The 106,055-nt window shown below is 70.0% G+C and overlaps 5 protein-coding genes and 1 long non-coding RNA gene across 7 annotated transcripts; 3 read left to right on the forward strand and 3 right to left on the reverse strand.

Annotated features, from left to right (window-relative positions):
- Positions 1-4,373: 4,373 nt before the first annotated feature.
- On the forward strand, positions 4,374-48,738 carry SARDH (sarcosine dehydrogenase). Its single transcript, XM_045575144.1, has 22 exons — positions 4,374-4,492; positions 7,607-7,964; positions 9,976-10,154; positions 10,695-10,874; positions 11,625-11,748; positions 12,074-12,174; positions 12,999-13,103; positions 13,928-14,057; positions 16,896-16,982; positions 17,155-17,245; positions 18,254-18,395; positions 19,864-19,947; positions 21,013-21,126; positions 22,483-22,621; positions 23,605-23,718; positions 24,764-24,911; positions 26,174-26,267; positions 30,151-30,313; positions 30,549-30,717; positions 31,518-31,653; positions 32,048-32,603; positions 48,725-48,738. Exons 2-21 carry the CDS (start codon positions 7,634-7,636, stop codon positions 32,171-32,173), a joined length of 2,757 nt encoding a protein of 918 aa, XP_045431100.1. The 5' UTR covers positions 4,374-4,492; positions 7,607-7,633; the 3' UTR covers positions 32,174-32,603; positions 48,725-48,738.
- On the forward strand, positions 26,283-27,911 carry LOC123651607 (spidroin-1-like). Its single transcript, XM_045575146.1, has 2 exons — positions 26,283-27,642; positions 27,690-27,911. The coding sequence occupies exon 1, from the start codon at positions 26,520-26,522 to the stop codon at positions 27,567-27,569; it is 1,050 nt and encodes a 349-aa protein (XP_045431102.1). The 5' UTR covers positions 26,283-26,519; the 3' UTR covers positions 27,570-27,642; positions 27,690-27,911.
- On the reverse strand, positions 34,763-44,191 carry DBH (dopamine beta-hydroxylase). Of its 2 annotated transcripts, XM_036420442.2 has the most exons (12): positions 43,874-44,191; positions 41,218-41,364; positions 40,709-40,966; positions 40,144-40,320; positions 39,392-39,494; positions 39,105-39,271; positions 38,725-38,868; positions 38,378-38,416; positions 37,822-37,881; positions 37,480-37,607; positions 36,324-36,483; positions 35,382-35,587 (listed from the first exon to the last, which is right to left on the reverse strand). In XM_036420442.2, exons 1-12 carry the CDS (start codon positions 44,189-44,191, stop codon positions 35,456-35,458), a joined length of 1,833 nt encoding a protein of 610 aa, XP_036276335.2. In that variant the 3' UTR covers positions 35,382-35,455. The 2 variants fall into 2 exon arrangements, with proteins under 2 accessions (XP_045431101.1, XP_036276335.2); XM_045575145.1 differs by lacking the exons at positions 41,218-41,364; positions 43,874-44,191 and having other exon boundaries at positions 34,763-35,587; positions 40,709-41,011.
- Positions 48,739-55,860: 7,122 nt separating the features above from the next.
- Positions 55,861-74,055, forward strand: FAM163B (family with sequence similarity 163 member B). The gene is made up of 3 exons (XM_045575164.1): positions 55,861-55,974; positions 73,094-73,209; positions 73,641-74,055. The coding sequence occupies exons 2-3, from the start codon at positions 73,117-73,119 to the stop codon at positions 74,016-74,018; spliced, it is 471 nt and encodes a 156-aa protein (XP_045431120.1). The 5' UTR covers positions 55,861-55,974; positions 73,094-73,116; the 3' UTR covers positions 74,019-74,055.
- On the reverse strand, positions 67,783-75,544 carry LOC123651611. Its single transcript, XR_006740429.1, has 3 exons — positions 75,179-75,544; positions 71,514-71,519; positions 67,783-67,796 (listed from the first exon to the last, which is right to left on the reverse strand). It is a non-coding gene; the product is annotated as an uncharacterized LOC123651611 (long non-coding RNA).
- Positions 75,545-77,508: 1,964 nt separating this feature from the next.
- Positions 77,509-105,685, reverse strand: ADAMTSL2 (ADAMTS like 2). The gene is given in 21 exon segments (XM_036420472.2): positions 77,509-77,593; positions 77,713-77,847; positions 78,568-78,712; positions 80,156-80,332; positions 80,985-81,155; positions 83,278-83,433; positions 83,704-83,735; positions 83,738-83,922; positions 85,058-85,184; positions 89,855-89,952; positions 94,172-94,511; positions 95,079-95,421; positions 96,930-97,105; positions 99,114-99,194; positions 100,463-100,586; positions 100,667-100,812; positions 101,861-101,963; positions 102,856-102,931; positions 103,620-103,762; positions 104,195-104,285; positions 105,411-105,685. Coding segments are annotated over 19 exon segments (2,847 nt in total). The 5' UTR covers position 104,285; positions 105,411-105,685; the 3' UTR covers positions 77,509-77,593; position 77,713.
- Between the last annotated feature and the right edge of the window lie 370 nt (positions 105,686-106,055).

Here is a 106,055-nt window from a genome sequence, read left to right on the forward strand (position 1 = left end):
GGGAGGAGGGCCAGGCGGGAGGAGGGCCGGGTGGGGAGGAGGGGCAGGTGGGGAGGAGGGCCAGGCGGGAGGAGGGGCAGGTGGGGAGGAGGGGCAGGTGGGGAGGAGGGGCAAGTGGGGAGGAGGGCCAGGTGGGGAGGAGGGCCAGGCGGGAGGAGGGCCAGCAGGGCGCAGGTAGCAGGGCTGGGATGTTCCTGCTCCATCCGGCAGGAGGCGGGGCCCTCTGAGGGGCTGCAGCCAGGGCCTGGGATCAGCTGTAAACTTGGGGCCGTGCATGTGGGTCAGAACTCGGGGTCCCGCAGCTGGAGGCGACCTCAGTGGAACACTGGGTCGAGGGACTGCGAGGGATGGACACGCGGGCGCTGAGCGGGCGCCTGGGCCCCGGGGGCGGGCCTGTTACTGTGGAGACGGGGCTAGGCTGCTGGGGGCGCCACAGGCCCGGCTCCCTGGCTCGTGAGGATCAGCTGAGCCTGGGACCTGGTTACGAAGGAGGCAGGCGGGTTCGGATATTGGGTGACAAAGAAATTCCTGCCCGGGAATTTCTCAGCCTGAGCCCCCACAGGCCTGTTTGTTCCCACACCAGCTCCCAGAGCTGAGAGCCAGCGGGAGCAGAGAGCGGGGTGGCCAGGGGCAGCTGCTGCGTCCACAGGTGGCCACTGGGGAGGGGGGGAGGGGGGGCCGGGCATCAGAGCATCGGCTGTGGGTTCAGACCCCACGATGGCGGGCGCCCTCCTGTCCGAGGGCCCGGGTGTGGATGGGGCGGAGTCGGCCGGGACGAGGGGTGTGCCTGCCCGGGTGATCCGGGACATGGGAGGCAGAAGCAGCCGGGCGCTCCCGGTCAGGGAGGGCTGGCCGCCCGGGCACCAGGCATCACGGCCCGAATGTCGACAGCGGCGGGTCCCAGGGCGGGGCCAGGAGGCCTGGTCCCGAGCTGGAGCGACGCCCCTGGATGGAAGTCACCGGCCAGGGCTCCCTGTCCTTCCTCAGCGTTCCCGCACCCGGGACACAGTCACCCGGACTTGGAGGAGAAAGAAAATAAGCCCTGGCCGGGCGGCGCAGTGGGCAGAGCCTCCGGAGACACCGAGGCTGTGGGTCCCCTCCCTGGTCAGGGCACACAGGAGAACCCCAGTGGACATGTGGGTCGGTGGGACAACCAGTGGGTGTTCCCCCCCTCTTCCCTCTCCCCCTCTCAAATCAACACATTAAAAAAATGATGAAGAAAATAAAGACCCACTTGGCGTCCAGCATGGAGAGCAGGTGCCTCTGGGAGGGTGGTGGGAGCTCCCTGCGGAGGAGGGGGTGAGCAGGCTGGGCCACGCGGCCAGTCCCAGTGCCCATCACCCCCAACCCCCGTCCCCTCCCGGATTCCCAGGCTTAGGGTGCCTCCTGGGCTCAGCTCTCCCAGGTGTTGGACTCCGATGTGGCCACCAGGGGGAGGTGTTCTCTGCAAAGGCTCAGCCTCCCCCTCCATCGGTGAGTGCACTGGTTGCCCGGCTTCACTAGGGTCCTGTTTGGGGGTGCTCCTGCCCCCGGAGCCGGAGGGAGGATGCTGTCCCTGCTCCTCCCACCGCCCCAGTGGCTGGGGGTCCTGGTCAGGGGTCAGGCAAAGAGGCCGGGCGGGGACTGGCCCGCTGGACCAAATGGGCCCTCTGAGTGTGTGGCCAGCTGTGCGCAGCTTTATGGGGGAGCGTGGAAGCCGGGGTTTCTAGGCGGTCTCCCGCACCCCCCACAAACAGCCACCGCCGGGACCGCCCGTGGGGGCCTGGCGGGCTCGCTGCCGAGCTGGGGCGGGAGGTGTGTGAGGGGTCTTGTGCCGCTGGCCACGGCCTCTCCACCGCCCCCTCCGGGACCCTCAATGAGGGGGGCCCGCGCCCAACCCGCACTCCGTGGCCAGGAGATCCTCGAGGCTCCGTCTGTCTCCCCGTGGACAGGGGTGGTGCCCGGCCGTGGGGGCTGTGCCCCGGGGCATGAAGCACTGCCCAGGCCCAGCCCCAGGGCCTCAGCCTTGGGAAGCGACCACTCCCACCTCCACGTGGTTTCCCTCACAAGTAGTAGTTGAGGCAAATCATGGGGTGAGGTGGGAGCCCAGGAGCCCCCACGGAGCTGCCCACACCTGCTGGGGGTACCCCGTTCCTGGAGCCCCGAATCGGTCCCGCCTGCCCTCTGTGTGGGCATCCGGGGAGCGAGGTGCCGCCTGCCTCCCGAAGACCCCCAGGACCCCGGGGATAGACAGCCGACTCCATGGGGCCGGGCGTCCTGGTCATCGTTATTTTTATTTATTTATTTTTGAAAATATATTTTATTGATTTTTTTACAGAGAGGAAGGGAGAGGGATAGAGAGCTAGAAACATCGATGAGAAACATCGATCAGCTGCCTCCTACACACCCCCCACTGGGGATGTGCCCGCAACCAAGGTCCATGCCCCTGACCGGAATCGAACCCTGGACCTTTCAGTCCGCAGGCTATGCTCTATCCACTGAGCCACACCGGTTTCGGCGGTCATCCTTATTCTAAAGGCTCACAAGGGAAATGGAACTTCATTGTCAACCCAGCCCTCCCTCCGAGGTGCCCTGGACACTCCCGGACCACGGGTCACCGGGCTGCGTCCTGGCTCAGTACCCACTCTGAACGGGCAGCAGTCACTTCTCACTCGGAGCCGGGCACCCCCCCCCCCCCATGCAGCAGCTGTGCCAGGTGCTCCGCTCAGGCGCCGGGCCCAGGTGCGGCTGCAGCGAGGCCCGCCCCCTCGGGCCACGGGCAGTGTCCCCTGGCCCCCCGCCCCGCTCCGCCCTGGCCTCCCGCCCAGTCAGAGCGGCCGCAGACGCCTCCCTGTGCCGGGAAGCTGGCCAGCGGGCGGGCAGAGGGCGGGCTGGGGCCTGCGCGTGGGGCCAGCCCGGGCAAGAGGGGCGGGCTCAGGGCTGGCCACGTGGCAGGGCCGGGTCTGGGTCTGTGTGGGTGGGGGAGGGGCGGGCAGGGAACGTGGGGACTTTGGTTTGCACGTGGCTTTCTCAGTGCACTGAGGACAGGACAGGACAGCACGCAGGGGAACGCGCAGCGCCTTCCTACGTGGGCCCTGGAGGGTTCTCGTCCCGGCTTGTCCGGTGGGAAAACAGGCTCGGCCAGCAGGACCAGCCCAGGGGGTACAGCAGGCTGGCAGCAGGACCCTGACTGGGTGTCCCTCCCTGGAGCCTGGCCCCTCCTGAGCTGTGCCCTCCAGTGCCCTGGGGAGCCGAGGGGCCCGCCCCTCCCCCAGACTCCAGCAGGGCCAATCGGTGGCCTCGCTGACCACGGGAGGCCTGGCCCTCCGGCCACCGCCCCTGGTCCAAAGTCCAGGGCTACAGCCGCCCACTTGGCTGGTGAGGATCGGCACCAGCTGCTTGACGTGTGTGCGGGGCCTCGGGCAGCCGGGCGGCCCGAGCTGCTGCCCGGGCTGCGGTGGCCAGTGCGTCACCTGCGTGCCGGGCACTGCGTTCTCGGGGACAAGGCCATGACCCGTGCTCGTCCTCTGACCTGGCCTTCACCATCGAGTGAGGGCGGCTCTGACTCTGTCCAGGCCGCTGCCCAGGCCAGCCACACAGTGACCGGCCGATGTCCTCCCTGGCCCTGGACCCCGAGCCACCCCAAGGAAGCCTGGTGCTGGCGGAGCCAGGGAGTGAGGACTGAGAACGCCTGGTCAGGCGAGAGTCCAGGCCACCTCCTCCAGGACGCCCCCTGGCTTCCCTGCTGGGAGGGAGGACCACTTGCTCGGGAGCAGCTGCTGCACAGCCGCCCGCTTCCTCCCGATGGACCTGAGCCCGTGAAGGCAGCCTGGTCCCTGCTGCCTTGATTCCAGGCCGAGCTTTGCACGCAGTCGGTGCTCAGTAAAAGTGGAGGGCAGACCGGGGAGCAGCCAGAGGGAGGACCGCCTGGTGCCAACAGGAACCCAGTTCCGTGTTGGACGGTCCTCACCCTGGCGGCTGGCATCGCTCTGGTGTCCACTGGCCATAACGCAAACCCAGGGGCCAGTCCAGTGGTCAGCACAACGATTGAAATTTCTCTTGAGAGCCACACTTTTTAAACTTAAACTTCTAACGCCACTTCTTCCAAATAGACTGGCCCAGGCCCTGGTATTTTGTGGATCAGGATGTCCCAGGCGGGACGGGAACGGGGTTAAAGGGGGCGTGGCACGGGCAGGGGGCGGGATGTGGGCAGTGCCTGGCCTTGCTGCGGGGGCGGTGCCAGGAGGGACTGGCTGGGGCGGAAGGAAGGAGCCTGGCTGGGCGGGCGGCGGGCGCTGGGGGGGTGGGGGGGCGGGCCCAGGCTCCCCGGCGGGCGGGGTGGGGGCGGCCCGGGGTTGGGGGATTCTGTCGGCTCTGGCTGCTGCACGGGGCGATAGCTGGGCTGGTGGGCGGGTCCTGGGCCGCTCCCTGCCCCTCCGCCAGGTCCGCTGGGCAGGCACCCATTCACCCTCCTCCTGCAGCTGCGGGGCTCCTCCGGCCCCTGAAGCTCAGGGTAAGTGGTGGCCGTCCCGCACCCCGGGGTCCTGCACCCTCACCCCTGCCAGCGGGTGTCCTCCTGGGGGCGGGACAGGCTGTGGGGGCCCCGGAGCAGGCTAACGGGGGAGCAGCTGCTGCCGGGAGCAGAGGACTGGGCCAGGTGGACAGCAGGACTGGGCCAGGTGGACAGCGGGACTGGGCCAGGCGGACAGCGGGACTGGGCCAGGCGGACAGCCGGACGGGGCCAGGTGGACAGCCCAGACTGGGTTGGGTGGACAGCCCGGACCGGGCCGGGTGGGCAGCGGGACCGGGCCAGGTGGACAGCGGGACCGGGCCAGGCGGACAGCGGGACCGGGCCAGGCGGACAGCGGGACCGGGCCAGGCGGACAGCCAGACGGGGCCAGGTGGACAGCCCAGACTGGGTTGGGTGGACAGCCCGGACCGGGCCAGGTGGACAGCGGGACCGGGCCAGGTGGACAGCGGGACCGGGCCAGGCGGACAGTGGGACCGGGCCAGGTGGACAGCGGGACCGGGCCAGGCGGACAGCAGACTGGGCCAGGCGGACAGCCGGACGGGGCCAGGTGGACAGCCCAGACTGGGTTGGGTGGACAGCCCGGACCGGGCCAGGTGGACAGCGGGACCGGGCCAGGCGGACAGCAGACTGGGCCAGGTGGACAGCGGGACCGGGCCAGGTGGACAGCCCAGACTGGGTCAGGTGGACAGCCCGGACCGGGCCAGGTGGACAGCGGGACTGGGCCAGGTGGACAGCGGGACTGGGCCAGGTGGATTGGGCCAGGTGGACAGCAGGACTGGGCCAGGTGGACTGCAGGATTGGGCCAGGTGGACAGCAGACAGCCCGGACTGGGCCAGGAGGACAGCCGGACTGGCCAGGGGCGGACGGGCATGAGGCCGCCTCCCAGGGAGCGGAGGCCGGTCAGAGGCCGCGGGTGCGGGGTGCGGGGCGGGTGGGGGGCGGGCGGGGCCGGTGCCCTGGGGAGTTTCTGGCACCACGTGAGGCGCTGTCCACAGCGGGCACCGCTGGGCTCCTGGGAGGTAAGTGCAGACCCAGCCCAGGGGTGCGCCCCGCGCCCGGGCACCCGCGGAAGGAGGCAGGTGGGGTCAGGCCTGGGGCACGGGGGCCAGCCGCCGCCCCAACCCCAACCCCCCAGAGCCTCTTAGACCACAGCTCCCTGGTGCCCCCGGCCCCTCTGGGAGAGGGTCACGGGGCTGGGCCCTCACCCCACCCCCAGCACGGCCCCAGCCTCCCTCCCCCACCAGCCTGTGCCGCCTGCAGACGGAGGTCAGGAGGGCAGCAGAGCCCGCCCAGCTCAGGCCCGGACCTGCTCCCCTCGGCTCAGCCCCCTGAGCCTCAGTGCCTCCCCCGCCCCCCGTAAACCGGAGGACACCGCCTCAGAGCGTCTGCGGAGCAAGGCGGCTGCCGCGGACGGGGCCTTCCTCAGGCAGGCAGTTCGTTGGCATCTGTCCTGACGATTCACGGTGGTTGGCACGGCTCACCCACCCCCATCACTCCACCCCTGGAGCGTTCCCTGCCCTCTGCTGGCCGGGCTTCCCCCTGCGGGCGGGGCAGGCAGGGCCCGCCCCGGGACTCCTCCCCGGTGAGGAGAGGCTCCGGGTCCCAGAGATGTTTCTGGCTGGGAGGCCTGGGAGGGCTTCCCGGGGGAGGGACCCTAAGTGAGCCCTGAAGTCCCCAGAGGACCCTGAGGGGGGACGGGTGAGGGGAGAGGCAGGAGGGCGCCCTGAGCCCAGCGGCCTAGGCCTCCCTGCCTCTCCCCGTCCGCCCGGTTCCAGAGGGCACTGGGGCCGGCGGGCAGAGAGGACTGTGGGGTTGAGAGGGGAGTGGGAGCCGAGCTGGAGGGGGAGTGTCCCTGCCTCAGGCTGCCCCACTGGCCCTGGGACCCCCGCTCCCGAGCACACCGCCTCCCCCTCCCACCCGCGTGGCTGTGTGTCCAGGTGGCTCCGTCCTTCATCACCCCAACCCCGTCCTCATCACCCCCGGGTCACTGCGTCCCCTCTGGTGGCTCCCACCTCCCTCGTCTCCCCTGTCCCAGCACCACCCTGCAGCGCCAGGCCTGGGGTCACCAGGCCCCACCCCCGGGGTCACCGGGCCCCACCCCCGTGGTCACCAGGCCCCACCCCAGGGTCACCAGGCCCCACCCCCGTGGTCACCAGGCCTCACCCCGGGGGTCATCAGGCCCCACCCCCTGGGTCTTCAGGCCCCACCCCCGGGAAGTGCCTGGGGCTCTCCAGGCTGCTGGACAGCCTTGCCCCATCCCCATCCTTGCCCGGTGCCTGTCTGGGTCTGTGTTCTCTGGACCTTGGTCCTCAGGTCCCCTCCCGTCCTCCCTGTCCTCTCCTAGGGGTCACCCCACTTCCCAGGTCTCATTTGGCTGCTCCTCTCCACCCCCAACAGAGCCCCCCGCCCAGGCACAGCCCTGCCCACTCTCCACTCCCTGGGCCTCCACTGTGGTGCCCTGGGCCCCACCAGGCCCTCACATGTGTGCACCAGGCCCTGACATGTGTGCACCAGGCCTCAGTGGCCCTGACGTGTGCCCCAGGCCCTGACGTGTGTGCCAGGCCTCAGCAGCCCTGACATGTGTGCCCTAGGCCCTGACATGTTTGCACCAGGCCCTGACGTGTGCGCCTGGCCTCAGTGGCCCTGACATGTATGCCCCAGGCCTTGACAGACATGTGTGCACCAGGTCCTGACATGTGTGTGCCAGGCCCTGACATGTGTGCCCCAGGCCCTGACAGATATGTGGGCGCTGGGCCCTGGCAGACATGTGTGCGCCAGGCCCTGACGTGTGTGTGCCAGGCCCTGAAGTGTGCCCCAGGCCCTGACAGATATGTGTGCCCCAGGCCCTGACAGACATGTGGGCGCTGGGCCCTGGCAGACATGTGTGCGCCAGGCCCTGACGTGTGCCCCAGGCCCTGACAGACATGTGGGCGCCGGGCCCTGACGTGTGTGCCAGGCCTCAGCGGGCCCTCACTCGATGATGCAGGAGCACAGGGGCGTGGCAGGGGGGCCTGGGGCACAGCGTGGGGGCACGGTGCCCGCTCTCCTGTGGCCCCCCGCGGCGCCCGTCCACACCTCCTCCTGCTCTCTCCCCAGCTCCCCCAGCGCCGACACCGCGTCACCATGGCCTCGCTGGGCCGGGCCCTGCGTGCGGCGGCCACGCACCCTCGCCCCGGCCGGGGCCCCGCTCCGGGCCCGGGGCCGCGTCCCCTGAGCAGCGGGGCCGGCCCGGCCGCGGAGAAGAGCGTGCCGTACCAGCGGACGCTGAAGGAGGCCGGGGACCCCGCGGCCGCCCGAGGCCCCAGCCGGCCCCTGCCCAGCGCGGCCGACGTGGTGGTCATCGGCGGCGGCAGCCTGGGCTGCCAGACCCTGTACCACCTGGCCAAGCTGGGCGTGCGCGGCGTGCTGCTGGAGCGGGAGCGCCTCACCTCGGGGACCACCTGGCACACCGCAGGTGGGGGCCGGGCGCTGGGGGCGCTGGGGGGCGCTGGGGGAGTTCTGGGGGCGCTGGGGGGTGCTGGGGGTGCTGGGGGCGCTGAGGGTGCTGGGGGTGCTGGGGGTGCTGGGGGGCGCTAAGGGTGCTGGGGGTGCTGGGGGTGCTGGGGGGCGCTGAGAGTGCTGGGGGTGCTGGGGGTGCTGGGGGGCGCTAAGGGTGCTGGGGGCGCTGGGGGGACCCAGGGGGACGCGCTGGGAGGGGTGGGGTGGGGGACAGACTCAGGGAGTGGCCGGGACCACGGGCAGAGGCAGCGGAGTGGAGCAGGGAGCCGGGCAGATTGGGGGTCCCCCTGCTTGTCCCCGAGTCTGAAGCTGTGGTGGGAGGAGGGAGTCCCGGAGGTCAGAGGTCAAAGCTGAGCCGTGAGCTGGGAGCCAGCTGTCTATTCAGAGAACAGAAGCCCTTCCCGCACAGGCACCTGGGTGAGGGCGAACCCGGGGCTGGAGGTGGACGGGGAGGGCCACCCAGGTGGTCGGACGGGGAACTCCGGGCCCCCAGCTGTGGCTGCAATTCTGCCAACCAAGCAGTGCCTGCCCCAGGGCGTCACCTTCTGCCCCAACCCGGGGCTGGCTCCCGGCTCCCAGCTCCCAGCTCCCGGCTCCCGGCTTCTAGCTCCCGGCCCCCGGCTCCCGGCTCCCGGCTCCAAGCCCCCGGTCCCTGGCTCCCAGCTCCAAGCCCCCGGCTCCCGGCTCCAAGCCCCCGGCTCCCGGCTCCAAGCCCCCGGCTCCCGGCTCCCAGCTCCAAGCCCCCGGCTCCCGGCTCCAAGCCCCCGGTCCCTGGCTCCCAGCTCCCGGCCGCCAGCCCCCAGCTCCCGGCTCCCGGCTCCCGGCTCCCAGGGACAAACACTCCCGACTCCCCCAACATCGCCCACATGAGTGAGCGCTCCCCACGGAGCTGGAAAGCCTCAGGCACCACACATGTTGGGGTGACGTGAGGCTGCCCACACAGCCTCGGGCCCCCCCCCACTGCCCTCCGTCCGCCAGGGCAGCCTCGGCCTCACCCGGCCTCCACTCCCAGACTCGCTGGGGGGCAGCTGTGGGTGAAGGGCGCTGGGTAAAGTGACGCTCTTCCCCCGGGACAGCTCAGCCCAGGCCTCGGCACCCCGCACCCGGCACATGGCACACGGCACCCGGCACATGGCACACGGCACCCAGCACCCGGCACCCGGCACCCGGCACACGGCACCCGGCACACAGCACACGGCACACGTCACACGGCACACGGCACCCAGCACCCGGCACCCGGCACACGGCACCCGACACACAGCACACGGCACACGTCACACGTCACACGGCACCCAGCACCTGGCACACGGCACCTAGCACACAGCATGTGGCACACGGCACCTGGCACACGGCACCCGGCACCCGGCACACGGCACCCGGCACACAGCACACGGCACACAGCACATGGCACACAGCACCTGGCACACGGCACACAGCACATGGCACCCAGCACACGGCACCCAGCACACAGCACCCGGCACCCGGCACCTGGTACACGGCACACGGCGCCCGGCACACAGCACCAGGCACATAGCACATGGCACACGGCACCTGGCACCTGGCACACGGCACACGGCACACGACACACAGCACCCGGCACCCGGCACACGGCACACGGCACACAGCACCTGGCACACGGCACACGGCACACGGCACTTGGCACACAGCACCCGGCACACAGCACATGGCACATGGCACCCGGCACCCGGCACCCGGCACACGGCACCTGACACACGGCACACGGCACACGGCACCTGGCACACGGCACCTGGCACCCGGCACCCGGCACCCGGCACCCGGCACCCGGCACGGCAGGTGCTCTGTAGACAGCTTTGGGGTCACTCCGCGCTGCCCGAGCCCGGAGGCCGTCCTGAGCAGCCGGACCCGTCATCCTCACCGCCCGGGGCCGCCATAAGGGCCGGCCGGGGCGGGGGCGGCTCCCCGCGTACCGACGGCGCCTCCCGCAGGCCTGCTGTGGCAGCTGCGGCCCAGCGACGTGGAGGTGGAGCTGCTGGCCCACACACGGCGCGTGGTGAGCCGCGACCTGGAGGCGGAGACGGGGCTGCACACGGGCTGGATCCAGAACGGCGGCCTGTTCATCGCCTCCAACCGGCAGCGCCTGGACGAGTACAAGAGGCTCATGTCGGTGCGTGTGCCCCGCGGGGGGTTCACGGGGGTGCGCCCCGTGGGGAGGTTCATGGGGGGTGCGCCCCGTGGGGGGGTTCACAGGGGTGCGTCCCGTGGGGGGGTTCATGGGGGGTGCGCCCAGTGGGGGGGTTCATGGGGGTGCGCCCCGCGGGCGGGGGGAGAGCTCATGGGGGGTGCGCCCCGCAGGGTGGGGGGGTTTGTGGGGGCTGCACCCTGCAGGGTGGGGGGGGCCTCTTGAAGGAGGGAGCCCCAGCAGGGAGGGAGCCCCAGCAGATCTGGGTTGGAACCTGGTGCTGCCCCTGGGCTGGGCCGCCGGGAGGAGTCTGCCCCGGAGCCTCAGTGCCCGCACCTGTGAGACGGGACCGCGGAGGCGGGAGATGCCAGGCAGCGGGGTCCGTATCGGCCGGGTGGCGCCCGGGTCTGGGCGTGGTGGCGGCCAAGGCTTCCGGAGCGGGTCAGGGCTGCCCCCGGGGCCGGGCGGGAGGACAGTGGCCGGAGGGCTCGCTCCCGGGGGCTCAGTCCCTGTCCCCGCCCCCAGCTGGGCAAGGCCTACGGCGTGGAGTCCCACGTGCTGAGCCCGGCGGAGACCAAGGCGCTGTACCCGCTGATGAACGTGGAGGACCTGTACGGGACCCTGTACGTGCCGCACGACGGCACCATGGACCCCGCCGGCACCTGCTCCACCCTCGCCAGGGCCGCCACCGCCCGGGGAGCGCAGGTACGCGGCCGCGGCCGGGCGCCGCCCCAGCCGCCCTCTGCCCTGGCAGCAGTGCCCGCATTGGCCCGGGCGCCACCCCAGCCCGGCCTCTGCCCTGGCAGCAGTGCCCGCATTGGCCCGGGCGCCCGCCCCAGCCCGGCCTCTGCCCTGGCAGCAGTGCCCGCATTGGCCCGGGCGCCACCCCAGCCCGGCCTCTGCCCTGGCAGCAGTGCCCGCATTGGCCCGGGCGCCACCCCAGCCCGGCCTCTGCCCTGGCAGCAGTGCCCGCATTGGCCCGGGTGCCACCCCAGCCCGGCCTCTGCCCTGGCAGCAGTGCCCGCATTGGCCTGGGCGCCGCCCCAGCCGCCCTCTGCCCTGGCAGCAGTGCCCGCATTGGCCTGGGCGCCACCCCAGCCCGGCCTCTGCCCTGGCAGCAGTGCCCGCATTGGCCTGGGCGCCGCCCCAGCCGCCCTCTGCCCTGGCAGCAGTGCCCGCGCCGGCCGGGGTCCCCTCCCGCCGGCGTTCCCCAGGTTGTGCCCGCTGGGCCAGGGCCTCCCCGCCGCCCTCTTGTGGCTTTATCACACGTGGGGGCCGCCGCCCGCTGACCCTCAGGCTGCAGGGAGACGCAAACACCTTGTCAACGACGAGCCCCTTTGTGAGAAAGCGGGGTGAGGGGGCGGGTCTCCGAGCGAGGGGCAGCCTGGCCTCGGAAGCGGGGTCCCCCTCCCGCCGGGTGGGGTGCAGAGCCCGTGGCAGCCCCCTCGCCCCCAGGTCATCGAGAACTGCCCGGTGACGGGCATCCGCGTGCGGACGGACGACTTTGGCGTGCGGCGGGTGGCGGCCGTGGAGACGGAGCACGGCACCCTGCAGACGCCCTGCGTGGTCAACTGCGCAGGTGGGCGGGCCCGGCTCCGAGCGGCCACGGCCTTCCTCCGGGGAGGGCAGGGGGCCGCCTGGGGCCGAGGGGCCGGGGAGGGCCCGGGGGCCGGGGAGGGCCGTGGGGCCGGGGAGGGCTGGGGCCTCCTGGGGCCGAGGGGCCGGGGAGGGCCGGGGGCCGCCTGGGGCCATGGGGCCGGGGAGGGCCCGGGGGCCGCCTGGGGCCGTGGGGCCGGGGAGGGCCCGGGGGCCGGGGAGGGCCGTGGGGCCGTGGGGCCGGGGGCCGCCCGGGGCCGTGGTCGGGCGGACGGTGCCAGCAGGGCTGACCGCCCCTCTGCCCGCAGGCGTGTGGGCGGAGGCGGTGGGCCGGATGGCGGGCGTCAAGGTGCCGCTGGTGGCCATGCACCACGCCTACGTGGTGACCGAGCGCATCGAGGGCATCCAGGTGGGCGCCGCCGGCCGGAGGGGCCGGGCTGTGGGAGGCGCGGAGGCCTGGGTCTGGGCAGGGGCCCCGGGGCGGCAGGTCCGGAGGCGGCGGAGGGCCGGTGGGGAAGCAGGGAGCGCGGGGGGCCTGCAGGCCGCCCGGACACGGCCAGAGGGTCTGGGTGGGGGCAGCCAGGCCAGACTGCCCATGGGCAGGGGCAGGCCCAGCACGGAGGGTCCCGGGAGCCTGGCCCCGCCCTGGGCCGCCCTCGGTCACTGGAGGGCCGGGCTGGCCGCTCGGGGACGCGGAGGGGGGGGGGGGCGGCGGCCTCCCTTGGCAGCGTCCCCGGTCATGGAGTTGCTGCGATTGAGGGCCCCTCCTCAGGCTGTGTCCCCCCGGGTGGGCGCTGGGGTCAGAGCAGCCGCCCAGCGCCTCCGGCAGAAGGGAGGCCGGTTCTGGGGGAGAGCTCCGGGTGGCCACCAGGGGGCGCCCTCGGGCCGCAGTGGGCTCGGGCCGCTGAGCTCAGGCCCAGGACTGGCTGAGGGCGGCAGGGGCTGTGTCCCGGGCAAGGGCGCCAGGAAAGAGGGCGGCCCTCGTCCCCGGGGCCTGGTCCCTGCCCGTGCCTGACCTCCAGGGACCTCTCAGGAGAAGCTGGGGGTCGGTCAGGCCCCTCCGTGAAGTTCAAGGTCAGAGGCAGGCGGGGGTTATTCGTTTAGTCACGGCGCTGTCCCCAGGCCCGTGTGCCCCCGGGGGTCCAGGCTGTGCCCGCACCAGCCCCAGAGCCTCTGAGCCTGTGCGGGGGGAGCGAGGAGCTGGCTGACCCCGGCCTCTGCTCCGCCTTCTAGAACATGCCCAACGTCCGCGACCACGACGCCTCTGTCTACCTCCGCCTCCAGGGGGACGCCCTGTCCGTGGGCGGCTACGAGGCCAACCCCATCTTCTGGGAGGAGGTGCGGCTCGGGGGGGATGGGGAGGGGGGAGGGGAGGGGAGATTGCAGGGTGGGGTGGGGGATGGAGGGAATGGGGAGGGGTGGGGGGTGGGCCTGCGTCTCCCTCCGCCTGCAGCTCCTGGGGTGGGTGCTGAGCCACGCAGGCCCCGGCCCACAGGGTCAGTCCCCTCCCCCCTGACCCCGAGCGCCTGGCCTGCGGGCAGGGCCGGCCCTCGGCCGGGGGAGGGCTCCCTCAGGCCCTGGCCTGTCAGCCAGCAGCACGTGCCCGCCCCCTCGGCCTCCCCAGGCGGGTCGGCCACCGCCTCTCATTTTCCTGCGTTTAGTCCACAACTGAATGCAGCATGGCCAGCTGGGGGCAGCTTCTGCCTTACTTTCTGGGCGACAGGGAGACTGAGCTAAAGCCCCTGTCCCCGGGGACCTGTGTTTTGGCGGGAGACACGCAGGAATGATGGGCAGGGCCCTGCCGAGAGCAAGGGGGGAGCGGAGCTGCCGGGCAGGTGCAGCCCTGAGGGCCAGCTTGCCCTTCTTGAAGGAAGGAGGGAGGGTCGGCGTGGCTGTGGGCCCGTGGCAGCTGGGGCGGGCCGGCTCCTGCAGGGCTTTGCAGACCACAGAGGAGCCTTCAGAGCAGGCGGCCGTGATGGGACCGGGAGAGCGGGACGGAGGGGGGCGGGGGGCGGGGCCTCCGGGCAGAGCAGAGCTAGGGGCCCGGGGGGCAGACAGGCCCTGCTGGGGGGCCCGGGAGGGGACCAGCCCAGCCGTCACCACCTGCTGGGGGGAAGCTGCAGCCCCAGGGCAGCCTCACAGGGCAGGTCCCGCCCCCCCAGGTGTCGGACAAGTTCGCTTTCGGCCTCTTCGACTTGGACTGGGACGTGTTCACCCAGCACATCGAGGGGGCCGTCAACCGGGTGCCGGTGCTGGAGAAGACGGGGGTCAAGTCCACAGTCTGCGGCCCAGGTGAGCGGGAGGCCTGGGGCGGGGGCTGGCCCTGAGGGCTGAACTGGGAGGCCTGGGGCCGGGGGCTGGCCCTGGAGGATGAGGGGGGAGGCCTGGGGCGGGGGCTGGCCCTGAGGGAGAAGGGGGGAGGCCTGGGGCGGGGGCTGGCCCTGAGGGATAAGGGGGGAGGCCTGGGGCCGGGGGCTGACACTGGGGGCTGAACTGGGAGGCCTGGGGCCGGGGGCTGGCCCTGGGGGCTGAAGGGGGAGGCCTGGGGCCGGGGGCTGGCCCTGGGGGCTGAAGGGGGAGGCCTGGGGCCGGGGGCTGGCCCTGGGGGCTGAAGGGGGAGGCCTGGGGCCGGGGGCTGGCACTGGGGGCTGAACTGGGAGGCCTGGGGCCGGGGGCTGACACTGGGGGCTGAAGGGGGAGGCCTGGGGCGGCGGCTGGCACTGGAGGATGAGGGGGGAGGCCTGGGGCCGGGGGCTGGCCCTGGGGGCTGAAGGGGGAGGCCTGGGGTGGGGGCTGACACTGGGGGCTGAACTGGGAGGCCTGGGGCCGGGGGCTGACACTGGGGCTGAAGGGGGAGGCCTGGGGCGGCGGCTGGCACTGGAGGATGAGGGGGGAGGCCTGGGGCCGGGGGCTGGCCCTGAGGGATAAGGGGGGAGGCCTGGGGCCAGGGGCTGGCACTGGGGGCTGAAGGGGGAGGCCTGGGGCCGGGGGCTGGCCCTGGGGGCTGAAGGGGGAGGCCTGGGGCCGGGGGCTGGCCCTGAGGGATAAGGGGGGAGGCCTGGGGCCGGGGGCTGACACTGGGGGCTGAAGGGGGAGGCCTGGGGCGGGGGCTGACACTGGGGGCTGAACTGGGAGGCCTGGGGCCGGGGGCTGGCCCTGAGGGATAAGGGGGGAGGCCTGGGGCGGGGGCTGACACTGGGGGCTGAAGGGGGAGGCCTGGGGCCGGGGGCTGGCACTGGAGGATGAGGGGGGAGGCCTGGGGCGGGGGCTGACACTGGGGGCTGAAGGGGGAGGCCTGGGGCGGGGGCTGGCACTGGAGGATGAGGGGGGAGGCCTGGGGCGGGGGCTGGCCCTGGGGGCTGAAGGGGGAGGCCTGGGGCCGGGGGCTGGCCCTGGGGGCTGAAGGGGGAGGCCTGGGGCGGGGGCTGGCCCTGGGGGCTGAAGGGGGAGGCCTGGGGCGGGGGCTGGCACTGGAGGATGAGGGGGGAGGCCTGGGGCCGGGGGCTGGCCCTGGGGGCTGAAGGGGGAGGCCTGGGGCTGGGGGCTGGCCCTTGCAGGCAGTAGGTGGGTCTCTGCTCCCGGGGCCTCCCCAGCAGCCCTGGTGGTGGGCACTGCTGTGCCCGCCCTGCAGGCCGGGACCTGCGGGAGGCGGGGCAGGAGTGGCCCCAGGGCCATGGCCAGGCTTCCTCGGCCCAGGGTGAGCCGCTGCCCCGAGCTGGCTGCCCCAAGCAGCCTGGCGGGCAGGACCAGGCGGTTAGGCGGCTGCAGCCACTGGGCAGGTGTCCGGACGGGGGTACCGGGGTGCTGGTGCCTGGGGGGCTGCCCGGAGGAGGGACGGCCCAATCGAGCCTGAGGGGGAGCACCCTCCGTGGCTCCCTCAGGCCCCAGGGCGCCCCCTCCCTCCGGGCACACACGCCTGTTTGATGCCCAGCTGACGGCGGGCTCGCCCGCCCGGGTCAGGGCTGTGGGGGAGGCTCCGGGTCTCCGAGCCCCGGGGCGGCCATCTGTGAACCAGGACAGCCACCTGCTGGGACAGCGAGAAGCCACACGCCGGAGGGCCCGCCCGCCAGCAGCCTGTGTCCCCGTGGGCACCGCAGCCAGAAGCCGGGCAGAGCCGCGCCCACAGGCTGGCGGGGAGGGAGGGCGGGCAGGAGGGGGTCAGCGCCCAGCCCTCCACCCGCACACCGGTGTCGGGCCCTGCAGGCTGTCCCGGCCTGAGGAGCTTTGGCGAGGGCCGCCTCTCCCAGGAGGCAGGGGTGCAGGGCGACCCACAGGGGCAGGATTCGGGGAGCAGGCGATGACTCACCGCCCGCAGCCTCCGGGGAGGGGAGGGCAGGGAGAACAGGCCGGAAGCCATCCCAGCTCAGCCTAATTAGCCACATCCTCGCCCCGGGCCTCGCCTGGGGTGCTGGGAGGCTCTGGGTCTGTCTCGGGCTGGAGCGGTGTGTCTCTGGGGAAACGGGCCTCTCTCCTCCCGGACGGCACAGCCAGGCCTTGGCCTCCGGGCCTTCGGGGAAGCAGGGTTGGGAGGTCGGAGCCAAGGCGATGTCTCGCTTGCTCTGCTCCACGTGCCCTGCACCCTCATCTCCGTGGCTCAGCCTGGGTCCTTGTTCAACGCTCACAGACCCTCGTCCCCAGAAACGGCTCCCGCCGGCGTCTCCTCTGGGCACCAGGCTCAGGACTTCCTGTGGCCGCAGGGTCAGCAGCCCGGCCTCTCTCCTTTCCTTTTATTGTTTGTAATTTTTAGTTTTAGAGAGAGGGGGGGAGGGAGAGAGAGGCAGAAACATCTATGAGAGAAAATCGTGGATCGGCTGCCCCTGCACGCCCCACACTGGGGATCCCGCCTGCCACCCGGGCCTGTGCCCCCACCGGGAATCGAACCGTGACCTCCCGGTTCATAGGCTGACGCTCACCCCCTGAGCCCGCCGCTTTGAGAGGCTCTGGCTGAGGCACAGCTGCCAGTGTAGCTGCCCACATGGCCGGAGCAGCCAGAGGGCTCCCTGGAGGAGGGGGCACCGAGTGGGCGCTTGAGGCTGGGCGGGGCTGGGTGACGGAGCATGCGCAGGCCCTGCCCCACCGCTGCCCCCTCGGGAGTCCCCTCCCGGGGCCTCAGGCCACCCTTCCTTCCAGAGTCCTTCACGCCCGACCACAAGCCCCTGATGGGGGAGGCGCCTGAGCTGCGCGGCTTCTTCCTGGGCTGCGGCTTCAACAGTGCAGGTGGGTCCAGCCCCCCGCACCCCGAGGCCTCCCGCCAGCGCCCCCCGCGTGGGGCGAGGGGCTGCGCCCCGACGGGTGGGGACAGAGGCCTGCAGTGCCGCTGCCGGGGGGAGGGTAGAACCCGGGGGGAGCGGCTGTGAGAGGGTTGCAGACTGTGCCCCCCGCCCCGCAGGGATGATGCTGGGCGGCGGCTGCGGGCAGGAGCTGGCCCACTGGATCGTCCACGGGCGCCCGGAGAAGGACATGTACGGCTACGACATCAGGCGAGTGCCCGGACTCCTGTGGGCGGGGTGGCTCCGCCGGCCGCCCCGGGACCTGGGCAGGGCTGCGTGTGCTGCTGGGTCCGTGCAGGTAACCCCCCCTGCAGGCCGGCCCGTGGCAGCGCTGAGCGAACCCGCGCAGGGGCCGACGGGCAGAGGTCCGGGCTGGGGTCCTGGTTGCCTGGGAGCCTGTGAGTTGAGGCTGGTGACACAGGTGCCGGGCAGGCCCAGGCGGTGGGGCCCTGGGGCCGGGCTGTGTCCTGGCCGCAGTCTGGCCACAGCTTGGGGGGCTGCTGGGAGTTCAGCCGGCTCTGTTGTTCCTGCTCCTGGGGGACAGCCCCCGGGACCCCCCGCTGCAGGGGTGCAGGGGTACAGGCTCAGCCAGCACGCCCGCTCCTCTGCTCGCCTCCTCCCTTCCTGGCCTGATAGGACATCACACCCCTGGGTGCCTGTCCCACAGGACCCGCCGGCAGGCTCTGAGACGCGGTGTGCCGTGTGCCTGGTGCCGCGGGGGCCGTGCCACGGGCGCTCCCAGGAGGGGCATGTTCCTGAATGCGCAGTCTGTGCAGGGCCTTGGGGGTGGACCTGCTACCCACAGCAAGGAGGAGGCTGGGGGGGGGGCTTGCCTGGGGGGTCACCCAGGGCTGTCTGCAGGGGCAGGCAGGCTGCGTCCGACCCAGCTCACACCTGCCTCCCCGGGGCCTTGGCAGCCAAGGCCTGCCCCCCAGGCTGCCGGCCGAGGCTGCCTGCCCAGCCCTGCCCAGCCCTGCCCAGCCTGGACCTGTCTGGCTCCCTCCGCCAGCCCTTCCCCAGGGCCTGCCCAGGCCCGGGTGTGGCTGGAGGCAGAGGGCACCCTGAGAGCCGGCCGGGAGGGGCTGGGGGAGGCGGTGAATCCTCGGCCGCCCTCCTGGTGGGGGCAGTGCCTCCCGGGCCGTGGGGGGTGGGGGGCTTTGCCGGGTCCCGGTCGTCGGCCCCGCGGCAGGGGCGGCAGTGACGGCCTCCCTGTGACAGGCGCTTCCACCACTCGCTCACCGACCACCGGCGCTGGATCCGTGAGCGCAGCCACGAGTCCTACGCCAAGAACTACGCCGTGGTCTTCCCGCACGACGAGCCGCTGGCCGGCCGCAACATGCGCACCGACCCGCTGCACAAGGTGCCCGCGGCGCCGGCGGCTCCGGGCGGGGGATGGGGCGGCTCCCCGGGGCGGCTCCCTGAAGGCGGGGCGCCCGGAGGCTGGTGCCCGGAGGCTGGCGCCCGGAGGCTGGTGCCCGGAGGCGGGGCGCCTGGAGGCTGGTGCCCGGAGGCGGGGCGCCCGAAGGCTGGTGCCCAGAGGCTGGCGCCCGGAGGCTGGTGCCCGGAGGCGGGGCGCCCGGAGGCTGGTGCCCAGAGGCTGGTGCCCGGAGGCTGGTGCCCGGAGGCGGGGCGCCCGGAGGCTGGTGCCCAGAGGCTGGCGCCCGGAGGCTGGCGCCTGGAGGCTGGTGCCCGGAGGTGGGGCGCCCGGAGGCGGGGTCTGGCGGTGGGCGAGGAGGCGGCCCGCTCATCCCCAGGCGCTTACTCAGGCTGGAGCTCAGGGTGCGCACTGGGTCTCCCCTGGCCTCTGGGCGGGGGCGGGGGCGGGTTCTGGGGGGAGGTGCCGGGCAGTGTGTGCAGTCCACGGCAGGGGGCGCCATCAGACGGTGGACCACGGAGAACTCCATGCCTATCCTTCCTCTCGGGTCACGCCTGGCAGTACCCACCCTGCACCACCAGGCACCACCAGGCACCACCCTGCTCCACCACGCACCACCCATCACCACCACACTCCACCCCGCACCACCACGCACCACCCTGCTCCACCACGCTCCACCCCGCACCACCACGCTCCACCCCGCACCACCACGCTCCACCCCGCACCACCACACACCACCACACACCACCACACTCCACCCCGCACCACCACGCACCACCACACTCCACCCCGCACCACCACGCTCCACCCCACACCACCCCGCACCACCACGCTCCACCCCACACCACCCCGCACCACCACGCTCCACCCCACACCACCCCGCACCACCACGCTCCACCCCGCACCACCACGCACCACCACACACCACCACACTCCACCCCGCACCACCACGCACCACCACACTCCACCCCGCACCACCACGCACCACCACGCACCACCACGCTCCACCCCACACCACCAGGCACCACCACGCTCCACCCCGCACCACCACGCTCCACCCCGCACCACCAGGGGCTGCGGCCTCAGCACAGAACCCCACTCCCCAAGGGCTGGAGCCCCGCACCGGCTCTCCTGGCGGCTGGACCGCCGCCCTGCTGTCCGCAGGTGGGGGACAGAGAGCAGGGCCGCGTCCCTGGAAGGACAGGCTCCCCCTCCCCATCTCATTCCACCCCGTCCCTCCCAGAGGCCCGTCTCCATCTCCTCACCCCGGGGAGTGTGGGCCGGGGCTCCGTCCTCCGCAGCGGGGTACGCTGGGGTTCTGTGGGGGGCGCTGCGGGGGGGGGGCAGGATCTCTCGGCCCGTACGCCCTGGGGTGTGACGTCCAGGTTTGACGGCTGGCTGCCCCGCCCGGGTGTCCGGCCGGGTGTGACGGGTGCTGCTCCCCCACCCCCAGGAGCTGCTCGCACGAGGCTGTGTGTTCCAGGAGCGGCACGGCTGGGAGCGGCCAGGGTGGTTTAACCCCGGAGGCGCGGCCCCGGTGAGCCCCCCCCCCCCCCCCCCGACCCCACCACCCGCCCCTGGCGCTGAGCCGCCCGCTGCCGGGAGCTGGTGCCCGCAGCAGGCTGGGCGCACACCCGCCCCTGGGTTGCAGGAGGAATCAGAGCGTCTCCTCATAATCTGGTTCACGTATTTTTGGCAACAGCAACTGCTCATTTGTGTGAGGGGGCGGCCTCGCAGGAGGCTGCGCGTCCCCTGTGCTGCCTTGTGAGCTGGGATTTCACACCATCCTGGCCTCGGGGTGCCCTCCTGGGGCTCCGCCCCCGCCGCCCCCCCCTGCAACCCCCACTGGGATCCCTGAGGGCCCAGGCTGGTCAGACCACCCTGTCTGCCCTGGGGCAGCCCGCGGGCGGCCTGGAGGCTTAGGCCGATGGGGAGTGTTTGGTCCCGATTGGAGCAAATTAAACCCTTTCCTGCTGCTGTGCTCCGCCATCCCCTCCCTGCACAGCCCCTCTCCGTCTCCATGGCAACCACATCCCCCGAGTGCTCGGGCCATCGCCAGGGGCCAGGGGAGCGGGAGCTGAGCTCCCTCACTGGGCGCGTCCCTCCTCCTGGGCCCGTAGCACCCACTCCCCACAGGGCCCAGCGCCTCCCGTGCACCCCCGGGCGAGGGCCACGCTGTCCGACACCCCTGGGACCCGGGACCCGCGACAGGTCTTCGTGTCCCTGTGCCACTTCCTCACCCACAAGGACCTCCTCCTGGGAGAGGGCACTCTCAGCAGGACGTGGTCCCCCACTGCCATGGCGACAGCCTCGGGAGGCGCTGGGCCACCCCTCCATCCCCGTCCCTGGCCGCCCCCCACTGGCTGGGCGCTGAGTTGAGAGCCCTGAGATCCTGGTGGACCCCCTCCTGCTCCCCATCTCCCCACACCTCGACTTCACGCCCTTTCCCTCCATCCCCCTGGGGCCCCCACGACTCAGAGACCCACCGGTGTCACGTGGGCGGGTGTAAAGGTCTGGGTGTCTGTCCTGGGGACCAGCCCGGCATCTGTGTGTGGGGGGAGGGGGAGGAGGGCAGACCGGGACCAGCAGGCTCCTTCCCCAGGTCCTGGCCTACGACTACTACGGGGCGTACGGGCACCAGGCGCACCAGGACTACGCCTACAACCGGCTGCTGGGGGCCGAGTACACCTTTGACTTCCCGCCCCACCACGAGGTGGTGAGTGCCCCCCCCCCCCCCGCCTGCCCCCCCGGAGGAGACGGGGCTCCTGTGGGCCGGCTCCTGGCCGCAGAGCTGCCGGCCCGGGCTCCGTCCTGGGCCCGTGGGGCTGACTCCGTCTCCAGGAGGCAGGTGATGTCTCCCGCCCCACTGCTCCCTCGTCTGCACCGAGACCGCTCCGGGCGGCCGGCCTGGGTCCGGCTGTGTGGCCTCGGCCCCCGAGCCTGGTCCAGAGCCCGGAGCCAGCCCGGTCAGCTTTGTCAGCGATGACCCTCCTCCGGCCCCAGCGCAGGGCGCCCTCTGCAGAGCAGGCCTCTGGCGGGACAGAGCAGAGCCGCTGGGGAGGGTCCGTGGTTCGGGCCACTTGTTGCCCCTCACGCCACGGGCCACTTGTTGCCCCTCACGCCACACGTGGGCAGGGGAGGCCGGCCAGACAGCTCCCTGCCCCTCTCCGCTCCCCCTCTGGGTGCAGGTGACGGGCCTGGGCCACACGGGGGCGTTCTCGGGGCAGCCAGTGAGGACGCACCAGGCCGGCTCCTTCACCACGTGGCCAGAACCTCACTGTCCGCACATGTGGCCCTTGGGAGAGGCGGGGGGGGCCCCCCATAAGTGCCTCTGGGCAGGAGAGGAGCCGAGGCCCGAGCCCGGAGCCCAGGGCCCAGGCAGGCCCCACCCCCAGGGGCTGCAGTGCTGAGGGTCGCCCCCACAGCCAGCGCCCTGGCTGGCACCTGCGGACACGGGTCTCACTCAGGAGCGCCTGGGGGGGTGAACCCCTGTGGTCGCCCTGAAACGCCTCATACTTTGTGGTCTCCTCAGCCGAGGGCATTTTCCCACTGGCTTTGAGAGCGAGTGGGAGAGACAGGGAGAGCCAGAAACACCGACGTGAGAGAGAGAGACATCGATGGGCTGCCTCCTGCAGGAGCCGGCCGGGGAGGAGCCTCAGTCACATAGTTTGTAGTTTTAATTCCAATTTGTACTTTGGTTACATTCACTCGTAAGCATTTTAAAGTTCTTTCACACGTCACGCGTTCACTGTCACGCCGATGGGTGTCTGCTGAGTCCCCTTGCGGTGTTCCCTGGTCTGCTGGCTGTTTCCACTGACCTGAGAGTTCCTGTGTCCTGCAGGATGTCAGTGCCATTCCCCGGTGGCCGAAGGACACCTGTGTGTGACTTTAATCCTCTTCAGAGTATTAGCGTGCTTTTATGGCTCATGGTCTAGCCTGGGTGTGTCTGTGTGTCACGGTGTTTCTGAGCTGGAGGGCACGGAGGGGGCTCAGTGGGTGGCAGGGGAGAGCCCAGTGCCCATGCTCCTGGGCGGGGGCACGTCTCAGAGCCTGGGCCCCGCCCGCCCCCCAGATCCGGCAGGAGTGCCTGGCCTGCAGGGGCGCGGCGGCCGTGTTCGACATGTCCTACTTTGGCAAGTTCTACCTGGTGGGCGCCGACGCCAGGAAGGCCGCCGACTGGCTGTTCTCCGCCGACGTCAGCCGGCCCCCAGGTACGCGGCCAGGCGGGTCCTGTCCTTCAGGCTTCCGCTCCAGGCAGAGCTCCCGGCACAGCCCTGGGCACAGGGACAAGGTGGCACCTCGGGGCTCCTCCAGCACATGCTCTGCCCTCGGCCTGCCCGCGCCCTGTCCGGATCCCGTGTCCTCACCACCAATCCCCGGCCCAGGCTGTCGGCCTCCCTGCCCCCTCCCTCCACCCTTGCTGCCCCTCTCTACACCCTCGCTGCCCCTGTACTCTGTCCCAGAAAGGATTCGAGGTCCCCCCCACCCCGTTCAATGTCCCTTGGCACTGCCCCCTCCCCCCCAGGGATGCTTGCACCAGATTAGGTTCCAGATCAAATAAACACCATGCCCAGTTAGGTGTGAACTTCAGAGAGAGAACAGGGAATTTCTCAAAATGTGTTGTGTGACACTGGGACAGTCCTCTCCTGTTTTATCACCCACACACCACCCTACCCGCCAGCACCCCACCCTAACCCCGTCCTCGGTGTCTGTCCTGGGGTGGCTGTGACCCTGTCACCCACACACCACCCTACCCACCAGCACCCCACCCTCCCCCGTCCTCGGTGTCTGTCCTGGGGCAGCTATGACCCTGTCACCCACACACCACCCTACCCACCAGCACCCCACCCTCCCTGTCCTCGGTGTCTGTCCCGGGGCGGCTGTGACCCTGTCACCCACACACCACCCTACCCGCCAGCACCCCACCCTCCCTGTCCTGGGTGTCTGTCCCGGGGCGGCTGTGACCGCCTTTCGGTTTGGAGGCGAGAGGCCACAGCAGGCGTCACCAGGCCACGCTCCCCGGGGGACCCTCCTGCTCCGTCCCGGCTTCTGGCTGCTCTGTCCTTCCTTCCTGTCTCCGTCTCTGCCTCTGAGGCCCAGGGCCTCCTCCCTGCATTTCCTCTCCCTGTGAGGACACCACCATGGTGTATCAGAACCCCATCACAGCCTGCCGTGTACGGCCCTCCTCCCGCAGGCGCCACGGTGTACACCTGCATGCTGAACGCGCGGGGCGGCACCGAGAGCGACCTGACCGTCAGCCGCCTGGCCCCCGGCCCCAAGGCCGCGGCCCTCGCCCCCGCCTTCGAAGGTGAGTGAGGCCCAGCCCTGGCCCAGCCCTGGCCCTGCCCTGGCCCAGCCCTGGCCCTGCCCTGGGCCTGCCTGGCCCTGCCCCTGCCCCTGCCCTAGCTCCTGCCCTGGCCCAGCCCTGGCCCTGCCCTGGCCCAGCCTGGCTGCTGCCCTGGCCCAGCCCTGGCCCTGCCCTGGCCCTGCCTGGCCCTGCCCTGGCCCAGCCCTGGCCCTGCCCTGGGCCTGCCCTGGCCCTGCCCTGGCCCAGCCCTGGCCCTGCCCTGGCCCTGCCCTGGCCCTGCCCTGGCCCAGCCCTGGCCCTGCCCTGGCCCTGCCTGGCCCTGCCCTGGCCCAGCCCTGGCCCTGCCCTGGCCCTGCCTGGCCCAGCCCCTGGCCCTGCCCTGGGCGGGAGGGCGGCCCGCTGACGCCGCCTGTGCCCGGTGTGCCCGGCGGGCGGCTGTGCTGTCGGTGAGCCCGTCGGTCCCTAGCGCTCCCGGCAGCCGTGGCGTGGGTGTGGTTCTGAGCCACCTCTGACCACAAAGGGCCAGGGTACCAGCCCACACGGGAATCCAGTCCGGGCTGCAGCGCCCAGCGCCCCTCCCCGCCCGCCCGCAGCTGCCTGCCGGGCTGGGCTGGCCTCCGGTCCGGTCCCCGCCCTCCATGCTGGGATGAGAGACCACAGGCCAGGGCCACCAGTGCCGGCCTCAGTGAGTCCTGGTCTGGGCCGGGCGGGGTGACAGGAAGCTGGTGGGCTCTCGGCTCCCAGAGGACAGGAGCGGGTCCCAGGCCGCCCGCCTGCTGACGTGGGTCTGGGTTCTCTGTGGTGACCTGGTGTCAGGCTCACACCCTCCCGGGTCGGGAGCCTCAGATTCTCCCAGGAATGTGCTCCCTGGTGCGTGGGGTGCTCAGGGTCCCACACACCGGCCTCCCCCAGGGACAGCCCCACGCTGGGTCCTGGCGTGAGGGTCCAGGGCCCTGGCTGGTCACTGCTCCGCTGGCCCCTCTCTCACCCGTCCCGCGCCAGCCCCCAGCCCCAGCCCCCAGCCCCAAGGCCGCTTCCCTTCCAGGCGACGGCTTCTACCTGGCTGTGGGCGGGGCCGTGGCCCAGCACAATTGGTCGCACATCACCTCGGTGCTGCAGGACCAGCGGTTCCGCTGCCAGCTCATCGACAGCTCCGAGGACCTGGGCATGATCAGCATCCAGGGCCCGGCCAGGTGAGGAGGGGCCCCTGGCCCGGCCCTGGCCCTCCGGCTGGGACCCGCGGGCAGAAGCCCCACTGTCCAAATGGGAAGCCTGGTTCGCTCATCCATCGGGGGAAGCTAGCGGTCCCCGGGGGATAGACCGTCTTCAGCGCCCTAAGACGCAGAGAGACTTCCCCCGTGGCTCGGAACCGCTGGTCAGGAGCCGCGTCTCAGAGCCACACACGCTCTGGGAGCGGCGGGCCAGGCCGGTCCTGCCTGCTGCCCGGCTGAGGGCGTGTCCGCACAGAGCGGCCACCGGCTCTTCCTGCGCCTCCGGAGCCTGGGAGACGCCGGCAGGCGGCACTCCCCCGCCACCCCCGTTCCCTCTGCAGTGTTTGCAGGTCCCCCCCCAACCCCCGAGGAGCCCCGCCCAGAGAGGGGCACGCCGGCAGCTGCCCACTTCCCAGAGCACATGTGTCAAACACAAGGCCCGCGGGCCAAATCCGTCCCGCCAGGCCTTGCAATGTGGCCCGCACCGCGCTGTCATCACTGCACTCCGCTGCGTTTCCATCACAGTGACAGTTTATGACTGTTCAGTAAACCATTCGGCCCGCGATTTAGGCTGGATTTTAGATTTTGGCCCCTTCTCTGATTGAGTTCGACACCCCTATCCCAGAGGCCCCTCTGGGCTTCAGAGAAGGAGCCCGGGGTGGGGGCAGGAGGGAGGCACGTCGTGTGGAAGCCGCCCGCAGGCGCCTGTGGCTGCCAGCTCCGTGCCAGCGTCTCCCGGCTGGCCCCAGCCTGGCCGCCCCCTCCCTCCCTGGCGGGGTCGGACTGCCCTCCCAGGCACACGCAGGTGAACGTGGTCCTTACAGAGCGATCGAATAGGATCTGAGCGGCTGGTGCACTTGAGCCGTCAGGTGTTTGAATTCGGTTGCCTGCGGGACCCAGGCCTGTAGCGGTGGGGGGAGCGCAGGGCAGCGGAGGTGGTCGGATGGGGGTGGCGTTAGATGGTTAGTCACCGTCCCAGCCTCTGTCCGCCCACTGCAGAGGGAGCTCCTGAGGGCGTGTCTGTGGGTCTGCCCTCTATCCAGCCGCCGGCTCCTTCGCTGTTGCCGCGAGGGGGGCGTTCTCTGCTGGTTTGGTGCGTGTTCGTCCTGCCGCGCCTTCATTGGCACCGGCCTGCGGTCCGCCTGCCCACGAGCACGGGGATTGGTCTCCAGTCTCTCCTGGCACGGAGCACGCACCCAGGGGTGCCAGCGCGTGTTTGACGGACCGACTGTTCTCGCTCACAGCCGGGCCATCCTCCAGGAGGTGCTGGAGGCCGACCTGAGCAACGAGGCCTTCCCCTTCTCCACCCACCAGCTGGTGCGAGCCGCCGGGCACCTGGTAGGTACCCGCTGTCTGTCCCCGGGTTGTGGGCGGCAGCCACCTGCTGGAAGGAGCACACCGGGGCTGGCGCCGGGGAGCCGTGCCCGTGGGCGTGGCTATTACCCCCCAGAGCCTCGGCCCCCGCTGTGCACAGGGACCCCGTCCTGCCCTCACGCCTGCCCTCAGGCTGCTCGATGCCCGGACTCCTCCAGCTGTGACGGAAAACGTGTCCTGATGTGAGCACGTGCCCTCTGTGGCTACAGGGTTCCCATGGCAGGGTGGCAGGCACAGTTCGCCGTGGGCTGCCGCTGTCCCAGGGTCACCATGGCAGGGCGGCAGGCACAGTTCGCCGTGGGCGGCCTCTGTCCCAGGGTCACCATGGCAGGGCGGCAGGCACAGTTTGCCGTGGGCAGCCACTGTCCCAGGGTCACCATGGCAGGGCGGCAGGCATGGGCAGCAGGGCACAGGCAGCAGGCACAGGTTCGCCGTGGGCGGCCGCTGTCCCAGGGTCACCATGGCAGGGCGGCAGGCATGGGCAGCAGGGCACAGGCAGCAGGCAGTTCGCTGTGGGCGGCCGCTGTCCCAGGGTCACCATGGCAGGGCGGCAGGCACGGGCAGCAGGGCACAGGCAGCAGGCACAGTTCGCTGTGGCAGGGTCACCACGGCAGGTGGCAGCCGGCGGGGCCAGGCCGTCACCTGGAGGATGATGTTCCTCCCGTTGGGCTCAGAGGTTTGCGGTGCCCGGCCAGTGAGAAGGGAGAAGGCACAGATCTGTGTCTGAGAAGCGGACGTGACCGTGAGGACGGGTTGGGCGGACAGACAGCCGGTCCTGTTTTCATCTCCGTGTCCACCGGGGGCCTGGGCGGCGGTGGAGGGAGCGCTGGGCGGGGCCATGCTGGCCGCAGAGGGGCTGGAGGGGCGTCTGGGTCCTGTTGGCGGATGAACAGCCCGGCGATGATCGGCGGGGAGGCCGCCAGGGGGACACAGACACAGGCTGCTCCGCTCCCGCCGTCCCCGCAGAGGCCGGGCTGGGGAGCAGGAAGCTGGGTGTGTGTGTGTGTGTTTGTGTCTAGCTCGCTTCCTGGCTCCTCGGTGCCAAATGGCCTGCTGGGACCAGAGAGGGTGGGCACCTCGCAGGAGCAGCACAGCTCGGCCGGGTGGTGGCTGCCCCCCGCCTTCCCCGTTGTGGCTCCTGGGCCCGTGCAGAGTCTGAGCTGGGGGGCTCAGCATCCGTTCAGCCTCTGTGGTTTGGGGGGAGGGTCGGTTAGTTGGGGAGAGGACCAGGTGGGAACACTTCCTCTCAGCCAGGCGCTCCCATGAGGCACCTGGAACGGACTCTTGGATGACGGTCCGGCTGCCTCCGGCCCCTGGGGCCGCCCTGGCCACCTCCCAGGTCTGGCTGCGCCGAGGGGCGGGCTCTGAGCAGGGCTGGCGGGACAGGCTGGGCCTTGGGTGAACCTCTCCCCGGTGATAAGCAGGCAGACATGGGGGGGCGGGGTTAGGGTGCGGACTCCTCCCCACCCTGGCCCGGGGCTGGCTACTGGTTTTGTCCAAAAGGACTTACTGCGTGTGCCCTCGTGTGCTTCTAACCACACTGCCGCCGGGGCTGAGCCGGGCCTGGCGCGCCCCTCTGCCTCCCTCTGTCCACCTGGCACCGGGCGGGGTGGGCTGGCACCGGGCGGGGTGGGCTGGCACCGGGCGGGGTGGGCCTGGCACCGGGCGGGGTGGGCTGGCACCGGGCGGGGTGGGCTGGCACCGGGCGGGGTGGGCTGGCACCGGGCGGGGTGGGCTGGCACCGGGCGGGGTGGCCTGGCACCAGGCGGGGTGGGCTGGCACCGGGCGGGGTCGTTAAGTGGATTCCGGGAGAAGCTGGCGCAAAGCTTGCCTGCCCGCCTGGCCACCAGCGCTTCGTTGAAAACCCTGGGCCCTGCCAAAGAGGCTGAGAAAGGAAGCCCTCACTCAGCGAGGGGGGAGGAGAGGGAGGGGGAGGGGTACAGGGAGGGGGACAGGGAGGGGGACAGGGAGGGGGGAGAGGGAGAGGGAGGGGGAGGGGGACAGAGAGGGGGACAGGGAGGGGGACAGGCGGAGAGACAGACAGGCCCCAGGTGCTTCCTTCTTCCCTGGCTGGGCCGATGCTGACACGGAGGGGACCACCCTGCGTGCACATCTGTGTGCGGCCTCGCTCCCTCCCGACCTGGCAGTCGGTTCCTTGTTCTTCTGAATGTTCTCTGAGCCGCTGTGCGCGCCACATCCTCGCTCAGCCCCGGGAGCCCCTGTGCCTGGGCGTGGACGCGGGCCCGTGTCCCCTCCTCGGAGCCCTGTGACCATCGACCTCGGCCGTCCCTCCCACAGCCTCGCTGGGACCCTGAGGCCGGCCTGTGGCCATCGTGTCTCCTCCCAAAGGCCTCTCCAGGGGTCACACCCGGGTTGAGGTTGGGGGTCGGGCAGGGTCCTGCCGCCACAGCCTAGCCTGCGCTGAAGGGTGGCCTGGGCGGGGGGGGCACGCTCCCCAAGGAGCTGACGTCAGAATGAGGAGGGTCCCAGGGACAAGTCCGAGCAGGGAGAGGCTAGTCTTGGCAGGAGGAACACAGATGGCAGAGGCCTGTGTTGGGGTCACAGACGTGCATGGGCAGAAGCTGGGTCAGCACAGAACCCGTGGGCGCAGGGGCAGTGTCACCCCTTTGTTCAAGAGAGCTGGGGGCTGGGCAGGCCTGGCTTCCGGTCCCACCCCGGCCTTCTTAGGGCTGCCTCTCAGGCCTCAGTTTCCCCATCTGCAGGGCCAAGGCCAGACAATGTCCGGGCCACAGTCTGCGCAGACGTCCCTCCTCCCGGGTCCCGGATCTCACATTCTCCCAGACAAGGTCCTGTCTGGCCCTGGCCGTGCTGGCGCCCCTTCCCTCAGTGTGAGGAGGCGCTGGGGCCGGGGTGCGGGGCCGGGCCAAGTGTTTATGGGAGATCGCTGGGCTCCGGCCAAGCAGATGGGGAGCGGGCTGGGGGCCTGTGTAGCCGGCGAGGCTCCGGGCTGCAGGGCGGGGACGGCGAGCCCTGAGCCTGGACCACCGCCCCGGCCCTGCTCGCACAGCCAGGCCTGCGGCGCCCACGGGACCCTCGCTCACGGCGGGCGGGCGGGCGGGCGGGCCCTGGCTGAGCAGCGTCCCCAGCCGCGCAGTGTCCGGGTTTTGCAATAATTCTCCAAGCTGCTTGGCTCGGGCCATCTCCCAGGAGCCTGCATTCCTAGAAGCAGGACGGAGGGCCGCGACGCCGTCCCTCGGCAGCCAGCTGACCAGATGGCCTGCCTCCCCACACGTTGGCCTCAAGGCCGTGGAGGTCCCGGCGGGAAACGTGGTGCCTCTGTGAGGACGGGCCCCCGCAGAGCAGCCGGCGCCGGGCTGCAGGCTCAGCGCGAGACACGGCGAAACGGAACATTGGTTTCAGGTCCAAAGCGTCCGCGGAAGTGCCGTGGCTCCCCCGGCCTGGCACCTGCAGGGCCTCGGGTCTGGGCTCAGGCGGGCACCCAGTGCCCCCGGGATTCAGTCATCTCCCGGGAGAGCTGGCGGGGGTTCAGGGACACACCAAGCCCCCGATGCACTTCCAGCCCCAGAACTGGAGGGAGTCCCTTTTGGCGATTCCAGCCGTAGCGTTGGGGTCATTGGTTTGGGGGCGGCAGGACCCTCACACGGTCACTTAGAGGAGAGCCGTCCACTCTCTCAACGCGCCCCCTGCTCCCTTACCTGTTTCCCAAGGGCTCCTGGGAAGTCTCTTTGGAGACCCCGCGTCTCGGGGGCGGGCTGGCCGGGGCCCAGCAGCCGGTAACGGTGGGTGAAGCGGAACCGCCCGCCGTGAGCGGTAGCTGGGCCCTGACCGCGTGGGGCGCCCCGCACAGTGAGCCTGTGCCCCCCAGGTGCGGGCCATGCGGCTGTCCTTCGTGGGCGAGCTGGGCTGGGAGCTGCACATCCCCAGGCCGGCCTGTGTGCCCGTGTACCGGGCCGTGATGGCTGCGGGCGCCAAGCACGGCCTCGTCAACGCCGGCTACCGGGCCATCGACTCGCTGAGCATCGAGAAAGGTGCGCACCGGTCCGGGGCGGGGCGGGGCGGGGGCCGAGGCCGGGAAGCTGCTGCCCCCAGGTCTGTCCCCTCCTCCCCTGTGACACCCCCTCCTGACCCCCTCGGCGGGGAGCTGGGTGCGGGGACAGGACCAGGCTCCGTTTGGATTCGTCCGGGACCCTTTCCCATCCCAGCCCGAGGGCGAGGCCGGGAAGCGGTGGGGCCAGCCGGGCGCTGAGCCGGGTGCCCGCACAGGCTACCGGCACTGGCACGCGGACCTGCGGCCGGACGACAGCCCTCTGGAGGCGGGCCTGGCCTTCACCTGCAAGCTCAAGTCCGAGGTGGCCTTCCTGGGCCGCGAGGCCCTGCAGCGGCAGCGGGCGGCCGGCCTCCGCCGGCGCCTGGTCTGCTTCACCGTGGACGAGTGAGTGCTCCCGGGCCGGGCCGGGCGAGGGGAGGACGGCTCACCTCTCTCCGGCACAGACTTCACAGGAGGGAAGTCCTGCCGAGCCACCCCGGGGGCAGCCCAGGCAGAGGGCCGCAGAGGCTGGCCCTGCCTGAGGCAGCTTCCCAGTCACCACTGGCCCTCCCCGTGTCCCAGCTCCATCCTCCCGGGGCTCCGGGTGAGGGGACGGGGCGGGCAGGGCCACGTACATACGGGACCACGGGTGGCAGGGACCGGGCCTCCTGCCCCAGAGAGGAGCCCCCCTCAGGGACCTGCCCTCTGCGTGGTGGTTTGGGGGTGACAGCCGCTCCCGGAGTCTGGGGCTTTCAGAGGTGTCAGGAGTGACGGGTGGAGGAGGGGGTTGGGGGGGCAGGTAGAGCTGGCTTTCCACCATCTGAGATGCCCTCCTGCCCGCCAGGCTGTCTGCGTGACTGCCTGCCGGCCCCCCAGAGCAGCCTGGCAAGGTTGGGCACAGAGAGTGTAGGGCTGGCACCCTGAGGTCCCGTCTGCTGGCCCCCCAGCCTCGGGAACGCCCGCCCTGGGCTCTGCCCCGGGTGAGGCGGGGCCTCCCGAGCCTGTGCCCTCCCTGGAGGTGGCACCACGGGGACAGGGACCTGTTCACAGACCCTCCTTCCGTCCCCTCCTCTCCACGCCCGGGCCCGGGCCGCTTCACGCCGGACACCGCTCCCTCCGGGCTCGTCCCCTCGCGGTGGGGCCCCCTGCCGCCAGGCGTCCCCGGGGCTGGGCTCTGGTGCCAGTCTCTCTCCTGCGTCTGCCAGGAAGGTGCCCATGTTCGGCCTGGAGGCCATCTGGAGGGACGGCCAGGTGGTGGGCCATGTGCGCAGGGCCGACTTCGGCTTTGCCATCGACAAGACCGTCGCCTACGGCTACATCCGGGACCCCAGCGGCGGGCCGGTGAGTCGGGGTTAGCGAGGACCCCATGGCAGCGTGGTGGCCGCTGTGTAAGGCCTTGGCCCCCCGGCCTGTCCCTCTGCCCGGGGGCCACGGGGCCACGGGGCCGGGCCGAGAAGCCGCCTCACTCCTGGTGTGGTTTCATTTTTCTGTCCGGTCCTGAGTGCCGGGAGCCAGGGCTCCTCATCCCGGGCAGAACCCGGACACCTCCCGGGGGCCCAGCCTCTTATCCCTGGGCCCAGGGGCTTGGGCACAGGACGCCCCGCGGGGCAGGCCCTCGGTTCGGGGGGCCTGCGCAGGTCGGCCTGCTCGCAGGGGGGCCGGGGTCCTGCTCCGAGAGCAGCAGGGTGGCCAGCACCCAGGGGAGTCCCGAGTGACGGCGTCTCCCTGCCCCCAGGTCTCCCCGGACTTCGTGAAGAGCGGGGACTACAGCCTGGAGCGGATGGGCGTGGCCTACCCCGCCCGGGCCCACCTCAAGTCCCCCTTCGACCCCGACAACAAGAGGGTGAAGGGCATCTACTGACGGGCCACGGGCCGGGTCCCGCTGCTCAGGCCGCCAGGACCTGTCCCCCCTCTCCTCCTGCCCCCCCCGCCCCCGGCTCCTAGAGGGCCTGCCCCCCCTTGGGTCCCACGGGGCCCTCCCTGCCGTCAGGCCAGGCTGCTAACCAGACAGATGTGGATGGAGCGGGTGGAAGAGGACCCGAGGGCCCATCTCTGTCACTGGCCAGAAGGTGGACTCCAGTCCCTCCATCCCCCAGACACACTGGCGCCTGGGCCAGGACCCTCACCGGCTTCCGAGAAGGTCTGGGTAGCGAGCGGACAAGCCCGGCGCACAGGCAGGGAGGCCCCTGCCACTTGGGCCGTGGAGGTGTTCAAGGCTCCCCCCACCCCCAGCCAGGGACAGAGCAGGATTGATTAGTAATGTCTGCCTCGGGCACGGTAGGGAAGGCAGCGTGCACCTGCCAGGCGGCCCTGGCCCTCTGGGTCTGGTCTCTGGGTGCAGAACTGTGGAAAGGACTTTCTGCCTCCATGTCCCAGTGTGGAGTCCTCGCCTGTGCAGACAGGCCATCTCCTGCCTCAGTCTACCCCGGAGCTCCTTGATGACCATGTTTCAGTAAGAACCTGATGGAACCTGCCTGCTTGGGTGGCCTGTCCTTACTGCGTCCTTGTCTCTCTCTCTGGGCCCCGGGGGCAGGGCCTGGCTCTTCTCTGGCACCTGCCGTGTGGCCCTGCCTCCTGCCCGGAATGGTGTCCGGCTGCCCCACCCCCACGCCCAGGTCCAGCCCCTGCATCGCTCCCCGCCGGAGGTCACTGCCCGCTGGGCACCCGGGGCCAGTCACCGGGGACCCCTCCCTGGCTCTGGGAGCGGGGGGCATGCTCGGGGACAGAGGACGGGGCCACAGAGGATCCCGGGGGGCGCTGGTGATTGGGGTGCAGCCTGGCCACTCTCAGGGGCTCACACACGGCTTTGGCTGAGCTGGGACGGGCCAGGCTAGTCAAACCGTAGCCAGGGAGGACATTTGGGTCCTGACGGCCTTCGGACAGCTGCCTGGCCCGCTGCCAGCCTCCGGGCGGAGGTACGGGGCCTCTGGCTTCCCAGGGCCCCGGCGAAGGCCCACCAGAGCCTGGTCTGCCTCCCCCCCTCCCCCCCCCGGGCCTGGCTCTGGCACAGGGCCGGGGAGGCCTCGTCCCGACAGCTGGCCTGCTCGCCGGCCGCTGCGGGCCCCGGGCAGGCCGCGCGTGTGCCCCCACAGCCCGCCTTTCCCGGGGGAGGCTCAGGACCAGGAGGGCAGACCGGGTGCTGGTCTGACTCCCTCCTTGGGGCTGAGCTCGGAAACCCAGGTCTGCCCATTTGGGCGTTTGCTGTTCTCTGAGGAGACACAGCCCGGACCCGTGTGGAGAGCACTGGGGGGCCCATGCCGGAGGCCAGCCAGGCCGCCGCCCAGCTCCCTGCCGCCCAGCTCCCTGCCGCCCAGCTCCCGGCCTCGTCCTGCTGCAGGAAGTCGCAGCCCAGAGAGGGAAAGCACTTGGCCAGGGTCACACAGCAGAGGGAGGAAGGGGCCACCTCCCTAACCGTCCAGAAGGTGGGCCAGAGGGAGGGGTGGTGTCAGGTAATGAAGGGCCCCAGGCGTCTGCTTGGTCTTCACAGGGACTGGCACAGGGCCTGCTTCCTGACGGAGGAAGCGGAGGCCAAGGGCCCAGACTCTGCAGTCGGGCCCGGGGCAGCTCCTGGGCTCCCGGCTCCCGCTGGGAACCTTGGTCCCTAATGAGGTCTCTGAGTCTGCGCTTCCCCGTCTGCGGGCAGCAGCAGCACGTGTGGGCTGTTCAGAGATCACAGGACCGGGGCAGCGGCAGCTGTGTCAGCGATGCGGGCGGGACAGGCAGGTGGGCGAAGTGGGAGCCGGGCAGGGGCGCAGGGTGCGGGCAGTGGTCGCTGTGGGAGCGCCCAGCAGGCACCCTTTGTGGGGAGGGAACACCTCGCCGAGAGCTCCAGAGCCAGCGGGGGTGGGGGGGTGCCACTGGGTGGCAGAAGGATCGAGAACTGGGTGTGATTTCCAGTCACTGTGAACCCTCCAGGGTGAGCCATTCCTCCCCGTTCCCTCTTTGGCGAGGCTGGAGTGGCACCGTGCCTCCCAGGGGCTCGGGGGCAGGATGGTGGTGGCCAGTGAGGGCTCAGGGTGAGGGGAGCTCGGGCAGATGGGTGTGATGGGGTGAGGGGTCGCCTTAGGCCAGGAGAGCAGGGCCCTGGCCAGCCTGCCCCACAGGGCGGCCCCTCCCAGCCTGTCCGGCTGTAAGATGAGCGAGGGCGGCGGCCGGCCGGTCCTGGCATTCCCCGCGACCGCCCTGTGATGGGCGCAGGAAGTGATTGATAGGACGCAGTGCGGGCCCTCCGCCCTGTGTGATGAGTGGCCGGCAGGCCGCTGAGCTGGCGTCTGCTCGAGGCCCATCCATCACCCTCCCTCCCTGGGCCGGGCGGGTTTTGCTGACCTGGCTGAACAGTATGATCTGTTACCTCCCGCAGAAACCGAGCTGAGCGTGGCCGAACCTGGGGGGGGGGGGAGCTCCGAGGGGCGGGCGGTGGAGGCAGGGAGGGCAGTGGGGGCGGGGAGGGCGGTGGAGGCGGCGGGGAGGCGGCCTGTCCCCGCTCCCCATGGCGCACAGGGCACAGGGCACAGGGGAAGGAGCGCAGCCAGGCCTCGGTGGGAGCAAGCCGCCCTGTGTGAGCTTTATTGTCGCATCGATCGGCACGGTGTTGGCCCCATTTCACAGATGAGGAAACTGAGGGCCGGGAGGTGAGATGGTCCGCCCACGTCACACCCGCACGAAGAGGCCGGGGGCTCTGGGGCAGGTCTGATTCTTACGGGGCTGCCAGTCCCATTTCCCAGGGGCCGCCCCAGACCCCCGCCGGGGTGCTGGCCGTCCGGCCCTCGTGGTGGCGCTGCGGGGAGGGCTTCCCTCAGGGGGCGGACCGAGCCGGTTCCCAGGCGAGTCTCTCGGTGGCGAAACGGCTCTTGCAGCCTCCGGGCGCGGTGGGCCGGGGGCGTGAGTGCAGTCCGGCGTGGCTCCTGCCTGGAGGCAGCGGCTCCCGGAGACACGGGCAGGGCTCCGGGCCGGGCCGGGAGGGCCTTGTCCCGGCACCCAGGCCTGGCGGCCCACCGGGTGCTCGGGAGCCTCTGGGCGTGCAGGGGCGGGCGCAGTGGTCTCGGGCGGGGCACACGGGCTGTTTCGGGGAGGTCTTCACGGAGCGGGGTACGCAGGGGGCATGCGCCCCGGGGAGCGGAGGGGAGCGAGGAGGTGGCTGCGCTCAGCCTCGGCCCCCGCCGATGCGGACCACGGCGGGGCCGGCGGGGCTCAGACACGGGCCGGCCTGGCACCGCGGGGCGGGCGCTGGCAGCTGGGACACGATCCGGGGCAGCGGCTGCTGGTCCCATTCCCCCTGCAGGAAGGGCCGCGGTGAGAGGCGGCCACAGCCCCTCGGTTTCTGTCCTTACTCCAAACTCACCCTCCACCCCAGGCTGCTTGGAGGCCTCACGAGGGGATCCTGGCACCCCCTCTGCCCCACTCACCCCCACCTCAGCCCCGGGTGCAGGCGCCGCTGTTCCTCCCCCACGGCTGCCCCGCACCCCAGTCCGTCCACGTCCACCCACCGCCTGGTGACCGCCCGCCTTTCCCTGGCAGCCGGCACCGACCGGCCAGCAATTCATCCGGCTCCCAGCCGCCCAGGAATGTGCCTCGGGCATCGCAGAGCGGTCCCACCTGACTCAGCCTGGGCACTCGGGAGAAGGAGGGGACCCCGAGCCCGGTCTCAGACTGCTCCTGCCCACCTGCCCTCCCCTCGGTTATTTTTAGGCTCCGGGGGAGGTTGCTGGTGCCTGGCTCACACCACCGCGATTGGTGCTGTGATGTGATGGCGCCAGGAGCGGGAGCCCCTGCCCACGTGAGCCTGCCCCTGTGGCTCCTCCGGCTGCAGGCTCCTCCCTCCTGGGCTGGCTGGGCCGCCTGTTTGTCTAATGTCTGGGTGGGGGCTCCTTGCCAGCCCCCCGGGGCCCCGGGCTGGTGCGGGCACAGAGGGGTAGGCAGCTGCAGGGCTGCCCAGGCGGCCCGGGTGGGGAGGGCAGAGCGAGGCCGGGGCGGGTGGGGGGGCCGGCCCTGGCGGGGGGGCGGGGGCCCACCTGGAAGCGCAGGGCGGAGGACTTGTTGCAGTGCATGGCGAGCGGGGCGAAGCGGTACAGCGCCCGCAGCGTGTCGCGGCTGAAGGAGGTCCAGGGCACCTCGGCGAACTGCTGGGGCACCGAGGCCTGCTGGGAGGTGGGCACCTCCCCGCTGTGGAAGCTGGGCGGGCGGGAGGGGGCGCTGTCGGTGCTGGTGGGCACGGAGACACCCCCTCGGGCCGCCGCCACCCCCCAGGGCTCCTGCTCGGTGCCTCCCAGGCTGGGGGGCCGCCTCCACGCCAGGAGGGCGGCCAGCTTCCTCCTCCTGCATGGACGGCCGGGCTGGGGGAGCTGCCCAGGCCGCGTCGGGCTCGGCAGGAAGGGGGGGACCCATGGGTGATGCCTGCCGCCTCCCCCGCTCTGAGGCCCGGCCGGCCCGCACGCCCCGCTCTGAGGCCCCGGCCGCCCGCACGCCCCGCTCCGAGGCCCCGGCCGCCCGCACGCCCCGCTCCGAGGCCCGGCCGCCCGCACGCCCCGCTCCGAGGCCCACACGCCCCGCTCCGAGGCCCACACGCCCCGCTCCGAGGTCCCGGCCGGCCCGCACGCCCCGCTCCGAGGCCACGGCCGCCCGCACTCCCGCTCCGAGGCCCCGGCCGCCCGCACTCCCGCTCCGAGGCCCCGGCCGCCCGCACTCCCGCTCCGAGACCCCGGCCGCCCGCACGCCCCGCTCCGAGACCCCGGCCGCCCGCACGCCCCGCTCCGAGGCCCCGGCCGCCCGCACGCCCCGCTCCGAGGCCCCGGCCGCCCGCACGCCCCGCTCCGAGGCCCCGGCCGCCCGCACGCCCCGCTCCGAGGCCCCGGCCGCCCACACGCCCCGCTCCGAGGCCCCGGCCGCCCGCACGCCCCGCTCCGAGACCCCGGCCGCCCGCACGCCCCGCTCCGAGGCCCCGGCCGCCCGCACGCCCCGCTCTGAGGCCCCGGCCGGCCCACACGCCCCGCTCTGAGGCCCCGGCCGCCCGCACGCCCCGCTCCGAGGCCCCGGCCGGCCCACACGCCCCGCTCCGAGGCCCCGGCCGCCCGCACGCCTCGATCTGGGCCCGCACACCCCGCTCTGAGACCCCGGCCGGCAGCACGCCCCGCTCTGAGGCCTGGGCGGGCGGCACTCCCGCCGCCGCACCTGTTGACCAGGCGGAAGTACTTCTGCAGGAAGCCGGCGTCCACGGCGCTCTTGCACAGCTCCAGCTCCGTCCGCGGGTAGTAGTGCACATAGTTGACGCACATCTCCTCCAGGATGCCGAAGCCGCCCTGTGGGGGAGGAGGGGCCGTGGCTCGGCCGCGGGATGCCCACCCCGCAGTGGCCTCTGGGTCGTTGTCCGTCCACCCCTCCCTCGTCCGCTCCCGCGGCCCCGGGGCTGCAGCCACATGGATGGGATGAGGAGCGGCGTCCCCTGAAGGTGCGGACGGCAGACGGGAAGGCCAGGGGCGGGGCTCCGGGGGGCAGGGAGAGGCCGGGGCTTACCACGGTGGCCAGCGTCCTGTCCTCCGTGTTGTACGTACAGGAAGTGATCAGCACGTCCCCCTGCGAGCCGGGCCGACAGAGGCCGGTCAGCCTGCCCGCAGGGGGACAGGTGCTCGGGCCCACGCTCACACGGGACTGGGCCACGGCACGCGTGGTCATGGGCCCCACCCCTGAGGGTCACACGCTGAGTGTCCAGGCGTGACCGCGCCTCGGCTTCCATGGCCCCTGTCTGCCGGCCGGGCAGGCGGCTGGTGGTTCCAGGCCTTCCGGCCAGGTCCCAGCCCTCGGTGAGCGTGGCCAGGCCCCCGTGGCCCGGGCTCCCTGGGCGTGACCACAGGCCCCGTGGGCGCCCTCCGCGCCCTCAGCTCCCTCTGCGGCTCGGACTTTGGGGTCGGCTGGCCCCGAGTGCCGTCTGTCCCAGCCCCTCTGAACTCCCGGCCCTCGCCGTGGGACCGCTCAGCCCCTGCCATGTGGACACGGAGGGACCTTTGTCCCCCACCCCCGGTTGCTGTCTGTGTCCGGCCCTCCGGCCTCTGTGGCCCTGACCGGCACTCACCGGATGGACGGTCACCATCTTCTTCAGCATGCGGATCTCCTGGAGGGGAAGAAGGGGGGACCTCAGCTAGACCCCACTCCAGCCACCCCCCAACCCGCTGGGGTGTAGGTTCGTCCCAGCCCCTTGGGGAGCCAGGCCTGGCTGGGAGGGGCTGAAACAGGACAGATGCTACCACTGGGCCTCCTGGTCCCCCAGATCCGCATCGGCCACAGGCCAGAGTCCCCCCAGCCCTCCCTCAGAGTAAGTGCCAGGTGAGGGCTGGCCACTGCGCCCCCACCAGGCGCCTGGAGGAGCCCGGGGCGGGTGTGTCTGTGGCTGCTGGTCAGGCGGGGCGGGCGGGGCCCCACCTGGAAGTGGGGGCTGTAGTGGTCGTCCCTGTTGACAATGGTCATCTCCCGGCCGTCCCGGGCCAGCACGGTGACCACCTTGCGCCCGGTCAGGTGCGTGTGCAGCTGGGACGCAAAGATGTGGATCCCCGAGGGTGGCAGGGCCTGCGGGGGGCGCTGGTCAGGGCCCGGCTACGTGGGGACGTGGGCCGCTGCCCTCCGCCCGCTGCCCGCACCGACCGCAGCCCAGGGCAGCGAGGCCGAGGTGTCCAGGACGAGAGCGCTCCCGGCCTCAGCCCTCTCCCAGCATCACGCCCTCCCGCGGCCAGGGAGCCGGGGGCTGCGCTGTCCGGGAGGGACGGTCCCGGGAAGGGAAGGCGGCCCCGGCCGGCGGCGCTCACCAGCTGCGTGCAGTTGTCCGTGCAGTAGCCCGTGAGCACGAAGGCGGCCTCCCGCGGGGGGATGGCCATCACGGGCGTGTACACCAGGCCTAGCTCCATGATGCCCGCGTCGAAGGGCCGCAGCGAGGCCGTGTAGTACAGGCGGATGCCCGAGGAGTCCCGCCGGCCTGGGGGGGCGCAGGGTGAGCCTCGGTCCCCGCCCCGGGCAGGCTGCCCCCTCTCGAAGCCAAGGGCCTCGTCCTGAGGCCTTGTGCTGCTCCCCGCGGCCCAGCCGCTCCGGCTCCTACCCTCTATCTTCCGCGGGTTGTGGTAGTGAACTTCCAGGCGGAGGAACCTGGAGGACTCCTCGCCCCCGAAAGCAAGGCCTGCTCTCTCCGGGTAGTAGAAGGCCTGTGGGAGCGGAGGGCGGGCTGGGCTCAGGGACAGCGGCCTGGCACGGCGGGTCCAGGGGGGTCCCCATGGCAAACCCACAGCCTGTTGGGGCTGAGCTGCAGGGGCGGGGCTGAGCTTCAGGGGCGGGGCTGAGCTTCAGGGGCGGGGCTGAGCTTCAGGGGCGGGGCTGAGCTTCAGGGGCGGGGCTGAGCTGCAGGGGGCGGGGCTGAGCTGCAGGGGCGGGGCTGAGCTGCAGGGGTGGTGTTGGCGGGGCAGCGGATTAGAACAAAGCTCTCCTGACTGCAGCTCGGTGCCAGTGCACAGGATGTGCCTGGATTGGGGTGGGGAGTGGGGTGCTGGTGCCCCTCGGCCAGCCTGCCCGAGCCCCTGGCGGGCCCTCTGGGTGTGGAGGAAAGCCCCCGGGTACAGCCCAGGGCGCTGCGGCCCCTGCCCGTCACCCGGGACCCCACTCCCCCAGTGCACAAACCCTCTGCCGCTGGCGGGCCCGAGGTCAGCACCACCGAGCACCCAGCTTGGGGCTTCTGAGGAGAGCCCCTCGGCTCCGGACGGGAGGGGCCGCGCACGGGCCTCGGGGCTTGGGGTGGCCGTACCCTGCGGGCCCGTCGTGGGGCCTCTCGGAGGCGCGGGGACAGGGTGGGGGCCGCACCTTGGCGCCCAGGGCCCAGGCGGCCAGCACGTGGCGGCAGTAGTTGAGGCGCTCCGGCTTCATCTTGGAGTCGCAGGGCCCGCTGAAGTGCGGGAAGCTCTTGAACCCGGCCGCGCACTGGAACACCTCCATGTGGTGCACCAGCGCCTCGTTGCCCTCGGTGACGATGGGCTCGTACTGCGGGGGGAGGGGACACGGAGCCTGGGGCAGCGGACACTGCCTGCCCGCCTGGCCGCCCGGCCGCCCGCCGGGAGGTGCTCAGAGCAATCGCGCTCTGAGGTGAGCTGCTTTTCAATGAAGGGGGACGTGGCCGGACAGACGGACGGCCATTCCAGGCCCAGGGGAAGAAGCTGAACTCAGGGTTTCAGTCCAGGCTGGGAGCTGGGGTGTGAGGGAGGCCCCAGGAGCTGGGCAGCGATGGATCAGACCACACTGTGGCTTCAGGAAGGTCAGGTGCCCAGGGTTCAGGACTCCTGGTTCAGCCAGGGCCTTGGCCCGGAGCAGGGACAGGGACAGGGACAGGGACAGGGAGGGCTCTGCAGGCCCCGGCAGCTCCCCCCCATACCATGACGATGTGGTGTCGGGGGAAGCCGGCGGGCAGCTCGGTCATGTAGCACCAGTAGGTGGTCTCCTGGCCGGGGATGAGCACGTCCGGGGCGCGGACCTCCATGGTTTGCACGTCGGCGGGCAGGGCCGGGACGGAGATGTCGGGCTTGAGCAGCTGCACCCGCTGCAGCCCGGTGCGCAGGCCCGCGGTGTCGATGGCCTCCAGCGAGGGGAAGGGCCGCTCCAGGATCCCGTACACCAGGTGCACCGTGCCGTCCTGCAGGCGGAGCGGCCATCGTCTGCGGACCCAGAGCAGGGCTCCCGGCCCCGGGGACACTGGGCTCCGCCCGCCCCGCCTGGCAGGTGGCATGCCTGGCACTGGCCCAGAAGGCAGCCACCACCCCGCTGGTGCTGGGTGCAGCGGGCTTAGGAAGTTCTGGTGGCTGCAGCTGGAGGTCACAGGCGGACGGGGTAGGGGCTGGGCTGGCGCTCGCGTGCTGCCGGGACGCACACCCGGGCACCACCCACCTCGATGAGGTAGTCCCGGGGGTCGCAGGTGCTGAAGGGCCTCCGGAACAGCAGGCTCAGGCCCTGCGGGGTCCGCTGGGCCCCCAGCAGCTGGTAGTCCTGCTGGGCGTCCAGGTGGATCTGTCCCTTCTGGTCGCTCCAGGCGTCCTGCAGGGATGGGACGGGATGGGAGCACAGAGCTGGGCCAGGACAGGACGGGCTGGGAGCACTGAGGCCAGGACAGGACGGGCTGGGAGTGGAAGGGCTGGGAGCGCCGGGGCCCGGACAGGAAGGGCTCAGAGCACTGGGGGGCAGGAATGGGACAGGCCAGGAGCACCGGGTGCCAGGACAGGACAGGCTGGGAGCGCTGGGCGCAGGGACAGGGTGGGCCGGGGGCACACGGGCCCGGTGGGGCCGGGGTCTGGCCGGGGTGAGGGGTACGTCCTGTCTCCCCTCCCCCGGGGCCTGGAAGCGGAGCTCTTGGCGGCCAGCAGGGCTCCGGCTGGTGATGTCGGACTGTAACTCAGCGAGCTGGGCACGGGCGCCTTAACCAGCCGGTTAACTGGGGCCTCCATTAACGCCTCGGCCGGAGGGAGGCGTCCCCGGTCTCTGAGCAAAGCCATGGAGGACGTTTCCCTGTTGGGGGGGGCGGCTGGGAGGGACAGCTGGGAGGGACAGCGGCTCGGACGGAGCCTGTGAGGCTATGTTCGCAGACAGCTCGTCATCCGGATACAGAGTGAGCCGGCGTGGGCATGAGAACACGGGGACGGGGTCGGGGTCAGCCTGTTACGTGAGCCGGCTAGCTCGCGAGGCCGGACAGCTGGATTTGTGTCTCCTTCTATCACTCAGACTAAGGCAGCTGCTTTACAGAATAAGGGACTGTCTGAAAACGACGGAGCTGCCCCGCAGGACAAGGGGCTGTCTGAGAAGGACAGAGTGCAAACACCGCTGTAAACGGCCGTTTTCCCACGGAGGGCCCGCTGTGCTCCCGCCCGGCCGGACCTCCCGGTGGGACCAGGCGTCCTCCCGCCGGGCAGGCGCCGTGGCTGGGGAGAGGCCTCAGACAGACCCCGCCCCACCGGCCCGCGCGGGGAGGGCTGTGACCACGTGCCCGTCCTGCGCTCCTGCCCCCCGAGAGTGGGCACCCCTGAACCCCGCGCCTGGGCCTCTTGCTCCCCTCGCCCTGTCCTCCCCTCCTCGCTTGGAGAGGGTAAACTGAGGCCGGGGAGGGAACGGACCGGCTGCATCCCCCTCGATGTTAGGCAGACCTGGCTGACCCCTCGCCCCCCCACATCCCCAGCTGCTTCCCTTGCACAGGGGCTGCAGCCAGAGCAGGGGGCGCGTGTTGGGGGGGGGCGGCTGGGAGGGACAGCCTTCCCCTCAGGGCCTCTGCTCCGCTCAGGAACAGGGGCCTCAGCCTCAGGACCTGTGTTCCCTGCTCCGGGGCCGTCGCTGTGGTCTTACTTCCCTGAGGAGTTCCCGGAGAAAGGAGCACGGGGGGGGGGGGGGGGGCGGGGGGGCCTCGCGGGAGGTCGCTGTGTGCTGGGCTGGGACCGGGAAGGCGGTTGCTGAACATCTTGCCGGAGGAGGAGAGCGAGCGGCGTGTTTGCAGAGGAGCTGGCGGTGCAGACGGATTCTGCAGCCGGAGGGAGGGCCGCTCGCCTGGCAGCCGCTCGCCTGGCAGCCGCTCGGCCCCGGAGCGGCCGTGCTCCGGGCCCAGGGGCTGTGACTCCCGCTCCGGGGCTTGTGGTGGGCGGCGGGCAGCCCAGGCCCATCGTCCTGGGTGGCCCCATGCAGGGCCCCGCCGGGCCTCACCGGGGAGCCCAGCTGCGCGCCCGCCTGCGGGGCGGCTGGGGCACCGGAGGGAGCCTTCTCCGGGACCGGAAATATCAGCCGTGCCAGTCCGCGTCTCCCACACCCCGCAGGGGCCAGATTCCCCCGCCTTCCGAGGAGGAAGGGCCGGGCTCACCCCCGGCTCAGCACCCCGCCCGGCGCCCAGGCCCCGGGCCAGCGTCCCTCTGAGCATCCATAAAGGACGTTCTCACGTCAGAGACTTCCCGTCTGCTGTGTCTGCGTCTGGGGAGAGGGGCTTGTGCCGAGACCCTGGCGGCAGCCGGCTGGGGAGGGGGCAGAGGGGGGCTCAGGACAGGGGCTGCCCCCCACCCCCACGTTGCTCCAGTTTGAAAGGAAACCTCCCCCTCCCCCACTCTCTCCAGCAAGAACGCCGCTTCTCCAAGGCTGCGCCCGTGGGGCCGCGCCCGCTCCGTGGACCTGCCCTGCAAACCCGGCCCGGCCGGCACCCGTCCCGGCCGGTGCACGCGGCCCTGCGCCCGGCCACGGGCGAGGTGTGGGTGCCGGACGCCGCTTGTGCGAGTGGAGGGGTGGGGTCTGTGCTCTGGTGGGCGTCCTGCCGCTTGGGATGCAGCCAGGGCCCACTCTCCCTGCAAACCGGCGAGCTCGGGAGCAGGTGGAGGAGGCGGCGTGCGGGAGGGAGGCTGGCGGCGGCCGGGCAGGGGCAGGGGCAGGGGCTGGGGCAGGGGCAGGGGCAGGGGCAGGGGCTGGGGCAGGGGCAGGGGCAGGGGCAGGGGCTGGGGCAGGGCAGGGGCAGGGGCAGGGGCAGGGGCTAGGGCAGGGCAGGGCAGGGCAGGGGCAGGGGCTGGGTGGGGGAGACACTCACGGCGAAGTAGGCGCTGTCCCCGTCGGTCCAGAGCACGGTCAGGTCGGCGTTCTCCATCTCGCCGCGGTCCGACATGCCGAACAGGACGCCGGCCCGCAGCTCGCGCACCAGCAGCTGGAAGTGCACGGTCTCCTGGGCGTAGCTGACATTCCAGGCCAGCTCCAGGGTGCCCTCGGGGTCCAGGGGGATGCGGTAGGGGAAGGGGCTCTCGGGGGGCGCCGAGCCCTGCAGCGCGGCCACCAGGATGACCAGGAACACGGCCACCGCCGTGCCGTACATGGAGGCGGCCTCGCGCGCGCTGGGGCGGGGGAGCTGCATGGCTGGGGCCCGGCCGCCCACCGGGCCCTTTATGTCCCGGTCCTGGGGGGGGAAGAGGGGGGCGGGCCGGGCCCGGGCGGCCGCCGTAATCACATTTGTCTGCCGGGAATTGAATTGTCCGGTTGACCCTCCCACCTGCCCGTGCCCTGGGGCCAAACGTTTTGCCTCCCTGTCTCTCCTAATTGGCCCTGCTGGGGGCATGGACACCGTCAGCGGGAATTGGAGCAGACGGGCGAGGGGCTGCCGGGGAGGGCTGCTCCCTCCAGCCAGCAGGCCCTCCCGCCAGGCCCCCCTGGCGCCCCAGCAGCCCGTCCCGTCCTGTCCCCCCTAAGCCGACGGATGGGCCCTGGCCTCCCATTCGTGGACGTGCAGCCTGAGACCCCGGAGTTGTCTCTGAGTGGGCAGTTGGCCCGACCAGCGGGAGATCAACATGGGGGCGAGGAGGCACAGAGAAGGGAATGATAGAGGACAGGAGACGCGAAGAAATGGAGGCAAGACAGGTTCTGATCAAGCCTCGAATTTTATTGTTGAAGCTGCAATAGATATACACAGGCTGTAGGGGGCGGTTGCCGCGGGGACATTCCAAGGCGGGGCAAACTGGGAGGATCAGGGAGGGGGCGTTGTAGGGATCTTCCGGAGCAGGGTGTGCCATTAGCGATAGGTTATGTTTAGCTTCTGGCCAAACCGCAGGGGACTGTGAGTTGGAAGAGGAGTTGGAAACTTAACTCCCAAGATGGAGTTGTATTTTCTAAGATGGAGTTGCTTGTATCAACTCTGATGGCTCCCAACAGGCAGTGAGTGATGGGACCGTGCCACAGGCTGGAGGGCGGGCCACCTTCACCCTGAAAATAAGAGACATTCCCAAACTGACCGCGTTAGACTCTCTCTCGGGCCCGCTGTCCTCTCTGCTCCCGCTCAGGCTCCAGCTGGCACCGTGGCTGCTGCAGAGGCGGTGGGTGGGCTGGGTGGGGGCAGATGGCGCGGGCACGGCGCTGGAAGGGGGGGCACTTCTGGGCAGCAGACCTGGCGATGCCTCACGGGAACACATTTGGAAAGGGGGTGCGAGTGACAGGCCCGCTCCACGTCACAAAGCTCCCCAACCCCTGACACCCTCCTGCAGAGAGTGGACCCAGCCTGAAGGGGAACCCTCCTGGCCAGCTGGCCATTGCCAGTTCTCCGCCCTCCTCAGGGCCTTCCCACAGCCCTGAGAGCCTCCAGTGTCAGCCTCCTCGCCCTCGGCTCCCTCCCATCCTTCTCTGTGCAGAATGTACTCCACATGTGCTGCCACTTCCAGGAAGTTCTCCATGATTGCCTCCTGCTCTGAACTCAGCCCCCAACCCTCGGACATCGAACTAACTTCCTAACTTCCTTCCTTTTTCCTTCCTCCCGTCCATCTCCCTCCTCCGGTTCCTCCTCTCTCTTTGGAGACACTAGAAACCCAACCCCAGGGGCACACGGAGGTCACTGGCGGGCGCCCAGTGCTCAATCCTCGGGGGTTTGAAAGACGGGCTGGGAGTAGGTTGCGCCGGGCTCTGGTTTTGCTCTGAACTCTGCTCCTCAGGAAGGACGGACTGTCTCTGTGTGATGATGGAACTGGGAGCAAGTTCCTGGCCCGGGGGGTGGGGGTGCTGTCTGCCTAAGCTGGGCGGGCCAGGCCAGGGGAGGCCTGAGACCAGGTCTCCTTCTCCAAAGTCTTTCTGGAACCTGCCAGGCTGTGCCCTAAGCAGGCCTCTGGCATTGGAGGTCACAGTGCACCTGGACACTCGCTCCCCGGGGTCAGGGAGCCGCAAGGGAGGGAGAGGCAGGTCTCGCAGGGGCTGGGGGGCTGGGGGGTAGGGGCTGGGGGGCTGGGGGGTAGGGGTTGGGGGGCTGGGGGCTGGGGGGCTGGGGGCTCCAGGTGGCTCTGCCCGAGGACGGGAAGATGTGCACCAGCTGCCACCCGGGCTGGTGGGGCCCTGTAGCCCTGTCACGCATCGCCCAGGTGTTGGCTCTGGGTTCGAACCCTCCTGGGTCCCGGCTGGGCATCCTTGGAGAAGCTCTTCCCCACCCCGATCTGGCCCCACCTGACCGGGAGCTTGTCCCTCCGGCTCCTCAGCCCAGGGGTTCTGGGGAGTGAGCGGTGGGGAGGCCCGGAGCCCGGGCCTGGGATTGGGGTGCGGAGCCTGGGGTGTGGGGTCAGCCCTGACCACCCAGACCTCGGCAGCCGAGCCCACCTCCCGCCTCTCTGGGAGGCCGCATGGCTCTCCGATTGGACACACGCGTGTTTTAAAAAATATGTGTTTTTATTAATGACCAGAGAATCATGGGTCGGCTGCCTCCTGTACACTCAACACCGGGGATGGAGCCTGAACCTGGACATGGGCCCCAACCGGGAATCACACTGTGACCTCCCGGTTCATAGGCCAACGCTCAGCCGCTGAGCCGCGCCAGCTGGGCACACCCGTGTTTCTAACAGGATTCAAAGATGGCCTCCTCCTTAGCTCAGAGCCTCGGAGAAACGTCCAGCTGATTTCAGAAGCAGCAGTCACAGAGAAGGAGCAATTCCCGGAGGCAGAGGGTGTGGCCCGCCCGCCCTTCCCCCCGGCGGCCGGTGCTGTCTGCCCGCCCGCGGCCCCGGGGAGGCCGCTCGGGGGTCAGCGCTGAGCCTGTGGGCCGGGGCTCTTGGCTGGCGGGGGCGCGGGAGGAGGGGGCGCTGCACTCGGAGCAGACAAGGTCGGGGAACGCGGAGGACACTGAGGAGAGCTGCAGCCCGGCTGCTGGCCCACCGGCGGCCCTGGCCCGCCTGCCCTCCTCCGCAAAGCAGACTGACCGCACCCGGAGGGATCTCCGCCTCCGCCCGCCTGGACCGCGCGGCTGCTCCCCCGGAGCCCGGGGCTTTCCTGCCCGCCGGCCCCGCCCTCGCCAGCCCCGCAGCCTGGGCCAGCTGCCCCGCACAGGAGGCACCGGTGGAACGACCCCTTTCGCCGCTCAGGCCTGGCTTCCCTCCCGGGCGCTCACGGCTGCCCTCGTTGGGGCTAATCCAGCGTTTTAACGAGCCCTTTGCTTTCCTGTCTGTCTGGCACTGCCCTCGCTCACTGTCATCATCCTTGTCCCCTCTGCCCCATGAGGCCGGCTCCCCAGGTCCCAGCCCTGGTCACAGCAGGCGGGACTGGAGCCGGTGGTGACCTGAGCCACCCAGCCCGGCGACCACGGGCGGCTGCAGGTGCCCGCTGACCCAGTGCTCTTTTAAAAATATATGTTGTTGATTTTTTACGGAGAGGAAGGGAGAGGGAGAGAGAGAAAAACATCCGTGATGAGAGAGAATCATGGATGGGCTGCCTCCTGCACAACCCCACTGGGGACGTGCCCGCAACCAAGGCACATGCCCCTGACTGGAATTGAACCTGGGACCTTTCAGCCCGCGGGCCGACGCTCTATCCACTGAGCCAAACCAGTTAGGACTCGAGTCCCCGTCTTCTGCTCTGGAGGTTTGTACCCGGACGTGGAGGCCGGGCCCCATGGTACCTGTGTGTCTGGCATCTCCAGGGGCATGACGGCCTACTGCGCGCCCGCCAGCTGCCCACCTCGGGGTGTGGTAACTCCGTGCCCGTGGCCCATGCTCTTTACTAACCAGCGGCATGGCTGGTATTAGGGTGGTTGCCCTTTAACTGGAGCGTGTGGGGGCGGGGGACAGGCCCACCCTTGCACACTCGGACCCATGATTCCAGAGTGGAGCTGGGGCGCCAGGGCGGCCGTGCCCGGTGGGAGCGGTGCCCAGGGATCCAGGCCTTCTCGGCGAGGACAGCCGCCGGCTGCTCGCCACCCGAGACCACGCCCCCTCCTGGGCCAGGGCCACTGCTCCCTGCGGCCGAGCATCCCTGTTGTCTGTCAGGCCAGACTCGCCGTGACTCGCCGTGGTCCAGGCTGCCCTCCGGCCACAGTCGATGCGTCACATCCAGCACCAAATCCAATAACGCGCGGGGCCAGCCATCTGCCTCCGTGCCCCAGGGCCTCTGACATTCATGGGCGGGAGCGGGGCTGCGGCCTGCACACCCTGATCCAATTGTCCCCCTGCTGATCGAGTTACCCAGCGCCTCGCCGCCCGCAGGCGGGGCACGGAGGCCGTGTGTGCACGTAGGCGGGGAGGGGGGGGGGTGGCGGCGGGGCCGGGGGCTCAGGGGGGCTTCGCTCTGCCAGGCACTTAGTCGGCATCCAGCAGGTGGGCCGCTGCGGGCAGTGTGTGCCCGCCCAGCCCAGCCCCACGCCTGGGCGGCGGGTCTGCATCTGAAGTCCCAGCATGGTGGGGTGGGGGCATGAACACAGGTCGCTGTGTGTTCCCTGCTGGGGCTCCAGGCCCATGCCCGGCCTGTGGGGGCCGCCTCCTGGCGTCCCTGTTGCCGGCCTCCCTGTCTGGTTGGTGTTACCGCCTGCCCGGGGCCGAGAGCCTCAGCAGCCCAGCAGACGGGCCTTCCCAGCTCCTGCCGACGGCCTTCCCCACGGGGGACCCACAGCGGTCAGGCCGGCCCAGGAGGGGCCAGGCGCCTGCGCAGTGAGGGCGTGGCCGGGGAGGCCCAGCACCCCCAGCGAGAGCAGGGCCATGGCTCCCCTGATTCAGCTGTGCCTCCCCGCTGTGTGGGCTCCAGCCTGGAGCAGACCCACATCAGCCTTGGCCCCAGGGCATCCCCAGTGCGGGAGCGGCTGCCCTTGGCCACCGTGCTCCGTGCGCAGCCCGTGGGGCCCCCGGCCCTGGGGAGGGGCCCGCGGGACGTCCCAGGCCCACATCTGAGGTGCCTTCAGCGTGGCTTCGGCCGCACGAGAAGGGAAGCATTACCCCCCCACACCCCCCTCCTAGCCCGTGTCACAGGCAAAACTTCTCTAAGAAGACGATTCACAACAGGGTGGGTTTAAAAAAAAACCAACATGGGCCTCTCCCGAGGGCCGGAATTCCGCAGGAATCACACAAAGGTGCACAGAAAGGCGGTGAGAGGGAGCACGTTCTGGAAGGTCTCAGGGCAGATGGCGCAGGAGCAGTGCGAGGGCCGCGGAGATCGGGCGGGTGGGTGGCGAGGGGCGGGGCTTGGTGCTGCTGCATCGCAATCGGCAACTTAACCATTTCCCCACCCCCGCCCCCGGCCCCCCGCACCCCAACCCCACTCCGCGCTGGGCGCCGAGAGCCCGGAGCCCCGGAATGAAGCAGAGCCCGGCCACCACCCAGGACCTGACCGGCAACCGGATGGTCCTGTGTGGTCCTGCTGGGGCTCCAGGCCCATGCCCGGCCTGTGGGGGCCGCCTCCCGGTCTGGTTGGTGTTACCGCCTGCCCGGGGCCGAGAGCCTCAGCAGCCCAGCAGACGGGCCTTCCCAGCCCCTGGCCTGGGCGCAGGGACCTCCCGCCCCGGGCTGAGACAGGCGCAGGGGCAGACAGCGGGCGGGCGGGAGGCCCGGAGCAGCGGCTTCTCAGCAGCAGAAGCTCCGACACCGGCCTGAGTCAGCGGAGGCTCTAAAATAGCCGGAATCACTATCTTTAGAGAAATCAGAGGCTGTCGGTGATGGGGAAGAGCTAATTAGAGAGCGCGGAAATCCAAAGAGACGGTGAGAGCAGAGGCATCCGAGGCGCAGACCCGCCGCCCGCCTCCCGGCGCCCGCCTCCCGGCCCGCCTTCCAGGGCGGCCTGGGCTGGCACCGCGGGCTGGCGCGGCCACCTGACGGACGGACGTCCCGCGTGTGGTGCTGGGGGGCGGGGAGGACACAGCCAAAGGTCCTGCAGGCACCATCTTCAGAAGCCAAAGCACTCACGTGTGCCCGGGCCGGGAAGCTCAGTGGTTAGAGCGCCGGCCTGCACGGAAGGGTCCCAGGTTTGATTCCAGGGCCCAGGCAGGGGGAGCTCTGCCGGGTCCAGGCCCAGTGTCCGGCCTCAGGCCAGCACCGTTCCGGGGGAAGGTCTTCCATTCCCTCAACAAGCAGCGGCCGTGGGGGCAGAGGACAGGGCCAGCTCTGCCCGGTGGGGGGGGGGAGCGGGCGTCCATCAGGACAGACGGGCGGAGGGGACAGCGCCCCAGGGTCAGGGCCGGGAGAAAAGGAGCAGGCCGGGTGGAGGAGGGCTGGGCGGGAGGCGGGGACGGGGTTCGCTCCCCGGCTTCTCTGAGGGTTAGACACGGGCCCTGCACCCTCCCCCGGCCTGCGGACTCGGCTTCAGGAGAGCAGAGTCCGGCCGGCCCGCCCTCAGCCCGGCACCTGCCCCTCGGAGCTCCATGGCAGGTGTGGCCTCCCCTCTGCACCCACAGTGCGGGAAGGGGTGAGGGGAGAGGGGGGCAGGAGTGACTCGTCCCCCGCCTTTGCTGAGTGGGGAAGCCTTTGGGGGGGCAGGGAGATCAGGCCCCGTGCTCTGTGCGGGCTTCTGGGAGAAAAGAACCGGGATGGATCTGCCAGGGCAACCGCCTGGTCTCCCTCCCCACCCGGCAGGACGCGGAGGAGCTGGGACGCACAGAGGAGCCGAGGGGCCCTCACTGGTCCCAGCGCCCCCCCTCTCAGTGCCACCTCTTCCCCCCGCCCCCCCCCCCCAAGGCCACCTCCTCCTCCCCGTCCTCCTGGTGGAGCCGGAGAGCGAGCCCCTCAGGCCGCTGCCTCGGCGAGCTGGACGCTGCAGCACTGAAAGGCGGCAGCGGTTTCTGTTCACAAAGGAGAGACTGTCTCTTCACTCCGGGCAGGGAGCACCCCACCCAGTGTGCGGCCCACCCTCACGTGCACGCCCGCCCGCCCACTCCCCAACCCAGCCCCACCCCCACGCACCACCCCGCCCCGGCGAGCTGCTGCCTAATCCTCTCACGTTCTCCTCTCTCCTCTCCCTCTCTCCCTCTCTCCCTCGCCCCTTTCTCTCTCTCCCTCTCTCTTCCTCTTCCCTCTCTCCTCTCCCCCTCTCTCCCTCTCTCCCTCTCTCTCCCCTCTCTCTCCCTCTCCCTTTCTCTCTCTCTCCCTCTCTCTTCCTCTCCCTCTCTCCCTCTCTCCTCTCCCTCTCTCCCTCTCTCTCCCTCTCCCTCTCTCCCTCTCTCTCCCTCTCTCTTCCTCTCCCTCTCTCCCTCTCTCCCTCTCCCTTTCTCTCTCTCTCCCTCTCTCTTCCTCTCCCTCTCTCCCTCTCTCCCTCTCCCTTTCTCTCTCTCCCTCTCTCTTCCTCTCCCTCTCTCCCTCTCTCTCCCTCTCCCTCTCTCCCTCTCTCCCTTTCTCTCTCTCCCTCTCTCTTCCTCTCCTCTCTCCCTCTCTCTCCCTCTCCCGCTCTCCCTCTCCCTCTCTCTCTCTCCCTCTCTCTCCCTCTCCCTCTCTCCCTCTCTCTCCCTCTCTCCCTCTCCCTTTCTCTCTCTCCCTTTCTCTCTCTCCCTCTCTCTTCCTCTCTCTCTCTCCCTCTCTCTCCCTCTCCCTCCCTCTCTCTCTCTCCCTCTCTCTTGCTCTCCCTCTCTCCCTCTCTCTCTCTCCCTCTCTCTCTCTCCCTCTCTCTCCCTCTCCTCTCTCCCTCTCCCTCCCTCTCTCCTCTCTCTCCCTCTCCTTCCGCTCCCCTCTCTCCCTCGCCCTCCTCTTCTCTCTCTCCTCTCCCTCTCTCCCTCTCCCGTTCTCTCTCTCCCTCTCTCTTCCTCTCTCCCTCTCCTCCTCTCTTTCCATCGCCCGCTCTCCTCCTCCCTCTCTCTCCCTTTCTCTCGCTCCCTCTCCCTCTTTCCTCTTCCCTCTCTTCCGCTTCTCTCCTCTCTTCCGCTCTCCCTCTCCCTCTCTCTCCACCCCCCTCACACACACACACACACACACACACACACACACTCTGATGCCTTGTTATCCTGGTCACACCGGGAAGACGCCAGGCCACAATCCCTGGATCTAGGCTGCGAGTGTGCCCTCGGGGCTGACGTCACAAGCTAATCCCATGGCAGGGCTCAGCTCACAATGTATTTTCTTAACGTTCATCTGTTCTTTCTTTCTTTTAAACATGTTTTTATTGACTTCAGAGAGGAAGGGAGAGGGAGAGAGATAGAAACGTCAATGGTGAGAGAGATATGGATCGGCTGCCTCCTGCACGCCCCACACTGGGAATCGAGCCCGATGTGCCCTGACCGGGAATCGAACCCTAACCTCCTGGTTCGTAGGTCGGCACTCAACCCCTGAGCCACGCCTGCCGGGCTGATCTGCTCTTTAAAAGGGCCCTGCCGGAGGGGTCCTTTGGGGCTGGGCCCCTTCAGTCCAGGGCAGAACCCGCTGGGGAGCGGGAGCGGCCCAGCCAGCAGGCTAATGCCCTAAGAGCCGGAAGGCAGGCCGGTCCCGCAGGCAGGCCTTGCGTCTGGCCCGGGCCGCGGGGGAGAACCGGAGAGCTGGGCTCGGTGCGCGGAGACCCCCGGGCGGGCGCTGACACCGAGGCCGGAGAACGGGCACCTGTCTGACCGGCCGCCACTGCCCTTCGGAGCCGCGTGGACACGGAGGCTGGAGGGCCGGGCGGTGTCTCGGCTGCGAGCGAGCGGCCGGTGCTGCTCGGCGTGTCTGTGTGAGGCCGCGAGCTCACCCCTCCCGGAGCCTCATTCCCACACCCAGCGGGGGGGCAGGGGGAGCCCCACTCCGCGCTGCCCCTCCCCCCCTCAGCCCCAGGAGGCCCGGGCCAGAGCCAGCAGCACAGCCCTCGCTCCCCAAACCCAGGCCGCTCCTCCGGGTGGCGTGTGGTGCGATGAGGGGTGTGATGTCCTCATAACCACAGGACAGCTTCCAGTCGCTGCGCATCCTGAGCCCGTGCAGGGGGCAGGGCCGGGGAGAAACGGGGCCCCTCCCTGAGGGCGGCCCCGGGGTCCCCGAGAATTGCATGGGCATGAGGTTCTGCCCTTCCCCGTCCCCGTTGGGCTGCACTGCCCACCGCCCCCTCACCCTCCTGCCCCTCTCCCTCCTCCCCCTCGCCCACCTCCCCCTCCCCTCCGCGCACAAACCAAGCCTGGTACTCGCTCCGGTGTTCCAGCGTCGGCTTGCCAGCCAGCTCGCCATCTGTTGGAGTGAGTTGTGCCCGAGCCGCACTGTGAGGGGAGGGGCGTGCGAGGGGGACATGGGAGCTGCCGAGCAGACAGAATGGGGCGCACCGGTGGGGAGGCACCAGGCCGTCCCCCGCCCCCCCCCAACCCCCTCGTCCTGCCAACGCCCCGGGCCTGAGAGAGGTCTCAGCTCCCGCCCTTTCTGTGCTGCTCAGAAGCCGGCTCTGGGGGTCCTGTCCAGTCAGACCAGCGACCCCCTTATGTTTATTTTTGGAAACGGGGTTTTTGCTGACATCAGGCCAGGCTTTGGCCACATGGAGAAATCTGGGGTGACCACCGGGCAGCGGCATCCGAATGCAATCTGTTCCGTGCAGCCTCCTCCGGGCTGGCCCTGAGGCTCCCGTCCCACGGGAGCGAGGGGAGGGTCCTTCCGAGGGGCGGGGACACACTCAGCCCTGGTTGCCACGAAACGGGCTCAGGCTGCACCGTCCACGTCCCCGCACAGCACCGCACAGAGCCCAGCGCCTCCGGAGCCTGGGAGCCGAGCGTCCCGGCTGCCCAGCCCCAGGGCGCGAAGCACCAGGCGGGGAGTGCCCGCGGGGAGAACGGGGGGCTGGGACCTGCTCGCTGGGCGGAGACACTGCTGTGCTTTCCGGATCCTCGCAGCTCAGCCGTCCCAGGACTCAATGTGACAAAGCCGAGCAGCTGTCTGCGGGGGTCTGGACGGAAAGCCTTGGTGTGCAGGGTTCCCGGCGGTGATTGGCTGCTGGCCTCGTCTCGCCGGCTCTCGCTCTTCCCCGCTCTCTCCTTATAGGGAATTTCTGCTCCCTCGCCTTCGCGGCTCCCGGGCCGGGCCGGGAGGATGCGGAGATCTGGAGGGAGGTGTTAGGCACTCGGGTTTGGGAGTCAGTTGAGCCGCGTCTGGCCGCCGGCCGGCCCTCAGCCGGACGCGGTTCCCTGCACACCGTCCCCCCCCCCCCGCCTCCTCCAGATCTCCGCATTGGGGTCGCCGAGGGGCTGGGGTGAGGCGTGACGGTAGGGCCGTGCCTGGGCCTGGCACACGCGGGGATGTTCACCGGGAGACAGGAGCCTGGTGGAAGCGGACGGTGCAGCTACTATGAGTCAGACCAGCCACCACTGACTCAGCCACCGGCTCGGAAGGACGGAGAGGCCCGGGGCAGACACGGCTCTGCCCACTCGGCTGGAGAGTGAGGTGCTGCCTGGCCTGTGAGCAGGAAACTCCAGGGCCGAGGGGGCCTGGATAACCCCGTAGTTAGTGGCCTCACAAGGGGACCCGGAAGGGCAGGGAGCCAGCCAGAGGCTGGCGTCTGCGTTGGGTTTGCGAGCACGCGCCCTCTGGGCCTGGTGGTGCGGCTCCCAGCTGCCACCCTCCGCTCTGCGCCCTCGGCCTGGCCTCAGTATTCCCGGCTTCAGAATGGGCGCAGCAGCAGGAGTCCGAGGAGTTTGTCAGAGGGACGGGCGGGGGGGTGATGAGGGGGCATTGGTGAACACACTCACTGTGCCGCCTGGTACCTCATGCTGCACATATTCTCGCTCAGAGCCTCTTCAACCGTTTCTTAAAAAATGGTTTTATTGATTTCAGAGGGAGAGGGAGAGGGAGAGGGAGAGGGAGATAGAAGCATCCATGAAGAGAGAGAATCATGGAACAGCTGCCTCCTGCATGCCCCCACTGGATGGAGCCCACCACCCAGGCCTGTGCCCTGCCCTGACCGGGATCGAACCGAGACCTCCTGGCTCATGGGTCGGCGCTCAATCACTGAGCCACCCAGCCAGGAGAGAGCCTTTTAAGTTCCAGAGCTTTCTTGGTCCAGGTTCCTGTGGCTGCAGCCTCCGGGTGTCTGCAGGGCAAGGGTCTCCCACGGTGTCCGGGGTCACCCACTCCTGGGGGAGGAAGGACCTCGCGTTAAAACCCTCTCCCTGGCACCAGTCCACATGCGCTTCCCTGCAACTCCGGGCATTGGTGCCAACTCTGGGCTCTGTGGTCCCGGAGACCAGGCCTGCTTCCCTCCCCGTGGATGTCCGAGTGGTCCCCAGGCAGCATCCCATGCCGGCCCAGAGCGAACAAGCTCTCCTCCTCTGCCCGCTCTGGGGTTGCCCACCACGCGAACGGGGCGCCATGACAGAGGCGGGCACCTGGGGAGCCCGCTGGTGTGCCAGGCCCCTGGGCGTGGATGTCACCCTCCGACCACCCCGACGGGCTCTGCTGTGCCCATTGGGCACTCCGGGTGAGGGCCCGGCCCGGGTGGCCCCGTGGCTCAGCAGCCGCAGCTTCAGCCGGGCTCCGAACCCAGCCCTGGCACGCAGCGCAGGGAGGCGGCGAGGAGCTGGACGCGGGCGGGGCCCCGGGTTGGGAGGGGGTCCCCGCAGCCTGGGACCCGCTGGGCGCGGCGTCAGCACCAGGGACAGCTCCGGGCCGCGCGGAGCCCCCGACCATGGCGGCGCGCGGGGCAGCGGTGCGCGCTCCCGACCAGCCTGGCGCGCGCCTCCCGCCTCCCGCCTGCGCGCCCCGCGGGGACCGGCTCCGCCGAGCCGCTCGCAGGGAGCCTGCCCGGTCCGAGCCGCGGGCGCAGCAGCGCTGGCAGGGCTCCCGCTGGGCACGCACCGTCCCCCGCCGCCTCCGGGACCTCCCGGCGCCCCCTCGCCCGTCCGAGCGCCCGCAGCCGCGCCGCCAGCACCGGCCGGGCAGGAGCCGCCGCTCCTCGCCGCTCGCAGCCCGGGCTCCCGGCTGGGACCGAGCCCGGCCGCCCGGTCAGGGGCACCCGAGTCCTCCGGGGGCAGCGCCGTTCCCATGGTGTGAGGTAAGGGCCGGGGGTGCGGGGCAGGGGTGCAGGCGGGCAGCCGGGTCGGTGCCCACCTCGCCCGGAGAGCTCAGGGCTGCCCGGCCGGCGTCCCAGGTCCCAGCGCGGGCTCTCCCGGTGCCCGCTGTGCAGGAGGCTGGCACAGAGACCCAGGTGGGCAGCGAGGACCTGGGGGCGAGGCCGGGCACCCACTGTGCCAGGGGACCCTGGTCGTTCCGGTCGCCTGGTGCAGGGACGGGGGGAGGGAAAGTTTCCCCGAGAAGCGAGCCCCCTCCTCTGCTGCCAGGAGCCGAGACCGCCCGGGTGCCTTCTCGGAGGGGGAGCCCAGAGGGAGGGTGCCGATGAGGGAGCAGGTGCGGGAAGTTTGGTCACCGGTCCAAGGTCACGCAGCCAGCAAGTGGCAGAGCTGGCAGCACCCTCTGCCCCCTCCTCCGCCCCCCTCCCGCCCACACATGTCTGAGCTGAGGCTGCCAGCGGGAGCACCAGGCTGCCGTTTGGAACGAGACTCCAGACACCAGAAACCCGGGACACAGGTCCCTCCCCACTCCCCCCCTTGGTGGCCGCAGTCCAAGGCCAGGGCCCACGTGGACTGCCCGTGTGGACCTGCCCGTGTGCCTGGCTGCATCTCGAGGGGCAGGTTCGCTGACCCTCCTGGAGGGTCGGGGTGTCCCGGGGGTCTCAGCAGTGATCCCGTGGGTGTCGCTCAGGAGAGCCAGAGGGGCCGCCCCCCCACCCCCCACCCCCCGCTGCCCCCGTCAGGCCAGGCTCGTGGGGTGCCAGGCCCCATGAGAACCTCCAGCCTCCGGAAAGTTGGGACCGGCCGGGGGAGCACAGCCGCCCGCCTCCCGTACTCCGCCCCGGGTGCTGAGGGGAGCCCCGGCGACCAGGTGCCCTCCTACCTGAGCAGATGTCCTCCGAGGAGGGAGTCTCTGCCCCGCAGGCCCGCCCTGAGCTCTGACCGCGCGGTGCCGGGACCGCGGAGAAGCCCTCGCTCCCGGGGCCCAGCAGCTTGGGGTCTGTGCGTCCCGCGTCCGGCCAGGGCCTGCGGGCACCTGGGTGCCGGGGAGGAAGAGCCAGGTGTCCCCCTGGCCCCGAGGCTGCTGAGTGTCCTCAGGCAGATCGGTGAGGGCACTCCCCTGGGAAATGGCTTCCTGGAGGGTCGGGGGTCTGGGAAGGACCCCAGGATCCAGCCTCCGTGCCCCCGGGTGCACAGGGAGAGGGTGGGGGAGCTTGGAGCCGCTGGCCTCCCCGGAGCAGCTGACTCTGCCTCTCCGCTGGGGAGGGGACGCTGCAGGCCCCAGACACACAGCTGTGCCAGCACAGTCTGGGCACGAGCAGGGCTCTGGGGCCAGGCGGGCACAGCCGTGCAGCCGAGGGGCACCCCTTTCTCTGCCCCTTCCTGCGTGACCTTCTCCCTGTGCCAGGGTCACTATGGGCCCGCGGGGTGGGAGGGGCTGTGTGTGGGAGGCGGGCGGGGGGTGGTGAAACCGCGGACCGGAGGCCCCGGCCGGCCGGGGGGTTTGTGGCACCGGGAGCCAGCCCCCCAAAGGCCTCGGCGTCTCTGCCACGTGGGGCTGCTCCACAGAGCCACTCAGCGGGGTCAGCGGGTCAGCAGGTCAGCGGGTCAGCGGGGTCAGCGGGTCAGGAGGAATGGCTGCCGGGCGGCGGAGCTGATTCATCACTCTGGGTGCGTCAGCGCGGATCCAGGCGGCACCTGGGGGGTGACCCACTCGCCCTGGGGGAGGGTGGGCTGCCCAGCCCGGAGCTCAGGCTGAGCCCGGCCTCCCAGCCTGTGCTGCTTGGGGCGGTGGGACCCTGGGCCTCGGCTCCGGGCTGTGAGAGGGACCGTGGCCCTGCTTCTCCGGGGGCCCGGAGGATGGAAGCACGATCTTGGGGAGAGCCCGGGGACCCCAGGAGTGTGTGTGAGGGTCATACCAGGGGAGGCTTGCAGGCTCGTAGGGGTGGGCACCATAGACAGGGGCTGGGGAGGGATGGGCCAGTTCTGGCCTCAGAGATCCCCTGGCTGCAGCCTGGAGGAGAGCAGGAGAGGGCGAGGCTGGAGGCAGGAAGGCTGGGAGGAGGCGCCGTTTGGGAGAGGGAGAGATGGGCCGGGGCAACAGAGCAGCCGAGGCAGGGGCGTCGGGGGATGGGAGCAGCCGGGACGCGGAACCAGTATTGTTTCGGTAACACCTGGGCACGGAGCCCGGCGAACGCCCACCCGGCCGGGGCTGGGGCATGGCCACTGCGGGGGGCCAAGCACAGGGGGCGGGGACGCGCCCGGAGGAGGTGGGCCTTGAGAGGCGCTTCCTGTTCCCGCAGCGACCCTGTCAGAAGTCTGATCACACGCTGACTGATGTGCCTGTGCTCTGGGCATGTGCCCGCCCTCCTGGGGTCCTCGGGAGGGGAGGGGGCCAGTGCCCCACCTCTGTGCTCAGCTTCCCAGCTGGCGGGGCGGGAGGAGCCTGGTCGGCTGGGAGGTCCGCTGGAGGGGGCCCAGGCCTGGGCATAGGTCTCAGAACCAGCCAGGCTCCGGGCTGCTGGGCCAGGTCCTCAGTGCGGCCAAGGCGGGGAGAGCCCAGCAACCCTCAGGGGCCCAGAGCCATGCCTCTGTCCGCGCTGTGTGCTCCCAGCCGGTCACTCAGCCTCTCTGGGCCTCAGGCTCTTCACCGTTAATGACAATAACAGCACCCGCCGTGGGGGTGTCAGCCGGCCGGCTGGCGGCGGAGGGGGCCTCGGACGCTGAGCTGGGGGAACCTCTCTTCCAGGCCAGCCCCGGCTGGGGGGCACTTCCCAGCTTAGTCCCGAGGCCTGGCACTGCCCCAGAGAAGCCCGTCCGCCCCCAGCACTGGGCCCCCGGCTCTCCGCCCACCCCCAGAAAGGGACCCCCCGGCTCCCCAGCCGCCACCTGCATCTCGGCACTTCCCAGCCATCCGGGCCCGGCATCTGTCTGTGCCAGCGACCCTTTTGGCTGCCTGGCTGGCGCTGGCCTGGGGCCAGGCCCTGGGTCTCCACAGAGGGGTCCTCTGTCTTGTTATTATTATTGCTGTTGTTATTGTTGTTATTTGCCGTGTGTAGTTGCACATACAGTGTGCGTGTCGGTTGGCCCCAGGGCTGGCCACTCCGGGGTAGCTGCAGCTGGCAGGACGGCGCCCTGGGAACTGGGTGTGTGTGTGTGCAGGTTCCCGGGCCCCCCCCCCCCGCCCCCTTGGCCTGACCGGCCCCCCTGAGCCCGCGCTTTCCCTGAGGACAGGCCCCACTCGGAGCAGAGGCGGCTCCCGCCACGCCAGGCCCTGGGCGCCGGCCCTCCGCTGCTTACACACTCCCCCGCGGGCGCGTCCACAGGCGCGGGCTCCGGCACCGAGGGCGGCCTCGCCGTGAGAGGGTGAGAACCAGCTGTGTCTCCCGCAGAGCAGGCGCCCGGCTCCGCGGTGCCACCCCCGGGTGGGCACGGCGCCCGCTCCTCTGCTGTCCCTGGTCCCTTTGCGTCCTCCGGTCGCCTGCTCTCTCGTCTGCCCCTGCCCGCCAGGAACAGGCACGGACGGACCCCCACTCCCACCCCCCTGCCACGGGCCTTGTGCAGCCTCTGTGGACGCGTCCTTGGGCGCAACTCCTGCAGGGAGGGCGATGGGCAGCAGGGGCGACCAGGGTGGGGGCGGGCAGAGCCATCCCCGGGGCCTGGCACACGCTGCGAGGCCTCAGCTCTGGGTTTGGGCACGGTCCCTGGAGGGGGGTGGAGCTGAGCCCGGAGTCAGGTGGGAGTGCCGGTCCGGGCGCGGGTAGGCGGTGTTTCCTCCATCGCTGGGTGCGGACAGCGGGCACCGGCCTTGGCGATCGCCTGTGGCCCCTGAAGATGCCCCGGTTGCCCCCTCTCTGCTCCCGGGAGCGGGGATCTGGCATGTGGAGGCCCAGCCTGTGCGTGACGGAGGCTGGTCTCCCCGTGGAGGCCCTCACTGCCCTGGGGTCCCTCTGCCGGGCTATAAAGGCTACTGCCCACTCCGGAGCCGGTCGGGGGGCAGCCCGCACCCCTCCCCTGGGCTCCCCTTCCTCTGCTGGCAGATGGTGCGAGGCGGGAGCAGGCCGGGCCGCCCTGGGGATGGAGACGCAGCGGGACCCAGCGGCGGGGCGGGGGGCTGCCAGAGAGCATCTTTCTTGTTTAAATGTACGGTTATTGATTTCAGAGGCAGGGAGACGGGAGAGAACATCTGTGATGAGACAGAAGCACGGATCGGCTGCCTCCTGCACGCCCCCCACGGGGATCCAGCCTGCAGCCCCGGCCTGAATGAGCCCGTGACCTCTTGGTTCGGGGTCGCTGCTCAGCCGCTGAGCCGGCCGGTGGGCGGGGGGAGCGCCTGTGGTTCCCAGACGCCTGTCTGGCCTCTCCTTGCCGGTCGGAAAGGTCACGTTGGACCGTTTTCCCATTTCTTGGCCAAGGCGCTGCCGCCTGCATCCGGGAGCTTCCCGGAGACAAAACAGAGGCTCATTTGTCTGGTTCACAGGCAGGTGCCAGCCCGGCCCTGTTCCCCGAGGGGGGACCCGCCCCCCAGCCACGGCCGGGGCCCAGCACACCCGGGGGCTGAGGGAGGACCACCCAGAGCGGAGCCACGGCCTCTCCCTCTCCTCAGGATCTCCCTCGGCATCGCGCACCCCCCCCCCCCCCCCGAGGCAGGGCGGGGGCCGGGGGGGCGGGAGGGGGCAGCGAGCATCACCGTCACAGGAGATGCCGCGTCGCCCGTGCTTCTGGCCTCACCTGGGCTCCGAGCTCGGCTCTCCCCTCCCTGCCCTGTGTGTGCTTCCTGAACACGGAGGCCCTCCCCCTGCGGGCATCCCCCCGAAAGACCTCCCGGGCTGTGCCCGCAGGGGGCGTCCTGACGCAGGTCCTCTCCTGGGGAGTCAGCCCGTGACACCCCCGGAGCCTGTGGACGCCAGCTCCGGCCCGCCTCACGGGTCTCCGTCTGCAGGCTGGCGGGTGCCTGCGGAGGGCGCCTGCTGGCTGTGCAGTGCTGAGCCCGGCCTGGCTCACGGGGCACCGGGCGGGTGCTGGGCAGAGTCTGTGCCATCTGAGGGCGGCCTCTCCTGGGGGAACGCAGTCGCCCCACCCGCCTCCCCTGGACAGACCCCACAGTCAGGTCTCCCCCCCACACCAGAACCTCCCCGGGGAGGGGCTCCGGGCTCCAGCGTGGCCGTGGCCGGGAGGCGGGGCTGGGGGCTGCAGGACGGCACCGTCGGAGGCGGCTCCTGGCATGGGGCGGGGGGCGGGGAGGACCCGGTGTGGAAAGATGATGGAATCTGCAAGACGAGGCCTCTGACAACACGCCCACCCACGCTTCCTTGGAAGTGGCTGAGCCGTTAAAAAAAGTAAATTGACAGAAAACAAATGTCTCAGGCGGCATCCCAGCGCCGCTCAGTGCCCAGTGCCCGGTGCCCGGTGCCACGCTGTGACAGCGGAAGGAAGGCCTCGCCGAGCAGGGCGTGGGGGCCTGTGTGAGCCCCCCCCCACCACTGCGGGCTGGTCCCGCCAGGCCCTTTGAGCAACCAGCTGTTTGATGCACCATCATCACTCTTCATTCACCACCAACAACACACATGCACATATGCATGCATGTACATATGCATGCATGTACACACATAGCTCTGGGGGGAGGGTGGGGCTGCCCCTTTGCCCACACTGCTGTCTCCAGCTGAGGTGGGACTTCCGGGGCCTCCCTGTGTGAGCTGCAGCCTCTGGGGCCACACAGGAAGGAGCCCTGGGACCTGGCAAGGTGTCCAGCAGCGGTTTTCCGTCACCGCGGTGACCCCGCCCTGTCCACAGGGCTCACGGTGAACTGGGGGAGGGGGGCAGGGGCGGGGAGACTTCTGTCCTGTTCCTGTTGGTCCTCACCGAGGCTGTCTTCCATGGATTGCCAGGAAGAGAGGGAGGGAGAGGGGGAGACGGAGAGGAACATCCATGTGAGGGACACTTCCATTGGTTGCCTCCTGCACGCGCCCCGACCAAGGGGGCCCAGGCCAGGGAGGAACCTGCAACCGAGGTACATGCCCTGGGCCAGAATCGAACACGGGACCTCTGGTCCCGCGGCCGACGCTCTAGCCACCGAGCCCAACAGGCCAGGCCTCTAGGGCGAGGGTCCTGTCTTCCCAGCTCACAGGGTGGCTCACCCCGGGAGCGGCTGCACCCAAACCCAGTGTGAACGGAGCCACGGACACAGGCGTCATTCCGATCGGCGGGACGGGAGCCCTCGGGCGATGGTGGAGGCAGGGCAGGCCGCGCTCCTGGCGCCCCCCCTCCCAGACCCGCCGGGTGCCCGCTCGGCCCAAGCTGCCCCGGAGCCCTAATCCGCCGCTGAGGGAGCCCACCTCCTCACCCCCGCACACGCAGCTTCCAGCTGTAGCCATGGAAACCCTGTTACCGAGTGCGCAGCTGACACGTGTGTATTTTTGGCGTGTTGTTTTTTAAAACGGTGCACGACTCCTCTCCGCGCCCGCGCCCGCGGGGATAATAAGGGAGGCAGCAGCCAGGTCGTCACGCACCCCCTGCCGTTCACCCCCTCCCTGCGCCCACTCTCCAGGCTGGGGTGCCCAGGAGGAGAGCCCCTCAGCCTGGGCCTCCCCCTCCCCCTCTCGGGCCCTCGGCCTGTCCTGTGTCCACGCTTTCTGTGGTTAAGGTTTTCTTCTCGTTGCTTTAAACAGCGTGATTATCGTGTTCCCTGGTGTTGTTTTCTTCATTCTCTGTGGTGTTGGTTTTTTTTCTTTTTTTTAATGTATTTTTATGGATCTCAGGAGAGGAGAGGGGGAGAGAGAGATAGAAACATCCATGAGAGAATCACTGATCGGCTGCCTCCTGCACGCCCCCCACTGCGGATTGAGCCCGCAACCTGGGCCTGTGCCCTGACCGGGAACCGAACCTGGGGCCTTTCAGTCCGCAGGCAGGCACTCTACCCACTGGGCCACACCGGCCAGGGCCGCGGTGTTGGCTGTTCATCGAGTTTGGGATCTGTGGGCCTAGAGTACCCGGTGTGGGGAACGCTCAGCCGGGGTTTCCTCCAGGAATTCTCTGCACCCCCCTCCCCGCCCTCCCCTCTACTCGTCTGTGCCTCTCTCTCTCTCTGTCACTTCAAGCTGCTTCCGTGGCTGTCTGTCCCTCATCTTCGCCTCTGCCGTATCGAGTGTGACGTGCACTCTGCCCCGTGTATTCCATCTGAGACCCGGCAGCTTTCTGTTTTCTTTGCTCAGAAATCTGCTTTTGTTCTTTTTCCGTCCTCCGTGTTTCTCCTTAGGGGGCCCGGTTTTCCTCTCGTGCTTTCAACAGGTGGAGCAGGTGAGCGGCAGGTGTGGCCGTTCGAATGTCCCCGGGCCCTCACCCTGGTGCCGGGGCTGGGGTGGGAGTGGGCTCGCCCTGGGGGCTCGCTCTCCGCTCGGACAGCGGGGGCCGCGGGTCCTCGGACCCTCCGCGCCGCTCTCTGCCGCGTGGCCGAATGCCCGTCGGGTTTCCGTGAGGCGTGAGCCTCGGTGACGGGCTTGGGCCTGGCACTGCCCCCGGGGCGCCCCTCTCGGCGCCTCAGTTTCCTGTCTTTGCACGAGGTGCCGAGCCCGTGAGGGTAGTGGGGAACCTGTCCGCAGCGGAAAGCTCTTCACCCGCCGCTGCCGTGGACCAGGTGCAGGGAGAGGAGAGGCCGCCCTCCTGCCGCTGAGCCCGCCGCCCCTGCCCGGGAACACGGGGCGGGCGGTGCAGGAGGCGGCCCACGGCCAGGGGTTCAGGGCAGGCTTGCCCAGTGAGTCCCACCCCAGTCCATCTGCCCGTGCTGGTCCCTCGGGTCCTGGCGCCATACTGCCCCCTGGTGGCAGGAGGAGGGCAGGAACATGGCAGACCAGGTCCTGCCTTCATGGGGCTTGTGGTCGGGCGGGGCGGGAGGCAGGGCAGCCGGTCCCTCTGGCGCCCAGGCAGCTGGAGCAGGGAGAGGGCATCAGCTTTGGGGGGCCCTCCAAGCGCGCCCTGCTCCCCTCTGACCGTGTGGCCCCAGGAGCGCTCTCGGTGGAGCTGGCAGGGACATCTCTGGTCTCGGTTTGTCCCGAGAATGTGGGGGGTGTGGGAGTGTCTCAGCAGGTGGCAGTCATCCTGCCCGTGGGGCCGGGCTGGCGGGGCCCTGGCTGTGTCCGCTGCCGTCCTTCCTCGCCCTGACAGACCCTGCCCCAGCCCCAGCCCCAGCCCAGCCCCAGCCCCAATCCCACCCCCACCCCCAGCCCCAGCCCCAGCTCCAGCCCAGCCCCAGCCCCAATCCCACCCCCACCCCCAGCCCCTGCTCCAGCCCCTGCCCCAGCCCCAGCCCAGCCCCAGCTCCCTCCCTCTGCCCCAGCCCCAGCCCCAGCCCCTGCCCCTGCCCCAGCCCCAGCTCAGCCCCAGCCCCAGCCCCTGCCCCTGCTCCAGCCCCAGCCCCTGCCCCTGCCCCAGCCCCAGCCCAGCCCCAGCCCCCTCCCTCTGCCCCAGCCCCATCCCCATCCCCAGCCCCAATCCCAGCCCCAGCCCCAGCCCAGCCCCAGCCCCCTCCCTCTGCCCCAGCCCCATCCCCATCCCCAGCCCCAATCCCAGCCCCAACCCCAGCCCAGCCCCAGCCCCCTCCCTCTGCCCCAGCCCCATCCCCATCCCCAGCCCCATCCCCATCCCCAGCCCCAGCCCCAGCCCCAGCCCCAGCCCCAGCCCATCCCCAGCCCAGGCCCAGGCCCCGGCCCTAGCCCCAGCCCCAGCCCCAGCCCCTCCCTCAGCCCCAGATGGGCTCTGGATAACATCGCCAGCCCAGCCGCAAGCCGCCGCCCCCCTGCCCCCCCGGCTGGTGATTACCAGGCGCGGACCCCGAGCCGCGGAGCGTGAAATGAGGAACAAATGTGGGTCCGGTCTAGACAGGAACTCGCGGCCTAGACAGGAGCTGGGCTTCAGGTAGCGGGCTCAGCACCAGACGGTGTGCCCAAGGGGGACGAGCCCCAGGAGGCCGGGGGCAGCAGGCCGGGCCTGGCATTGGCGTGGCAGCCGGCGCCCAGCCTCGGCCCCAGCCCGGGAGGCTGCTTGTTAGTGCATGGATTTCAGGGTCCCGTTGGGGTCCCAGGCCTGAGCTCTTGTGACTTCCCAGGCCCCCCACGTCTGGGCCGGCTGGGTCGGAGGTCACTGAGTGGGGCGTGGGGAGGGTGGGCTGGGGATGGGGGCTCCCTGCCAGGCAGGGAGGGGTGGCCGAGCTCCAGGAGCAGAACAAGCAGGAGCGTCTGGAAGAGCACGCAGGACCCAGTCCAGATGGCGGCCGGCAGGTCCGCCCGGGCAGGGGAGGGGCGGAGGGGGCAGGTGGAGGGCGGGCGTCTGGCTGGGCTGCCAGGTGCTTCCTGCTCCCACCCCCAGCACCACTCCGGGGTCCCCTACACAGCAGACAACTGGAGCTCCCCGTGTCCCCCCCACCCCCACCCCACCAGGAGACACAGGCTATCAGAGGGCTTTAGCTTAGGGCCCTTCTCACCTCCCGTAGAAATACCGGAGGCACAGGGAGCAGGGCGGTTTAGGAAGCTGTAAGACCTGTTATGGTCCCAGGGGCCACATTAGCAGTTCAGCGAGACACCAGCCACATCGTCTGGGCTGGCAGCGTGGCCAGCACCTCCAGCAGGCTGTCGCCGGGCCTGCACACATCTCTCTGCCTCCCGGCCTTTGCCCTCGGGCTGGTTCAGTTGCCGCCGCCTCCAGGAAGCCCCCCCCTGGCTCTCCCAGAGCAGTGCCAGCCCCTCCAGCTCTGAGTCTCAAAGCCCATGGTTGGCCGAAGCTGGTTTGGCTCAGTGGTAGAGCGTCGGTCTGCGAACTGAAAGGTCCCGGGTTCAATTCCGGTCAGGGGCATGTACGTTGGCTGCGGGCACATCCCCGGTGGGGGATGTGCAGGAGGCGGCTGGTCGATGTTTCTCTCTCATCGACGTTTCTGGCTCTCTATCTCTCTCCCTTCCTCTCAGTGAAAAATCAATAAAATATGTATTTTTAAATAAATAAATAAATAAATAAAAGCCCATGGTTGGTCCATGGGACGCGGTGTCACTGGCTCAGCCGGGTCACGGCTCCCGGCCACGCAAACCCCTCGAGGGCGGGCTGGTAGAAGCTGCCAGACTGGATTCTCCAGCTCCTGGGCCGTGGGAATGGGCGGTCTCCTCCCCGCAGTGCCCGGGTGCAGATGAGGAAACTGAGGCCCAGGGGGAGGCCTCGGACCCGGGCGTCCCCCGCCTCGGGGTCCAGCTGGGCAGAGCCCCAGGGCACAGAAAGGGGCTCTGAAAGGCCCGGCGAGGGCGGCGGGGGTGGGAGGCGGGCAAAGGGCCGCTGGGCACTGTCTGTCCGCTGACCCGCTGTATGAAGTCACCGATGAACCACCCTCCCGCCCCTGCCCTACCTCCGCTTCCCCCTGCCCCCGCTCAGGGCTGCGAGGCACGGCTCCTCCCGGCACTGGCCCCTGGACATCCTGTGATGGGTGCCCAATCAGTCCAGGAGGCCTTCCTGGAGGAGGGGGCACGCTCTGGGCTCTGATGTCGGGGTCGGCCCTGGCCAGGCGGGGGAAGGGCGTCCTGGAGGCGGGACAGCAGGGCAGCGGGTGGAGGGCGGCTGGGGCCTCGGGAGGGCACGCTGCCCTCGGCCGCCTGGAGCTGACTGTGGGCTGACATCAGGCCGGGGATTGCGTCTCCTGGCCGGGCCCGGGCCTGGGCCGGGCTGGCTCCGCGGGCGTCGCTGCCCTGGGCGTGCACGGGTCTGCGGAGCGAGGCTGAGGTGCTCCAGCTGGACAGGCCGCTGTCGGAGCCGCAGGCAGCTGCTGACAGCGCCGGGCGCCCGGCCGAGCCTGCACCTCCCCGCCTGGCCGCCAGGCTGCCGCGCTGACCCCTCCCAGAGCGGGCAGCGGCCCCACCTCAGACGCTCCCAGTGCCCACGGGGACCTGGGGTGGCGTGCCCCGGAGGGGGCAAAGCCCGGAGGGGGCACAGCCCGGAGGGGGCACAGCCCGGAGGGGGCACAGCCCGGAGGGGGCACAGCCTGGAGGGGCACAGTCTGGAGGGGCACAGCCCGGAGGGGGGACAGCCCGGAGGGGGCACAGCCTGGAGGGGGGCACAGCCCGGAGGGGGCACAGCCCGGAGGGGGGACAGCCCGGAGGGGGACAGCCCGGAGGGGGACAGCCCAGAGGGGGCACAGCCCGGAGGGGGACAGCCCGGAGGGGGCATAGCCCGGAGGGGGGACAGCCCAGAGGGGGCATAGCCCGGAGGGGCACAGCCCGGAGGGGGCATAGCCCGGAGGGGGGACAGCCCAGAGGGGGCATAGCCCGGAGGGGCACAGCCCGGAGGGGGCATAGCCCGGAGGGGGGACAGCCCAGAGGGCACAGCCCGGAGGGGGCACAGCCCGGAGGGGGGACAGCCCAGAGGGGGGACAGCCCAGAGGGGGCACAGCCCGGAGGGGGACAGCCCGGAGGGACACAGCCCGGAGGGCGCACAGCCCGGAGGGGGACAGCCCGGAGGGGGCATAGCCCGGAGGGGGGACAGCCTGGAGGGGTACAGCCAGGAGGGGGACAGCCCAGAGGGGGCACAGCCCAGAGGGGGCACAGCCCGGAGGGGGACAGCCCGGAGGGGGCACAGCCCAGAGGGGCACAGCCCAGAGGGGGCACAGCCCGGAGGGGTACAGCCAGGAGGGGGACAGCCCAGAGGGGGCATAGCCCGGAGGGGCACAGCCCAGAGGGGGCACAGCCCGGAGGGGGGACAGCCCAGAGGGGGCATAGCCCGGAGGGGCACAGCCCAGAGGGGGCATAGCCCGGAGGGGGGACAGCCCAGAGGGCACAGCCTGGAGGGGGCACAGCCCGGAGGGGGCACAGCCCGGAGGGGGCACAGCCCGGAGGGGCACAGCCTGGAGGGGGACAGCCCAGAGGGGGCACAGCCCGGAGGGGGGACAGCCCAGAGGGGGCACAGCCTGGAGGGGTACAGCCCAGAGGGGGCACAGCCTGGAGGGGTACAGCCAGGAGGGGGACAGCCCAGAGGGGGGACAGCCCGGAGGGGGCACAGCCCGGAGGGGGGACAGCCCAGAGGGGGGACAGCCCGTAGGGGGCACAGCCCGGAGGGGGGACAGCCCGGAGGGGGCACAGCCCGGAGGGGGCACAGCCCGGAGGGGGCACAGCCTGGAGGGGTACAGCCCGGAGGGGGCACAGCCCGGAGGGGGCACAGCCCGGAGGGGCACAGCCCAGAGGGCACAGCCCGGAGGGGGCACAGCCTGGAGGGGCACAGCCCGGAGGGGGCACAGCCCGGAGGGGGGACAGCCCAGAGGGCACAGCCCGGAGGGGGCACAGCCCGGAGGGGGCACAGCCCGGAGGGGGGACAGCCCAGAGGGGGGACAGCCCGGAGGGGGCACAGCCCGGAGGGGGGACAGCCCGGAGGGGGCACAGCCCGGAGGGGGCATAGCCCGGAGGGGGGACAGCCCAGAGGGGGGACAGCCCGGAGGGGGCACAGCCCGGAGGGGGGACAGCCCGGAGGGGGGACAGCCCGGAGGGGGCACAGCCCGGAGGGGGGACAGCCCGGAGGGGGGACAGCCCGGAGGGGGCACAGCCCGGAGGGGGGACAGCCCGGAGGGGCACAGCCCGGAGGGGGGACAGCCCGGAGGGGGCACAGCCCGGAGGGGGCACAGCCCGGAAGGGCACAGATAGTAACGGCGAGCTCATTGCCACTGTCTAGAGGAGCCTGGACCGTGTCCCTGTGCTCCTGGCGAGGCGGGAACTGAGGCGCAGAGACCCCGGACCCACAGGGGAGCCGGGCTGGTGCTGGGGGTCCTGCCAGGGCGTCAGGGGAGGCGTGCACCCGGCACAGCCTCGGATCCCTGTGTGACCCCGGTTTCTGTCGAGCCCAGTGAGTCCTCTGGTCGGCGAAGTGGGGCCATGATGATCTTTTTGGGGGTAAACAGCAGAAACACAGTCCCGGGGGCGCTCTGCGGAGCTGGGGCGGGAATCAGAACCCAGGGGTCCGGACCGCAGGCAGCCTGGCTTTCTCGGGGTCCCTGTGTCCTTCCTCTCCCCTCCTGGCCCAGCACCTCGGCCCCCACCCTGTGGCAGCAGCTGGAGCACCCATGTCCGCACCCGCAGATGGCCGGCAGGGACTGGCGTCCAGGTCGCGCTGTCACCGCCGAGCCTGGGTGCACGCCCACCCTGCCCTCGGGGAGTGTGGCCAGATTGGCGGCAGCCAGGTGCATGGCTCCGGGGCAGGATATGGAGGGGTGCTGGGCTGGCACCCCAGACCCCTCGGCTGCACCCCTACAAACGTGGCGTGGGCTGCGGTGTGACACACAGCAGAGGCGTGGTCAGCGGGGGAGCATGTGCTGCCCCAGGCGGGGTAGGGACCGCAGATCCAGCCTTGACCCTGACCCTGCAGCTTCCTGGTCCCTCTCCGGCCTCAGGTGGCTCGTCCTCCACACGGGGCCCACACCCCGGGTGCTGGAGTGAAGCCTCGGGAGGGGGACCTGCCTGACGGGAGGGTGCTCTCGGGGCCTGGCGGGTCTGGGCTCCCGTGGCAGGCAGCGGCACACGTGGCTCTCAGGCGGGAGTGAGGCCGCCCGGACGGGGCCTGGGTTTGGCCGGTCCCTGGGAGTGGCCCTGCCTCCTCTGAGCCTCCATCTCCTCCCTGCCAAGTCGGGGCCCCATGTCTGTTCTGCCCCCACAGCTGCCCGAGGACTAGGGAGGGTGCTGGGGCCGTTGTGCTGCGTGCTCTCCCGCCAGGTCAGGCCGAGGTGTGTGTGGCATCCTGTGCCCCTCAGACCAGAGGGCTCTGCCCCGCGCTGCTCTGCCTGCCTCCCCTCAGCGCAGAGCAGGGGCCGCGTCTGGACAGCCGGCCTGCCCCCTCCCCCCCCCCCCCCAGCGTCCCCCGCCGGCCGCCTCCTCGCACCCCCGCTCCCCGGACCGGCGCTCAGGCTGCAGCCTTGGCACGCCGGCGGGCCAGCTGGCCTCAGCCGCCCCAGGGGCCGCGGCAGGTCTGCCGGCAGGGCGCCCGGGAATGCGGGGTCCCGGCTCCCGCGGCCCGTCTGTGTGGCCGGCGCGGTGCTCAGGCTGTCTGGTCTGCCCGTCTGTCTGCGTGCGGAGCTGTCTGTGAGTCTGGCGCCTTGTCTAATCACTGAGGGGCTGTCTAGGCCTGCCTGCCTGCCTGCCTGCCTGCCTGCCTGCCGGAGGTCTGGTCCCTCACCCAGCTTTGCCCCCGATGCACAGCAGTGCCTGGCACCCCCCCCCCCCTTCCATCTGTGTCCCCCTCCATCTGCACGCAGGGGCCCTGGTGTCTGCCTGACCCAGCTCCCTCCCAGGCCACCTGACCCTGGCAGATGGGTCTGCAGGAACCGCTGCCCCCCACCCCGACCTCCCACACACCTTCCCTGCACCCCCCGCCCAGCTCGGAGGCTCAGCCCCTCCTTCCCTCCCGCCCGCCCGCCGCCCAGACAGGACTCTGAACCAGGCCCGTCTGTCAGGGCTCCTCACACATTCCCGGGAGAGGGAAAGCGGGCTCGGTTCCAGCCGGTCCTTGGCAGGTCTCCCCAAGCCTCACCGTGTGCGCCTGCAGCTCTTCCCTGCACATCCTGTGATCACCGGAGCGGGGACACAGGGCCGCCCGCCGGGGGGCCTGGCGGGGGGACCCCCGGGGAGACCCCAGTGTCCAGGGAAAAGAGGACAGACCAGCAGGTGAGGGGGGGCCCTGCGGAGGGTATGTGTGGAAAGCTGCTTTTGCCTAAAAGGGGGAAGGAAGTGTGCATTTCCCTATATTTTCAAAGGACATGACTATTGATTCCAGAGAAAGAGAGAGATAGAAACTTCCATGATAAGAGAGAGTCATCGCTCGGCTGCCTCCTGCACGGCCCCTCTGGGGTGGAGCCTGCCACCCGGGCCTGCGCTGCGACCGGGAACGGAACCCTGACCTGGTTCATAGGTCTGTGCTCCACCCCTGCTCCCGCCGCCGGCCATTCTCCTGTATTTCTAGAAAGAAGCAATGAAGGGCCAACCCCGGACCCAGTGAAACCGTCCTCGAGGCCGAGCCAGGGCCGGGAGGGGGCGGGGGCAGGTTTGGGAGCGAGACCCGCCGGGAGCCGCTGGCCGTGCTCCCGGCTCTGGAATCAGATGTTTCTACGACGGAAGATAGAAAGGGAACCGGGCTGAGAAGGAGAGCGCTCCGGGGAGAGACAGGGAGGAGGCACGTGTGGTGGGAGCACCCGCGTGAGGACTATTCCAGTGACTGGGACAACGCTCACCTCCATCCCTAAGAGGCAAGCACAGCAGCCTCCAAAGGCAAGCAAATACCCAGCTACAGTCAGTGATTTGTTAGCACACAGCCGGTCTGATTATTCTATAGAGGCCCGGGGCGCAGAATTCATGCACAGAGAGGAGGGTCCCTCAGCCCAGCCTGCACCCTCTCCAATCCGGGACCCCTCGGGGGATGTCCCACTGCCTGCGGGATCAGGTCTAAACCGGCAGTCGGACATCCCTCTCACAGTCCTGGACTGCTGCCTCCTAATTGCTCACCTGTCTGCCTGGCTGGTCACCCCTAACTCCCCCCCCTCTCCCCGCCAGCCTGGTCACCCCTAAATGCCCCCCTGCTGGCCTGGTCACCCCTCTCAGCCTGCTGCTCAGTTGTTCCGTTGGCCCTCACTAACCCCCCGCCGCCCTGGCCACCCCATGCAGCCTGCTCGGTTGTCCCGTTCAGTTGCTTTGGTTGCGACAGTCTCTTAGGCTTTTATATAAATGATGTAACGGGAAACGCAAATACACACGGGAAGAGGACTGTTGCTGAGCCACGGGACATCCGCATTAACAGGTGGAAGCCCTGCTCGCTCCCGCGTTAAGTGGAAGCACCAGTATGACCTGTCCCATTTCTCTCTTCCTAAGAAACAGTTTTAAGAAATATTCCCGCCCTGGCCGGTGTGGCTCAGTGGGCAGAGTGTTGGCCTGCACACCTAAGGGTCTCGGGTTCGATTCCTGGTCAAGGGCAGGTGCCTGGGTTGCAGGTTCCATCCCCAGTGACCGGGTCCCATTCAGGAGGCAACCAATGAGCTACCAAAAAAAAAAAAATTCTTGTTAAAACATGGGCTTAAAATACTTTCTGAGTGTAAACCTAACGATCGAAAAGGAACCCCTCCCGCAGGTGTGGGGACCCTCCCAGGTGTGGGGACCCTCCCAGGTGTGGGGACCCCTCTCAGGTGTGGGGACCCTCCCAGGTGTGGGGACCCTCCCAGGTGTGGGGACCCCTCTCAGGTGTGGGGACCCTCCCAGGTGTGGGGACCCTCCCAGGTGTGGGGACCCCTCCCAGGTGTGGGGACCCTCCCAGGTGTGGGGACCCCTCTCAGGTGTGGGGACCCTCTCAGGTGTTGGGACCCTCTCAGGTGTGGGGACCCTCCCAGGTGTGGGGACCCCTCTCAGGTGTGGGGACCCTCCCAGGTGTGGGGACCCTCCCAGGTGTGGGGACCCCTCTCAGGTGTGGGGACCCCTCTCAGGTGTGGGGACCCTCCCAGGTGTGGGGACCCCTCTCAGGTGTGGGGACCCTCCTGCAGGTGTGGGGACCCCTCGCAGGTGTGGGGACCCCTCTCAGGTGTGGGGACCCTCCTGCAGGTGTGGGGACCCTCCCAGGTGTGGGGACCCCTCTCAGGTGTGGGGACCCTCCCAGGTGTGGGGACCCTCTCAGGTGTGGGGACCCCTCCCAGGTGTGGGGACCCCTCTCAGGTGTGGGGACCCTCCCAGGTGTGGGGACCCCTCTCAGGTGTGGGGACCCTCCCAGGTGTGGGGACCCTCCCAGGTGTGGGGACCCCTCTCAGGTGTGGGGACCCTCCCAGGTGTGGGGACCCTCTCAGGTGTGGGGACCCCTCTCAGGTGTGGGAACCCTCCCAGGTGTGGGGACCCCTCTCAGGTGTGGGGACCCTCCCAGGTGTGGGGACCCTCCCAGGTGTGGGGACCCCTCTCAGGTGTGGGGACCCTCCCAGGTGTGGGGACCCTCTCAGGTGTGGGGACCCCTCCCAGGTGTGGGGACCCTCTCAGGTGTGGGCCCGGGGCTGGCCGGGAGGCGGCCTGGCCCCCTGCCGGCGTGCGCCCGGGCGGCGGACCCTTCCCCTGAGGGAGCCCTGTGCCGCAGGCGGTGGATGGAGAGGGGCGCGGATGACAGCCGGCACCGTGGTCATCACCGGGGGCATCTTGGCGACTGTGATTCTGCTGTGCATCATCGCCGTGCTGTGCTACTGCCGGCTGCAGGTGAGGGGGGGGGCCGAGGGCGCCTGCGCGGGAGGGAGCCCACAGATTCTGGGCTCAGGAAGGGGGAGGAGTCCGGTCTCCAGCAAAGTGCAAAGCAGACCGCCTGCCCGCCTCTGCCTGGGGGCTCGGTGCCCGGGCTGCCCAGGCTCCCACACAGCACCGGGCCCTCTCCCCCTCCCCACCCACCCTCCGGGCAGGGGGGGAGGCAGGGGTGCAGGAGAGGAGGGGAAGCCAGGTGTGGGCCAGGGCGGCACATGAGCCAGGCTGAGGCCAGCCACCTGCACCATGCACTGCCTCGGGTGTGCCGAACAGAGCGAGCCCTCAGTGCAGCGCTCAGCAGAGCACTGGCCGGGGGAGCGCCCCTGAGGGCGGGGCCGGGGTGAGGCTGGGAGGGGGGCGGCCGCACTCACACCCTCTGCGCCCGCCCGCAGTACTACTGCTGCAAGAAGGGGGCCTCTGAGGAGGACGAGGAGGAGCCCGACTTCGACCCGCACCCGGGCCTGCCGCCGCTGCACTCCAACCGCCACCTGGTGCTGACCAACGGGCCCGGCGCCTTCGGGCAGCCGTCCCCGCGGGCCCGCGCCCTCCGCCCCGGCTGCTCCCGCTGCGAGCCGCCCGCCGTGCTCCTGCAGGAGCCCCAGGACCAGGGCGTGCGCAACGGCGGCGAGCGCGTGGCCTACCGGGCCATCAGCCAGGAGGACGTGGAGGGGCCCCCCGCCTTCGGGGGCCTGCAGCCTCTCAACCCCAACCGCCTCTCCGCCATGCGGGAGGCCTTCGCCCGGAGCCGCAGCATCAGCACCGACGTCTGAGCGCCTGTCCCTCCGCCCCCCACCGCTCCTCGCCCCCCTCCCGGCCCCCGTCTACCCAGAGCGCAGGCCCCAGCCATGGAGGGGTCCCCATGGCCCTCCCGCCCGGCCCCGGGCCCGGCCCAGCCTTCCCCGCGTCCCTGCCAGCACGGGGCCCCGCCCCCAGGGGCCTCGGGGGCTCAGAGCAGGGACAGGCAGGGCCCAGGGGCGAGGCCGGGGCTGGAAGGGGGGCGGGCATGATGCCAGGTGAGCCTCAGCCTCAGGTGTCATGGGTCATGGCCTCCGGTCAGCCCAGCCGCCCGGCCGTCTCCTGGAGGCCCTGCCACTCCCCCCTCGGCCTCCGTCTCCCTGCCTCGTCCGGAGGGGCGGCCGCCAGCCTTCCTTCCAGCGATTCTGGACCAGCTCTCCTCCCCTCCAACCAGATGGGGTGGCCGCGCTCCCCTCCCCCTCGCCCCTGGCTCCCAGGGCCAGGCGGCCGACACCAGCTCAGCGGCCTCTCCGCAGACCCCTCGCAGGGCAGTCTCAGGGCCGGCCGGCCTCAGGGATGCAGTCCCGACTGGCTTTTTAAACAAATAATATATTTTTACTGATTTCAGAGAGGAAGGGAGAGGGGGAGGGAGAGAAACATCCATGATGAGGGAGAATCACGAACCGGCCGCCTCCTGCACGCCCCACCCTGGGGATCTAGCACAAAACCCAGCCTGGGCCCTGACCAGGAATCGAACCCTGACCTCCTGGGTCATAGGTCGGCGCTCAGCCCCTGAGCCTGCCGTCCGGGCGCCAACCGGCTTTTTGATGAAAGTGAGAGAAGAGGCTCTGTCCCGCCCACCTGCTTCGGAGTGTCCTCTCTCCAGCACAGCCCACTCCTCTCACCCGACCAGGTGGGTGGACAGAGCAGTGAGACCCTCTGACGCGCCATGAGACCCGAGACAGGGCCCCCCGCCCCCCACCCCACCCCCCGCCTCGGGAGCCCTTCCAGCCGCAGTCCCGGGGGACAGAGCACCCCTCCCGCCCCGTTTCTCCGGAGGCTCTGGGAGCGAGGCCGGCCCAGCCCCCTAGCCCGGAGCCCCCTCAGCCCCCCTCCCCGGCTGGGGAAGCGGTGCCCAGGGCACCTGGGGACACACCTCCATCCGGGGCTCCCGCCAGGGGGACGCAGCCCCCACTCAGCACAGGCAGCGTCTCCCCTCCCAGCATGCCTCCCTGCCCCCCAGGGCTCTCTGCCCCTGGAACCCCAGGGTGGGGTGGCCCCGTCTACCCACAAGGATGGACCGAGACCCCTCTGGCCTTCCTACAAGACCAGCCTCTGCGGGCAGTGACCGTCCTGAGCCGCAGTCCGAGCGGCTGGTACTCGGAGTGCTGCGCTGAGACGGCCGGAACGGGCGGGCGCGGAGTTAGGAAGACTGGCTTTTTAAAATTTTTTAAATACATTTTTTTATTGATTTCAGAGAGGAAGAGAGAGGAAGAGGGAGAGAGAAACAACCATGAAGAGAGAGAATCGTGGACCGGCTGCCTCCTGCACGCCCCCTACTGGGGATGGGGTGCCTGACCGGGAATCGAACCGTGACCTCCTGGTTCATAGGTCAGTGCTCAACCACTGAGCCACACAGGCCAGGCCAGGCTGCTTTTAGCATTCTTGATCTTCCCCTCTTCCTTTCTCCTCCTGCCTCAGTTCAGACACTCCAGACTCCCCAGAGCCCCCCCCCACGCCCCCTTTGTGGACCCCACACCATTTCCGATGCATTAGCGTGGGGCGGGGGGGGGAGGGGGAAGGGGACGAGGGGAGGGGCGGGGCCGGGAGGGGCGCTTCCTGTGGCTTCCTGTCCCGTGTTCCTCCGTCCTTCTGCCCTCTGCGTGGTCTCAGAGGTTTGGAACGAGAGAAGCACCGGCCGTGTGTGCCCTCAGCACTCCCAGCAGAGCAGAAGCCAATAAACCGACTTCCACACCGCACACCGCCGCCTCCGTGCCCCCTGGGAGCTTCTGCGGGAGGGCACAGCGGGGGCCAGGCGGAGCTGGCCTCTCCGTGCAGCCCGGGGCAGGCTCTGCCCAGCAGGGCAGCTGCTAAAGCCACGTCCGTCCGTCCGGGGCCCCGGGGGCTGTGTCCAGCTGAAGGACGGACCAGGGACCCGGACGCTGAGCTCCGGGCGCCGTGGCGGTGACGGCGGGTCCCCGGTGCCATGTCAGCACTGCCCGGGAGGGCAGCGGCTGCACAGACTGCGCTGGCCTTTAGGACGGGGACAGGGGCGCTGGCGAAGCCCCGGGCACAGCCTGGCACACAGCGGACACAGCAAGTGCTGGCCGGAAGGAGGACACAGGAGAGGGGAGATGGGGAGGAGGGGGAGCTGTCAGGGGTCAGGGACAGGACACGGGGTCACAGAGACTCACCTCCCCTGGAAACAAGCCAGGGACCCTGAGCAAGCCCACCCCACGGGCTTCAATGTCACCCCATCACACCCCCCAACCCTTGTGTGTCCCCTGCTCGGGCCCCACGTCCGGGGAAGCAGCCACTTGCCATCCTGCCGCCTGTCTGCCCCCAGAGGAGCCATGGCTGTCCCACGGTGGGGGCACCGGTGCCCGCCCCGGCTGCAGCACCCCCGTCTCCCCCGAGGCCTCTGCCAGCGGCTGCCGCCTCACCTCCCCCCTCCTCAGGGACAGCCCCTCCTGCTGTGGGGCCAGCCTCCACGTCACCTCCTCCGGGGAGCCCTCCTGGGTCCCCTCACCCCCAGTCCATGAGAGAGTGAGGTCCAGACACAGTGCTCCATGTGGCCCACCCGCCTGCCTCATCCCCATGCCCCGCCCAGCGCACCCAGACACGGGCACTTTTCTCCGAGGCTCAGACTGTGAGGTTCACACCAGCACCTGCACCGCCAGGGCCCTCCTAGCGCCCTGGTCCTCCCAGGCCCTCGTGTTTCACTCGCAGCCTCCCAGCCCCAGGTCCCCACCACCAACAGCCTCCAGAACGGGACTCATTTCTGACTCCCATGGAGTCTTGGTGCCCCGACACTCCTGCCTGCGGGCCCCCCACCCTGCCACCTGCCGCCCCTCGGGGCCGCTGCGCCCGGCAGCCCAGCCCCGTCCCAGGTCCCGAGGCCTCGGCAAACCGTCCTCCGGGGGGCGCTGCGCGGCCGGCCTGACTCAGCCACGGCGAGCCCCGTGCCACCATAAATAGACACTTTATTCAGGTGCGGCGCTGGCGGAGGGCGGACAGGGTGCTGGGAGGTGCTCTTCCCGGCTAAAGTGCGGTGGCCCCGAGCCAGTGTGGCGTGGGGAGGCAGCGGGTGCGAGGATGGCCATGAGGCTCCTGTGGAGGAGTCACCATGCAGGCCCGGGCCCCAGGCGGCCCCTCCTCTGCCCGCCCGCCCCCGCCGCCACCCTGGGGGCAGCAGGACCCGCCCAGGGCTGAGCAGCCTTGAGGGGCAGGAGGGCCGGTCACCTCCACCTCTGGGCTCTGGGCCGCGGTCGGCCGGGTGCTGGGTGAGGTGCTGGGGCCCGTCCAGGAGGCCCGGGGTGCGGCTCCCCTCCCGAGAGCCAGGCTCAGTTTCACATCTTCGCGGCCAGGGGCCCGCAGGGAGTGCCCGGGCCCGGGGGCTGGTGTCAGGCCGGGCGCCTGCAGGGAGTGTCCCGGGGGCCGTCTCAGGCGGCGGCTCGGCCGGGGCCGGGGGCCGTCTCAGGCGGCGGCTCGGCCGGGGCCGGGGGCCGTCTCAGGCGGCGGCTCGGCCGGGGCCGGGCGGCCGGCAGGAGCGGCAGCACGCCTTGCTGTAGTACCAGTGGCCACACAGGTTCACCTTGATGGCCAGCGCGCAGTTGGTGCCTGGCTGGTCCTGGCAGCTGTCATCTGGGGAGAGGGGCGCGGGGGGCACGGGCATCAGGATGGGACCGCCCCTCCGCCCCCCCCCGCCTTCAGCTGAGGGAAGGGTGTGCACAGGGCGCCCTGGGGGACGGGGCACCTGTGGACAGTGGTCCTTCTGTGCCCATTGCAGAGTCAGGGGCACTGGGCCTCCCGGCCCACAGCGGGCACCGGGCTCATTTCTCTGCCACCCAATGCTGCCCAGGACCGACATGGGTCCCCATGAGAGGTTTGACCTGAGCAGGGGCAAGAGTGACGTCCAGGGGCCAGGGCTCCCGGACCTCACCCCCAAAGTGCCCCTGGGAGGCCCACAGCGCCCCGTCAGAGCCCAGCTTGTCCACCTCCCCTGTGCCTGAGCCAGAGACACAGTCAGCCCCTCACCCTGCCTCCCACATGCCCAGCTCTGAGGACACCCCCCCCACTGCTGCTCCCCCTGTCCCCCCCTGCTGCTCCCCCTGCCCCCCCCTGCTGCTCCCCCTCCTCCCCCTGCTGCTCCCCCTGCCCCCGCCACCGAGCCCAGACTCTGCCCAAGGAGCAGGTCGCCGTGGCTCCCAGACCCTGAACACCAGCCAGGCCTCACCGGCCGCCCCTCCTGCCCGCCCTGCCCGCCCTGCCCGCCCGCCAGGCTCAGCCGTCCCGGGGGACCTCGCGCCCTACCTGGTGCCCCTGGCTCTTACCACGCCTCCCGGGAAGCCACGCCCCCCTCACCTGGGGGCTCCGTGGGGCAGGGCTGCAGGTCACAGGCCAGCCTGCCCACCGGCTTCACCAGCGGGTCGCAGCCGCGGACGAGGTCGGTCCCCTGGTAGCACTTCACGTCCCGCATCCGCACGCCCGCCCCGCAGGTCTTGGTGCACTGGGGGGAGAGGGCGGGGCCGCCGTCGCCACGGGCTGCCGAGTCCCAGCTCACGCGGGCACACACAGCTCGGGTGACGGGGTGGGGTGGGGGGCACTGGCTGGCGGTCAGGAGGCTGGTCCTCAGCCCCACCAGGCTCGGCCTCAGTTTCCCGCCCGCACAGGAGGGGGTGAGCCTCCGCTCCCACGCCCCCCAGGCTCTCCGGGGCCGGGCCCCGGAGCACCGCTCTCCACTCCCGTCAGGAGCCGTGTCTGCCGTGGGCCGGCTGCACGGCCCCGAAGCCCCCTCCGCGCTCTGTCCAGATGCTGCCCTCGGAAAACCCCGCCGAGCGGCCAGACTCCAGGGACAGCTGCTGACCCCGGTTAGCCCCACGCCTCCCGCCAACAGCCGCAGGCGGCCCCCTGGCTCCCCCGCGCGGCTGACCCCACGTCACCCAGGCCGTCTGGGCCCTGGGCCCGTCCTCCGGCCCCTCCGCGGAGGAGGGGACTCAGCGGGGAGCGGCCCCGCCATGCCCACGCGTGCTCGGCTTGGCATTGAGCGGGGAGGACAGTGGCCTCCGGTGGATGCCCCGAGGAGCCTCTGGGTTGGCCCCGGCACCTCCTCCTCCGTCCGCGGGGAGGGGAAGCAGCTGGAGGAGCAAGCTCTCACCAGCCTCCCACACCCACTGTCCTGCCAGCTCCCCTCCCCTCTCACTGCCATGGGGCAGTACAGGGGGACCCGCCCCCAGCGCTCCCAGGCTGTCTTTTGGGCTCCCCCTCACCCCCGTTCATGGCTCTCCTCCCTTCGGGGGTGGCACCCAGCACAGCACCTGCACCTAGCGGGTTCTGCCCGCCCACAGCTGCCCCCCCCGCCGCCCTCCGCTGAGGCCCAACGCCACTTTCCAGGTGCAGGTTCAGCATGGCTTCCGGGGACCCCAAGCCCTGGCCCAGCCGCACCTGCTGCCCTTCCACCCTCACCTAGCCGGCCCCCGCTGTTCCAAGGAGGCCCCTTGCACCCTGACATAGCTCCACAGCCAGTACCCCCCTCGGCCCCCTGGCTGTGCCACCCCAGGAGCAAGGGAGCTGCCACTCTTCCTCCTGGCTGCCCTCTGCCCCAGCGCCCAGGTCCGCCATGCCGCTGCAGCCGGGCCCCGCGTCCTGCCAGGCCCTGGTTCCCGCGGCCCCACAAGCCCTGAGGGCACAGTGCTGTGAGATGCATGGCTAACAGGCTGCTGTGCGAGGGCAGAAGCGACCCAGACTAAGAGCGGCCCAGGCCCAGCGTTGCAGGGATCCCAGAGGTGAGATCCAGGAAGGCTTCCTGGAAGAGGGGGCAGAGTTGAGAAGCTTTCGGGGACGGAAGTCAGGATGGAAGCTGACGGGGAGATGAGGGGCACCTGGGGCAGGCGCAGAGGTACTGGCCTCGGGCCTGGCCCCGGCGGCTCCGAGGGCAGCGGCAGGTGCTCACCTCAGACCACGGGCTGGTGTACCACTTGAAGCAGGGCCTCTCGAAGCACATGTTCTCCTCGGGCGGCTTGGTGGCCAGCCCGCACTCGGGGCCGCTGCGCGTCTGCGGCTTCCCATTGGCCAGCTCCATGCATAGCACCAGCCGCTTCTTCACGCCACGGCCGCAGGTGGTGTTACACTGAGCCGGGGACAGACAGGGTCAGAGGCCAGGGGTCAGAGGCCAGGGAGCAGATGGGGTCGGAGGCTGGGAGTCAGAGACCAGGATATGGCCCATGCGGCTCCGGGGGGAACATAGCCACCGGGGGACATGCTGAGGCGGGTGGCATAACGGCCGAGAACTCTGCTCCATCACCATTTGGCCCCAAGCGGGTTTGGTCAAAAGCAGTTTAGCAGAAAACCGGCTGTTCTGAAACAAAACGGCCCATGGCCATTTGGCCCAAGATGCCCTGGGGCCTGGCGGCCGCCGGAGCCAGCCGGTGGAGGACCATCCGGTCTGGAACCGCAGGCTGTGACCCTGACATTGGTCCTGAGAACAAGGGCCCGGCGGCCAGAAGCAAGTGACCCTGCCCCCCAGGTCTCCCTGCGAGTGGGGAATGTGGGGCCCTGGGGAGCGGGTAGGGGAGGCGGGGAGGGGACATCCGGACACATCGCTGAGCAGCTGCCTACTGAGATGGGGAAGTTTAAGGAGTCCTCCTGCCTCTTTGCCTTTTTCTACTTCAGATGAGTTTCTAGCGGACTGTGCTCACAGCGGCCAGCGAAGCCCTCAGTTTGAACTCGTGGCTCCCAGCCAGGTGCCCTCCCCCGGCCGGCCAGGGGGCTCAGACACTCACCCGCTCCCAGTCCTGGGCCAGCCAGTGGGCGGGGCAGTTCTTGTCCCCGCAGGGGTGGATGGCCAGCGGCTTGGTCTCCATCTGGCACTGTGACTCGGGCACCACACGCCCGTCGCTGGTCTTGCAGTACACGTGCCGGATCATGCGGCCCAGGCCGCAGCTGCCGCTGCACTGCAGGGGGACGGGGGACGGGGGGCAGGGGGACGGGGGGCCGGGGGGCGGGGGGGCAGGGGGACGGGGGCAGGGGACGGGGGACAGGGGGGCGGGGGGGCAGGGGGACGGGGGGACAGGGGGACGGCGGGGGGCGGGAGGCAGGGGGACGGGGGCAGGGGGGCGGGGGGGCAGGGGGCGGATGGATAGGAGGGCAGGGGGGCAGGGGGGACGGGGGGACAGGGGGGCGGGGGGCAGGGGGACGGGGGGGACAGGGGGCGGGGGGGGCAGGGGGACGGGGGGGCAAGGGGCAGGAGGGCGGATGGATAGGAGGGCAGGGGGTCAGGGGGGCGGGGGGGCAGGGGGGCAGGGTGGGCAGGAGGGCAGGGGGGCAGGGGGACGGGGGGGCGGGGGGTAGGGGGCAGGGGGATAGGGGGACAGGGGGTCAGGGGGGCGGCGGATAGGAGGGCAGGGGGGCAGGGAGGCAGGGGGACAGGGAGGCAGGGGGCGGGGGGCAGGGGGGCAGGGGAATAGGGGGACGGGGTCAGGGGGGCGAGGAGCAGGGGGGCAGGGGAATAGGGGACAGGGGGGCAGGGGGTCGGGGGGTCGGGGGGGCAGGGGTCAGGGAGACAGAGAGGTGGGGGGTAGAGGGGTAGGGGTGCAGGGGTGCAGGGGGCGGGGGGCAGAGGGGCAGGGGGGCAGGGGGACGGGGCGTCAGGGCCCGCTGCCCCCAGCGCCCTGACGTCATTCCCCAGAGAGAGGACCCCCCTCCTGCCCCTCCAGCATGGGATGCTGTTGCCATGGTAACTACGTTCCCAGTTACATTTTCTGTTCTAATTGCAGAAATGCCGCGTGCTGGGTGGGAAGCACACAGAAAAGCATCCTAAAAGCCCAGGTGGGCATCTGTGTGCCCGGCACCCAGCGGGCACCTGGGGGGCACCTGAGCGTCTTTCCTGCCAAGAGGGGCAAAGATGGACATTGGGGGGGGCAGGCAGCGGGTTATAAAAGGGGGGCAGACAGCGGTTATAAAAGGGGGGCAGACAGCAGGTTATAAAGGGGGGCAGACAGCGGTTATAAAGGGGGGGCAGACAGCAGGTTATAAAAGGGGGGCAGATAGCGGGTTATAAAAGGGGGGCAGACAGCGGTTATAAAAGGGGGGCAGACAGCGGTTATAAAAGGGGGGCAGACAGCGGTTATAAAGGGGGGGCAGACAGCGGTTATAAAAGGGGGGCAGACAGCGGTTATAAAAGGGGGGCAGACAGCGGTTATAAAGGGGGGGCAGACAGCGGTTATAAAAGGGGGGCAGACAGCGGTTATAAAGGGGGGGCAGACAGCGGGTTATAAAGGGGGGGCAGACAGCGGGTTATAAAGGGGGGCAGACAGCGGTTATAAAAAAGGGGGGGCAGACAGCAGGTTATAAAAGGGGGGGCCAGACAGCGGGTTATAAAGGGGGGACAGACAGCGGGTATAAAAGGGGGGGCAGACAGCGGTTATAAGGGGGGGCAGACAGCGGTTATAAAAGGGGGGGCAGACAGCGGGTTATAATGGGGGGGCAGACAGCGGGTTATAAAGGGGGGCAGACAGCGTTTTTAAAGGGGGGGCCGGACAGCGGTTTATAAAGGGGGGGCAGAATAAGCGGGTTATAAAAGGGGGGACAGGACAGCGGTTATAAAGGGGGGCAGCAGCGGTTATAAAGGGGGGGCAGACAAGCGTGATAAAGGGGGTCAACATACAGCGGTTATAAAAGGGGGGCAGACCGCGGTTTATAAAGGGGGGGCAGACAGCGGTTATCAAGGGGGGGCAGGCAGCGGTTATAAAAATGGGGGCAGGACAAGCGGTATATTATAAATGTGGGGCAGACAGCGGTTATAACAGGCGGGGGCCGACAGCAGTTCTAAAGGGGGCAGCCAGCGGTTATAATGGGGGGGCAGACAGCGGGTTATTAAGGGGGGAGCTGCGGTTTGTTTTTCAATGGCGGCCGTGGGCCCCGGTCTTTGGATCGAGGTCTGATTCTTAGTAAGGAGGAGAAAGGCCGTTCTTCCCCCTCATCCTCACTCGGGGAAAGTGGGAGCCCGGGGCACAGCCAGGCAAAGCCCTGGGCCCTCCCCGCCCTCGCAGCGCCCGCCCGGGGCCCTGGCTTCACCGGCCCCCAGTCCGAGACTGTCCACTGGCGGTCACAGGGGGGCCCCGTGCAGTCCTTCTCCCGCTTGGGCCTGGTGTTGGGGTCGCACAGCTTCTCGTCCTCCGAGCAGCGGATGTCCCTGGTCACCACGCCGCGCTCCCCGCACTTGGCCGGGCACTGGGAGCGGGAGCGGGAGCGGTGGGTGGGGCTGCTGCGGCACAGGCCTGCCCCCCGACCACCCCCCGCACACAGCCTCCCCTCCCGCGCCCCCCTCCCCCTCCCGCGCCCCCCTCCCCTCTCCCGAGCCCCCCCCCTCGCGCCCCCCCCCGCCCCCCCCTCCCAATTCCCGCGCCCCCCCCTCTCCCTCCCGCGTCCCCCCTCTCCCTCCCGCGCCCCCCCTCTCCCTCCCACGCACACCCCTGCCTCGCCCGCCCCCCGCCCGCCCGCGCACTCGGACCACTCGGACATCTCCCACTTCGCCCGCAAGTTCCTTGGTTGCGGCAGACCGTGCGCTCCTCGGGCCCACGGCATCGGCCGCCTCGCACATGTTCGCTGTACACGGAGCTGTCGAAGCCGGGCGACAGCATCTTCCAGCAGCGCACCGTGCGGAACTGGAAGCCCTCCCCGCAGGTGCGCGAGCACTCGCTCCAGCTGCTGGTCTCCCACCTGCGAGGGGGGGGGGGCGGCTCGGTGACCCGCTTCCCTCCTACTGCCCCCACCCTCCCCCACCCCGCCTTCCGCCCCCCCACAATCCCCATCCTCCCCCCACCCCGCCTTCCGCCCCCCACACCCTCATCCTCCCCCACCCTCCCCACCCCGCCTTCCGCCCCCCAAAAACCCCCATTCTCCCCACCCCGCCTTCCGCCCCCCACACCCCCCACCCTCCCCACACCCCGCCTTCCTACCCCCACAACCCCCATCCTCCCCCACCCCGCCTTCCGCCCCCCACAACCCCCATCCTCCCCCACCCCGCCTTCCGCCCCCCACAACCCCCATCCTCCCCCACCCCACCAACCATCCCCACACCCTGAGAAAACGCGACCCTGCTCGCTCCCTGCGGACCAAGCCAGACAGGACAGGCGAGGCCCCTCAGCGGGGCTGCTGCCCGGGGACCCCACGCTGTGGGAGCACCTCAGTGGGTGCGGGGGGACCTGGGGTGGGCGCCTGGCCTGCCGGGGGCTGTCTCTACCTGCTCCCACCTGGCCTTCCTGCTATGTGCGTGGGAGGAGGCGGGGTCACCTGAGTGGGAGGGGAGGGGTCCTGTGCGTGGGGTGGGCGGGGCCATGTGAGTGGGAGCAGAGACCGGGTGGAGAGAAGCTGGGACAGCAGGGCCGTGGCAGAGCAGGGACGAGGCGCCGCTGGTCCCATAGGACGGGTGACAGGGGCTGGGCCTGGGCCCGTCTGGCCGCTGCTCCAGCTCCAGCTCCGCCCTGAGCCTGGCTGGAGGGGGGCACGGCCGGGCTCCCGTCTCTGACCACCAAGGAGGCCGGACAGAAGGCTGGGCTAGAAGGACGGGGCCTCCCCTGTCCCCTCCCCCCATCACAGGGAATCGGAGGTGTAATCCCTGGCAGAGGCGTCACCCTGGTGCAGAGTCATGTTCAGAAAGGTTTCTCCTCTGCCGAGAAGGCACTGATTGAACACCTACTGTGTGCAGAGCTCAGTGACAGAGGCACTGCGGACGGACGCAGAGGGACCCTGGCGGGCAGGTGGGTGCGGCCCCTCCCCGCCCACCCCGCCCACAGAGCCCCCGGGGGAGCAGGATCCAGACTCCACCCCACACACCCCGCGGGCCTGGCAGTACCTGGGCTGGCACTCCCGCCCGGCACAGAACTCCTGCACCGGCTCCGGGCGGGTCAGGGCGTCGCAGTAGCTGTCCTCCACCTGGATGCCGTCGTAGCGCACGCACGTGGCGTAGGTGGACATGACCCCTGGGTTCAGGGAGGGAAAGGCTGTGAGCACCGGGCAGCCCCCTGGGGGCCCCCTGGCCGCTCAGAGCCCAGCGCCTGGCTCACATGGAGACAAGGACAGCAGCCAGCTGACAGACAGGACAGGAGGGCTCAGGGCTGACCTCTTCTCTCTGCACCCCTCCCCCACCCAGCCAGCCAGGCTGGGCACCAGGTCATGTGTCACAACCTGGGCTTGGAATAAACTCAAACTGGCCTCGATAAAGCCCGGGCAGCTGGGGTCACTGATTTCCAATCATGCAGTAACTACCATCTATGGGTGAGTGGGCGGGTGGATGGTGGATGGATGGATAGATGGATGGATAGGTGGGTGGATGGATGGGTTGGTGGGTGGGTGGATGGATGGATAAGTTGGTGGGTGGATGGATGGATGGGTTGATGGGTGGATGGATGGATGGATAGGTGGGTGGGTGGATGAGTTGGTGGATGGATGGATGAATGGATGGATGGATGGATGGTTGGATGGATGGGTGGGTGGATGGATGGGTTGGTGGGTGGGTGGATGGATGGATGGATAGGTTGGTGGATGGATGGATAAATTGGTGGGTGGGTGGATGGATGGATGGATAGGTTGGTGGATGGATGGATAAATTGGTGGGTGGGTGGATGGATGGATGTGTTAATGGGTGGATGGATGGATGGATGGATAGGTGAGTGGGTGGATGGGTTGGTGGATGGATGGATGGATGGATAGATAGGTGGGTGGATGGATGGGTTGGTGGGTGGGTGGATGGATGGATAAGTGGGTGGATGGATGGATGGATTAGGGGGTGGGTGGATGGGTTGGTGGGTGGATGGATGGATGGAATGGATGGATGGATAGGTTGGTGGATGGATGGATGGGTTGGTGAATGGATGGATGGATGGATGGATGGATGGATGGATAGGTGGTGGATGGATGGATGGGTTAGTGGATGGATGGATGGATGGGTGGATGGATGGATAGGTTGTTGAATGGGTGGATTGGTGGATGAATATGGGACAGAAATCTAACCATTCCAGCCCTTCCCAGCCTCCTGGATATTATAGCTCTCAGACTCCTGCCCTTCTGTGGCATGTTCTAGTCCCCACCACGCTCTCCCCAGACCTTCTCTCTCCAGTGCTGTGTGTGTCTCTTTCTTGGGCCCCGCCCCCCCCCGCGTCCCTTGGCCCCTTCATTTGCCCTTCCTCGCTCGCTCTCTGCTGCTCTGCCCTCCTCCCAGCACCAATGCCTGGCACCCGCTGGGCACAGGCCACCCTCACAGCAGTGGTGGGTCCCTGCCAAGGAGGCAGATGACTTAGGGTGGCAGTCAGCATTGGTGGCAGCTGGTGGGGGTAGGTTTGCTATTGTCATTGTTACTGTGTGTGTGTGTGTGTGTGTGTGTGGAGAGAGAGAGAGAGAGAGAGAGAGAGAGAGAGAGAGAGGGAGAGAGAAAGAGAAAGAGAGAGAGAGAGGCGTTCCTGAGTGATGGAGAAGTAGAACCCTCCCTCTGGGTGGCCAGGCCCCTGGAGGAGGCCAATGTGCCCGGCCCCTCCCCCCTCCCTGCGGTGCTGAAGGCCAGCATCCTGCCTCCGATCTCCAGCTGGATGGAGTGAAACAGCCTGGCCAACAGCCCCCTCGGATCTTCTCTGTTCTGGGGGGACCAGCCCGGCTGCAGGCACTGGCCGCTCCGCCAGCACTGGGCTGCTCCGCCTGCAGGCCTCTCAGTGGGGATGGGGGGGGGGGGGAGGGGTAGGGGGAGTGGAGAGCAGGGGGGCGGGGCTTCAGGGCTCAGATATCAGCTTCGGGGCCCAGAGAGGTCCCGGCAGGAGGAGCCGCAGACCCTCACCCAGTGCCCGATTGTTCATTCACTGCTCGCCCCGTGGTGACCCACAGGCCCCTCAAAAAGAGACTGGAGCCAAAACCGGTTTGGCTCAGTGGTAGAGCGTCGGTCTGCAGACTGAAAGGTTCCAGGTTCGATTCTGGTCAAGGGCATGTACCTGGGTTGTAGGCACATCCCCAGTAGGGGGTGTGCAAGAGGCAGCTGGTCGATGTTTCTCTCTCATCGACGTTTCTAGCTCTCTAGCTCTCTCCCTTCCTCTCTGTAAAATTCAATAAAATATATTTAAAAAAAAAAAAAGAGACTGGCATTCAAGTCCCAGCCCAGTCTCCCTGGTGGGGTGACATGAATCCCCTCAGACCCTCCAGGCCTCAGCTTGCTCGTCCCCAAAATGGGGGGATCCCCAAGAAGCCGGGAGAGTCAGAGGACAATGTTGGGGCCCCTCTTCATGCCGCAGTCTTGAGCACAGAGCCTCTCACACCTGCCTAGATGGGGACCCCTCCCTTTAAATCGGGGATCACGAAACAGAGGGGATGGAGCTAGGGGTGCCTGGCTCCCGTCCCGTCACCCCGGGCCCTGGGGGGGTGAGGGACGGAGGGACCTTTGAATCATTGAGACTCAGTAAGAGTTCGCCCGCATTCCACCCTGGCGGGGAGCAGAGCGGTCTCCAAGGAAAAGGAGGAGCGCTGTGCGGCTGAGCCGGGGGCAGGAGGTGTGCCTCGCTGCCCCAGAGGCCTTCCGTGAGCTCCCAGCAAGGCCTGGGGCACAGGCCCCGGGCGGACAGGCCCCTGGCGGACAGGCCCCGGGCGGACAGGCCCCAGGCACAGGCCCCCGGAGGACAGGCCTCGGACGGACAGGCCTCGGACGGACAGGCTCCCGGGCGGACAGGCCCCGGGCGGACAGGCCCCCGGAGGACAGGCCCCCGGCGGACAGGCCCCGGGCAGACAGGCCCCAGACGGACAGGCCCCCGGGTGGACGGGCCCCGGGAGGACAGGCCCCAGGCACAGGCCCCCGGCGGACAGGCCCCGGGCGGACGGGCCCCGGGCGGACAGGCCCCAGGCACAGGCCCCCGGCGGACAGGCCCCGGGCGGACAGGCCCCAGGCGCAGGCCCCCGGCGGACAGGCCCCCGGCGGACAGGCCCCCGGCGGACAGGCCCCGGGCGGACAGGCCCCCGGTTGGACGGGCCCGGGCGGACAGGCCCCAGGCACAGGCCCCCGGCGGACAGGCCCCGGGCGGACGGGCCCCGGGCGGACAGGCCCCCGGCGGACAGGCCCCGGGCAGACAGGCCCCGGGCGGACAGGCCCCGGCAGACAGGCCCCCGGAGGACAGGCCCCCGGCGGACAGGCCCCGGGCGGACAGGCCCCCGGTGGACAGGCCCCGGGCGGACAGGCCCCCGGCGGACAGGCCCCGGGCGGACAGGCCCCCGGCGGACAGGCCCTGGGCGGACAGGCCCCCGGTGGACAGGCCCCGCGGACAGGCCCCGGGCGGACAGGCCCCGGGCAGATGGGCCCAGACAGACGGGCTCTGGACAGACAGGCCCTGGGCGGTGAGGGCCCGCTGTCTCCATAACACTGCAGTCAGACAGCCCGTGCCTGGGAGGGTCGCCACCCCCAGCACCTGGCCTGGCCTCGCTGCCGTGAGACGGGGCTTTGAGAGGAGCCGGCCTCGGTCTGGGACCAGATGCACAGCACGGAGCGTGTGGAGGGTGGTGAGGGCCTGACCCCGTGTCACATCCGTCCCCGTGACCACCGTGGCCAGGTGCTCGGCCCGCTCTGAGGTGGAAGGCAGCTCCCAGAGGTTAAGCATTGGCCAGGGGTCCACCAAACGAGGCACCTCAAGCGCTCGCTGACCACACTCAGCCTGGCTCGTGCCCTGGCCGGTGTGCTCAGTGGATACAGCTTCGGCCTTCGGACCCAAGGGTACCTACAGGTCAAGGGCACCTACCCTGGTTACAGGCCCCGGACAGACAGGCCCCCGGAGGACAGTTTAGGGTTAGGGTTTATGTAGGAGGCAACCAATCGATGTGTTTCTCTCACATGGATATTTCTCTTTGTCTTTCCCTCTCTCTCCCACTCTCTCTAAAAATCAATGGGAAAATATCCTCAGGTGAGGATTTAAAAAAAAAAAAAAAGGCTGCTTGCATCCTCCTGGTGTCAGGGGTCAAAGGGCGTGCTCCATGCCCAGGAGGCAGGCCCCGTGATGCCAACAGAGGCCGCAGGAGGAGTGCCCACACCTGGACCACGGCTGCTCAGGTGCGGCCAGTGGCTGGCGTCGTCCTCCTCGCTGGCCAGACTGCAGGGGCGTCCAGCTGAGGGGAGGACCCGGGACAGGACCCCAAACCCAGCTCTGCAGCCCCAGGTGCAGTGAGGTGGCATCGGGTCTCCCTCTGCATCTGCTGGCTCTGACCTCGCAGCGCCCCCCGGGGAGGGTAAGGGGGAGGGGCAGCAGATGGAGCCCGGCCCCTGGTGGCTTCGGCCAGTGCCTCGGTGTGGGGGCGGCCAGCCAGTGGGCAGACAGATGTGGGTTCAAGTCCCGGCTCAACACTTGCCTGCTTGTCAGGTGCCACCCAGGGTCTGGGTCCCCCTCCCCGCTCCTGCCTGGATGAGGTCTGGGACCTTGAACGAGGCCCTGGGTCCTAGACCAGGTGGGTCTGTCCCCCCCTCCTGGAAGCTGTGAGCACCACCACCCAGCTTTCTTCCTTTGAGCCAGAGGGACATCTGCTCTCTGAATGACCGCGAGGAGGAGCATCTGGGGCATGCATCACCCCGGAGGCCCACCCTCTCTCCGTGCCCGCCCCACGGAGCCGCCCGGCCCAGGCCGCGGCCCAGCGGTACCTGTGGTGCAGGTGGCGCTGCAGGGCTCGTGCGAGGACAGCTTCCACCGGTACATGTCCGCCGGGCTCACACCTTGCTTGCGGGCCTTGGGCCTGGTCCTGGAACAAGGGCGAGCAGAGACGGGGTGAGAAGCGGGACGCGCACTGACAGGCTCCAGCTCTCATGGGGGCGGGGGGTGTCCTCCCCGGGGGGGGCTGTGTTTCAGGGGACAGCACCCTGTCCTGAGCCCCAGGCAGTGCCCCACCGTGAGGGTGAGAGCGCCCACGGCCTGGGCCGGGAGGCAGGAGGGGCCCAGGGCGGTGTGGATGGGACTGAGTCCAAGCTCCCTGCACTGAGCTCGCCGCGGCTCCTGAGGGCGGGGGGGGGGGGGGGGAAAGGTGGGCCACACCAGCCTCATAACTCGCCCACCTCCCCGGAAAGGGCGTCAGAGCGCCTCTGTGCTGGGACCGTGCTAGGCTCTGCCCTGCGCCTCCCCAGCCAGGATTCCGATCGAGTGGGGCCACCAGCCACTCGCCTCCAATTATCAAAACAGAAAACCCGCAGACGGGGGCGTGGCGGCCCCCCCGACGCCGCTGCCCAGGTCTGCCGGCTGCTCCGCGAGGAGAGAGGCACGCGCCTCCGCCAGCGACCAGCCGGGATTCTTGGCCGGAGCCCGGGCGGCTGGAGCCAGCTATTGTTGGGGCTGCTGGCTTCCCTGAGCCAGGGAGTGCTGGCCCGGCCTCCACATCCGATGTGGGCTCCTCCGGGGCTCGGGGGGAGCAGGGGGCGGCCGTGGCCGTGGCCGTGGCCGTGGCCGTGGCGAGGCGGCCGCTCCCGGGGCTCGGACACGGCGGCTCCGCTCCAGTGGGCCCACACTGCCCGGCCCTCACCTCCCTCCGGGGACCCCGCAGTGGGGCATTGCCTCCCTGAGGTCCTGGGTGCTGCGAGGAGGAGCTGACTCACAGGGGAAATCGGGTGCAGCCTCAGGCCCAGGAAGCAGGACAAGCCCCGAAAGGCCTTCCAGCTCTGAGGACCAGGAAGTAATGAGTGAGCTGATGAGGCTGCGTAAACGGCGGGGGCGGGGGTGGCGGGAAGGCGGGGGGAGGTCGCAGGCAGTGCGCAGCGAGCAGTGGCTGGTGGCCCAGCTGCTCAGCCTGCAGGGCCCCCTCCCCCGGTGGCTTCACACCAGGGCGCCCAGAAAGGGGAAATGCCCCACCATCCTCCTTAAACATGAGGGGAGCCCGGCTGGTGGGGCTCAGCGGGTGAGCGTTGACCTATGACCCAGGAGGTCAGGGTTCGATTCCCGGTCAGAGCCCATGCAGGGGGGGCTGTGGGCTCCATCCCCAGTGTGGGGCGTGCAGGAGGCAGCCAATCCGTGATTCTCTCTCATCACAGATGTCTCTCTCTCTCTCTCCCTCTCCCTTCCTGTCTGAAACCAATAAAAATACATTTTTTAAAAAGGAGGAGAAAGTCAGGAACTATATCAATAGCATTGTCATAACTATGCCAGGCGGGTGCTGGCAATATGGGGGGGGGGGGGGACACACTAAACACTAGGATTGTCTCGCTGCTATGCTGCCACCTGAAACCAACACAGAATAACACCGAATGGCAACTGCAGTTGAAAAAGAAGAGAAAAACATGAGAGAAAACGTGAACCTGCGCTCCTCCCACTCGCCCGTCCTGGTCCTGTCACCTGAGAGCAAAGGGCCTGAGCCACCGGTGAGCAAGGCCTGGGTGGGGAGGGGGACCAGGGAGATGGCCCCTCACGCCGGATTGGAAGATGCTGAGCTGTGCCGCCCGCCCCCACTCTCCTCTCAGCAGCTGCGTCTCCTCAAGAACAAAGGCCACGCATGAGGAGGTCCCGCCCGGCCTCGCCCCCGCACGGAGACAGCCATCTTAATCTAATTACACGCTCCCCGCAGGCAGGCGTGACTCACCGCCGGGGAGGGTGCGGTTTAAAATGAACTCGGCTGTCAAGCAGGAAGGGCACTTCTCGGGGGCTGCCACCGTGGGCGCACCAAGGCCACACGCTGACCTGACCAGCCCTGCACGGAGGGTCCCACAGACTCGCAGACCAAGAGGACGGACGGACGGCTGGAAATGGAAACTTTAGCACCAACAGCATTCGTGGGACTGTCCCTGCCCACGGTCACCCTGGACCTCCTCAGTCTGCCTCTATTTTGCATCTGTAGTAGCTTACCTGCCGGCAGGCCTTGGCAATAGCAGTCATTCCCCTTTCTCCGCCCCTCCCTGCACAGAGACCCCCAGCGCCGTTACCTGTCAGCCTTGGCCGCTCACTGCCCTGCACCCGCTGAGTGAAGAGGCCCGTGTCTGTCCTCCCATCTTTTACCCAGAGCCGGGGCTGTCCCTGGGCTGCCCCCTCCCCAGCGCATCGCCACGTCAGGTCACCCCCGGGCTTCCCTTTGGTCCTGAGGCATAAACTCCGGAGCTGGTCCCCGTCCCCCAAACTGCTCCTGACAGGTGTCAGTTCGGCTGAAATCAGCTCAGAACGATCCCTGCGGGTCTGGGCACTTCTCCCGTGGGCGCCGCATCGCTCTCCGCACCAGCGCGGCCCCATAAACACCCGGGAAACCCCGGAACCCAGCCCTTCACCCGCCGCTGCCGACGGCAGGGCTGGCTGGTGACTGCCCCTGGCGCTGGGCAGCTGTGACCCCGGCCTCCATCCCACCCCGCAGGTCAGGCCCCTCCCACTCTGGACAGGTTAGGCTCCTCCCACCGGCAGGCCAGGCCCCTCCCACCTCAGTTAAGCTCCTCCCACTGGACAGGTTAGGCTACTCCCACCGGCAGGTCAAGCTCCTCCCACTCCTCTGGTCCCCTCCCGCGGTGCCTGTTTGTGAATGACCAGCAGGCCACCGGCTCCGCTCCCCCCCAGGCTGGCGGACACTCGCTCCAGCGTCTGGCCTGGCGTGGCCCCCTCATTGCTGGGCCGTCCTGAGAAGATGAAAATAACCTTTCCTTTCTGGGCCGCCCCTTTGATTTCGCCCTCGGGGAGCAGACGGACTTCCTGTGTTTGGACAGCTCGCCCAGACCCGGCTATTTCAGGCTGTCAGCCTGGTGGTTTCCCGCCTCTGCCTCGGCCTTTATCTTAAAGGACCATCTTTGGTCACTGCCTGCTGGCCCCTTTGATGGCTGCCCGCGGGGGCGGCCACCTCCCCGCCCCCCCGCGGCCTGGGCCTCTCGGGGGGTGACAGTCCATGGTATGGATTTCTGGGATGCCACAGCCCCGGGAACCCACGTGCCCACAGGGGTTGGGGTGGGGCGAGAGTCAGTTGGGATGGGGCAGGGAGAATCTAACTGGCTGAGGACCCAGAAGCCTGTGCCCGCCTGGCCTGGGCGTGCTTGACCCCTGAGTGCTGGGCCCTGGGCATCCTCTGTCAAGTCCTCCTTAGGATTGGGGAAACTGAGGCCCAGGGAGGGTCCCAGCGAGTCTGAGTCCCGCCATAGGCAGAATGGAGCCGGGGACTCAGGTCTGCAGGGGTCAGCCCAGCAGGGTCCCTCTCCACCAGCCAGCTCTGGGGGAGGGGGCGGCCCGGCGGGCCCTACAAACCCAGAGGAACCACAGGGATGCTCTGAAATGAAAGCTCGCACCGGGAGCCGTTCCTGGCGGTAACCCCGCCCCAGGCGGGTCTGTGCCCTTTCTGTGTCTGCAGGACTCTACAAGCTGCACCTGCTGGCATCCGTTCAAACCAAAGGCCTGTTTCTCCCTCACAAAGGTCAGTCCTTACCTCACCTGCGCTGCCTTTGGATTTTATTTTTGCATCTGTGATCACATACCTGATCACATGCCTCTGGATGTCGAAGTAATTATTTCTCCCGAGCAAAGGTCTGTCTTTTGGCCGTTGTCTTTTTTTTTTTTTTTTTTTTTCCATTTAGAAAAAATAACAGACCTTTGGGATGTCAGAGTCCCTTCCTTTTTTCCAGACCCCCCAAAGCACCCCTCGCACCATCGCAGAGACCACAAGTCCCCTCTGCGTTGCCACCGCCTTAACCTGTAAACTGCTAACCAGCACCCACCCACGTGCAAGCAGTGCGCCCGTGTGTCCGGTTACCTGGTAACCCAGTCCCAGAGACGTCCCCGCTGGCTTTCTCCCGCCTCCCTCCCCTGCAGCCCCCGTACGAAGCCCCCTCCTTTGATTGCAATGTGTAACATAAGGTGCAAACCTATTTTATACCAAAACCCGGGCCTCCGACCTCCTGCTCGGATCCTTGGGGCGGGAGAGGGGGTGGGCGGCATGGCCAGCCCCCGACAGCCCATGCGAGGCCTCCCTCACCCCGCCCCCCCCAAGCCCCGGCCCGGGCAGGGGCGCCTCCCACCTGGCCTTGTGCGTCCTGTTGCCGGCCGAGGCGGGCAGGCCGGCGCTGGCATTGGGGAAGGCGGCCTCGGACGAGCTGTTGGTCACCCGGTCGCTGCTCAGCTCCAGGAAGGGGCCCTCGCTCTCGCCGTAGTCCTCGTACAGGCTGTCGGCCGGGGCGCCCTGCACAAAGATGCTGTGCAGCGTCTCGTTGAAGTCGAGCTCCTTGGAGTCGTCGGGGTCCTCGTCCAGGACGTGGCCGGTGATGATGATGGCCGGGAAGAGCCCCCCCGGGGGGAAGTGGGCGTCGGCCTCGCGCTCATCCGTGTCCGTGGGGAGAGCCGTGCTCGTGGCGTTGCCGTCTGCGGAGGAGATGGCGGCTCAGCTTCAGGCAGCCCCTCCCTTGTCGGGGGGGGGGGGCATCGGGGCTGAACCTGGGAAGCCCCGGAGGCAGGTCTCTGCCCCAGGAGAGAACACTTCCCACGGGGAGCGCACAAGCTGGTCTAGGCGGTCGGTGGGGGTCTGCAGTGGGTTGAAGGGGGTCCCCCCAGATTCATGTCCACTCAGAGCCTCCGGAGGTCAGCTTATTTGGAAACTAGAGGCCCGGTGCACGCATTCGTGCACAGATGGGGTCCCGCCAGCCCAATGGGGCCGGACTGTCCCAGGCTGGACTCCCACTCCGCCATGGAGGTCTGTGCGAGGTGAGCAAGCCCTCCCGCTCCAAGCCTCAGTCTCCCCATCTGTCAAGTGGGGACAAGCACTCCCACCTCAAGGAACAAACGTCAGAGGACGGGCGTGTGCGAAGGCCGAGCCCTGAGCGTGCCCGGCAGGCGCCTCTTCCCAAGCTCCTCTGGAGTCTGGGGGGGCCAAAGACCCTCCCCCCAGGCCCCGCTCCCCAGGAAGCCCCTGCCGAACCCCCTTCCGGTTACCTCGGGAGCCCTTGCCCTGGAGGGGCCCCTCGCAGGCCCCGCCGCCACTGGCCGGCTCGCACACCTCGTTGGTCTCCTGGCCCTGGCTCAGCCCCAGGTCCCGGCCGGCGCCCGTGGGGCCGAAGAGCCGGTTGTCCAGGCCCAGGCGCTCGGGGGAGGCCTGGCCGTAGAGCGAGCCGTTGTGCTGCAGGAAGCCCAGCAGCCGCGGGCCGTCCAGCTCCTGGCCCTCGGCGCTCTCGGAGGCGGGGAAGCTGTAGTAGGTGGGCCCGGGCGGCAGGCGGTGGGCGTGGTGCAGCGTGTACTCGAAGGTGATGGAGGGGCTCCGGCCGTTCTGGTTCCACACCTGGAGGGGGGAGGGCTGTCTGTGCTGCCGCCCTCCCCCGGGCCCCGAGCGTGGAGAACAGAGGCTCCCGGGAGGCGCGGGAGCCGGGAGCCAGGGGGAGGGCGGTGGGGGACGGGCAGCGGGGGGCGTGGGGACCGGCCCACGCCCCCGAGCAGGGTCCCTGAGGAGCAGGGCCCCCACTCGGCTTCCCCGGAGCAGATCAGCGCCACCTCAATGGATGGTCCGTGGCCACTGACCATGGCTCTTCCCGCCCCGTCCGCAGGGTAGCAGCTGCCGGCTCCCCCGTGGCCTCACCGCCTGATGGGGCTGCGTCCCCCCATCTCCCCACCCTGTCACGGTGCAGCTTCTGGTGAGACACGGGCCGGCCCCTGGCATCGGCCAAGAGGGGGTGAGCGGACGAGCCCCAAGGCGATGACGGTCCCAGCCAGGCCCCTCCCCAGAGACTCCCTCAGCCCAAGGGGCTGCCTCTTGAAGGTCATGACCCTTCCCCAGGCTCCCCAGTGGCTGAGCCAGACCCCCCCCCCCAACTCAGATGCCCGGAGGGGCGACACTGCCCACAGCTCCGGCTGCTGTCTCTGCCGCCCGGCTCGCGCCTTCCCTGCCCGGTCCTGCCCCGCAGTCCACACTGGCGCTGCCCGGAGACCCCCAAGCCTCCTGCACACGCACCTCCAGCTCCGAGCGCCGTTCCGTTCCCTGGGGACCTGGCCTGCAGGTGGCCTGTGGCCTGGGGGAGGGCGCAGCCTGCCTCGGACGCTCCGAGGGGAGGTACAGATGCGGGCACACACACCCCCCCCCCCCCATGCTGGGCCACCTGGGACGCTCCTCAGCCCAGCAGCAGCGAGGGAGGGCAGCTGCCTGGGACCCCTCGGGCACAGGCGGTGCACAGATGGCGGCTCTGGCACCAGCCCGCCTGCACCCACGCCCCGCTGCGCCCCTTACAGTTCTGTCACTCATCCCTGTGGCCGGGTCCTCGGTTTGTAGCGTGAGGTTCCGAGGGCCGCCCTGTGGTGGCTCCGTCCCACGTGTCCCCCGTCTCCACGAGAGGCCTCGGGGCGCCAGCACTGCCCATCCTGACGGCCCCCCTTCAGTGCCGTCCTCTCGGCGCTGGGACGCCACCACGACGGCACACGTTCCCAGATCCAGCCAGGACAGCGCCTGGCAGGCTGGGCGGTCAGGCCGGCACCGGCTCCTCACGCCCGCGCACGCCCCGCCCAGGAGCCGTGAGCGCCCGGGGGAGGCCCCGGCCCGCAGCCGCGTGGCCTCGGCGCCCAGGACCTGGACAGCCTTGGCCGTGAAGGAAACCACATGGAGGGTGTGCCCCCGGGGTGAGGGGGTCCTGAGGCCCCGTCTCCCCATCCAGCCTCCGTCCTCAGGGCCCATGTGGTCCCCGGGGACCCGCACAGACGCCCCGAACTGCCCACCCCGGGGCGGGGGACAGTTAACACAGGGGGCGGGAAGGGGAGTCAGCAGACGGACAGTGGGGCCAGCGCCGCCGCCCGCGCACCCACCATGACGTTCAGGCCCTGGGCGGTGGGCCCCCGGGCTGCCATGTACTCGATGCCGGTCTCGTGCACGTCCACAGGCCGCCGGTACTTGACCACGGTGCCCGCGATGCGGTAGTCCTTGGGGCTGTCCACCTTAAAGTTGCCGTTGAAGAAGTAGTTGCCGGACTCATCTGCAAGGGCTGATAGGTAAAAGCTGCGGGTCACATGGGCCGGCCGGCCGGAGGGAACCGTGGCCACCCCTAACCCGCTGACCCTCCCAAGACACCCTGAGGACGGAAAGCTCACGCCTCGGGGACTGGGGTCCGTGCGCACCAGCCTGGGGCCTGGCCAGTGGTGCCCAGCACCACCCCCATCTTTCCTTCCCCATCCTCCCCTCCCCATCCTCCCCCCCATCCTCCCCTCCCCATCTTCCCCTCCCCATCTTCCCCTCCCCATCTTCCCCTCCCCATTTCTCCCTCCCCATCCTCCCCTCCCCATCCTCCCCTCCCCATCCTCCCCCCCATCCTTCCCTCTCCATCCTCCCCTCCCCATCCTCCCCCCATCCTTCCCTCTCCATCCTCCCCTCCCCATCCTCCCCCCCATCCTCCCCCCCATCCTTCCCTCTCCATCCTCCCCTCCCCATCCTCCCCCCATCCTTCCCTCTCCATCCTCCCCTCCCCATCCTCCCCCCCATTCTTCCCTCTCCATCCTCCCCTCCCCATCCTCCCCCCCATCCTCCCCCCCATCCTTCCCTCTCCATCCTCCCTTCCCCATCCTCCCCCCCATCCTTCCCTCTCCATCCTCCCCTTCCCATCCTCCCCCCCATCCTTCCCTCCCCATCCTCCCCTCCCCATCCTCCCCCCATCCTTCCCTCTCCATCCTTCCCCCATCCTCCCCTGCCCATCCTCCCCCCATCCTCCCCTCTCCATCCTCCCCTCCCCATCCTCCCCTGCCCATCCTCCCCCCCCCCAATCCTTCCCTCTCCATCCTGCCCTGCCCCATCTTTCCCAGGCTCCATCGAGGCCCGGGATCTCCCATGTGTCTGCTTCAGGCAGCGGATGCCGGGCCTGGAGCGTGCGGCCTGCCGGGCGGGGCCTGGAGCCTCCTACCCACCCAGCCCTGGCTCTCACAGGCCTCCCTCAGGCAGGCGGTGAGGCCGGTGCTGGGCTCCGCTCCCCCAGCCTGGTCCCCGCTGCCCTCACAGCCCTGGCCTGTGCAGATGGTCCAGAATCTGCGAGCTCCCTGCCTCCCCACCCCCAGATCTCAGTCCACACCCTCCCCTGCTGCTGGCTGCCCATTGGGGGCACCTCCTGCCACTCCTTCTGCCTCCTGAGCCTCACTCCTCTGCCCGGAGGCGGGCCCCACCGTCAGCACCGCCGGCTTTTGCCTGGTCTCCAGGGACGGGAGCTCACTACCTGACATCACGTGGCCCCCGCCCCGTGGTCTGAGCGCAAGGTCCTTCCACACCTGAGCTTTCCTGTGACCCCCCCCACACACATACACACACACACACACACACCCCCACACACCCACACACCCACACACACACACACACACACACACACACACACACACACACACCCACACCCCCACACACCCCCACACCCACACACACACACACACACACAGACTCACATACACACACCCACACACACACTCACACACACACACACACACACACACACAGACTCACACCCACACACATACACACACCCACACACACACATACACACACACACAGACACACACACACTCACACACACACACACACTCACACACACACACACAGACTCACACCCACACACATACACACACCCACACACACACATACACACACACACAGACTCACACACACACTCACACACACACAGACTCACACACACACACACACACACTCACACACACACTCACACACACACTCACACACACACACACAGTCACACACACTCAGACACACACACACTCACACACACACACACACACTCACACACACTCACACACACACTCACACACACACACACTCACACACACTCACACACACACACACACACACTCACACACACACACACACACACACCCCGGGCCTGTTCCGGCTCCTGCGGCCCATCTCTCCCAGCAGGAAGGGACCGGGTCCACGCCCCTCCTCTGCCACCCAGGCCGCCCCACGCTGAGCCCACGCCGGGCGAGGCGGCGCCCGGCCCGGCCTACCCAGCACGTCGGTGGACTTCTTCCGCTCCACGACCTGGATGTCCCGGGCGCCGGCCGGGATGTGGGTCACCAGCGAGTAGCCTGGGGGGCGGGGGAGAGGGGGACGGCGGTGAGCGGCGGATCTGGCCACCGCCTCTCAATGGGAGAGGCAACCAGAGACTCGAACCTGCAGCCGAGGTGCGCGCCCGTGACCGAGAATCAAACCTGCACCCTCCGTCCTCGGCTGATGCCCTGAGCACTGAGCACCACCCAGGCAGCACTGGCTTTGGGGGGGGGCAGCCGTCGTGCTGGCCAGTTCCTGGAGGTAAAGGTTGCCACGTGGCCGATGGGTGCTCCCCAGCGATGCCCCTGGGCACCTCCCCGGCTGCCGCGTGGGCCCCCGGACAGGTGCGTGTCCCGGGGCAGGGAGATCAGGAAGCTGAGGCGCATTCATTTACATGTGGGCGCACGGACGCTCCTTTTCCCTTAGCGCCAGCTCTGGCCGCCCCGCAGGCCCCCGGGGACGAGCGCTCCCACATTCGCCAGGGAAGGGGGCAGGCCGGTGGTGGGGACCACAGACTCGCACCCGGGCCACCTGGCTCAGGCCCAGCCGCCATTCCCGGCTGCGTGGCCAAAGGCAGCTCCTTAGCCTCTGTCCCCACGTCCGCCTCGGGAGCTGGTGCAGGGGCAGGCGCACCGGGGAGGGATGGGGAGTGAGGGGCAGGCGCACCGGGGAGGGATGGGGAGTGAGGGGCAGGCACAACGGGGGGGGGGGGCGAGGATGGGGAGTGAGGGGCGGTACACCGGGGAGGGAGTGGGGGACAGCCCAGCAAGCCTCCGGCAGCCTCGGTGCCTGCACACAGTAAGGTACTCAGAGAGGAGGCGCGACTGAAGGCCCATCTGCGTCTCCCCGCCCGGGACCTGCTGGAGGCCCTGCAGGCAGGTGTGTGACAGGCAGGGAGGACCCCAGGGGCCTGCCTCGAACCCACCTCCATAGTGAGGCCTCCAAGATAGGGGCCTCGGCCCGCCCCACTCACCACCCTGGGAGATGTGGACCCTGCAGAACAGGGCGCCCCAGAACCTGTGAGCCCAAACTCAGGTCAGTCCCGGTGAGGGGGCGCTGGGGCCTGGGTTCCCCCTTCAGTGGGCCGTTCACACCCCCCCACGCCCCCACGGCTGCAAACGCCAACGTGGCCCCAGCCAGGCGTGCACCGGGCACCGGCACTGGGAGGTGCTCACAGAGACTGCTCCTCCCCCCGCCAGCGGGACCCCGAGCACCCGCCTGGGCCAGGAGGGGTGAGCGGGGGGACGGGGGGGGGGGTCCGGTGGCCCGCGGGGGGACGGGGCGGGAGCTGGCGCGGTGCTCTCACCCAGGTTGGCATTGCCCTTGCGGTAGGTGCCGGTCACGTGGGTGCAGCTGCTCCCGTCGCCGCGGCACACGCCGCACTTGTCCAGCGTGTGCGTGGAGAAGAGCACGCCGTCACAGCCGATGGGCTGCGGGAGGAGAGGCCGCTGTGAGCGCGCCCGGCCCCGGCCCCCCCAAGCGCCGCCCGCACCGAGCGCAGGGTAACAACCTCACAGCTGCCCGACACGCACACGCCCCGCAGCTCCGCCAGCTGGCAGGACGTGCCGTCCCGGGCCGGCACCATGAGCTGCCGCTGGCCGTCCACCGTGGTGCAGTGCAGGTCGCAGGGCTTGCTGGAGATGTGCACGTAGTCGTCTGCGGGACACGGGCGCTCAGGGGGCGCTCAGGGGGCGCTCAGGATTGGGGCTCTCAGGGTTGGGGCTCTCAGGGTTGGGGGGCTCTCAGGGTTGGGGGCTCTCAGGATTGGGGCTCTCAGGGTTGGGGCTCTCAGGGTTGGGGCTCTCAGGGTTGGGGGCTCTCAGGGTTGGGGGGCTCTCAGGGTTGGGGGCTCTCAGGGTGGGGGCGCTCAGGATTGGGGCTCTCAGGGTTGGGGGGCTCTCAGGGTGGGGGCGCTCAGGATTGGGGCTCTCAGGGTTGGGGCTCTCAGGGTTGGGGCTCTCAGGGTTGGGGGGCTCTCAGGGTTGGGGGCGCTCAGGATTGGGGCTCTCAGGGTTGGGGGCGCTCAGGATTGGGGCTCTCAGGGTTGGGGGGCTCTCAGGGTTGGGGGCTCTCAGGGTTGGGGGTCACTCAGAGGCTCCCCCCTCCTTCCCACGGACACAGCGCTGCCTGGGGCACAGTGGGGGGAACGGAGGCCAGAGGGTGGGAGGATCGCCGGGGTCTTGGGCACCGGCATGCATCACGATGCGGGCTCTGGGCAGCGCCTCTGCCTCTCTGGGGGTTTGGGGGGACAGGTCCCCGGCAGGAGGGCGGAGCCCCCGAGGGCTGGGCTGCTGGCCCGGGGCCCCTGCATGTGCCCGCCGGGGAAGGCCGTTTGGTATTCTGCTGCCTCAGCTCCCCCAACTTCCGCCAAGACCCCTCCCTCTGGCCATCACCCATCTGCGCAGGGCCCCCCCTCCCGACCGCACGGTGCCCCGCAGGGCAGGGCCCCCCCCCCCCTGTCCCCGCACACACACACACACGGTGCCCCGCACACACACACACACACACACACACACACCCGGTGCCCCGCAGGGCAGGCCCCCCCCCCACACACACACGGTGCCCCGCAGGGCAGGCCCCCCCCCCCGACCACACACACACGGTGCCCTGCAGGGCAGGGCCCCCCCCCCCACACACACAAACACAAACAAACACACACACACACACACACACACACACACGGTGCCCCAGGGCGGGGCGGTACCGGGGTACAGGGGCTTCCACTCGTGCGTCCGCCCGTTGTACACGTGCGAGTTGAAGGAGATGCACTGCTCCTCCCGGAAGCTCCTCCCGTCCGGCGGACACTCCTGGGGGCGAGAGGGGGCTGGGACTCGCCGACAAAGGCGGTTCTGTGCGCGGCAGGAAGCGCTGCCCCAGGGCGGCCTCTCGCTCCTGTCTCACGGGCCGAGCGGAAGGACAGCGACTGACCGCCCTCACACCGTCCCCGGGCTCCGGGCGGGACCTGACTGTCCTGCCGCCCGGGTCCCCAGCCCCACTGCCCCTGTGTCCCCGGCCGAGGCCACAGCACCAGTGCCTGACGGGAGGGCTGAGGGGGGGCTCCCAGGGCGAGCAGCAGGTCCCCCCGGGGCCCACGAGGGTCCAGGAGGACAGCGGGCCCATGAAGCCAACGCAGAGGCTATGGCCACTCGGTCCCTCCAGCCCCGGCCCCCTACACGTGTGCACACGCAAACACACACGGACATCCCAACACGGGCCCTCGGAGACTCCGAGGCTGCCTCTGCCCCACGCCCGGCCTTCAGGCTCCCACCGAGGGCTCTGGCCCTGCCGAGAGCTGCCAGGAGCCCAGCCGCAGAGGGCACCCCTGGCCACCGAGGCCTCCTGTGCCCCGGCAGCTGCCCGGGGGCTGGGCCGCCCGGCCTCACGGGCGGGCACCTGGCGAGGGTCGGTCTCTGGCAAACCCCCGGCGCATGGCTGTGAGCAAACGGGGGCTTCGGCCAGAGACCCTGGCCCTGGAGCCTCCGCTCCGCCAGCAGCTGGGAGGCCTTTGGGGACACATGGGGGCACACGGGGCACAGCGATCTGCTCTGTGGCAGGCGGGCGGCACCCTGAGCCGGGGCCTGGGCACCTTCTCCTCAGGGGCTGGAAGGGGCAAGCCCAGGACAGGACCCACCGGAGGGAGACCTGGGGGGGCGGGGGAAGGAGGGGGGGAGGGCAGGGTCCCAGTGGGCAGAGCCTCACCTGCACATGGCACAGCTGGTACCGCTTGGAGGTGCCGGTGCAGGTTCGGTTCCCGGCATCGGTGACTGACGTCCTCCTGGCGGGAAGACAGGGCTCTGAGCCGGCACCGGGAGCCGCCCGCTGCCGCCCCGCCCCGCCCTGCTCCTGCTCCTGCCCCCTCGGCCTCCGGGCTGGTCCCCGTGCTCCCCCAATTCCTCTGACCGGGGGTCCTCCCTCCCCTCAGGCTGCCAGCCCTTCTCATCGCACGGGGGTCATGCCCTCTGGGGGCGTCTCCCAGCCCCTTCTCAGAGAGGGGTTCCCCGAGGCGTCTCTGCTTCCCCATCACACGGCTCCGCGCTCAGCATCCAGAACTAGTTACAGGAAGGAGGGCGCTGACACGTGCAGGCCGTGCACACATGTCGCCGTGTGTCAGGCGGCTCCGGCTCCCCCTCCACCCCACAGGCGCTCAGAGAGGTTCGGTGACCTGCCCGAGGCCACACAGCTAGGAAGTGGCAGAGGCAGGATTTGAAGCCGGGTCTGCCCGACAGTAGCTGCTGCACCAGATGCTTTTCCCTCAGGCCTACAGAGGAGACGGCCGAGACCCTCCCCCTGCCCCCTCTCCCCACCCCTGCTCGCTCACCAAAGGCCGGCGCCCCCGGAGCAGGGCGGACCCCAGCACGGTGAAGAGGAGCCCCCCGGCCTGTGCTCTCACCCGGCACCCTGCCGCCCCCGGCCCCGCGCGGCCGCTGCCCGCTGAGGGCCAGGCGCCCCCCCTCCGGCCGCACCTCTGCTGGAGGCAGTGCCGCTCCCGGGACATCACGCCGCCCCCGCAGCTGCGGGAGCACGCCGTCCACTTGGTCCACTCCCCCCACCAGGAGGCCGTGGCGTCCGCGCCCCCCTCCAGGCTGTTGGACGTGGGGCTGGTGTCCTGTGAGAGACCCGCGGGTTAGGGCCACTGGGCAGCCCGGGCTCAGGGCCAGGGCTGGCCCGAAGGGGACCCCGGGGAGTTGGGGGCCCCCGGTCCTCCCCATTTTGAGATCGGGGGCATCCCGGGAGCTCAGCGTGGTCCTGGGGACCGACCGAGCTAACCTCCCCACCTCTCTCTCCCCAGCGGCCCGGGCCCAGCATGACCGGGTTCGAGGACACGCCCCCAGCGCGCCTTCTGCACGTCACCCAGGGGGGCGCTCAGCCCTCAGCCCGTCCTGCTGGGCGGCCGGGGCTCCGAGTGGCCGGGGCCCCACGCAGGGGCCGGTCTGACACGTGTCCCGGCACGAGGGGGCTGCGGAAGGCGGCCTGGGACCCTGGCTGCAGCCCCTGTGACATCGGCCCCTCTGGGTGAGGGACCACGCTCCCCACTCACCGTGGCCCCCGTGGACGCCCCACCGCCGGCCACGAGCACTGCTGCCAGCAGGGACCAGGCCCAGCGCGAAGGCCGCCGTCTGCGGTCCATCCTGGAAGCAAGGCCACCGTCACCGCTGGCCAGGCCCGGCTCCCCGTCAGCCGACCAGGGTCCGCTCGGGGGAGGCCCTCAGGGCCCACCCAGACCGGGGCCACGGGGGATCAGTTAGGTGGCTGCCCGGGCCCTGGGGGCGGCTCCGGGAGTGATCAGAGATGCCTGCTGCGGGCGGACACCGTGGCAATGGCATGCGCACTCAGCCCGCACCACCCTACACCACCCCACCAGGGGGCACTCGGGGTCACGTGCTGCTCTGCCTCGGACACCTGAGCACCCAGGGGACACCTGTTGGAAACCGGGGAGGGGAGGGAGGCCAGGACATGGCCTGTGGCCCAGCCCAGCAAGAGCACCTGGGTTTCCCGGGCTCGGTGCTAGCTGGCCGCGGGGGAGGACCGTCTACGGGTGGGTCCCTGGACGCCAGGGCTCCCCGAACACAAGCCCCCAGACCCCAGAGACCCTGCGGAGCGGTCCCGGCACTGGGCTAATTCCAGGGCGAGAGGGATGTAGGCCCCCACTCCCAGTCCTGACCCAGCTCCTCCAAACAGCCCCCTCCCCTCTCCAAACCCTCCCCTCCGTGCCGCCCGGGCACCTGCAGGGTTCCAGGTGCTGTGTCAAGGACACCCCTGCACCCCAAGGCGGCCTCTGCCCTGGACAGACAGCACTGCACCCCACCTCCCCGCCGCCTGCCTGCCGTCCCCCCACTCCCCTGCCCCGGAGGCTCCACCCGCGCCCCTCCCTCCCCAGCCTCGGGCCAGCGGAGCCCCTGAGGTCCCGGGGTCCCTGGCTAATCGGTGCCGGTGCCGCAGCTCCCGCCTTCGCCGGGACAGGTGCTGCGCCGGCCTCACACTTGGTTTTCATTACGGCTCCAGACACCGCTGGCCGCGGGCCAGGCCCGGCTCACACGGGAGGGATCCAGCCCTCCCCGGGGTCCGAAAACAGCCGGCGCCGAGGGAGGGGCCGTGCACCGGGAGCTGCAGGCGTCTGAGGCTGGAGGCCGAGGGGACCCCTCCCCACGGCCCCTCAGCTCCGTCCGCACCCCCGGGCTGCGGGATGCTCAGGGCCCCGAGGCTGCACGTCCGACCCGGGCGGGCTCCGGTGGGAGGCCGGTGGAGGCGCCTACCTGTCCGGGCAGCAGGTTGTCCTCCGGAGAGCGGGCTGAGCGGCAGCGTCAGGCAGGCTGGCAGCGGCGGCGGCAGCGCCAGTTGCTGCCCGGGCTGCCGTGCGGAGAGCTGCGGGCTGCGGCTCCCTCCTGGCTCCCGCCTCCCGCACTTCAAAGAGCACCCAGGAGAGGTTCCCAGGACGGCGGCAGCCCAGTGGCGGCTCGGCCGCGCGGCCGCCTTTATAGCTGTCAGGCAGACAGGGAGGAACTCACACTTCCCACCAGGCGGCTCCCCCGCCCGCCGGCCGGCCTGGCGCACACTTTAACCCGCTCCGCGCCTCTGGAGCCCCGCCAGGCCGGCCCAGCTGCCTGCTCGCTGCTGCTTGGCCCGGAGCAGCCGGCAGGGCGGCCGCCTTCCCGGCCCGGAGCTCAGGGTGGCGGGACCCGCGTCCAGACGGGGCGGCCGCTGGCCTGGGGGCGCAGCGGGAGCCCAGCCTTGGCCCCGCCGATTCCGCTTCGGAAGGGGCCTGGTCTCCCGCACTCCCCGAGCGTGGAACCTGGGGCGTGTGAGGCATCCGGTCTGGCCGCTCCATTTTACAGATGGGAAGACTGAGGTCCGGAGGGGACCCGCACTCCCAGGCTCCAAAAGGCTAAGCAGCGGCCAAA

This window comes from Pipistrellus kuhlii, unplaced genomic scaffold (genome assembly GCF_014108245.1).
Source record: "Pipistrellus kuhlii isolate mPipKuh1 unplaced genomic scaffold, mPipKuh1.p scaffold_m20_p_68, whole genome shotgun sequence".
NCBI classification, from domain to species: Eukaryota; Metazoa; Chordata; class Mammalia; order Chiroptera; family Vespertilionidae; genus Pipistrellus; species Pipistrellus kuhlii.

Excerpts from the sequence above, each read along its gene's own strand:
- SARDH (XM_045575144.1), top strand. The coding sequence starts at position 7,634 with ATGGCCTCGCTGGGCCGGGCCCTGCGTGCGGCGGCCACGCACCCTCGC. Across the intron at positions 7,965-9,975 it reads GACCACCTGGCACACCGCAG|GCCTGCTGTGGCAGCTGCGG; the intron begins GTGGGGGCCGGG and ends CGCCTCCCGCAG. Across the intron at positions 10,155-10,694 it reads AGTACAAGAGGCTCATGTCG|CTGGGCAAGGCCTACGGCGT; the intron begins GTGCGTGTGCCC and ends CCCCGCCCCCAG.
- LOC123651607 (XM_045575146.1), top strand. The coding sequence starts at position 26,520 with ATGGCAGGGTGGCAGGCACAGTTCGCCGTGGGCTGCCGCTGTCCCAGG.
- FAM163B (XM_045575164.1), top strand. The coding sequence starts at position 73,117 with ATGACAGCCGGCACCGTGGTCATCACCGGGGGCATCTTGGCGACTGTG. Across the intron at positions 73,210-73,640 it reads TGTGCTACTGCCGGCTGCAG|TACTACTGCTGCAAGAAGGG; the intron begins GTGAGGGGGGGG and ends GCCCGCCCGCAG.
- DBH (XM_045575145.1), bottom strand. The coding sequence starts at position 40,985 with ATGGCCGCTCCGCCTGCAGGACGGCACGGTGCACCTGGTGTACGGGAT. Across the intron at positions 38,869-39,104 it reads CGGACAACTGCACGCAGCTG|GCCCTGCCACCCTCGGGGAT; the intron begins GTGAGCGCCGCC and ends CGCCCCCCGCAG. Across the intron at positions 38,417-38,724 it reads ACTACAGCCCCCACTTCCAG|GAGATCCGCATGCTGAAGAA; the intron begins GTGGGGCCCCGC and ends CTTCCCCTCCAG.